At 39.3% G+C, this 144179-nt stretch overlaps 1 long non-coding RNA gene across 2 annotated transcripts; it reads left to right on the top strand.

Moving 5' to 3' along the window:
- Positions 1–69042: 69042 nt before the first annotated feature.
- Positions 69043–136456, top strand: LOC132526178 (uncharacterized). Of its 2 annotated transcripts, none has more exons than XR_009542475.1 (5): positions 69043–69156; positions 118627–118801; positions 121456–121543; positions 122367–122476; positions 136426–136456. It is a non-coding gene; the product is annotated as an uncharacterized LOC132526178 (long non-coding RNA). The 2 variants fall into 2 exon arrangements; XR_009542474.1 differs by lacking the exon at positions 136426–136456 and adding an exon at positions 125584–126066.
- The last annotated feature ends 7723 nt before the right edge of the window (positions 136457–144179 follow it).

The raw sequence follows: 144179 nt of genomic DNA, 5'->3' as shown, positions 1-144179 counted from the left end.
GGACCAACTGTGCCCGACACCCGGAGTGGGTGACACTGACACACCTCCTGGCTGTACTTGTGCTCACTGCACCTCCTAGAAAATTAGGTTGTTCTTAGTTAACTAAGGAAAAAAATGTTTCTTTTTTGACAGTTGACAGACTTCCATACCCCCAAATACCAGTCAAAACGTATGCCTAATTATTTTATAAATTATGTTGTGCTGTCACAGACCCCTTCTGGGAGTCAAAACACTTCTACCTGTCTTCACTCCTCCCCTGCCTGGGGCTGAGGGAAACTCACCAACTGCTACCTGTCCTGTCTTGTTCATCTATCCTTGCTCCTGTGGGAGTTCTGTTTATCTTCCCATCAGCGGGTGGTCCCTCTCTAACTGCCTTGGGTCGGTATAATGGGACACCCAGTTTACCTTCCACGATCTATGAAGGTATTTCTTAAAATGCCCTCTTCCTGGGAAGGTGTTCACCTTCATGGGTTTTCTGTTCTGCTCTCTTTCTGCCACAGCAACAGGGAAAATCATTCTTCAAACACCTGCAATTATTTTTTATTTTCAATATGAAATATTACAAGCAGTTTTGTGCACTGGCAATATGAGCTTCTGCTCGAGCCCTCGATGTAGAATTCATCCCTGAAAATTCTTAGCGCAGGGTAACACCTCTAGAACTGTGAAGAGCCCTCTACAAGTTCCACTCCCTGCACACAGGGACACATACAGTCACTACACTGTCATCTTCCCTATTCTGTTCTGATGCTTCACATTCCTACGTCAGAGCACATGTATTTCATTCACAGAGGATATAAAATACAGATGCTCTTGAAAGAGTTAATAATTGCCCTAAAATCATGCTGGAAACTAAATAGAGACTAATAGATCCTTCCTCTGATCACGTGTAACAGTTATCATGCTTTTGGCTGCAATTAACAGAAAACCTGACTCAGGGAGATTAAACAATACGGAAAATGTCTCAGCTCACACAAGGAGACATCCAGAGACAGGGAGCTACCAGAGTTGGTAAAGCCGGTAGCTGAGCAGCGTTGATCAAGAGCACAATTCCCTCCACCCCGTTGCTCTGTGACCCTCACTTAGCCCCCTGTACCCTGGAGCTTGTCCTCTTGTCAACAGATAAATCCCTGCAGCCACTTACGTGGTCAAACACCACTTTCAAATTCAAGAAAGGGATATGAGGGCATATCCAGTCGGATTCCCACTTTAGGAGTGAAAAGAATTGTAGAACAGCCCTCTAGAGAATTGCCTCCAGACTTTACTCACCAGAATTGTGTCATATGGGCCTCCTACACCAATAGTGGACAGGGAGAATGGAGTTGTTGTGGTTTTCTTAGACCGGTGGTTCTCAGACTTTGACTCTCATCACGGTACCTGGAGGGCTTATTACAGCGCAGATCGCCAGACTTCACCTCCTCAGGTGACTTAGTGAGTCCAAGATGAGGCTCAAGAATTTCCATCATGAGATGCTGGTGTTGCTGGTCTTGGGACCCACAGTTTGAGAACAAGTATCTAAGCTTATTGAAATGATGAAAGTGGATCAATTGAAATGGTATATAAGATAATAGATATTAAAATATACTGTAAATACTTAGATATAAACTATTAGCAACATTCTAATCAAAATTTGTTCCCATTTCTCTGGTTAAGATGCAAGAATTAGGGAATGCTGGATCAAATAAAAATTCAGGTTGGTAACATTGTCTCAAATTGTATTCTTGGTTACCATCATTTAAATAATGAGTGTACTATGAAATATACAACTTTAAAACTATTTTACACATCTACTGTAAAGGTATTTTCTGTATACTATTTCTTAAAGCAGATCACTTTATAAGGTATGCATATTCATGAATGCTGTGTAATACTGCATTTCACTTTGTCATTGAATTTCACTTTCAGACATATTCTTTTTAATTGCCATAGATAAGTATTCTTTCTTTTTTTTGTGGTACGTGGGCCTCTCACTGCTATGGCCTCTCCCGTTGCGGAGCACAGGCTCTGGACGTGCAGGCTCAGCGGCCATGGCTCATGGGCCCAGCCGCTCCGCGGCATGTGGGATCTTCCCAGACCGGGGCACGAACCCGTGTCCCCTGCATCGGCAGGCGGACTCTCAACCACTGCGCCACCGGGGAAGCCCATAAGTATTCTTTTATATGTATAAATGCTCCTCATGCTTCAGAACCAAGTAAAAATGAGGAAATTATATAGGTTATTTTTTAAAGTCACATAAACTTGAATTTTAATAACTTCTATACTCCACAATCCTTTAAAAGAATTTTTCTTCTCAGATTCCCTCGAGAATTGTTTTGTAAGATGGGCAAATCCAGACTTGAGAAAAACATTACAAGTACAAAGGTTTGTGCATCTCATTAAATGTTGACACTTCATCAAGAGCTCTCTATGTTCAGCTGCTGGACGTATAAGGAAGTAAAGTGGAGACACAAGGCAATTCGTGAAACAAATCAAAGTTCCCCACAAATCATTTTCCATTGAATCTTTCTTTTAAAAGCCAAAAAATGATATCTCTGACTAAACTACATGGACAATTGTGACAATTCTTAATTCTATTTTTAACATAAACAGACACAAGTTATTGAATGCTGCATAGTCATTGAATGACAAGGGTCTTTGAAGCCAGAGCACCTCAGCCACCTTCACAACCCCACCAAGAATGTTCAGGTTTTCCATTAACCAAAGACACATGGGAAAATGCCTCTAAACACAAAATAGGAAGAAAGATGTGGCAAGTATATATATATTTTTACTTCCTTCTTCCCGCTACAAAGTTTAGCTCTCCACCCTCACCTTGTGAATTCACTACAGAGAAGCTAAGTGATTATTTTATTGCATCTCTAGACCTGAAAGATGACAATGTGGTTGCAAACAATATATTCATTAAAAAAAAAAGCTTCTTTATAACAGCAAGTGTTTAACAGTGCTTCTCTGCATCAGTTACCCAAAAGGGATAGATTGCTCATGTTACATGGGGCACGCTCTCAGAATTACCTGCTTTTATTCTGGGGGTTTGGTATGTGGAGTTATTTTAATGTATTTTTTAAAAAATAACATATAGGCCAAAGATAAGAAAAATTTAACCAGAAAGGCCAAAATCGCTTACAAATATTTTTAAAAGATGCTAAAATAAAGTTTTCTTTTTAAAGGACTGGTTTTATACCAAGTGCTTTCTTTTACTATTTTATTTTGGGGATAAACTTTGGCGTTTTTGAGACACCTAAATATTGGAAAACCCTATCAACATACTCTAGCAACTGCCCTCACGTTCATATAAAATAGTTAACTGAAGAAGTGTCTCCTTAATGGAAATATTTCCTGTAACAGCTACTAAAACAGAAAAGAAAAAAACATAAAAATTTGATCCTCAAGTACAAGCTTTTTTCTGTGGCTTTCGAGACACTCTACTACATTAGAATAGTCTCTAAAACAAGTTTTATCTCCTACAAATCCTCTTCTGTTTCGGCCATACAATATCTTTAACATTCCTAATAAATTATCCTTCTTAAACAGCTGCTCTCTATTCTAACTGTACAGTCACCGGTGAATTTAGATACCTTACCACTTCCCTCCATAAATGCTTGCCTTTGATCACCTAGAAAAACAGAAATATAATGCAGGCCACATAGGTGATTTCAAATTTCTAGTAGCCACATTTTTTAAAGTTAAAAAAATAATAATAAAAATAATTTTCTATAATAGCTTTCTCAAGATATAATTTGCATACCATAACATTCACCTTTTTAAAGTGCACAGTTTGATCGTTTTTGGTCCATACACCAAGGTTTGTAACCACCACCCTGAGCTAATTTTAAAACATTTTCATCTCCCAGAAGAAACCCTGTATTCATTAGTGGTCACAGCCCAGTTCCTCCGCCCCCCCAAACTCTGGTAACAACTAGACTCTACTTTCTATCTCTATGGATTTGTCTATTCCAAAATGTTTCATATAAATCAAATCATAAAATATGTGGCCTTTTGTGTCTGGCTTTCCAACATAATGTTTTCAAGGTTCATCCATGTTTCAGCATGTATCAGTCTTTCTTTCTTTTGTATTGATGAATAACATTTCATTTTATAGATAGACCCATTTTGTTTATCCATTTATTAATCTATGGATATTTGGATTGTCTCCACTTTTGACTATTATGAACAATGCTGCTATAAACATTTGTGTAGAAGTTTTTGTCTGGACATGCGTATTAGTCAACTTGGGCTACCATAACAAACTGCCAAAGTCTGGGTGACTTAAACAGCAGAAATTGACTCTCACTGTTCTGGAGGCTAGAAGTTCAAAACCAAGGTGCCAGCATGGTTGGTTTCTGCTGCAAGGTCTCTTCCTGGCTTGTAGATGGCCACCTTCTTGGAGTAGTCCTCACATGGCTGGGAGAAAGAAAGCAAGCTCTCAGGTAGCTCTTCTTATAAAGGCACTAATCCCATCAGGAGGGCTCTACTTTCATGACCTCATCTAAACCTAATCATCTCGAAAAGACCTCATTCAAAATACCATCACATGGGTGTTAAGTCTTCAACATATGAATTTGGGCAGGAGGACACAAACGCTCAGTCCATAGCAACATGCTTTCATTTGTCTTGAGTATATACCAAAGAGAAGAACTGCTGTGTCATATGGTAACTCTGTTTAACATTTGAAGACTGACAGGCTCTTTTTCAAAGCAGCTGCGCCATTTTACATGTTCACTAGCAATGTATGAAGGTTCCAATTTCTCCATATTCTCAAAAACACTTGTAATTGTCTATGTTTTTTACTTTACCATCCTGGTGGGTGTGAAGTGGTATCAAATAGTGGTTTTGATTTGCTTTTCCCTAATATCTAACGGTATTGAGCATCTCCTCATGTGCTTGCCAGATATTTGCATGTCTTTTTTGGAGAAATACCTTTTTAAAACTTTGCCCACTTTTAGTTGGGTTATGTCTTTATCACTGGGTTGAGTTGTAAGGGTACCTTATATATTCAGGATACAAGTTACTTACCAGACATATGATTTGCAAATATTTTCTCCCAACCTGTGGCTTGTCTTATTACTTTCTTGGTGGTGTTTTTCGAAGCACAAACATTTTTGCCTCTGAAGATGTCCAGTTTATGTATCTATTTTTGGATGTTTGTGTTTTGGGTGTCACATCTAAGAATGCATTGGGTAAAATTAATTTTAATAAATATTTTATTTAACACAATTTAATCAAAATATCATCATTCAATGTAAAATGAATAATTATAAAATATATAAATTTTAATTCAATATAAAATATAAATCAATATAAAAATTATTAATGGATACTTTTCTTTCTTTTTTTCATGCTAAGTCTTTAAAATCTGCTGTGTATTTGAAAAAACAGAAGCCAGTGTTATGTGGTGGCAGAAAAATTAGTGAAACTGCCACCCATAGTAACACAGAAGATGGAAAAAGCACCTCAAAACTTGTAGATTTGGCCAAGGAGATTCCAGAAAGGAATGTTGGAGGTGTAATTTATCTTCTTTCAACTGTGTATAAGGTAATTCTTATGTACTTCTTTTAACTGTATATATGAGAGAAATAAGATATGAACGATATAAAACTGTTTAGTTTTTAATGAGTTTAATGGAAATATAGAGTGCCCAGGGAAATGTCTCTAGTCAGCAAAATATCCTCAAAATTAAAAATGTTCTTAAGGAAAAAAGGAATTACAAGGCTGCCAATAGATCTTGCCCTCAGAGTCAGACTAATTCAAGAATTCTTTCAGGATCAAGGAAGTTTTCTGGTAAAGACCTCAGAATGACAGAAGTCAGTGAATCATAGGTTCTGCCATCTGAACAAAAGGGCTTCTAAGAGTCTTAAGGGCATTGTTTCATCCCATCCTACTCACAGGCCGAAGTAGAGAAAGACCTGTCTTGAAGAGGTCTGGAAGGATGGCTTTTCTTTAATGTATTTGACTATTATCTGATACACAGGAAACCCACAAAATTTTAAAGGAGATTTTAGCTGATAAACTAGGTAATTCCAAGATTCAATTAAAAAAAAAAGAGTATAAGAGAATTAAAAATTTCATGTGTGAACATTTTAACTTACCAAATTATCATAAAAGATAAAATCACATAGCCAAATTTGGAAGCATATTACAAATATATTTTTCCTTATGTTTAAGTTTGTAAAGAGCCTTCTGGCTCTTTTAAGGAACTAAATTTACTATGAACAATCTATGCATGTTTAACAGCTCTCTGCACATATCTATATGTATTTATATGTATATGTGTACATATGTGTGTGATAGCTAAACTGGCCTGTCTTTTGTCATCATGAAGCTTCCCGTGCTTTGTATGATGGCAAGGAAAGTAACTGACCTAGTTAAAATGAAGATTTAATTTATCCAAAGCAACTGCTTTAGTAATCCCATGCTAGCAACTTACATTCATTGTCCTGTTTTTCTCTCTGATTGCCATAACTTGCTCTATAAGAGACAAAGCATCATTTAGAAGAGTATAGGTTTATACCAAGTAAACAGAAAGTAAGAAGTTGATATAAAGGTCATCCATTATGAACATTACCTGTTGAGCCCTTTGTGGTTTATACTTGACATTGTCAAAACATAGCTGGAATGTTATGCCTATAACATGATCCCTTATCTGTCATCTATTTCACATAGGCCCACTGATTTTAAATAATATCTTCAGCTTTACTAAAAAATAAATAAACCAAAAATTTCAATGACTGTGTCTAATTTTTTAAAAAATGGCATTTCTATTTTATTTGACAATTCCCTTAATCTCATTGCTGCAGCTACAAAACAGCATTTAAAATTTCCAAGATGCAGACATACCTCCTTTGCTTTCACTTGCTTGTACACTCACGCCCACATTAAATGACATTATAAAGTATTTCCTTTCAATTCTTGTTATACATAAATACACATGTTACATGGATGTGTTGGATTTTCTTTCGGATTCAATAACTGGAGGTTCATTTTTTGGTGACATCTTTAGGCATCCTTCCAAAAATAGCAGCACTGTTCAGCCTCTACAGATATATAGCAGTCTGTGCATTGTGGTTGGGGGCAATGTGTGTAAGTGTGCACACATTTGTGGAAAGAGAAAAGTGGTTGGGGGAATGAAGAAGAGATATTTTCTATTAGATGGTCATTATACTTTACCGATTTTGTAAGCTATTCCACACCATATTGGAACCAAATCAGCCCCAACTTTAGAGCTTCATCTTCGTCACTCATCTCCTTAGGGCACATTAAAGTGCCAAAATCTGGTAAATTCCTTTCTGTACGAGGCCACTGTTGCTCCCTTATAAGAATCTTTTTTCTTGTCAGAAACATTCAGTCGCCTAACTGGAACACCCTCTCATTCTAAATCAACTAAAAATTCTCAGGTTATATTCCAATCCCACTTCTAGGCAAGCCTCTGCTAGCCCCTAGCTTCCTCCTCTTCTAGGAACACATGTTTTTTTTTCTTTCTGAAGCATGTGGCTGCCATTATAGCTTGCCCCGCAGGGGAGGATAATTTGCTCATTGTGGATTAGTTGCCTTCAGCAGGTAAGTCTCACCTGGGTCACATCCTTTAAGGGTATATCCGTGGACAGGACTGCCTAAAAACTTTCACTGGAATGTGCGAAATTCTGCCCTGGCTTGTCTTGCTTTCTGTTGCACTATCCAGGGCTAACTTTTTCTCAAAAGTTAACACCATTATGACTGAATCAGTAACTTTTTCTGCATTTTATTGCATCCTTTTTTGGTTTTCCATGCTGCATGTCAGACAAGTTGTACCTGAAGGAATGCAAACTGGCATTCTGGAAATTTCTGACTCAGCTATTACACAAAACCTCTAAAGAAGTTTGCCTTAATCTATTCAGCCTAGTTTCTACATGAGTTGAATAAACTGATAGTTAGTAAATATATGTGTATGTTGGGGTAGGAGGAGTGTTCTTTTGCGGTACGCGGGCCTCTCACTGCTGTGGCCTCTCCCGTTGCGGAGCACAGGCTCCGGACGCGCAGGCTCAGCGGCCATGGCTCACGGGCCCAGCCGCTCCGCGGCATGTGGGATCTTCCCGGACCGGGGCACGAACCCGGGTCCCCTGCATCGGCAGGCGGTCTCTCACCAGTGCGCCACCAGGGAAGCCCAGGAGGAGTGTTCTTGATGTCACATACAGCATGTGCACCTAAAATAAGAAATTTGGACTGTCTGGCCAACAAAATATAAAATTCTTGATATCCCATAATCTGCTCTGTTTAATATCATGTATTTCATGTAAAGGCTAAATTTTGTTGTAAAGAATCTTATTGTATTCTTGTTCATTTTGACGCTGAAAAAATATCTCTCTGAACCAGCAACATCATTAAGAAATGGGTGTTACCATAAATGACCCTCTTTACACTCAATTAATAATTTTAATCCTGTAGCCTATGGTATATTGAAGTTCAGTTTATTCTACTTACAGCTTCAGGAGATCCACAAATTTCATGAATTGCATATATATGCATTCGGGAGGGAAAGAGTGGTCGTAACTTTTATGGTATTCTCAAAAGAAACTTACTCCTCCAAAAAAATGTTAGTAACTGGTGCTCTAGGTTAATTGATATTTTGGAAGATATTGAAAATACACGTGCAAGATGGTGGTTTAAATGATTAAAGATCATAGTGTTTTTAAAAATTATATTTACATGATTGTCTACGGCTTTCCCTCTGTATTAATTTCCCGTACTCATTCATCATTCCATGATTCATCATGACATGGAAGCCACTATTCAACTGCATCTAATGTGCTGTGCTTTTTAAAGAACACTAAAAATGATGGTCATTGTCTTCTGGATGGAATCATTTGAAAGAGAATATGGAAGGGAAAAGAATTGTGCAACTATAGACTTTTTGCTGCGTGAGTTGGGAGTAGTTTGTAAATGATGGGAAATAAAAATAGTTTCTGACAGGAAAATACTTTACAATAAATTAAAACTAAGGAGTATATGAAAGAAGGAAACTTCTTTCTTAATAAATTTATTTATTTTATTTTATTTATTTTTGGCTGTGTTGGGTCTTCGTTGCTGTGCGCGGGTTTTCTCTAGCTGCGGTGAGCGAGGGCTACTCTTCCTTGCGATGCGCAGGCTTCTCATCGCGGTGGCTTCTCTTGTTGCGGAGCACGGGCTCTAGGCATGCAAGCTTCAGTAGTTGTGGCACCTGGCTCAGTAGTTGTGGCTTTCGTGCTCTAGAGCGCAGGCTCAACAGTTGTGGTGCACGGGCTTAGTTGCTCCGCGGCATGTGGGATCTTCCCGGACCAGGGCTCGAACCCGTGTTCCCTGCATTGGCAGGCGGATTCTTAACCACTGCGCCACCAGGGAGGCCCAAGAAGGAAACTTTTAAAACTCACAGCAATAAATTAGAAGCAACAAATATGTGTGTGTAAATGAGCCAGATTAACTAATTTCTAAAATTCATTAATACTTTTCTTGATAGTTTTATTTCATATAGCGCTTATAACTCCTAACATCACAATATGTCTTTCTTGTACCAGCTGTATCATTATGTTTCTTGCATAGTTATGAAATTCCCATTATAAATCATGTAAAAAATACTGCATATACACTTACAAAGCTTTTTTTTTTTCAAAATAGGAGGCAAGCTCATTTCAGCTGTAATCTTGTGATTGCTGTTTCCTTGGATGAATATTCACAATTTCTTTAAAAATGATAAAGAGAAAAAAGGGTTTTTTCCAAGACACTATATGATAGCCATAATCCAAGATGTCCTCTGATGATCTCTGTCTCCTTGGATGCAAACACTTGTAGAAAGGATTCAAAGGATGAGAAGAACTGAATGGATCATGGCTGACTTGGAAGATAGAAGAAGCGGAATGTGGGCCAAAGAATTTGGGAAGCCTGTAGAATTTGTGAAGGGTTACCTGATAGCTAACAAGGAATCAGGAACAGCAGTCCTATAACCACAAAGAACTGAATTTGCCAACAACTTGAATAAGCAAAGAAATGGATTCTCCCCTGTAGTCTTCAAAGAGGAGCACAGCTCTGCTGCTGTCTTGATCTCAGCCTTGTGTGACCCATGTCAGACTCCTGACCTACAGAATTGTATGATGAATTTGTGATATCTCAGGCCCCTGAGTGTGTGGTAATTTATAATAACAGTGACAGAAGACTAACACAGGTGCATTTTGCATGTGGGAGGGATGTGAATGATTGAGTACCAGAGGGTAGAGTGCGGTAACCAGCCTCCAAGATGGCCCCCAATGACTACTGCCTCCTGAAATTCACATCCTGGTGTAATCCCCTCCCAGGGTGTGCCAGGGATAGCCCGTGTGACTGTTAAATATGGCAGAAGTGATGGTATATTACTGTGCTATTGCTTTATTGCCTCAACTCCAAATTCACCTTTTTTGCCTGTTCAGTGAAGATGAGCCCTTCACATACTCTGCCTTTGCCACCTGACACTATGCTAAACTTTGTCAATAGAGGGTGCTGTAGAGGCTGCAGGAAGAAAAGGTTTTCCCTTCTGGTTCCAGTGGGCTCACCTGTCCAGCTCCCGAAGCACCTGCGGTTCTCTAGCTTCTATTTCCTGCAATAACACCAGCTCCTCCAGCACAAGCTCCCAAGGAGCAGGTGGCTTCTAAGTGTCCTTAGTGAGACGCAACCCAGAACCTTCGAGGGCAGGTTTCCAGCAAGTTGCAGAAACCTGATTTCTGGCAAGGTCCACAGGTGCAACACCATGGAGATTCCTCCCACATTCAGTGAGTCACGGTCACACCTGCAACAGGGTGTGGATCTCAGTCTTGGGGAGCGGTCTCTTCCTTGAGTGTTCTATCAGTCCTAGAGGTTCCTAATTTTTTCTATTCCTACATTGTTTAGAGTTCTTTTTACATATTAGCTAATCCTTCATTATTCCAACCCCCTGCTTGGTTAATGATTCTTTATATTAAACTTTCCCTATCCAAGTTGCCATGTAGTTTCTCTCTCCTGATTGGACTCAGACCCAGTCACTTCTGGATTTGGTTATAAAAGGCACAGTAGATTCTGTCTTGTCACACATTCTCTGCCCATGTGCTTTGGGGGGAGATAGCGACCATGACCCACTCAGCAACTGGCGAGGTCCACGCAGTGAGACTCTGAAGCTACTGGCCGGCAGCCACGTGAGGGAGCTTGGATGTGGACACTCCCGCACCATCAGGCCTTCGGGCGAGTCTGCAGCCTTGGCTGACATCGTGATTGCAGCCTTGAGAAACCCAGACCCAGAGCCACCTGGCTAAGCTGCTCACAGATTCCCTGCCTCAGAAACTAAGTGAGATAATAAAAGTTTGTGGTTTTAAGCCACTAGGTTTTGAGATAATGTGTTAATGTAGCCATCAATAATGAATACACTTGGCTTAAAGTTTATTCTAAAAATTTGAATTATTTTTGTACAAAATCTTTACGCTGAAACCTCTTTGTAATCAAGAATTTTGATCAGTCAATAGAACATTCTTATTCCACAAGATGCTAAAATCGATGCAGAAATCTTAGGTAACATAGTGTGAAGATCACAGGTTCTGTCAGCTGCCAAAGTATGACCGGGGGAACTATTGTACCTGCTGAGCATGAGTCTCTCAGAATATGACTAATAGCACCTGCTTCAAACAGCCATTGGTGTGAATTAAATGGGTGAGTGAATGCAAAAGACTTAATAAGGTGCTTGGCAAAGAGTAGACTCTATTACAATTAATACAATAAAACTTAAATCCACATAGAGAATTAGAACAAGTCATAACAGTTTATTTAAAAATAATTTAATCTGAAGCATATATTTTTATGGACTCAGCTTCCAAGCATGCTATGCCAGAACCTCATCGCTGTATTGTACTAACTGCTCATTTATTTCTCTACAATTTCCACTAGACTATAAGCTTCAGGAAGGCAGATATTATGTTCCTCTTTTTCATGATTGTAGCCACAATACCTGGGATAATATCTAACATTATAGTCAAATAATAGTATCTGTTAAATAAAGAAGGGCTCAATGTCATACAATAAGATTTCTGAAGAAATTTTAGCTACAACTAAATCTTTGGTAGTGTTGTACTGAATTTAAAATATCTTAGCTTTTAAAATGATATTACTATTAAATGTTTGTGATAACATCAGATTCTTTAATAGCAAATGCCACTACAATTATGCTTTATAATCTTTATGGAAATAAAATGCAAGAATACTACATCCTTTAACAATATTTCAAACCTCTTCCCATAGTAATCAATAGTTTAAGAAAACTACACTGCTTATATTTTGTAATTCTTTAGCCCTTAATAACAAGATTGAAGTTGTTTTTTTTGTTTGTTTGTTTTTGTTTTTTGGGTTTTTTTTTTGCGGTACACGGGCCTCTCACTGCTGTGGCCTCTCCCGTTGAGGAGCACAGGCTCCTGACGCACAGGCTCAGCGGCCATGGCTCATGGGCCCAGCCGCTCCGCGGCATGTGGGATCTTCCCAGACCAGGACACGAACCCGTGTCCCCTGCATCGGCAGGCAGACTCTCAACCACTGCACCACCAGGGAAGCCCGAGATTGAAGTTTTTACTAATAATTTTCATTGTAACAATTACTGATATTCTAGAACAATACTCTATTTTTGGTTGACAATTTCTCTCCTCACTACTGGCCAGTGATGTCACCTCTTTCATCATATGGAATTCAATACATTCCAAGTCAAGGACAACGTGTTCCATATTTACAATGAAATTATGGTTTCCTCATCAAAAGGCAAATCCTTCATTTCAAAAATTTGAATGATTCTTAAAATAGAATGCCAGATGGCTAAATTTAGGTTCTGAAGAAAGTCTAATTCAGGAACCCTTTATGGCGTCAGTCCCAAACATTTTCATTTGATTATGGATTGAATATATTTTCATTCATTTTAAACTCATGCGTCTCTGTGTGTTGTTCTGAGATAGGAGAACGCATGTTGGTAGACAAATTGACCTAAAACAAAATGCCACTCTGCTTAAAGGACCTATTTCTGTTGACATATTGGAAAGATGGGCTTATGCTTGGTGACAGGTTTTTCAGGTATCCAGGTCATATAGGTTAATGGTCAAATGTACATAGGTAGCATTCTGCTTCATAATGAATGGACATCGCTGAAATACAACAGGTAAACTGCAATCCACAGAGTTTGCAAAGGCTGGAAAATACAGACCACATAGAACTCTCTACTATGCCTTGATATGTTCCACTACTTTCATCTGTATTTTTTGTTTATTTGTTTGTTTTTGCAGTACGCGGGCCTCTCACCGCTGTGGCCTCTCCCGTTGCAGAGCACAGGCTCCGGACGCGCAGGCTCAGCGGCCATGGCTCACGGGCCTAGCCGCCCCGCGGCATGTGGGATCTTCCTGGACCGGGGCACGAACCCGTGTCCCCTGCATCGGCAGGCGGACTCTCAACCACTGCGCCACCGGGGAAGCCCTATTTGTTTTGTTTTTGTCACCTTTGTCAATCTTCCTTATGCAGCTTCATCCTAGCTTTAGGTTGAAAATAATTGTTAAAGTGTATTTCTTTACTAATCATTATCATAAATTCATGAATTATTTCAGGTTGTATGCAGGCTTTTTAAAAAATTCATTGCTTCCCATTTTTGGATGAATTTTGGTTCCTTCGGTCATTCTTCCTGCAATGCTCTTCCTGTTTAGGCCAATGCACTGTGGCATTCCCCTTGCTATAACTTAGCTATTGTAGTAAGCCAGAGGAGGTCAAGTACATCTGTTTGAGGTTCAACACCAGCTCTTACGGTGAATTTCCGAGCTGCACTTTGCACATCTGTAAAATTGTGTAATAACAACTGTCCCACCTATACCACTGTGTTGTGGTGAGAATTGTATGAGATAAGGCTTGTGAAAATGTTCCAGAAGCTGCAATGTCTTCTAAAGCCACGAGGGATACTCTGCTTATGTTTGCCCTCTTCCTTAGAATTGCATCTTTGTACATAAACACCCTCTCCCCAACCTGCTGCAACTGATTCATCCTTAAAGACCAACTCAGACTCAACTTTCTCCCAGTAACCCTCTCTCACCCCTTAAGTGAGTCTTCCAACTCTGAGCTTCTGTAACTTATTAATTGTATTCATTGACTTCAAATTTGTCATTATGTCCTACATTGTAGGATGTTTTTACTCACTGGGGTTCCTCATGGTAAACCCCATACCCTCCTGATGATTGCATCTCCGGTCCACTTTTCGCTGGTCTCCCGCACACACCTGTGTGAGGTACGTTATAAGTTACATTTCATCTCACACAGCCTCTCCCTTTACATTGTCACTCATAGCTCATAATCCTCTTTCCTCTCTCCCTCTCCAAGCCTCTTGGCCTGAGATGCTTCCATGAAAATATTGCAAAATGACTTCAGAAATTTAAACTCTTAATTTAAATTTTATATAAAAATATTTACATTAAATTTTTCACTTTAGATTTTTAAGTTACAGTTTTGATTTTTATTTCTCAGACTTTGTCTATAGCCACTCAGGATGAATACCTCCCTCTAGCCAATGAACAGAAAAGAATAAAATTTGCCATACAATTGATTAACTGAATCATCTCTTTAAAAAATGACATTCAACTTGAACCCCAACCCAAATTTGGATGAAGATTCTGCTTAGAACGATGCTTGTCAACAAATGCAATTAATTTTCCCCCAGGTACTTGTAAACATTTTTCAGGCCAAATATTTTGATTGACAGTGAAAGGGTATCTGGCTTACTCTGTCCTGTCTTTAGCATCATTGAGAGCTCCACTGAGACAAAAAGTAGATTGAGAAATTTGACAATGTTTTCCTAGGACTCATCTTCATTTATTGGCTTTTCAAAAATTACCTGGGAATGAGCCTAGGCACACAGCATCATGAAAATTCAAGAACCTGTTGTTGAACTATTCATTATCTTCCAAGAATATATTTTGTAGCCAAAGAAAAATATGTTACAATATTTTTTATTCCCCTCGTAAATAGCTTATGAACAAGTATGTTGATTTTGACATTTAAGAATTGAATAGGCATCCTGTACCTCACCTTCCCATAATAAGACTTTTTGCTAAACAGAATATAATGCTAGGAGTTTTCTCATGGTAATTTATCTATCTGCTCTCCAAGTGATATGTTCTCAAAATATTCCATTAAACATAAGTTTTTTAAATGTGCCTTGTCTAAGTTTGTACAATCCAAGCAAAGTTCACAAAACACTTTGCAAACTTTGTTTAATTAAACACAATACCACACCTTTGCTTTAAATGTAATGATCATAATTTCTTACAGACAATTTTTAATGAGTTTGCTCTTTGCTATACCCCTCATATATTTTCTTCTCCTTCCAGGCACAGGTGATGAAATTGTGATCAACATTATGAAATTGGATCACAATTATTTCTTTAATCAAAACGAACCAAGCCTTTTGCCATAGGTGTGGAAAACCATATTGCTATGCTATCTAATTGCAGTCATATTTTGTAATCAGCACTTTTGGCCAAACACATGGTGTAAATTATGTGGAAAATGAGAAGGCATGTTCTGTCTCATGCCGTTGCCAGGTATGTTTCATATTTAGATATAAACAATGAGAGACATTCAAATTTCACAACAGTTGAGTCATTTCTGCCACTGTGGATGCTTGTAGCTTATTAATAGCAAAGCTGTTTTCTTGTTTGAGATTTTTTTTGCACTTAAATTAGTATGTTCCCACCATGCTACTCATGCTTATTTCATTAATTGCTAAGCAATAATTCAATAAAAGCTTCTCTCAGAGAGAAACTCAAACCTCAGATACTTATCAAATGCCCTTCATGCCTGAAGCAAGGAGTGGGCTGAGGAAAAAAATACACTATAAGACATAATCACAAGGTTGCTAATATCTCACGCACATCACATCTAAAATCTAGGATTCCTCCGAGTTAATACCCATGAAGTATACTTTAAATACTCCCAACAGAAACATCGTTTATAGCTTTTTTGCAGAGGTGTCTATGAAAAAAATCAGAAACAAGCCAAATTGTTTCTCCTTCCCTTACAATTATAAGGGGTTGAGATCTTTAAGATGGCCTTAGGATGGCACCTAGCTGAGTGGAAGAGTTGCCTTACAGTCCAATAGAATTTTCTGATTTCCACGTAAAGTACTAGAACACATTGCAGAAAAGTCTCCACTTCCATACAATGAGAACAATATAGAGAAACTGCTTTAAGAATATATTCACCTTGGCCATTCCCAGTTTTTTAGCCTTTGTTTCAAACACTAATTTATTGCTCTCCAAATCTTTGAGAAAGACGAGTTCCGTGAGATTAAATGATTGAATATCATACAATAATGATCAACATTTTTATTCTGCATTTGCAGTTGAAATTCCAGTGTGAGTAAATACATACTCTGGACACCATTATAAAAGCAATGAATCAGGGGTACTCATAAAAAAGGCAGAAATTTTTTATGAGTATCTCTCCTGACTTTTTCTCTAGCTCTTTTCTAGTCTAGAAAATATATCTATTACTGTACAATCTTTCAAATTACATTCTGATTTTAATAATAATCACAAATTAATGATGTGTAGTCACATGTCCATTTTCTCAGAGGAAAATAGCCATATGCTTCAATAGCTAAAACTTCTATTTCCACAAACTAATTAAAAGGCCTTTTGGTACAGTAATCAGAAAAACAGGTGTTTCATTTAGTTTCTCTCCCTTCAAGGTTGAATAGTTGCAATTCAAACTTCCCTGTGATTCCTTCAAAGTCAAGGGATGTCACATAGCCCCACATTGCCTGTCACACAACAATATCCTTCTGTCCCACCCCAGGATTTTGACAGAATGCAAATCAAAGGAAGAAAACTGTTTTTAGAGTACAATATGCTAAATTATGAGTGGGATTTTTCACAATAGATTTTGGAGATTTTAACTCAGCAAAAGGAAGAAAGACTCGAATCCTGTTTACTTTTCTCTTTGATAGATTGAGTACATACACATATTTTTTCATCTTTGAAAAGATGAGACCCGCTATAGGAGAGCTATTCCATTCTTCTTTCTCCAAATGTAATCATCGTATCGAAACCACATCTCTAGGACATGTTCTTGTGAGTACAGGGTGCATTACGTACGATTTTATAACACACACAGTAACTTTGGAAAGCTTCGGCCTTATTCCTGTTGTTAATTATTTAGACTCTGACATATTGCAATAAAACATTTCATCAAGCACTCCAGTCCAGGGAACGATAGGCATCAAAACTGTATTGGTAATGCAAAATAAATGGATCGGGGTTGAAAATAATGAGTTTGGTGGATTACATCTGTCACTGTGAATTATTATTGTTGAACATAATAGGGCAAAGCACTACAAAAATAAAGCTTGTCTTCTCTAGTTAAAGGTGAGACAACTACCTCTAATGAGATACAGAAATTCAAGTGTGAGTTATTAATGATACACACAAAAGGTGTATCTGCTTACCCAATCTTACATTTCTGTATGTATATCACTATAGAACAAAAAGTCCCCATTGCTAAAGCTGGTGATAGCTCACAGTGGCTCTTGCCAGAAAGTGGAGAAGACATTCCATTTGGCCACATCTGACCATGCAAGAGGGAAAAAACAAAACAAAACTAGAACGCTTGACTGAGCCATAGCAGATCCAGATTCTGGCACTGATGCTTCTAATTTGCTCTGTGATACACGTGACTTACCTCTGGAACTCAGGTTCATCATCTGTAAAAGTAGGGCCTTGAATGAAACGGTCTTTAAATTCAATTCTAGCTTCAAAACATTCCTTGATTCTTTATACATAAAATGGAATTTGTAAAAATTAAGTGAACCTGGTAGCTTTTTGCTTCTAGAGGCAGAAAGCTTGGCAGAGAACTTACTGGAAGAATAATCCAAGTTGCCTCTCTTGGAATGCAAACATGAGGGAAGTGGATGCCCATTATTCAGGAGAAAGTGTGTAACAGAACATTTTATGACACTAGGCAATGTTGCCCAACCAGAGTAGGAGGAGAGAAAAGTTGGGATTGCGTCCATTTGCACAGAGGTTTCTGAAAAGGGAAGAGTAATAACCCACAGGCTTCAATCCCACAGATTTTGAAATCAGCCCAAGCTGGTTGAGTAGAGTTTAAGGATACCCTCTCCTAAGTTCCCCCGATGGAAATGGACACCAAAGTCCCTGGAGGGAGGGGGAGTCTGGGTGGCTGATCTGGGCTCAACATGCGTAAGTCTGTGGGGAGCTGGCTCCCTCAGACTGTCTTGACAGTGGTGGAGAGGAAGCCTCTCTGGACCTCTTCCTCCTGACTCCTTGCTGTGCTCTCGTCCACAGTCACCACCAGGAGAGGGTGAACTGCAAGAGGGCTTTCTGTACTACTGGGAGGAACGGAGACTGTGGAAGCATCACCTCAGCCGCTGTAAAGCATCTCCCTGAGGGAGTTGGGTGAGTCTCAGAGTTGCATTCAAAAAATGGTCCCAGAGGACCACCCAGAACTTTCAGTTCTCTCCTCCACCAGACATGTGAAAGTGCACCAGCCTTTTTGAACCCAGTTGGGGTTTTAGAAGAGGCTGAGATAATGAACTTCCTGTTGGTAAGCTCAAGTGGCATTTCAAAAAGTTAATTGGAAAAAAAAATTTTAATGTGAAGAATTTGTAACTAAAGTTGGTGAACGAAGTCAATTGGTTTCATTTTTTATTAACTTTTTTAGAAATACAAAGCAATGTATTTTCAGTGCATAAAACTTAGAGACCCTAGATAAATATTGAATAAAAAGAAAAATCAACAGTAATGTCTCCATTCAGAAATAATGACTACTAGTTATAGAAAACAAACTTGTGGTTACTAAAGGGGAGAGGGACAAATTAGGGGTAAGGGATTAACAGATATAAACTACTATATATAAAATAGATAAGCAACAAGGATTTACTGTATAGCACAGGGAATTATACCTAATACCTTGTAATAACCTATAATGGGATATAATCTGTAAAGATATTGAATCACTATGCTGTAGTGCCTGAAACTAACACAACATATGCTGTATGCCTGAAACTAACACAACATTGTAAAGCAACTACACTTCAGTTTTACAAAAAGTCAGAGCTTAAATCTCCCATCAACAAGAAATAATGACTGCTAAAATTTTGAGTCATCCGTGCTAGACACAGCTATATCTTTTATAAAAATGGAATCAAATAGCTTTGTTTCCTTAGCAAAATATTGTAAGCATTTTACCATGTACTTAACAATTCTGTGATATGACTTTAATGAGTATATGATTGGGTGAGCACTTTTTATTGTTGAAATTCAAATGATTTCCAGTTTTTAAAATAATTCTAAAGTGGATATCCTTAAGCATGCCTCTTTATCGATATCTCTGATTATAAATACATAGGTGATAGATCTCTGAAATATCTCCTATTTCATTAATATGGAACTGTTAGATTAACACATAATAGTTTATAACTTTTGACACAAAAACGTAGTCAATATTTTCTCTCTACTAATACAAGGCCCTGTGGCATAATGAATTTGCATTTTGAACCTACTCAAAGGGGCACTAGAAAAGTACAACAGCAATTGAAAAAAGAATATGGTCCCTTTGAAAGAAACCAGGGTGTGAAGCTTACAAGGAAAGCAGAGAGTATTTGAAGAGTTTATATATGAACCACAAATAATATCGAGGAGCTGTCAGCATGATAGAAGAAAATTTTTTATAGGAAATAAGCATGGAGGTAAAAGAAGAGGTGATCATGTAGAAAGTAGAAATATTCACACCTTAGTAGAAAACGTCAAATGATGGAGATTTACATTGCTTACGTCTAATCTAAGAATGTAATATTTCTCTTTCTGCTTCTTCTCACAGAAGAAAAAGCATGAAAACAATTAAATTTAAGGAGTTAGAATGAAGGTCAATGTCATCATTTTTAAAAAACCTCAGACATCAAGCCTGGAAAGAGATTGCTGGTGATTGATATGAAGAGAAATTATTGGCATGTGAGAAAAGCTTTGGGGGAGAGTTTTTGATGCCACGGTTCTCTGAAGGAGCAAGGCCCTGTATGGCCTTATCCATTTCCCAATATGATGTGATACCAGATAACACGTGGTGTAATTTTTCTCAAATCACAGAGAAAAGCTGGACTCTATTAAGAATTAGTGGGCAAGTATAAAGTAGCAAGTAAACAATGTATCAATAATTGTATAATACCTCTGTCTACAATACCTCTGTCTACCTCTGTCTCTTTTCACGGTAAATTCCTTTTCTTCTTGGTGTACTTCTCAAAGTGGCTTTTCTATCCCTTTTACCTTGAGACTCTTTTCCTCTTGTCACCTGGAAAAAGTGACACATAGTATCTTTATTGTGTCTCCCAGGAGACATATAGGGTCCTCAGACATATAGAGTCTCCCATGGCCTCACCTAATTTCCCAGAGTTCCTGAGTGGTATGCAAATTAGCACCCCTGCATGAAACTAATTATAACCCTTACCATATTTTGTTTTATGTCTTATTTCTCCCTCTCTCCAAACCAAATTATAAGTTACTTGAGGACAAGGCTATTTTCTTCCTTATAGCATCTATGCCCCTATGGGTTCTAAGTAAATGTTTGTTACTTGACTTTCAAGACTGAGGCAAAAAAATATCCAATATGTCAGCTTTTCACTATAAGGAATTTATAGATCTTTTGATATTACTTGCAGGTACTACCATATTTATTTTAACTGTTTATTTCAAAACATAAATAGTATTTTTTTTTGTGGTAAACATCCTTAAATGTTAATGAAATCAGGAGGTAAATAACGGCTGTAGGCTTTTCATCAGACACATTTTTCTCTTGAATAATATATATTTTGCTGAAGCTGTGGAAACAGAACTACGGGGACTCCTATGAGGCCAGGCTGAGATTCTTGGTTTTACACAGTGTTAGCAGACAGTGTCATCTACTTCCTGATATAGCATATGCAGTATCATACTGCCTTGTATCTAGAGAAATTGTTATTTGATTGCCAGGAATAGGTGTAATTTAAGGTACTTCTTATTCATAGGGGAAGACTGGTAAGTTCTCTTAGAACTCTGCCTTCTCAAGTGGCATGTCTAATTTCAACACTAATTTAATAACAAGCTATCCCCATTAATCACCTCTTTAGTTCTTGCAAAGTATCTTTTTCTAGATTTGGGCCGATTACATTAAATTTGCTACAAAGACAATCTACTCAGTGTACAACTGAAGACTAGAGAAGGAAAGAAGCCAATGCTTTTCTAGAAAGATTTATCACAAGAAAGATCAGCTCAGGGGTTTGACGTTAGGAACGTGCTGTGTTCTCTAGTGGGAAGGTTGCAATCATCAGTGAGGTCATGCATTTATTTAGAACTGCATACTTACCAAACGGTTTTCACATAGAGGATTTCATTCCATTAATTTGTGGAAAGGCCAAATGGAATCCAAATAGTCCTCCGGCTATGTGCATCTCACGTTCTTTATGTTCTGCATACGCACAAGACAGCTTTCCTGAGCCCCGCCTGCCGAAAAAGGGAAGTGAGCTGGCAGGTAAGAAACACAAAATTGACTTCAAGCCAGTTTCTCCTTAAAGATACCATTTCCCTCAAGTCATTATGTAAAATACCCCAAATAGGCAGGCAACCCAACTATTCCCTTGGAATAAAGAGATCAATTATTGATTAATAAGTGTATCTTTTCTCTCGACTACAAGGTGTTTGAATTAGAGACTCTATGGAATGATTCCACTTGGACACTCAACTCCACCAAAGGGCTCAACATTTATATTTTAAACAATTTTTATTAGGTTGTGTTTATGTAATTGTAGACACAGTACTTCACAAAGACTATTCCAGTCTTCAAGGAGCTTAGCTGCCATCGTTCTCAGAATAAATCTCTGTATTTCTTCACATATAATCATATATTTTAAAAAGATATGAAATTATTTGTGTGTGTTTAACCTGTTAAATTCCAAGACTTTGGGAGGAGAAGATTCCTGAATGACAAGATCTTTTTCAGAAAGTACTTAATTGCACTCCATGTTGAATGGAAAGTACCATCGAGGGAAATGCCACCAAGAATGTTCAGGCCAATTATTTATGCTATGAAGGAACACTTTTTGGCGTACTGCATATTTACAGAGAGTTCTTCACTGGTGATGTAAAGGTGGGATTGCAAAATCGGCCCCCAGTTGCTGGGCTCGGGCTTCAGGTCTGATGGAGGGGGAATATTATGTCAAATCCCTGTACTGAACATAGTCGTGAAACCACACATATGTGGCACAGTTGAGATATTCTTTAAAAACAAAACAAAAAACTCTGAACACCAAGCCCCGTGGCACCTGGACAGTCTTCAGGTGCTCTGAGCCCCTCCCCTGGGTGTGCACCCCTGGCTTCGTGCCTCTCTGAGCTATCTCTTCATCTCCAGCTCATCTTTCATCAACGCCTGTCAGTGGAATATCACAATTCCAGGTTGGGAAAACAATTCTGACGGGGTTAGGGAAATGAAAAAAGTTTCTGGTAATGGAAATCCCCTCCACTTTAAACCAATATTTTATTCATGTTTGGGAAATACCACTTTGTTGCTGTTTCCATTTTAATCTGCTTCAGCATTTCCTGTTTTAATTCAGAAACCAAATGTGTGACACGCCAGGAGGGTCTTGGGCCAATTCCAGATCAATGAAATCAGAGAGGAATAGCCAACTCACCAAAGCTGCTGTTCTTGCCAGATTCTATGCAAAAATTTTAAAAGCGGATACAAGTTGCATAAGGTTATGGAACTCAGAGTTTCAGATATGACTGGCATAAACATCAAGCAAAGAGAATCAATGGTCAGCCACATTTCTTTTTGTAATGGTCAGCCACATTTAAATGTGATCTGAGGAAGAAACATGAGTGAAGCATAGAAAAATATCTCGTTGATTTTGTCACTTAAAAGGTGAATTGCCTTTTGACTTACACATCCGAATTTCCTTTCCTTATTTCTTTCCCCTGTTTTGATTGTCAGCCTTTCATTAGTATACCCCGAAATTCATTCTGTACTTCAGATTCTGTATTTCTGTAATAATGATCATCACAGAGGATTTTGGAGATAGAAGGAAACTGAATCCAGCTTTCGTTTATTCGGCACTTATTCTGAGGCACTAGGGTAACCCCATCTTACATACACATGACGTCAACGTGTAGATTTAATGACTGTCTGAACCGAGGTCACTCAGTCAATTAGTATCAGAACCCGGCTTACAGGTATCTGGGACTCTTGAATCCAAAGCAATTCTTTCCCTCTGGGCCATGCTGGTTATTCCCCACACTTGCTGAGCCATATTGCACCCACAGACAATGTGCCAACGAGACCACACGTTGTCTCCACTCGATACACAATTTGCTATTCATTTCGGGAAAGTTTGTAAATAAATGAAAAAATTGCCTAATTGCTAACCTGGACTAGGGACTAAATGAAATCTTAACAAGAAAATTATGAACCACAAGCAATAAAAATGTTTTTTAAATGAAAACAAGGAAACATGACCCATTGAACAGTTAATCAAAGAAAAAAAATCATCACATCAAGTGACAAGATCTTTGTCTGCAAGCCACTATGGGGAAAAGGATGGAAGAGAAATTCTGATAAGTTTGTGGTCTTAAGGCAATTGATAAGTAGGCCCTCAAGTGATGAGAATTTTCAAAGGCTCTTTAAGGGAAATAGAATGCCCTTTTCATACCTTTCTTTAGATTCGTAAAGACCCCCAGCTTCTGCTGAAGAGTCACAATATCACCAGTAATACACCAAATGCATTTCTGCAGAATGAATGTGTCAATAATTGCATTTAACTTTCCGGGAGGGGTACTGAATTTTGTTATTAAACATCTTAAGCATTTCTTATATTTCTATTTATAAATTACTTTCCCAAATAACATATCATGTTTCTCTTATTATTTTTTTCAAAACTCAGCATTACCATCTCATTTTTTCTCATTTTCAACAGTTAAAGTTAAGAAAAGTTCATCAGTGGCAGAGGTTCTGCAATCTGTAGCAACGCACAGAGCAGTCCGCTGAGACAAACTGCCCCCCTTTAGTATCCTGGTGTGCACAGCAAGAAAAATAGAGTCAACATCCACTTCTCTCAATGGCTTAAATAATTTATCGATCACCTAAAAGCTAGTTTTTAACCCAAACCATATCTTCTACCATGCCCACTTTCCTTCCATCAGTTATATCTATTCAGAAATGCAAGCTCATGTTAATGTGTGTCCAATTATGAAGGTAAATGAGTTACTAAAATCATCCTAATACATTTAAAGTCTAAGCGGAAAGTCTTTCTCTTTAATCATCCACAAAGATATTCCATTGATAGGCGTGGCTATTGAAGAATTTATTGAAGCATCAGAATACTCAGAACAAACTCATTGAATGCATCACAAATTACAGCAGTTTGGTAAAACATGGAGAATGGCAGTCAGATTTTGCCGATATAGATTTACCGTGGGGTTCCACATCTATATCTAATGACAGGGCAAGTTTCCGCAGATTAGTCTGAGGCATAGAAATGGGGAAAGAGAAGATGATGGTAATTAAATTATTTATGTGACTGCTTTCTGTATGTCTTTGTCTTCAACTGTCTTCAAACCTTTGAGCTGGTGACTGAACCATCCAATCTGGACACCAGGAACACTGCTGTTGTGGATCCCTACAACCACATCTTGAATTACGCCAACTAGCCTACAAGTGGCATAGCATAATCCTTTAGTCATAATAAAAATGCTGTTCTACCTTCAACTTTAGTAAAGTTAATTAACTCATTTTAATAATAATGTCTTGGCAAGCCCAGATGAAAAAATCTTATATTAATGCAGTCAACTACTTTTCTCCAGATAATTGCCATTTGGGCTGAGAAATTGAAAGCATGCCAACCTAAAATGCTTTTAAAGACTTCAATCAGCATTCTCTCCAAAAAGTAAGAAATAAAAAGCCAGAGGGCAGAACCATGGATCTCACACTCCATTCTTAACATTGCCCAGCAACACATATTTATATTACTGGGACTTGTCCTCCAAATTTGACCTGGGGTTGGCCTCTGAATTTGTACAGCAAAAGGAAAGGACAGGGGCTGTATAGTCCTGGAAACTAGAAACAAACTGTCTTATTAAATTACCCATATTTGCGACCAAGCTTAAAATAACACAGATCTGCCAGTCTTCAGACCTAAGGTCTGCAGCTTTCTTTCAAATATAACAAAAGGACACTATCGTTTTTGCCCCCATGTATTTTATTTCTCTGACTCTTTATGAACTTCCCAACAAATGGATAAAAGGTTTTAGTTCCTCTCTTAATTTGTTATAAAATCTTGTTTTAAAGCTAATGGATACTTCCCAGATAACGACGGGTAAAGATTTTCTTTTTAGAAGCAGTAATTGAATAGGTTCTACTAACTCACAGAAGAATTTTTAGTTATTAAAAAAAAAACTAAGCATATATTTATTTTCAGGAATGAATTTTGAGGAAATTTTAAGTCTTTTGAATTATAAAATACAAAGGAGGTGTGGAGAGGTGAGGTTTCTCCATTTTCACCATAAGTAGCTTTAGTCTGTATTACTGCATCACTCAAGACCTGGGTATATGAATAGTCTAACTGAATTGGGTCATTCAGTTAAACAACATATAAAATATACATAGCTCGACAAATCTGTTCATTCCATATAAATATATCTTTATTCTGATTATTTTTGTTGAATCCATTACATCAATCTTGTTAATATCTCTTATTACAAGGAGAGTGAGATCAAAGCTACATTACACTGGAGGCTTTGTATTATGTTGTCCAGGGTGCTTGGTGACCTTAAGTGGTAGAGAGTACACCTTTACACCTTAGATAGTAAAGAGTACATTTAATGACACCATTTTTGTACTTGAGAACTAAATCCCCTTGGATGAGGTCCAACAGAGATGAACCTTAAGACAAGTTCCATTTTATGAAAAGTATAATAAAAAATATATTAGAAAAAAACTAGGGCTAAAAATGTTACTAGTAGATGCTATATAATAAAACCTTTTAACTGAATCACTTAATAATCACACATTATCTTTATTATCTTGTAATAATTGAATACTTCATAGAAATAAATATTTTGAACTGTGATTATGCTATTTGGCTCATATGTAGGAAATTACCCTCAAGTTAAAAAAAATCATCCTAAAGCTATGTTATAACAAAATTCATGAAGAATTTTTTGGTTTGTAAAAAATGTGATCTCCTATTAAGAAGCCTAGGAGGGGAGAATTTTTCCCATTTTACAATCCCTGTGTTTAAGTAAACTTCTCAAGCTCACACATCTAGCAAGAAAGTCTTTCCCAAGTTGTAGCTGTGTCTCTGTACTTTTGAGATCTGTTCTCATGATTATTTTTAAGTTTGGGGATAACTTTTAATGATCCTAAATGGTTTTCATTTCCATCTTTAGACATGCAAACACTTCGGTGATAGACACCCGTCAGAGGGGCTCACCCCCATCCCCACCCCCTGCCCAAGGCCAGCTCCCCAGCTTGCTTACCTGGGGAAATTACCTACTTTATCTGTGTTTCACATTCCTCCTCTATAAACTGAAGATAATAATAAAGCCTACTTTCTATGATAGATGCAAAAATTAAACTGGATAACATATATTAAGAACATAGTAAGTCAGTAAGGATTTTCTCCATTAGTAATGGAGTAAATAGTCAACTTCAAATTTTTCCAACTTCATCCAATTTATTCCTGGGCTAAGTAAGTCCCTTACAAAATGTGCTTTGCTTGCAGCACCTGCTAAGAGAAGTTACCCAAGGTTGACTTTTAGGTGTCCATTAGTTGATCCAGAAGTGGTAACTTTATTTAGGGACAGCCAATCCTTGAGGTGGGTTGGTGTCCAATGATGTAGTTTTGCTAGATCATAATGACATACTCTTTAGACCAACTGGATGCTGCAATTTTAATGACGAAATGGGGGTGAATAAGACAATGGAAGAGTGGACTATTGGAGATAAAATCATGGGTTTTCAAGTCAAAGAGACCCGCAATCAAATCTGGTTCTGCCCACCTGAGATCTTTGGGGAAATTGCTTCATTCAACTGAGACTCAGTTTCCTCTTTCATTCCCACATCCCCTGCCCTCGTTCAAACCATTCATTGCACACCCAACTGGTTTCCATGCCTCTTGCCTAAGTTCCCCCAAACCCACCATCCACGTGGTCACCAGGCTGGGGTTGCCAGCTAAAACAAACAAAAAAAACAGTTAAGTTTGGGCTTCCCTGGTGGCGCAGTGGTTGAGAGTCCGCCTGCCGATGCAGGGGAAATGGGTTCGTGCCCCGGTCCGGGAAGATCCCACATGCTGCGGAGCAACTAAGGCCCATGAGCTATGACCGCTGAGCCTGCGCGTCCGGAGCCTGTGCTCCGCAACGGGAGAGGCCACAGCAGTGAGAGGTCCGCGTACAACAACAACAACAACAGAAAAAACAGTTAAATTTGAATTTCAGATAAACAACAAATAATGTTTTAGTATAGTTATGTTCCATGCCAAAACACTATTCTCTGTTACCTAAAATTCAGGATTAACTGGGCTTCCTGCTCTTTTGTTTTTTCTCTAAGTTCGGCAACTGTACATCAGAGTCACTACCAAAACCATAAATCCCACCATGGTATCCCTGTCTTTAAATGGTCAAATGGCACCCTAAAGTGAAGTGTTTGGTTACAATGTTAATCCATTTTTAAATGTTTTCACAAGTCTTTTCATAATATAACTACTTTCGATCTCTCCAACATCATTTTCTACCACCTCCCACTGGGTTTCCTCTTCTTTTGTTTTTGTTTTTTTTTTCCCTAAGTCTGGCAACCATCTACCAGAGTTGCTTACCAAAAACACAATCATATATACATACATATGTATCTAATGATGATAGAAATTTTCCGGAAAATGTTTTAGCAACGTTCAGCAAACAGTTGCCCTGTATTCATGCACAAAAGTCCTTCTGCATTTAGAAATCTCTTTGTGTTATTCAGTTGTTCCTTCAAAAATCAGTTATTCAGTGACTATAAGGCATTATATAACATGTGGGTGAGACAGAGTATGAATGTACAGCAGAGATGAAGCCATTTCTGTGTTCAGCTGGGCCAACAAAGTACCCAGAGCGTACTTCCTTCTCTACCCAATTCCCCTTTTTTCCAACACATGAGGTAATTTGGAGGAATCGCCCCTAGAAATGCCACAGCAGCATGCTGGTAGGAGATTGTCACTGAATTAAATTGTATTATAGTGACTACTATTTATCATTTGAGACTCATCAAAAAGGAGCATCATAAAGAAAGTTCTTGTTGAATTGGGACTCTCAGTGGGAACAGCTGGTAGAGAAGCATCAGTAAAGGATTCCTCAAGCTTTAATGCACACAAGGGACTGAGCCCAAGGTAACAGATGTGCACTGACCTACACCGAAAAGAGTGGGGGGCAGCACGAGTTACTGGAGAGCTGTTTAGACTCTAGGAAGATTCCTGCAGGTCCAAAGCTGATAGAATGAGAGTTAAAGTCTCATGATCCCCGTCCTTGGGCAGAATGTATTCATTGGGCAGGAGTATCGATCTCCCCACCCCAGTGTCACCAGCATTCATTTTTAGAGAAGTAAAGCAGTCTCTGCTTACAGAGGGCCCCCCATTTTGAACCCTATTCTGAAGTACTCCTCCCTGGAGTGGTCTGTCATGAAATTTCATTATTCCTAGACACTGGTAGGTAGAGCTTCCTCTTCCATGGAGATTTGCATGATGACCAGGACACTTTGGACAAATCAAGAGAACTGGTCGTGGCTATGCGTTTGTATTTCTCAATGAATGTGCAATTCATATACAATATGTGTCCTATAGTTAGTGCCCTCCTACGCCCCCAGCCTTACTTACAACGTGACTAAGTTCACTGCGGTCCTTCATCCCACATGACTTCATTTTTGCTGCCCTGTCTTTCAGTGCTGCTGCCTGTTTCTGTCGTCGTCCGCAGACACTCCTGTCACTAGGCCAATTACCAGCATCTATTGAGCTTTTCCTCCTAATCCAATGGACTCCTTGTTCTCCACCGATGACAGTCTTAGAAGGTGACAGCCAAACTGGCCGTTAGCTTCTGACCTCTCTGTAGTCGATCTTATTATGGTAATTGCCAGGCTGGAAGGAGCAGACACTAGGCCAATTACACCTGTCCCTGTCCCAGTTCAGCCTGGGCTTAAATTACTCCGCGAAAGCATGGTTTGCCTTTACTGAACAACAACTTTTTCTCTATTCTTGTGAAATTTGGAGACAGACATTCCTAATTATGCTTGTCAGTGGGACATAATGACCCAGTATTTCTTTAAATGGCATCATTCTTTATCAGGGAAGCCGATGCACTCCATTAATAGATAACTTGACTGGGGTATTTTTAAGCAAACAAATCTTTAAAATGTGACTCTTTGATATACAAGCAAGCGTAAACTGAAAACCACACAGCCGACCCTTCACGGTTATTTTAATATTAATGCTATACATAGATGTATGTGCGTGTTGAATATTAATTAGTCTATAAATATTTTATTTGTATGGACTTAAATCTATAAAACTATACATAGGTAATTCTATAAATGGATACCCGTGTGGCATATATACATAATTATATTAGAATATGTGCCCATTACGGCTACATGAATTCGTTTTTTAACTGCATTATATAAAACATTAGGAGGAGGAACCTTTTACATTCATTTGAAAATTAAACGTTGCTCTTGTTGAGCACTCTAGAATGTATAATAATATGTATAATATTGTATGTATACAATATATGTATAATATGTACAATGTATAATAATATGCCCCTATAAATCTAAATTGAAATTAACTACACATTCTTTTTATTCGAATTAATTATTAAAGAATGCCTTATTTACTTTCAAGTCTTATATTTCCAGAAGTGCTTACCTACTCATAAGAAATTATTCATGAAAAATAATTTAAGAAGGAAAAATATCAGAGTTCCCAACTGGTTTGGTAATTTGTGAGTTCTTATAGAAGTCTTTGAGGATGGACCTTGTTTGAAGCAAGTTCCTCCAAGCATAGAAATCCCTGAGACCCTACATCGAAAAGCTCCTCTGTCTTCAATCCCAGTGTCATTGTAGGTTCCCCCTTCAGTCTTTTTTTATTGGAAGTAGCAGGACTGGGCTCTATAGACAGCCTGCTGCCTGGAATGGAAGAGTTTATTCTGCATTTATTCTCTTCTCCATCATCCCCATGAGACATTAAAGGCAGTGTCCTTCTCTGGACTCCAGAAACCTAACCAGGATAATTTACGGTCTCCCCAGCTCATACCATAAAGTGTCCTCATTCAATTCGTCATTCCCCCTTCACTGAATCCGGCATTGCTTTTACATCTACTGGAGTTCTGCTTTCCCCCAACAAGCCATAGTCGAAGATGTAAGCTGCAGGGCTCTGTTCCAATAACCCCAGTACCGCTAATGAAATTGCTTCCTCTCTCTCAGCCTATTTCTTACACAGGGGTGATAATCACCACCAAAAAGAGGATATCGTGAGATTTACAATTCTCAGCTGGTTGCTTCACAGGTAGTGGGAATTTAGCCACGTTCATCTTCCAAGGGTGTGCGGTCAGCTCCCGTGTTTACAAACTGTAGAAACCTTGAGCCAGTCACTGACGTTCTCCAAGTGTGACTGCTCCACAAGATAATGTACACCAAGGTGTTAACACTCTCTTGACTTGCCCCCCAAGATCTCATTGGTCCTTGAACTTTTCTTTCTTTTCTTTTCTCTTCCCTTTCATTCTTTCCGGGGATAACCAAGTCATAAATCTATACATTGAATAAGGACCATTCATGGTCACATCATTGCATTTCGATTTCTCTGGAGGAGTATTAAATTCTTCCTATTTCTCCTGATTGGTCTTGCTCATGTGATGCCTTGGTAATCTCCTCTTTTTCCATGGCTGAGACCTCCAGTTTTGCAATTCCTGGCATCAGGGACTGATAGGCAATCCTCTCCTCCCTCTGAGATCATTTCCACTCAGAATGTCTTCATTGAAGGATCATAGTGTCAGTCACTGGGGTTGATGCCCTTGCAGTGGCTATTGTATGAGGTCCCTGATGGAACCCCAAAGACACTGCAGAAAGTAACTGAGGTTCTGTCCCTGTGCTTTCCCTCAGATTCTTCAAAAGTAAACTGGTACCCACCCAAGGAATCATTTCCTTCAGAAATCCTCTTTGGTCTCTTTCCCCAGCAAAAATTTCCAGGGTCTTTTTTTTTTGTTGTTAAAGTCCTAAGTTGTCTTACCTTGAAATTATAGAGACATCTTTCCAACTCCAATCAAACAACAATTTAGGAGAGTCTCTGCTTTGGGGTTTTTACACCAGTTGGCAGCAAATAGGGCTAACAACAGAGTTGCCTCAAAACCCTTTTGATTGTTGAGCACAGAAAGCAGAGATTCTCCAGTGGAATGTGCCTCAGTCATCTGCGGCGTTTGTGAAAGCCCAGGCTGTTGTTCCCCTCGGAGGTGCTGATTCCATTGGTCTGGGTTGGGGCCAGAGGATTTGCATTGCTAAGAAGTTCCCAAGTGATGCTTGTCCAGGAACCCATCTTTGAGAACGACTGATACAAAGCATAAGGGGCGTATGTGAACCCCTCTTCATCACAGTGTTTCTCGGCTGACCTTCCCCACTACCTTGGTGATTCATAAAGATCACTTCCTTGGTGAACATAAGGAAGGCCTTGAACCTTGTTGCTTCTAAAAAGGCTACTCCTTGGAGACTAATTGTTGCTGCTGTAAATGGCATTAGGTGAAGCCTGAGCCCTGGGGGTGTATATGGAAAGGAGGGAGAGGACAAGAAAATTACAAAGTGTGCCTCCAATTTCATCATTCTTGGATAAGACCTCAGTGATAGCAACATCTACCCCAATCAAAGCTATTTTCTTAAACCCAGACTGAAATAAACACAAAGGATGTGGAGAGAGGGGAAAAGTCTTTTTTTTTTTTTAACCCAATAAAGCACACTATCTTTTTCTCTCTCCGTTAGATGAACAAAATGGGGTTGCCTGGCTTGAGCTCGTCATCTGTGTTTATCTCATCTGGTTGTCTCTAATTAGATTGCAGGCCCCTTTGGGCAGTAGCTGTGCAGTTGTAATCCGATTTTGTACAGTGCCTGGCACAGTCTCTTAACCATAAAGAGGGTGCTCGATAAATATTTATTGGCGATGGTTATCTCTAATTCCTCAGGAAGTCTAGGCAATTCTAGGCCACTCCACTTAGCTGAATGATAATGGAAATTGATAAACTATCATAGGGGGAAACACACATGTAGTAGGTTTTTCAAAACCAACCCACCATCAAATATTCCAAATGAGGATGTAGCCTTTAGTAGCCTATGGGCATTGAAGGTTGAACATATTACTTCGTGCCAAACTCATAGGAGTGATTCAGTGTAGCACTGGAAGAGGCAAGCTTTATAAACCAGTGAACCTTCTGACACTTTCCTTAGGTGATGCCGAAGTTTGTAATATGGTTTTCTCTCCACCCACCACATTTTCTAATAAGTCACATAAATTGGTCTATAAAGTCAGCAATATTTTAATTATTGGCAAGTGTATTCATCAACCCCCAGATGGTTTTTCTTTGCTAAAAATCATGGAACTGACATCACTGGAAACATGATACACGTTTTTGGCTGATATAGTCTCTTCCATCTACAAAATATTTCTAACCTCGACGGATAAAGCCTAACACAAGAAGTGAAGTAATTGGGGATTTTTTTCCCCAACGTCTGAAAAAAAAAATATTTACTCCGGAAATGCCTCCAAACATGTATGTCTAATGAAAAGCACACTTACAGCCAGAAAAAGAGCGGGTGCTGTGTCATTTATAGGGGAGAACGAGACAAGAAATTCCAGGACACAGGAAAACCTGGAGAGACTTTATTTCTAGGCATGCTTAGGTACAAAGAGAAGGCTGTGCCTCGATGGGGTGCTAGGGAGTCTAATAGCTGCATCAGGTAATGCACCGCTGGCCGCCCAGCCACTCATGGTATTTGGCCGTCCTTCTCATACACTAACGGCAAGAATTTGGGGAAACCGTAGACTTTGTGAGCCTTTCCCCTACACTTCCGTGCAAATATGAGGTTAAAGAAATGCATTGTGTAAGAGGTAAAAGGGTGAGCAGCAGAGACAGAAAACAAGGAGTTCAAGAAGAAAGCAGTGAGATTGCTCAACGTGAGTTTGTCCTTTGGGAACACTGTTTGAAGAAGACGTAACCCATTGTTTCTTGCAAATGATTTCTTTGGAATTCTTTTCTTGGCTTCTGAGACTTGTTCACCTTGTGACCTTAAATATTTTCCTTGCTGCCTGGTTCTTTCGCCTTGTGTCTCCCTCCTCTCTTCTGTACAGGGAGCTTCTGTTGATTGAAAAATGGATAGAAAATAGACGGATTCTGCAGCCGCGCAGAGAATGAAGACACTTCACCCAGACCTCTCTCACCAGACCTAAGGTTAGAGCGTCTGTCACCTTTCATCTATTCAGCACTGAGAAAGGTTGCCTCTTCATAGTTAGGGACGTGATTTTGCGGGTATTTTCTCTTGTTTTTGATCTGCAAAATGTTTGGGGTATGAGCAGTATAGTACATTTGGAAGTGGAGAGTCAAAAGTCCATTTCATGACTTACAAGGGATTGGAATTTTGGCTTTCAGACGCTGCCTTCAGTTTCTTGGAATTGGAGTTTCACATGCTAGAGGCTGAACTGCACTTTTCCTGGTATTTCCTACCGTATGAAAAAAGTAAGTAAAACCTGAGAATTTGTGTGTGTGTCACTGAAGATGACCAGAGAAAATGAGGTGGGGAATGATGTTGAGGGACTAGAAGAATATAGTTTCCTTCAAAGAAACTGCCCAGTGTTCAGAAACGTCATTTCCAGTGGGAGCCCTTCTCAATGGAGTGAATTCCGTGCTGCTGAACAGGATGCCAGGGTGCTATCATGGCCCTTAATCAATTCTATCTCCTTCTACTTGTCTCTGATTCTTAGTTGTCCCTTCTATATAATAAGCAATTTGGGGGAAATGACTGGTCCGACAGTTCAGAAAAGTAGTCCATGCTCATCAAGGTGCCCAACAGGAAAGATTGTGCTGCAAAGGTGTGTTTTAACCCCAGGGTCCCTGCTGACTAGCCGTGTAAATGTGATCTTGGGCAAGTGTGTCATCTCTCTAAGCCCCAGTTTCCTCATCTTAAAAATGGGAATAATGATGGCTGTCTACCTGAATGCTTACTGAGGGGATTAACGAAGAACACACTGCTCACAGGGGGCTTGGCACAAAGTAAGGGCTAAGTAGTAACTCTCAGGCGTCCTCCTGCTGCTGTCGTCAGCACTGCGTTTATTCCAGGATCGCAGAAGCACATTATCGGAGAGTATTGTTAGTCTCAAGGGATTAAGAGCACAGCGTGTGGCCAGACTGCAGAGGGTGGGTCTCATCTTGGTCACTGAGATGACCACACAACGCCTGGCATTCAATTCACAATTCCCATTACTAGATTGGTCTCTTATCTCTAAAGGTTATGTAGCCCTTGAGGGTGAAGTCCGGGGCTTGGGTAATTTTCTTTTCACCTTTATGCTTTTCTGTGCATTCCAAATTTTCTACAATGAGTAGAAATTAATTTTAAAACAGAAAACATAAAAAAAGCCCTTTTCTTGTGTGTTTTAAATATAATATCAAGATAAGGGTAGGGGATTAAGAGATACAAACTACTATGTATACACTGCAGCCATCACTTTTAATAACTTTAAATGTAGTATAATATATAAAAATATTGAATCACTGTGTTGTACACCTGAAACTAAAATAATGTAGTAAATCAACTATACTTAAATTAAAAAAGAGAGAGATAATGAATGTAAAGTATTTAGCACAGTTCCTGGCATATAATAAACAATAAATATTGGCTATCATTATTTTCCAGAAAAAACTATATCCTATCAACCCGATCGTAGACTAACCATTTACGAATGCATAAACTGCTATCTTATGGATAGGAATCATTTCTTTGTTCAGAGTAAGTTTGCTTCATCCTCATTCAAATTGTTGTAATGGGGAGCGAGTTTGCCTCTATGAATCAGCCTGTCAGACATCCGCGGAAATATTCTGAAGACTCCAGGTTTCAAACTGTTTTCTCCCAGCAACCTGAAATTTCTCCCCAGAGCTTGATTGCTATAGGGTAAGACCTTGTGACACAGACGAAGACAAACAAGTTTCTGGAATAGTCCACAGGGGGAGACTTTTAAAATTGTGAGTTCAGCAGGGACACAAAGAGACTCTGGGAAGGATGCGGTGACCGCAGAGACAACTGACCCTATTTGTTGCAAGGGCAAACTCCTCTTCCCGCCACAGAGGCAGGAAAAAGCCCTCAAATAATGCCTTTCCTCGCTCTAGATTATTAACTACAATGGAGGCTTCTTAGACAAGAAGGAAAAAAAAAAACATTAGGAAGATAGTCAGAAAGAAAACATTTTCAAGGGGATGAGGGAAGGAGTGTGGTGGGAATATATAACACAGTAAAATGGAAGAAGAAACAATTTCCTGTGATACTTATGAATAAGGAAGATAGTCATATGAATTTATACACATACAACACTGCAGTTTATTAAAAATGTTGTGCTTATCAAGGCTTATCAAAGTTTCCCACTAACGTGTGACTACAGGCAAAGTGACCACGTGTGACCCTTGTGTGCATTGAGAGGCACGTGGCAAGAGAAGGAAGAACAGGCATAGCCTGTACTAGACCCCAGAAAGCTTGAAGTTTCTTTCAAGACCTGGGATTTAGTCTTAAAACGATATTGATTTCTCATTGCTCTAGAATAAAAGAATGGGACCAAACCCTGGTTGTCTGATTCTTGGGCCTACTATCTTTCTAATTTATCACACTGCCTCTTCTTCATGGCTAGCTGTAACACTCTGAAGAAATCCCATCCTTTGTTCCACTGAACGCTTGACTCCACAGTTGCTAGCAATTATGAAAAAGGATGTTAGTGTCCCAGGAGGAAAAAGTAGGACTGTAGGTGGTAACACCCTCCTGAGTGGATAGGGAGATAAATATAAATAGTTCTGAGAAGGAAATTGGGAGGACTGCTATCTTCCTGGGGCACGCATGCAAGCTGGGACTGAAAACCTGCCAGGAATAATCAGACAGTGATCACTCCCCAATTCTGCTGACTAAGGTAGGAACAAATGATATAGTCATTAAAGATCTACAGTATACCTCGTAGGACTTTGAAGTTCAGGTCAGGAAACAGAGACCTGAGGGCACAGGTAGTATCTTTATTTGTCTTTCATCACAGAGCCTGACCTCAGAAGCGAAGCTAGTTGTTAACCATCAGTTAAATCAATGGTAGAGCAATAATCAATATTTTGTTTTCTAAATTAAGCCCTTCTAACTTACTAAAATAAAAAATTCCAATATATATAGTAAGAGGGTCCTTTCCCATGTTAATGTTACGGGGGTTTTTCTGTTGTTTTTGTTGTTATGGTTTGATGATAGCATTCTGACTGGCAAGCGGAGTTTATTTTACAAAGAACAGGTGGGAAATGCCTTGCCAGTGGCTCAGAGATGCCATCCCCAAACAAATTTAAATTGAATTTGAGGAGTAGACAGTAAGAAATCCAGAAAAAAAAAACCCACAGGTTTTATGGACAATGTGACTGATTTGGATTAAAAAAACAACAACAAAGTGGAAAAGATGCTTCTAAAGAGATAATTATCTTAGGAAGATCGTTAGGAACAGTTTATGAATATGATATGTAGAATGAGAAAACAAAGTCAATACGGGTTTTTTTTTGTTTTTTCAAATGGAAACTAAATGATATTACTTGTTTAAAAGGAAACTATCTACCAGAAAGAAAAGCGTGGTGAGTTTATACATGATGAAGGTGTATACTTGTGTGGAAATTTACCATCTAGAAAGTGAAAGCATCATGAAGGCCATTGAGATTAGGATTAAAAATTATAGAAATACTATCACTGAGGGAGAATAATAGAGGCAACTCAGATCAATGAAGGCCCTGTATCGTGTTTTCTTTATTTTATTTTTAATTATGAGATCTTTGAAACATATGTAAGTGTATAAAATAAAGAAATCCTTTAACCTATCACCCCAATGAAAAAGATATTAACATTTTGCATATTTGCATTAGCTTTCATTCTTTAATTACTTTCTTTTTAATTTTCTTCAGTTTTTTTAGATAAAAAAATTACAAACAATAGCAAAAGCCCCACATACCATGCATTTTCCTCTCTCTAAGTAGAAATAATCACAACAGAGGGCTATCTCTTCCATTCTTTTGATTTTTACCCAGGTGTAAATTCACAAACAGTACATTACATGGTTTACTAGGTTAAAAAACTTATCTGAAAGCATCCCATCATATATATCTCTTTACAAAACTTGCTTTTTTTCACTTGACATAGTGTATTTTACAACTATCCCTATTAATTCACATAGATCTAGTGTAGTTATTTTAACCCTGTGTTGTAGTGCAAAGCAAATCTTCCACCACTGATGGACAATTGGTGTTTCCACTTTTTTTTTTTCTGCTATTACTTATAATTCTGTTACATACAAGATTTTACATATCTCCTCTGCACATTCCTAGAATTTTTCTTTGGGAGAAAACTAGCAGTAGAATTTGAGGTAAAAAAAAAAAAAATACACATCTTCCATTTAACTAGGTAACAGAATTGTTCTCCAAAGTGGTTTCACTAATGTACGTTACATGCAAATATTTTTTCACCACATACTCAGTAATACTTGGAGTCCTCAGATGTCTACAGGGTTGCCAAGGTTATGTGTGTGTGAAAGAGCATCGTGTCGTTTTAGTTTACATTTTCCTGGTTAATATAGAGGTTGAGCATCATTTCACGTGTTTATTGCCCTTCCCTCTATGTTTACTCAGCTTCCTTCATCTTTAAATCATTGCTTATATTTTTAAGTTGGTCACATGTAGAATGTTCCAAATGTTTCCATATTTAAAAAATTTTTTTGCTTGTTGAGTCTTGCTTGAGAAATTGTTCCTTCACAAAATATCATAAACATTTCCTAACCTAAGTTTTCAAAAAGCTTTGTTTTTCATATTTAGGTCTTTATATATGAAGTGGAGATTTTTCATCTATTTGGAGAGTTGATTATCCCAGAACTAGTTATTATTGATAAATAGTCTATCCATTCGTCAATAGTTTTTAATGGCCTTTGGGCCATATACCAAATATATATATATATATTCGTATATATGTTATATATAGGTTATATACATATATGTTATATATAGGCTATAACTTTTATATGTTGGCTTTATATATATACATATATATTACATATATGCGTGTGTGTGTATATATATGCACACACTGGTTCTAGCATCTCTTCTTTTTTACATTGATTATTAGTCTTTTTCTTATTTTTAACCTTTAACCACCTGCAATTAGTCATTATTCCTGTTATTGCTGCTGCTATGTTGTTGTTATCTTATGGTATTGTTATTATCATTATTGGCTTTATATAGTCAATGCTTATTTAAATTTACCCATCCAACCGCCAATTTCTTTGATCAAAACTACTTACTGCATGCCAACCCACAGCTACTTTTTCAGTTACATCTCCTCCCCAAATCATTCTTAATAGGTCTTCCAGGTGAAGCTGCATACAGTCTCTTAGCCAGAGAAAGTCCTTTTCCCCCCCACTCTTGAATAATCCAACAGCTGGATATAGAATTTTCAACTAACAGTAATGTTCCCTCAACTTGACCAAGAGTTCATTCTGTTGTTTCTGGACTGGTGTTTTAAGATGTTTGCTGTTGGTACAATTGTCCCTTTTTTAGAGAAGTCTTTTCCCTCAAATTGCTTTTAAAATCTGTTTTTTTGGTGTTTTACAGCTTAACCTATAGATGGCTATAGGGGCATTTTATGTGTCTTTCTGGAAATTGATGTGTTCCTTTATTCTAACAATTTGTACCTCCCATCACTTTTGAAAAATCATCAGCCATTACCTGCTTTAATGTTTCCTCTTCTCCATTCTCTATTCTTCCTGTTTGAACTGTTTTCCTATAGACGTATGTCCGAGTTTTTTCTCTTCTCAGGTCTCAACTTCTTAAGATTTTCTAACTCTTATGCTACCTTCTAGGTGATTTATTTATAATTTATTCTCTTCTAGTTATTTCCTTTCTTCAGCTGCATCTAAGTCACTGTTCATTGTGCCTATTGGGCATTCATTTCTATGATGGTATATTTTGTTTTTCATTGCAAAATTCGACTTGGTTCTTCTTCAAATCTGCTTCTCTCCTTCAGTAACTTTCCTTTCCTTGTGCTTTCTTGTCTTCTTTGCTCTCTCCCCCTTTTCACTTTATGGATTTCTCTTTCTAGTTTGGACTCTTAGGCTCAGAGAATTGAATTAACCATATGTCTCAGATAATGCTAATAGCAGCTGCTGCGTGCTTGGGCTCCTGGGAAGCAGACAGTGACAGTCACAGGGCGAGCGCTGTGCACTTACCCCACACTCCTGTGAGGTGGGGACTGTGGTGAACGGTCACTGAGAAATGAGGCACAGAGTGATGAAGAAACTTGCCTGACCAAAGTGACCTAGTCGACGAGGATGTAAATGAGGCCCTTGGGCTCCAAAGCCTGGGCACATCCTACTACGCTTCAGTGCCTTCGTTCATAACCTGCTGTCATATTCCCTTCACAAATCAGCCTGTGCCTATTTTATTGTATTGTGTTTTCTATCTTAGTTCTCACTCCTGTTCCTCTCTCTATACATAAATGGTATTGTGTTAGAGAGATCACATTCATCTTATAATAGTTTTTAGTTCAACACTCTTTTTAAGGTCTATCAGTGTTAGTATATATGCCTCTACTTCATGTCTTTAACCTGCCTAATGACCCATCTCTTTAAAAATCTTTGTTTTAGAATCTCTTTCGGATTTGACTTTACTATGTCAAGTTCTGGGGGTAAAGCGGTAATAGTCTTGGTTGTTGAATGTGTAGACCCTGGACTGTGATGGATTTGTTCTTTGTGTCTCTTTCAATGTTCGATTGTGAGCTCATCTTCAGGATTTCATTCTGTGCTAAATACCTACTGCCTGGATTAGGGAAGGTTCCTCTGGACCTACGTTGGGTTCGATTCTTCCACGTGTCCCACGAATTCCTCCACTGGCTTTGGACCAATTTTATGCTAATTTCTCCACTGGAAATGCAAACTCCTACCCTATTTCAGGAATAAGACCAGCATTCTGATTCCTTATCAGAGAACTTGGCTCTGTCTAGGAACCAACAAGAAATAAGATTTTTTTTTGTCTCCTATGTTGGTGAGGAGATTTTTTTTCTAGTCCCCTTTTGCTATGTGTGTAGCCCTTCATAAATCTGGTTTTAAAACTGGGGTTTCTGTTGTAGCTCCCTCTTTACAAGGTCTTATCTGCCACTTAGGCATGGGCAGTAAAACCCAGCCCCGAGGCTGTGACCAGAAACAAACTCCTCACCTCTCAAGTTGCTCAAAAAGCTTTCACAGTACTCACATCTGGCCCCTAGGGAAGCCCTCTTTCCTGTAAGCTCAGCTGACATCTTTAAAATAATGTGTTACATTTCATTTAGCATTTCTCAATATTGTAACTGGAATGTTGGTCTATTAACACAGACCATCATGTTGCGAAAAGAAACCCCCCTCTCCTGAATCACCTGTTCTTTCTGCCTGAGCTACAGAGGCTTCAAACTAGCTCTGCCCCCTCAAACCACCATTTTCAGAGTATAATTGCTTATCATCTAATTCAGTCACAACATTTGCAGGGCAAATTTTATGATTCTTATTTGACCAATGATGCAACTTAGTCTAACAGTGATTTCTTAGTGAAGAGATCTACCCAAAGTGATACCAATGCTAAGGGAAGCAGCCTGACCTCACAGCCAGGTCCTGATTCTAGGACACTTAGGGCCCCCCAGCCTCTTTCCCAGTACTAAGCATCGCTGTACCTGAGCTGTTTCAACTCCTGAATCTCATTAGAGTCTCTCTTCAGGTCCTTCCAACCCTATTCCCACTCACTTTGCTTGTAACACTCTCTCCATTTTCTTGATTAGTATTTGACTTTCCACACAAGTTTTTGTTTAATCGTATGCAGTCTTGTGCTTTTCAACAATCTTCTGCCAGGACTCCTCATCTGGATGAGGACCACCCACAACTTTTGCACAATGCCAGACAGGAATGCAATGATTACTGCTTGGTTGATCGATAGATTCTTCCCCTAGCTGCCTTTTAACCTTTATCCATAAGAGTTCCCTATAAAACACAAACACCATGTATTGTCTTATGTCAGAATAGTTTTACATTTCTATTCTTGCCATATTACAATATGCTAGTACCTTGTATTATTGGATATGTCAGGATCTGGGGCCTTGAAACATACCACTTATCATTATTATGCATATATTTATATTTGGAAATCAAGAACTATGTATGTTTCCTCGATGCTTGTAATTTAGGGTAAAAGAAAAGGACGGTATTCTGACAACTAATCGTAGCTGCAGTTAAGGTATCTCCTCTGAGTTCACTCTCATCTTTGCCAACTCCTGGAACAGACAATTCTTGACTTTCTTTAATCAACTTCTTGTCCTGGTGTCCTTTGACAGTATCTTACATCTCACTGGAGTGCAAATCATAGGTGAAACTTCTCATTTCGTCAGTCACTGCTTTTCTATTAGTTTATATAAGACTTTTATTTGTGCTAAGTGCACAAATCCTTTGGGGCTTTATTAGCTCCCTTTCACAAAGGCCCCATGAACTAGATAACAAAGTTGATCAACCTTTTATAGATAATAAAAATAGTAAACTATTCATCTACCATCAAATTGCAATTAGAACTCGCAGCTCCCAAAGCCTGTCCATTGTTCAATTTGTTATACTTTTATGCTATATGTGTTTTCTCCTTTTTTGACTGCTTTTTTGTTATCAGTATGCTATTTAAGGTTGTAATCGCCTCCCAAACAGTAACTAAAACATACATTCAAGAAATGCAGTGGAGTTCATTAAATATAAGTCACTACTAAATCTTTAAAACAGGTATAAGTTAAAAGTAATATTGGAATGTTGATTATTTCAGGAAGTTGATATCCTGAAATTCTGTGTAATATAATTGAGCTGTAACAGAATTTACTCATAGGCGTTTCAAATGATGCAGAACATAAGGTCTGAGCTAGTTTATTCTCTGCTTTGAAATATGCAAAAAATCTTGAAACTGAGCTCGTTTATTCTCTGCTTTGGAATATGAAAAAATCACCTGGAACTGCCATCATACCTGACACATTCTTGCTTATAGTATGGGCCAAATATCATCTGATTGATTGGCATACCAAATATAGGTACTACAAATACAGATAACTGCATGAATGTTAAAAGGATGTTTCTAGTTAGTTGCTCAACTTCAGTTGAACAGTGACAATCATACGTTAACTTGAAAACTATTTTAAGATAATGCAACCTTTGTAGACAGCTATCTAATTTAAGTTACCTGATCACTGAATCTTAACTTTCAAATGGGTCCTTGGTTTCCCATTTTGTGTCACTTTAAAAAAATTCCTTTCACTACCAAGACTTAATGGAGAAATCTCATGATGTTTTGATCTGTGGAAGATTTACAAGAAATGCTCAGAAACACCTCTGTTCACACACACACACACACACACACACACACACCCTCAATTCATCATTGTCTAATGATTGCCTCCAAGCAATTCTCTTACCCAAGAACTAATAGCATTAGTGTGTCAGGAGGAACTCATATCTTCACAAAACAGCTATGTTGCCTCCAGAATTTTAATTTAAAAAAAGTAGTCTTTGTGATTATGTGCATATTCAACAGGTGACATTGGAAAATGTGAAGCACTTTCGCCAAGGAAGTCCTTTGCAGTTAAGTCCCTTGGTTTTTTCCAGCTGCAAAAACACAAATGTTGTTCTGACTTGTCCGCATGTTGAGAAGCGTCCTTTGGTACTTGTTCCAGCTGGGATTTTAACGCAACATTGAGCTGCTGAATCAGGTGACTCGATCTAGAACAGTGCCGCCCCATAGAAGCAGAATGCTAGCCTCAAGTGTGAGGAACGTGCGCGATTTAAAATTTTCTAGTATCTACATTTAAAAAGAAAAAAAAAAGAAATATGACACTAGTTTCAATAACACATTTTATTTAATATGATATAGCCAAAATATTATCATCTCAACATGCAATAAATATAAAAATAATTGAAATATCTTCCATACTCGGTCTATGAAATCTTGCATGTAATAGAAACTTAAAACACATGTCAGTTCGGACCAGCCACATTTCAAGTGTTCAGTGGCCACCTTATGGTATTGGGTATCTCAGATCTAGAGATCCTCCTTCTCTTATCATTCTTCTCAATAGCAGCCACCAAAAGCACTCTCGGATTAAGACTGGCTTCGTATTTAATTTGCCAACAGTTCGCATTGCAAAGAGATGCCCAGCCGTGGATCAATCTCAATACCAAACCAAAAGGTAAAAAAGAAAAAATGAAAAGAAACAAAAGAAAAATCTAGTCTCTCAGTTTGGTTTCAGTAGTAAGGCTTAATCTTCCATGCTAGCAAAAATACTTGGTTAAGGGCTTCCGTGGTGGCGCAGTGGTTAAGAGTCCGCCTGCCGATGCAGGGGACGCGGGTTCGGGCCCCGGTCTGGGAAGATCCCACGTGCCGCGGAGCGGCTGGGCCCGTGAGCCATGGCCACTGAGCCTGCACGTCCGGAGCCTGTGCTGCGCAACGGGAGAGGCCACAACAGTGAGAGGCCCGCGTACCGCAAAAAAAAAAAAAAAACTTAGTTAAAAGGATAGCCATCAAACTCCAATCATCAAATCACATTCCATCATTTCCTTCCCTCTCAAGCCAGTAAACAACAACAACAAAACCTAAGTTGTCTCGTAACCACGGCCTGGGTGTTTCCATATTGCTATAGAGACACATGTCAACAACTTAAAGGAGAGTCACACAGGAGAAATGGGAAGGAGTTGGGTGTGGCCCCTCTGTCTCAGCGACCAACGGCAGAGATTGTGAACCCATGCCATGCACAAATGCAGAAATCATAATTGAAAGGTGGGTGGAATTTACTGCAGTCCATGTGTTCTACTTTCCATCCTCTCCTGCACGGAAACATTGCTCCCCAAATACGCCTAACACGCAATACAAGATTCTGTGCAGGGAAAAATACTTCCTGATTTCATGCTCCACAGCATTAAGATTGATAGGTCTGTAATTTTACCCAAAGTGCAGCAACCACAAATGTTCTCTTTTTCACACATAAATATTTAATCCCTGTTAAAAACATGCTATGCTACATGCCAGAGTAATATCTTAGTGTCGTGGGTTTCACAGATTAATTGTAAATTGGCAGGATTGCAGTAGAGCCCAGCTCATTAGGTTGTGGATATAAGACATCACCAAGAAAACCTGTTTTCTATACTCCTGAGCAAGGAGAAAATGAAAAACTTTGGAACAGAAGTATTTGGGAGGTTGTGAATAGACACAGATTTGGGGTGTGGTACAGTTTTCACACAAGTGGGTAGCTTTATCTGATTTGAGTTAAAGTCTTAGTCATCTCTCTAAACGTATAAGAGAGACAAGAGGAAGAGGAATTGGAGAAAGAAATTGGAAGAGAAACTTTTGAGTTAAAAAATCGTTCATACCCAATTGGAGATCTAATAAAATGACATGGTGGAATTCGGTTTGTTCCTGTTGTTTTTGTACTTGTACTGATTTAGGAAAAAGCCCATTAGCTACTCTTCCTTGAGTGGCAATACATCTGTTTGTTGTCCATTCTGATGAAAAGTAGAAGTATAGTCCCAGATATTTTCGTAATATTAAAAAATGACCATAGTGTGCCCATACTTTCTTGAATAATGCAATAGTGCAATGCATAATGTTTAGGTGAAACTTTAGGTGATTTTAATTATATCTAAGCCTTTGATCCTTTTCATCTTAGTACAAGAGATGAAAACAAAACCAACTTTCATAGAGAAAGATGTCTTGATAAGTCTGAACTCAGAGTTGAGATACTTGGTTTGACAAAGGATTAGTCTCTGATTAGAAATGTATTTTGTGAAAACAGAACTGAAATTAGGATTGTTCTAGAAAGAAGAGCAAACATTTATATAAGCACACGCATCAGGTACTGATTATTCTAAGTGCTTTGCATTATATTGGCTTTGATTCTTACAACAACCATCTGATGTAGGTACCCTTGTTTTCTTTTAGAGATTAGAAAATGTAGGCACAGAGAGGTTAAGTAATTTGTTCAAGGTCACTCAGCTTGAAAGTTGGAGCTGGGGTATAAAATCCAGGCAGACTGGAACCAGAGCCTGACCCCAGCTATCTCTGTGATGTGTGATCAACATGCCCGTGGGTGGGCGGAACCGTGTTTCCACAAAGTCCTTACACTTAACATCCTATTGGACTTTAAAGTAACTTTCCCAATGCATCCCAAATTTCTGTCAATATAGAACTCCCCCCAAAAAAATCTCCATAATTTTCAAGAGGCCCTAATTAAGTGCAAATATTATCAGAAAAACATAAAACCTATTATAGCTTACTTAGTAGCACAAAATGTTTGGCTGCTTTGATGACAATTTTTTAAAAATCCCTTAGCTATAAGGGATAGAATGGTGAAGAAACTGAACACAGGACAGATAAGAATTCCAGAAAAATATGAAATCAATGTGAGGTTATCTGAGAAGAAAAGGATAATGAAGAAATACAGCATGTAAGCAGACTTAAGATCTGTCATCTATATATTTAGCCAAACCCAGCAAGGCATTAAAAACTCAAACCTGGGCTTCCCTGGTGGTGCAGTGGTTGAGAGTCCGCCTGTCGATGCAGGGGACACGGGTTCGTGCCCTGGTCCGGGAAGATCCCACATGCCGCGGAGCGGCTAGGCCCGTGAGCCATGGTCGCTGAGGCTGCGCGTCCGGAGCCTGTGCTCCACAACGGGAGAGGCCACAACAGTGAGAAGCCTGCGTATCGCAAAAAAATAAAAAATAAAAACTCAAACCTAATGAACATTAAACAAAAAGTGAAAGATAACTTAATCTAAGCATCTCAGTTTTGCACTTCTCAATTTTTTATTCAGCAGATATTATGATATAATCATGGCAAACTTTGAACATATATAGACAAAGCTCTGTTCCAAACATTGTGTTTGGATTATTTTATTGAATCCTCACATAAATCCTGTGCAAAACAGAGTATCATTATTCTCATTTTAGAGATGAGAAAACTGAAGCACTTGATTTTATCACACCCTAAATTTTATAGAGCATGCAAGATGACTTTCTTAAGGTGAAACTTAGTAGACTCATCAAGTAAATAATAATGAAATTAAGTTGAGATCATTCAGATCTCCCATTTCTCTTCAATCCATCCAAAATTTGTTGCCTTTATGCAAGGGCCATTAACCTGCCCTTTTGACTATAGTATGATTTTAAAAATAAAGAATCCATATGTATATGTATAGCTGATTCACTTTGTTATAAAGCAGGAACTACTAACACACCATTGTAAAGCAATTATATTCCAATAAAGATGTTAAAAAAAAAAGAGAACAAAAGTAAAAGAAAATAAAAAATCCCTGAATACAGTACATTTAATATTACTATATGAATAAATGCCATTATTCCATTCAAAAAATTTTGTTTTAATTTAAAAAATAAAGAATCCTTATATCCGAAAGTTTTATGGGATTGGAGAGGGGTAGGAGACATTTTTATGTGTTTTGTCTTTCTACTATCCACTTTCTCCTTCCCCCTCCTTAAAAACTGACCGAGTCAGAAAGCACTTAAAAAGTTTTACTTTAAAATGGAGTGTGAGAGTTAATTACCATTGAACACCCTGCAATTGGTTCATGTGGGTGATCACAGACCACTTCACAGAATCTAATGCAGAGATAGACACCCCCTCAGGCTCAGGGGGTGGGGATCACCTTGCAGTTCCTGCTCAAATAAGAGTTTTGAGGAGGAAGAAACTTCCCTTTTAAGTTTAGCTTCCTATGGAAATTAACTCCGAGTCTCCTTGAAAAATACTACTATTGCAACTCAGGATTAACGTTTTATAGACCAGCATGTTAAGATGTATCATCAATGGCTCTTAATCTTCTTGGTGTCATAGAGAAGACAGAGAGAAAGCTCATGGAATTTAAGAAAACTCACCTCCTCAAAAAGGCACATATATACACATATGCAAATTTCAGGACTTTTTTTAGATGAAGGCTATCTGTGCTATGTCCTCTGTAAAATATCATATACACAGATCAAGACCCATTGAGTTAAACCAAAGGCTAGGCTAGGAGGTACTAAATGTAAGGGGATGGGGAGGTATCTTTGGAACATCTAAATTCATGGAACAGGAGAGTTCCTCACTCCTAGTTGGATGTTGGACCATATCATGAGAAACGTTGATTTTTAAAACCTCCAAGAACAATGGAGAGGAATTCTCCTTCAAGCACCTCACTAACGGCCAACTCTTCATTTTGTGATGAAACGTCCTTTTTCAGTGACTCTCTCTCTTAGGAATATAGACAAGAGAATGAAACACGTTCACCAGTAATAGAAGGGGAAAGGGATGTTGCTAATTAAGAGCAGGGCAATTCAAACTTCTCCTTAGCCCTGGGGAGGAATACCCAGGTGTGCTGAGATAGATATGCCTGGAAAAAGAAAAAGAGATGCCCTATAGTAAACGCACCGCACTCGGCCTTCTTTCGTGAATTGATTTTCCCACTGGGTGACATCTTGGCAATTTCTGTTACCCAACCAATGATATAACTAAGTAGATGAAGCTGAAAGCTGGGTCAGATAAAAAAAGACTGTTTAATCTAACAAAAGCAGCCTCAGTCTTTGCCATGAAGGGAAGCAGATTTAACAGGCAGTAGCAGATTAAATAGGAAGCTGAAACAGGGAAGAAAAATCATATTAAACCATTAAAAAATGAAGATAGTAGAATGTCACAATGCCAATTATTTGGAGCGAAAGCACAACACTACCGTAGAACTTTCAACAATAAGATAAATTATATCTGCTTTAGATGTACAGAAATAGGTCTTTTTTTCTCTGTATATATTTTAATTTAAATGCTATTGTTTAATTAATAGACTGTAACTTCCTGCGTTCCAGAAAAGCGTGTAAGGTCATATGAGTATTTTAGGCCTCGGAGTCACTTTTGAATATCAAAAGCCGGGACAGCCAATGTGTTTCCAAGTTTGGAACATAAGTCCATATTTGAATTACCTGGGGTATTTTTTAAAATTCAGATTCTTAGGCCCCACTGAACCCGTTGAATCAGAAACATAAGGAGGAAGCTTGGGAATCCGCATTTTAACAACCTCCTAGTAATAAACCTACTAAAATATGAGAACTATTCACTCACACCCTTACTTGGAATGCTTACTCCTGCCCTGTTCCGAGTCCCTACATTCAGCCCACTCTTCACCCTACTGACAGCCCAGAGTGTAGCCAAGAGCACAGGTGAGGGTGGCCAGAACAGGGAGGGGGCGGGGAGAGCTCTTCCTCCCCGAATCTCACTACAGCTGCTTCCACTTAACGAGATGCTCCGTCCTGACACCCCAGCCCAGCTCCCACACTCTCACAGCAGTGCTGCGTCTCACCCCCAACGTGGAAACGCCCAGATAAAGACACCAAAACAAAAAGGATGTTTTATGTCCAGAGACCCACCCATCTCTCCTCCACAAAGGCAGGCAAATGTTTGCCACATCGATGTGGAAAAAGGAAAAGGGAAGGGGCAGCATCGTAGAAAGAGATCTTTTGAAAATCCCTCTCTGCTTCACCATTATTAAGACTATAGTCAAATTCCCAAGGGAAGGAAAAAAAGACTGTCGGGAGGCAACAGGATAGAAAAGAAAAGAAAAACAAGAAATCCAAGTCTGTCCACTCCGAATAAAGAGGTGGCCTTAGAAGACAAGCTTGACCAGGAAGGGTCATCAGGGGTTCCATTGGGAAGAGGTCCCACCCTGCCCCACCCCCAATTTCGTGCTCCACAGTGCAAACCCTCAGTTCCTGCTAATCGCGTTGCACCCGCACCATGCTGCACACTTCAGCTGGCAAGGTGACTTGGAAGAACCTGGAGACCGTCCAGCTCATTGCTCAGTGGGGAGTGGCAAGTTCAGAGTGGGCAGAAGCCTTCGACCGGGGTGGAAATATTCCGCTGTCACAAGAGGAATTCTGTGCCTTTTCTTGTAAAGCCCCTCCCACCATCAGGATTCTAGAATTCCTAGAATTCTAGAATTAGTATTGTCACAGATCAGATGCAATCTGCGTTTTCAAGTCTTTGGTTAACCCGAAATAGAGCCATCACTGATTCCTTCACTCATTTAAATTACCTCTGTGAAATGAGTATCAGTTTTCTGAAGAAGCGAACTGTTTTACCGTGACCAATTTTTATGTGTCCAGCTGCCTCTAAACTCAGAGGTTAGTGGAGGTGTCGTGCAAACCAGTGGGCTTTGGATGCAAAGAAATCTGAGTTTCAATCAGAGTCTTGCCATGTACTAACTGCATGATTTAGAACAAGTTATTTAGTCTCACCAAGCTTAAGTTTTCACATCCATAAAATGAGGACGATAATATCTATCTGACATGGGTTCTTTTGAGCATTTAATTGACAAATATTTATTGAACTCTTCTGTGTAGACTGTGCCACGGCGGGGCAGACCCACAGGCAATAAAAGTTATGTTACCATGTGCCCAGTGCTCTGATGGGGGCTGGGGGTGAATACAGAGCTACAGGACGCAGTGAGGAAGGTGGAGCATGGGTGGGAGAAATGGGTGAGCAGGGTCCAAAGGTACAAAATTCCTGTTATAAGATGAATACGTCCCGGGGATGTATGTACAGCGTGGTGACTATAGTTAACAGTACCGTATTGTATATTTGACAGCTGCAGAGAGGAGATCTTAAAGTTCTCATCCCAAGAAAAAAATGGACCGATGTGTGACCATGGATGTTCACTAAACTTATTCCGGTAATCATTTTGCAATATGTCCAAATATCAAATCATTATGCTCTACACCTAAAACTAGTACAATGTGAGATGTCAATTATATCTCAAAGGAATAAAAGAGCTACAGGGACATGGGGAAGGAAAACCTCAACTGTTCTTCAAAAGAAGGAATGTACAGGGAAGACTTTGCAGAGGTGAGGGCGTCTAAAAAAGAAGTCTGCATCAGGAAGGAGGGATGGGTCCAGGGAAGAGCAGAGAGGACATCAGAACATGGCAGGGAGGCAAGTCAGAACAGGGCACAGGGGTGGCTGGCAAGGGATCAGCAGACAGGAGAGAGGTCAGGGGTGAGGGTGGAGTGAGTGGGCGAGAGGAGACTGAGTTCCAGATGGTGGAGAGGTGAGAAGCATTCGGATCCAGGGGGGCATTTCCCACCAGGCTGAGTTAGGTTCATGTCCTGAAGACAATGAGAAGCCATGGAACGGTGACACCACCAGACTCTCCATTTAGGAGGGTGGCTCTATAGTGGCGATCGCTGTCCCATAAAGTGTCTGGCACATAGCAGCTTCCAGTAAGTGATGGCTGGTATTATTTCGGAAATCGTCTGGCCTTTTATTGATTAGAAAAACCCATGTGTTCTGTTTAGGGGGTATTTGTCATGTGAGTTCTTTCTCACTGAGGTATTATGTGTGTTGTTGTTAACTTGTCATAAATTACGTTATTGGCGTCCTACACATCGACAGGAACGGTGGAAGCAATTCTGCATGATATAACAATTTAATGTGGGAAAGACAGCTCTCCAACTATTGATGTTCTTCAAACACACCCAGGATTGAATGCACAGTGGTTTCTGGTTCTTGTACGTCTACCATTGTAAGAACCCCCTGCAATTCAGATTGATATTTTAAATACTTGACTGTTTTCAGTAACAGCCAGGAGAATTGACTTATCACCCTCATTACTCATTATTGTAACCTAAACTTGTCCCTTCCTTCTGCCGTTCACAGATGGAGTAAAACCTCAGGCGTAAGCCTTAAGCAGAACAAACCCACATGCACCCAAGTGCAGGTGGAAACTGAAGGCTGAGAAATTCCAAAGCTATTTTCTTGTCTTCTTGCGATGCTGGGTAGTTTTGCTTTTGAGTCAAAACAGAATCACTTTGGGCTGTAACCTTTTTTAAAATGTTGAGTCTGAAATTGAAATCCATCTACAAGGTACCACTCATAGTATACACAGGGGAGAAGTGTGCTTAGGTCATTTATTTTGTCCAGTAAAGTTCTCAAGGGATGGGTTTGCATCATTGAGCATCTTGATCCTTGGGGAAATGTTTGAGAATCATCTATTAGCTTGGAAACATCAGTCACAAACTAGAATCACCCCAAGAGAGACATACGTGAGTCACTGACTAACTCCAATAGATAAGCCAGCATATCAACGGAGTCCTACCTGTTTCCTGGTGAATCACTCTACAATGAAGTAACTGCTCGTTTGAAAAGATTGCAACGCTCAAAAATCACCCCTTCTCCCTCCCCACACCTATTGTTATTAATTTGCACAGGTCTGCCTCAATTTTTCAACTCATCAGTGTTCCAATACCAACCAGAAAGTTATACTGAAAATTCCCATTTTCTTTCTTTCTTTTTTTTTTTAGCTTTTATTTGAGTATAGCTGCTTTACAATGTTGTATTAGTTTCCACTGCACAGCAAAGTGAATCAGCTATATGTATACATATATCCCCTCCTTTTTGGATTTCCTTTCTATTTAGGTCACCACAGAGCATTGAGTAGAGTTCCCTGTTCTATACAGAAAGTTTTCAATTTTAGACATAGTATCAATAGTGTATATATGTCAATCCCCATCTCCCAGTTCATCCCACCCACCCTTCCCCCCTTGGTATCCATACATTTGTCCTCTACTTCTGTGTCTCTATTTCTGCTTTGCCAATAAGATCATCTAAACCATTTTTTAAGATTCCACATATATGTGTTAATATAGGATATTAGATTTTCTCTTTCAGACTTACTTTACTCTGTATGACAGACTCTAGGTCCATCCACGTCTCTACAAGTGACCCAATTTCATTCCTTTTTATGGCTGAGTAATATTCCATTGTATATATGTACCACATCTTCTTTATCCATTCCTCTGTTGATGGACATTCTGGCGGTCCAGTGGTTAAGACTCTGAACTTCCAATGCAGGGGATGTGGGTTCAATCCCTGGTCCGGGAACTAAGATCCCACATGCTGCATGGTGCAGCTAAAAGATTAAAAAAAGAAAGAGAAAAAATTCCCATTTTCTGTTTGTTTGTTTTTTTTCTCTTACTTTGGTTACTCTTTGAGAGTAGCCACATTATTCACATGCATTTTGCAAATATGTAGCAAATGCTTTTTAAACTTTTAGCACTGTGTTAAGTAACATGGCTATACAGGCCATTGTAAATTAGTTTTTGAATAAGACAAAGAGACCTATGCACATTGAAAAGATCTAAAGAGATAAGGAAAGATTTGTGGGTTGTTTTGTTTACTCTCTTATTATTATATAGTTTCCTATATTCTTTTTTTTTTGGCTAATAAGAATATTACCATTAGTGATGATGATGATACTAATAATATTTAAGGGGTGCTTTCAATGTCTCATGAATGCTTCACATTTACTATGTTGTTTCATCCTCCCAACTCATCTATGAAGTGGTCGGTATTATTAGCTGCAGTTTACAGATGAGGAAACTACAATGTTGAGAAATGAAATCACTTGTTCAAGGCCACACAGTTAAAAAGTGTTGGATCCACTGACTTCCAGACTCCAGGTTCTGTTCTCTAAACCTTTACGCTGTGCCACGATAAATGCAAAAATAAATGAAATGTGTAAACCTGACTCAAAAAGAGAAAATTCTAGCTGTAGAGAGAAACATTTATACATAAAATATTGAATAATGGTATGAAAAAATGCAAGAGCCCCAAAAAAGCAGATGCCCAGTGAATAGTAGAGTCATCAAAAATTCAAAGGGAGGCACGATTCCAGCAAACTGGAGAGGTCCGGGAATGTTTATGGCTTCGGAGACTGAGTTGGCTGGATGAGGATGAAAAGCAGGGAGGACACTGCAGACGATGCAGGAAAGGGGGCTGAGCAGGAGAGAGAATACGGGTAGAGAAGGGGAAATAAGGTAAGAATGAGGGTAGCTGGGGTCAGGCTATAAGAGGAGTCCAATGTCAGGGCGTTTGCCTTTAGCCAATGGGGAGCCTGAGCAGACACCAAAAGTGGCTTTCTGGTGTCACTGAAAGACCACGGGCTTCAGAGTCAAAGGTCATCAACCCCAGATACCACGGTGTGACCTCAGGCAAGTCACTTCATCTTTCTACCCTTCAGTTTCTGTAAAATGGAAATTAAAATTAAAGTATTCACCTTGTAAGGTATTTTCTAGATAAGAGATCATTTACATGCAGCATAGAACAATGTACTTGGAATGTGGTAGCTTTCCAATAAACAACAGCTATCTTTATCCTAGTTTTAAGAAATTTGCGCAATGATGTTTCCATTGCCTAAAATAGTTTTGATCTTGCTTATAATTTCCCTCAGGCAGAGATTTGTATTAATTGCCAAAGATAATGCTACATTATTTTTCTCTAAACATGAATTGATTTTTTTCTAATAAACGTATAATAATTTGTTCATAATCCCATTGTTCTAATATTAACATTTTGGTGAGTTTTCTTTGATTGGTTTTTCCCCGAGTGTGATATTCTTTTATTTACCATGATCATGATATATATCTATATATATAGAGAGAAAGATATAGATATATCTCCATTATTTTTTATTTATGTGTTACTTTTGCTAAACAATATTACAAAGATTGATCATTTATTTTACCAGACTCTATTCCAATACTTTTAATCTGTTTTCCAAAAGTAAAGTTTCACTCACAAGTTAGAGATTTTTCCATATTAATGCAGAAAACACTTTAAAAAAAATTCGATTAAAGTCCAATTCATTGTTCTATTCCTGAAAGGAAATTTCTAGACTAACAAGGTACAATTCCTGCCCTCACCCTCACAGAGCTTCCTAGGGCAGAAAATATAAGGTTATAAATGGTATAAAATGATGCACCACAGGATCTGAATGCAATTTCAGTGGGTGTCCAAAGTTATTTTTGCCCCACGTTGCACACTTTTGGATGTCTTGCAAGAAGCATCCCTGGGTTTTCTTAAGTGAGGGTTCCTACTCAACTGGATGGATAAATCCACGTGAATACGTGACCAGTGTTACCTTACTCTAGAGTCTTTCTTCGCCCAGGAGAAAATGTGTGCACTTCTCCACTCATCCACTTCGTCTGTCATTTCTGGTCATTCAAGTGAACATCCTGCGAAAGAAAGCAAGGCTTTGCAAACAGAACAGAGTTCTTTTTTGGGGGATATACCACATTGACAGAAATATACTCCAGAGAAATTGAATGAAGCTTTTTTTGGTTCCTGGCACAGCTTCTTTAGTGCATCAGTAAGTGAAAAATGAGCAGGAAAACTCCTAACAGTAGAACGGGGGCGAGGAGAGCCTTCGCCTCCAAGCCAGTGATTAGATTCTACTGTACAAACAGGGAACCGTCTATGAACTCCTCACCTTTGAAAGGTAAACACCGAGAAGGAAATACTCCTCCCACGTGCTTTGAAGCATTCACCTTGTAAAAGGAAAAAGGACCTCTTTAAAGAGTTCTTCATGCAGAGAGAAGAGGAAGTCCTTTGAAGTCCAGGATAATTTTGGGTCACCACGAAACCAACTGTGCTTCTATCTACAAGCCATCCTGACCTTTGGGACCCACGACAATAGAACCACAACCGGGTTATTTCTTTGCCAGTGTGAGCGAAACCAGAAAATAAAAATCTCCAGGAAAGATGCAAAAACTATAACCACCCAAGAGGCAGCTCTCTATACCCTCTCCCAGCTCCCTCTCATTCCTTAGCTAAAAAATAAACTATCCACCGTGCAGAGAGTAATCAATACATCGAGATTTTTTTTTCTCATATAAAAAAATTATTATATGGTAGAAAAGATACACCTTTGTGGATTTAAGGGATCTAGATAATATAACATGTCTTGGCTTTCGATTAATTAAGTCCTCAAAGTCAGGACCCGACCCAAGAGTTAAGTACCCCTCTGATTTAAATTTAAATAGTAAATTAAATAACCGATTGAAAGATCTCTAGGAAGAGCTCCGTAAAGACAGCTGGAAAATTCCTGGGAGGATGGACCACTTGGGAAATCTTCTATTGATCCTTCTATTTGTCCAAATGGTTCTCAGGACCAGAGCCCCAAAGCCTACGTAGCTAATTCAATCTTTGATACTATCTCTCCTTCAGAGATTCTAAGCCACAGTGTATGGTCACCTTTCCTTTGCCCACTCACAGCAAGGAGAAGAGCGTCTTAAACCATCTCAAAGATCTATGCATGGGTTTAGATGCTTTGCACCAGAAACTGTGAAACAGAAATTTTAGAGAAATGGAAAAGCTAAATATTTGTATTTTAATTTCACATAATTATACAGCTACTGCTCTTGCTAGAAAGGGTAAGTTTTATTTTGACAAAGTATCCGTGTGGCCCCCAGTCCTCTCCAGCTTCTGAATGTCTGTGGCACTGCCAGTGGCTTTGTTGCCACTGAGATAAGGGGGACAAGGTCATGGAATTATTTGCCTCAGTGGCCAGAAAGCTTTGACTTGTGTGAAGTGATTATCAACACACAGTGCATCTCCTCATCCTGGCTAGGAGTCACCCAGTGTCCCGGGGATGGCAATAAAATGGGCAAATAGAACCAAATTAGACATGACATTTTTTTATCATACCATAGGGGCTTAGGACTTTATAAAGTCTATGATCATTCAATAAGTATCGTCTCTATTTTTAAAAATACCAAGCACTGTATGTAAATAAGTCAGGAGATATATGTAGCCTCTTGCTTGAGGACTTCAGAGAAAAATTCTCAAAACCTTCCTTAATGGCCAGTATGGCTTCAAATGATGTGGGTCACTTTTCTTATATCCTATTTCTAGGGAGAGTAGCCTAAATCCATACAAGGTGGTTATAGGACACATAAAAGTACACACTTTAGTTAGCAGATAGGACTTAGATCATTCCATCTCAAGATGTTGTTCAGGTTGTAGATATAAAGAGGTTCAAGAAGAGTTTTTTTTTTTAACAAATTCCACAAATATTTGGGATTGATTATACACCAGGCACTATCTTTTCACTCGTGGAAATTACAGATTAGGAATTCAGCTGAAAACATGGATGATCGATTCATAAAGGTTTACACAAGTGACGTGAGAAATACTCCACGGATATTTTCTGAGACTTTGAGAATAATAGAGGGATTTAATGAAGAGGCTATTGCTCAAAATACTGACAGTGTGAGAGGTGGAATACCAGCTAAATGGAGTAATGGTTTAGTCCTATGTGACATTTTTATTAGTCTGTTTTATCTGTTACATCCAATTGTATTCCTACTGTTATGAATTTAAATCTTTATTTCTCACCTTTATATAGTGTCTTCTCTCATCTGAGCCCCATAACATCTTTGGGGATAGCTATGTATACCCACATTTTACAAATGAGGGAACTGAGTCTCATAAATGCATAACAATTTTCTCAGAGTAAAAGTAGCTAATAATTTGTAGAAATAAAACTTTAGTCCAGTTAATCCAAATTCAAATCCTGTCAATTCTCCTTTACATGCATTCTCCAAATGACAGATAGATCATATTCCAATACTTTGTTTTGGAATTTAAATCTGAATTTAATCTCTACAGAAACAATATTATAAATGACAGCTAAGTCCCTGTTTAGTTCAGGAAATTTATCCTGTACATTTATACAATTTATCCTGTAAAATGAAAATGAATCATTGTAAGCTTGTTAGGCAGAATTCTGGGATCTGGAAATAAGAGACTTGTGATGACAGCCCTTCAAACTACCAGAGGTATTTGCATTTTTACAAAAGATACTTAGTATGCTAGAATAAAGCTGTAATTGGTGAAATTACATGTAATATTTCAGAAGGAGGTGAAAAGCAAACAGCTGGTGTGGGGAGAAGATAGTTTAGGGCTTACTTAGAAATCTACCACCAAGGTCACTTCCACTTAAGATACTCCTGATTTTTTGTAGCTTCTTTCCTCCCACCACTTAAAAAAAAAAAGTTAATTGCAAAATATAACACATATATAGAAAACACACAAAATACAAACATACAACTCAAGGAATTACCATAAATTGAAAAAACATGTAAACTCTTTTTAATTTGTTGCTAAATGCTATAAGTTTCCCTCTAAATTCCAGTTGGCTCCATCTCACAAACTTATCTTGAGTTTTCATTTGAATTCAATTCAAAACATCTATTTTCTTTTTGATTACTCCATCGACTTGGAGGACAATCTTAAGTAGATCTATCTTGCTGTTTTATTGATGACGAATTATCCCCACTTTTGTCTGAAAATATGTTTTACTCCTGAAAGATATTTTCAGAGGGTATAGATGCCTGGGTTGCCAGTTATATTTTTTTCAGCACTTTAAATATATCATTCTATTGTCTTTCGGGTTTTTTTTCTATTGAGAACTCAGTTGTGAATCTAATTGTTATTCTTTTAAAGGCAACCTGTCTCCTTTTTGTCCCCTCTGGCTGCGACTGGCTGTAAGATTTTTATGATATACCTAAGTGAGGTTTTCCTTTTAGTTATCTTACTTGAAGTTCATAGGGCTTCTTGAATCTGCATCATGATCCTTTTTATCTTTTTTCAGCTGTATCTTACCACTATTTAACCTAAAAATAAGTTGCTATTAAAACCATATACGATCATCTTCAGATACTTTAGTTCGAGTCTAGAATTTTTATTTGAATTCTTGCTACATTTCCCAGTTTTCTATCAAAGTTCTCAATTATCTTTTATCTCTTTGAACAAAGAAGGTAAAGCTCCACTAACGTCTACCTTTCAACACTCCAGGATCTGCAGCACCCATGGTTTATTTCTGTTATCTGATACCTCTGCTGGTTTTCCTTCATGTTGTCTTATCTCCTCATGTTCGGATTGTTCTAGAAAAAACTTAAGACCAAGATTGATGTCATCTTCCTCCAGAAAGGATCTATTTGTTCAAGTCTGAAAGATGCCCAGAAGCACTAATACTCCAGGAAACTCTTAATCTGGTATTGTGGACTGAGATGGTACAAAGCTGAGCTTCTCTGGTTATAGAACCTACTCCTGATTCATCCATATTCCCAGGATGCAGCCCTCAGGATCTTCACTAGTGTAAGAGTTGTTCACAGGTGTCCATATCTGTTCATCAATTCCTGTTTCTGAGCCTCGCAAGACTGTCAAAAGTGTTACCTGCTCCCTTGATATTTGGGAGAGAAAGAAAGGAAAACAGTAGGGTTAAAAACAACCCCCAATATTGAGGTTATTATCCTAAATTTTCATCCTCTCCCAAATCCTGGCTTAGTAATCCATCTCCTATTTCTCTCTCCAGTGCATTCAAGCAGACTTTTAAAACTGTTTTTTCAACTAGCAGGGGGGTTGGTTTGAACTATTTATCATTAGCAGAACAAAAAAGTAACCCTTTTCGTACTTGCCTTTGTCTTTTTTTTTTCAGTTGCTGCTATGGCAATGAAGACTAAGAACATTGGCAAACTAAGTTTGCGGCTGGGAGTGAACAATTGTAGGAATACAGTATCATTTATAATTTGAATGTGTGCTGTTTGGAACCTTCCCAAATAATTGAAGTCAGAGTTACTTCTTACTTTATCTTAATTTAAATAAAATAGGTCAACCCAAGCCCAAGATTGCTCTTTCTGAAATCCCAGTGACTCCTCTGAGAGACCTATTGAGCCCTTCCTTAAATGACTTAACATTGTATTTTAATTGTACTGTGTCTATAAGTACTTACTCTTTGAGTAATTTTCAAGGTGCTCTAGGAGTGAGACTATATCCTAAAATTTTGTTCTATCTCCTTCTGGTACTTAAGACCATCCATGTTATTAAAACGATAGGCACTCTTTTAAAAGTTCACTGAATGAGGCTTGAATACCCTCCCTGGCTCTTGGGAAGAATCCCAAGCTGACTTTGTTGCCTTTCAAGATCTACATGTCTGCCAGCCCCACCCTCTTCACCTCCACCACAGACCTGCTTCCCCAGTACCTAGCAGCAGAGAGTCTCTGTTCTAATCCTACTGAACTGCCATGCCATGAGTCCCCAAACTCACTACATCCTCACAGCTTATCTTTGTAAATTTGATTCCCTCTGCCTAGAATCCCTTTCTGTCTGTCCTACTCTTTCTCTTCCTATCACTTTCCCTAACACCTATGAATTCCAGCTCAGCCATGAGAACTCAGTTTAGACGCTACCTCCTCTGGGAAGCTTCCCTGATTTATTGGAGTAAATGCTTATTGTAGGTGTTCCGTCTTACTCACCCCTATTACACTGCTTCCAGCACTGTATTATAATAATCTCTTTATCCGTATGTCTCCTGCGCTTGACTATAAATTTCTCAAGGGGCTTATAAATTCATTGTTGATATATTTATTGCTTTCTCAGGTCCTAGATTCTCAATAAACATTGAGTAAGTGACTCAATAGAGTAATAGATGGAATGAATTAATATAGGCTGAATTAATAGTCAATTGTTGAAAATTACGCAAATGACAGATTGTAACAATATATGAACCAATGTTTTAGAATATGTTGTCGGACCTCAACTGGCCATGATTTTTTTTTTAATGTATACATGTCAAGGAAAATACTTGAAGAAGAGAAAAAGGGTAAATGCAAGTCCATTTTTAAAAGAAGGAGAAAGAAATATTGGTCAGCTTAAAACACAGTGCCAGGGAAGTTACTAAGATAAATCACCAAAATGATCAATTTGCAATCACCTAGGAGAACATAACGGACTGGGTAGCAACCACCATGGCTTTTAGAGGAACAAATCATGGCAAACCAATTTAATTTCCTTCTATGATAGAGTGACAGGCCTTGTAGATAAAAAGGATGCAATAGATGTAATCTCTCTAGACTTCTGTAAGCCTTTGATTCTGTCCTACCTGACATTCTCATCAACAAACTGGGGAGATCTAATCTAAACCACACAACTATTCAGTGGGTGCACAGCTGACTGGACAGAGGCATCCAGAAAACATTCGTCAGTGGCTTAACATTAACCCAGAGAACAGTATTAGCAATAAGCCTTGCTGTGGGACCCGGGATCATTTGAAATTTTTACAGTTAAAATGAAAGGTAAAATTATAAAGGTAGACAGGTAAAATTATAAATATAGGCATGTGTGTAACAAAGAATATGTTTACACAGGAACTTCTGCAGATGTATGTGGAGTGAAAAGAACGTTTCTGCATAGAATTACTTGGCATAGAACACATGGATCAGCAAACAAATAAATACTTTGCGAGTGACCTATCTTCAAGCTAAAGAGATTGCTTTAGAGATGAATTATAGTCCCAAATCTGTAACAGTAACCACAGGTGTTATAACCCTACCACCACCACTGCCTAAATTACTTTCCCAAGTGAAATCTCTGCTAATCAGTACCCTGACGTCTGCTTCTATCATCTGTTTGTTCTGTGTCTCCGTGGACTGCTGGTTCCATCTTTTATTCCTTTTCTCAGATTCCACAGCTGTTGAAATGATCATTTCAGCCAATCTTTCTTCTTCTTGTTCTGTCTCATGATATCTGACCACTTGGTCTATCCATGTTTTCCTCCCTTGCCCAATAACTGGAAGGTGCAGGTAAATGAAATACAGGGAGTGGAAACTCATGGTAATAAAGAAGATCGGGAACAACACTGAAAGATGAGGTGATCATCAGAGTCATCTAGGATTTTTTTTAAAGGACAGTTTCAGTAGGTTTGGGGGTGGGTCCTGAAAAGTGATGGTTGAGAGAGTGGGCTAGATGGAGTGGGCAACTGAAAAGAATGAGCAGAAAATAGAATAATGTTAGGAATCCTGTTTTTGAATTAAGACAAGAACTGGCCAGCCACCATCATCAAAAAGGCAAGCAATAACAAACAGTGGCATGGAAGTGGAGAAAAGGGAATGCTTGTGTATTGTTGGTGGGAATGTAAATTGGTGCAGCCACTATGGGAAACAGTATGGAGGTTCCTCAAAAAAATTAAAAACAGAACTACCCTATGATCCAGCAATTCCACTTCTGGGAATATATCCGAAGGATACAAAAACATTAACTTGAAAAGGTATCTGCACCCCTGTGTTCATAGCAGCACTATTTACAATAGCCAAGATATGGAAACAGTCTAAGTGTCCATCTATGGATGAGTGGATAAAGAAGTTGTGATATATATACATACAATGGAATTTTATTTAGTCATAATTGGGGGACAGATGACCTTCACACCTAGTCCCCAAATTCCTGTTCATTGCACATAAATTGAAATTATCTTGTCAAAATTGATTCTATTGAGCAGAGTTCTCTGTGCTATTTATTGAATTTGGTGAGTCTTGTTCTTTCTTCTTCCCTCCCACTCCCCCTTTTTAAAAAATTACTTTGCTTAAAAAAATAAAATTAAAAGGATTTTACACATTTTCAGAGTTGACAGAAGTATCCACTTTGTTTCCAATATCCCTAACAAGAATAAGCTTTTAAAAACTTAAGAAGGAACATGATTAAGATCTTTCTTGTCTTGGTACAAGGTTCTCTGATATTGAAGTTTCCAAAATCTTGGATACAAACAGATTTCCTGAGTAGGGAGTTTCCACATCCTGTCCTCTGGTGGCCTTTCTGTCTGGATAAGACTACACCAACATTCAGAGAGGACAGTCCTTTAGGGGAGTGTGAAAGGCCTCCCAGCAGCTGTACTGCCACTATTTTTATGCAAACTCATGGACTAGAGATAAGGAGAGGTCTGCTCTCCTCTCTGGGGAAAGAATCTTCACTCTAAAATGGCCAATTAGATTGAACGTCCCTTCTGGAAAGAACAAACTAACAACTAAATGGAATTTATATTATGTAAAGAAGAACAAGTTAGATTTTGTTGAAGATAACTTCGGAATTCATTTATAGGACTCTTTCTTCCTGGAAATAGTTGAGCAAGACTCCAGAAGTAAATATTTCAGGTACTGATAGAACATAAGACCCGAAATAGAGAATTGAGGTTTTATTGAGAAAGTACAAGCCAAAAATATTTTTAAAGCACTCTGTCCTAGATATTTGATCAATATCTCAGTTGGTAGCATGACAGGAAAAAAAGGGGGTGGGTGGGTAATTCACTCAGATCTTCAATTTGCTTTGTACATATAGATTACAGTAGATGGTCCTAATTGTACTTGTGATAGGCTTAGTCATTTGTGAGTTACAACATTTCACCCACATACTTTACGTTAATGAATTGTCACACTATTCCTATAAAGATACTAAAAGTGATATTATCACTTCTAGTATCATCAACACAAGGTCACCTAATTGAATATTGGGTGAACTGTACCTAAACCCAGGCCTGTGCTTCCTAAGAGAGAGCTCTCCTATAGCATAACAGTTTTTATAACTGTTGATATATGTTGAATATAAGTTCTCTGTAAAGGTTGTAAATATCATTCTCATGAGGCTGCCTTGTAAATCCTAAATGTGCATTGGTAATGAATTTGATATTTATATGCTCTTAACAATATAAATTTGAGGGTGTGGGAAAAAAGTGGCTCTCTGTCCTTCAATTAGATGACTCAACAAACCCATGGCTGGTAAAGTCTGAGCAAGTGAAGCCTGGAGATGGTGAAAAGGTGAGATGGGGCCTGAGGAGTTATGTAGATAAAGCCAGTGATCTGGAATTACTACCTATGAATTAACCTGCTTTGGAGAAAGAATTATGTTTCAAGTTGTAAAATATGGTGACAGTTTTACTCAAAGTGGCCTTTAAGTATTCCAGTTGAATTCAATTCACTTTATAGACCTGAATTAATTCATTTTAAACACATTCCACAATAAAGTGTTATTGTACCATTTTGCTCCAAGGAAAACTGAGTTTCAAAAAAGGTAAGTAGATTAAAATATAATGTAAAGAATTGGATTTTAAAATGTATGAATTATAGTTATTAATTGGTAACAGTATTCAAAAGACAGAAGCAAAGTTTAACTCTTGGCTTAAACTTTGGTTAAAGATACAAAGAAATTCTAACCTCAAAATATAACTAAGGAAAATATCTAATGAGGTTTCTTTTTCTTCACTTTATAAAAGGGGGGGGGGGACCTAACTTGGAGAAGAAAGAGGAAATAGCAGATATTGATGATGAAGAATAGATGAAGGAAAGAGATGGTAAAGCAATGTTAGTGGTCACCATTGTATTTCACACATTCAAAATTGAGCAGAAAAATCTCAGTTAAAGACAGGAAGTTAAAAACCTACCATCACCTTTGAATGCACTTTGATATTTTAAATTTCTTCTCCACCCCTGACATCCTCCCTGGTGCTTCCTTGGAATGCTGGCCACACTGGTAACGCTTGAAGGCATCTACTGATTGCAAACTCAGCTCATTGCTTGGACCCAAACAGAAAACAGAGCATTGGAGTGGTGAGAGGTACCAGACAAAGGTGTTATAAAAATGCAAGTGTATTATACTGATGAGAAGGGAGGAAACAAGAAACTGGTGAAAGGAAAAACTGAACAGAGCTCAGACTCTTGATAGAAGGGAGAAAAAATGTTAAGCAGGAGACTGCATGGAGGATGCTGTCAGTATTTTAAAGATTAAAGAAAAATAAAATTAAGGATACGAACTTGCAACTAGTAGATAAACAAGTTCTGGAGCTCTAATGCGCAACAAGACAATACAGTAACTATAAACTTCACAGTTGCTAAGAGAAGAAATCTTAATTGTTCTCACCACAAAAAAAAGAAATGATAGGTGATGGAGGTGTTAGCTAATGCTAAGGTGGTAATCATGTTGCAATACATAAATGTACCAAATCAACATACCATACACCTTAACTTACACAATGTTGTCTGTCAATTATGTCTCAATTTTAAAAAAGAAGGAACATCATTTGGTCAAGAATCAATGAGGTTGTGAGAATGAGGCAGGGATGTCTTAACAAAACACTCATAATCACTAACAAGAATTTACTCAATGTCCAGCTCTGCACTGAGCCTTTTCCATGCGTTACCTCCATTCAATCTTCACCAGAAGCCCATGTTTTTACAGCTTTGGTGCTGAGGAAAAAGAGGCCCAGAAGCATCACACAGCTATCCCAGAAGCACACAGCCACTCAACAGAAAACCCCTTCTGGAGGAAAAGGAGTAAAAATAGATAATAATCATAGCTAAAATTTATTGAACGCTATTACGTGCCAAGCATCATTCTAAGCATTTGATTGGTCTTATCTCATTTAGGACAACAACATGATGAGGCAGCCACTATTTTATCAATGGAGAGACTGAGGCACAGAGAGGGTGAGTTGCCCATGGTCTCCCAGCTGATGTACAGCTGAACCAGGGTTTACCCTGACTGAAGGCCCTTCAAATAGTTTTCACTATAATACCAACCTCACAGACCTGTGAGTATCTCAATGATTTGACATATGTAAAATGTTTAGAAATGTGCCTAGCACATAATAAGCATTGAATAAATATTAACTAATTGTATTATTATGAGTGAGATCATACTCTGCTGCCTCTTCAAAATGCAGAATACAAAGCCGGTGATGAATAAAACCAGGACAAATCAATGTTCTAGAAAAAATTCATTAGAAGAGAATGGGCAACATCTATAAAAAAGTGGAATATTCAAGGATAATGCAATTGAGATTTGAGTACCAGAGGGTTTGAAAGCTCAGGAAAATGTATACAGTATAGTGGAACATGAAATTAAAGAGACTGATTGGCCAGGAGGAAACTGAACCAAAAGTTGCTTGGGACAGAGCCTGTGATTGGAAATCTAGCCCAGGAAGATCAGCTTATGCAAGGATGTTGGGTTTTGAGGAAAGGAAAGCAGTGTAGCATATTCCTAGATCTCCCTTCTTCCCCATACCACAGGGTCCTCCTCATCTTGTCCTCTGAGTTCTCAGGAAAAAGAGACAGGAGACCTTCACTCTTTCCTTACCCTATTGTTACCAAGGAGTAAAATTCAAGCCATCCAGGGCGAAAAACCTAGAGGATGGACAGGAGGGTCAAATCTGTGTGTGCCCACCTAGCTGGTCTCCTGCTCAAGTCCGTCTTAATAAATGTTGGCCATGATTTATCTTTCCTTTTGAATAATCAGTGTGTATTCCTGGTTTGGATTTTTACAAGATAAAGGATGGTTGATCTCTCAGCCTAAGAGTCAAAGAGCAGAGAATTCCTATTTGATCTTTTGACCTTGCTTTGTTGTCCAAGATGAAATTGTGTTGACAGGAAAGCTACGATCATGGGTTGGCAAAGCTGTACCTTCACCCCAGCCTCATGCTCAGAAGGACCCTGTGCTTGGTTACAGGCTCTGCTGTCGCTGTCTTGAAATCTTAATAATTTTGTCTTGGAAGGGGTGTTTTGTAAGTGGCATCCAATGAGACAATGGAGAATATATGTGAGCAGAGGTTTCCTCCATCCCTTGTCACCTCAAAAGGTAGCAAATTTGTGGCCCATGATGTATGGAATTCAGAGAGACTGAAGGAGAATACAAGGTAAGCAAGTTATGTTGCTAGAATGTGTACGTGTCAAAAAGTAAAATAGAAACAGTAAGCTACATACGCATATGTGAGTGATGAAATATTCATTATGTAATTTGGTGCATACTGGTCAAATGCTCTTATACTTGCACTGAAAACTGGCATTGCACAATATAAAGATGAATGGTAAAATTCATGCTAATAGTTTAAATTTTTTATGTTCTCTTTACCTAGAATGACATTAAATAGCAAATAACAACATGACCAGTGGAGAGAGAGAGTCTGTAGAAGAAAGGGAAAAAGCTTTATATTTTATGCCTTTAATGACACTTTTTTCCTGATTTTTGAACGAGGCTCTTCGTGTTTATTTTGCACTGGATCTGCCCAGTAGCAGCCCTAGTTGACAACTTGCACGTGCCCGAGAGCGAGAGGGTTTCTGAGGCATCCCCCTTTCTTTTTTTTTTTTTTTTTTTTAGCGGTACACGGGCCTCTCACTGCTGTGGCCTCTCCCGTTGCGGAGCACAGGCTCCGGACGCGCAGGCTCAGCGGCCATGGCTCACGGGCCCAGCCGCCCCGCGGCATGTGGGATCTTCCCGGACCGGCTCGCAAACCCGTGTCCCCTACATCGGCAGGCGGACTCTCAACCACTGCGCCGCCAGGGAAGCCCCCCCTTTCTTGTTTGAGTTCACTCCCATGTGTCCTGAGTCACACTCAGCCCAGGGAACTCCTGGTGTGTTTGGGAAAGCAAGACCAATTATCCTCCCACTGCTTTGAAGCAACTGGATCCATCATACCTGTTACTTCATTCCCTACACCTCCCTCACCTTGGCTGGACTAAATCACCTTCCTCTGTATTCCGGGAGTCCTCAGTGAGCTTCACTACATCACTTCTTATTCGACGTTGGCTTGGTTCCTGCATTTTCCCTTCCTCACTGGACCATTAGTAGCTCTTGGATGATGAAGTCGAGGAACTGGTGTCATTCATCTTGTCACGTCCAGACCCTGAACATGGGGCCTTGCAGACAGCAGCCGATCACCGACATCAGTAAACTAATTTACATCTCGTCCTCCCAATGCCCACCTGCTCACCCACCTGCATGCACTTCCCCCAACATACATAATAAAATCTCTTCTCCCTTAGTCCCTAATTGTAGAGGAGAGAACTATATTCTTGTCTTTTCCTTATTCTGTTGAACTAAATACAAGGGCAAATAATTTGATTCTACCTAAGAAACATGTCCTAGCAACAAACAACAAACCCCTTCTTCCTTCCCATGACACTTTTCAGTCTATCATGCCACTTATGTCAGAGGGAAATGGAAGACATAAATGACAGTATAGACTTCTACAGACCAGATTCCTAGATTGGCTTCTAGCAAATGCCTCTAGCCAAAGCACTCAAGTTTTCTGAGCCTCAGTTTCCTCCTTGTGTTAAATACATGTGATAATACTACCCCGCAGAGAGCGCATGGCGTTTCTATAATATTAGCCAATATTTTTTAGATTCATAATGAGTAACTGATTTGGATTGCTATTCCTGTCTTCAAGGAGTTTATTAGTTTCCAAATCAGTGTTGCATCCTTTGACTGTCTAGTTAAGAGCACATAAAGACCAGAGAAGGCTGTTCCTTGAAGCGGCTAAGCGCTATGACTCTCCATCTTGTTTCTCTTATTGAGAAGATTTCATGGAAGAGCTGGAGCCTGAAATAAGTAGTTCTAGTCTATGATGAGAAGTAAAGGGTGGACATTCAAGGCTGGGAGGAAGATGTAGGCAAAGTATGCACATGACAGTGTTCTTATTCACAGTTAAACCAATCTATGTGCGTAGAGTGGGCGGTGGGCAAAAGGGTGGGTAACCCAAGAGCATTTTGTGTTGGATGCTGGCCTAGACTGCTCCAGGCTCCTATTGCTTTGAAGCTGTACGAACCAGTCACTCCTAAGCCTTGGCCAATGACTACTGCTCAATGTGCATATGAGTCAATAGAGAAATTGGCATATATTTACTTAGAATCTGTGGTCTGCATCTGAACATAGGATATTTATAGGTAGAGACTGCATTTTCTTATTTATTGCATTTTTTAAAAATTCTATGTTTCCCTTCTAACAGGCCAAGAGCTGCTTGCCTGATTACATCAAGGAGTGGTAAGCATCAGCGTCCAGCAGCGCTCCTGAGACCCTGATGGCCAGGTATTCATTGTCTCTTAAAATTCTACTTCTCAGAGGAAGGCATTTCGGGGAAGAATCCTTTATTCCTCAATATTTAGTGAGCATCTACTTTGAGGCAGAAGGATCATAAGTCCATGTCCTGCCCTTAAGAAAACTCAGTCTTTCCTAGAATATCAGCCCAAGGTACCAATTTACAGTTCTTTCCTCCTCTAAGGGGAGGATGGGCTTCTTACACTCAGCCTTTGGATTCATGTTGCAAACCGTGTGAAATTAATATTTTAAGCTGTGTGTGTGTGTGTGTGTGTGTGTATGTGTGTGTGTGTGTTCATGAGAGCTGATGAGAGAAGAAGGAGCAGAGATTGGGAAGAGATAAGGTGACAGTGACCGTTAATGAGTCAGCAGCTGGTGGTGGCAATACCTTCAAGAACTGGATACAGAAGCAGATGCTATTTTTAGGTTACACTTTCTTTTATTGCCAACTCTTTGCAGAAAAGCATCAATTTTTCTTCACGAACCATGGGCCTTCTTTTCAGGCTTTTGTCTTCCTTATCTGTAAGTCATCTCTGGAACAACAAATATAAGACTCATCTCAAAATGTTTTCCAAGATCTCACTTTGCTGTGATTGGTCTGCTCCTTATTTTATCAGTTATTTATTTGGTTTTCTTTCTTAGCCCTCTCCAGGACAGCTCTAAGAAGGACAGAGTATTCCTGAAGGCCTTTTTTGGCCATATGAAGAGAAACTTCTTGACAGACTCTGTTCTGTGTACACTCACCATTCCTATAATGGAATGCCAGCTATGTTGCCTGGAGCGACCTGACACATGCAACAATATGCGTATTCACTGGAATATGAAACAGTTCTACAGCCCAGGCTTTGTGGTCTCTTGATCCCAAGAACTTAGAGTCTACCTCCATCCCTCTCCCCACATCACCCTCTACTCCCGGAAAATGCATTTTATAGCGCATTTTGTGGCAAGATTTATGACAATTATCGCCCAAATCCGTAATTAGCAAGTGGTAACAGATAAGCAGATACATCCACTTATAGTGACATCTCTGACAGATTGACATTCCCCCCCCCAACCCCTTGAAAAACACCTGAAGGCTTCTCCTTTTCAATGTGACCCTGCTCAAACACAGGGCCGGCAAGCCTCGTCTCGTGCTCGTGGAGGGGGGAGGGGGCTATAAAAGCGACATGTTCTCACAAGCATGGCAGAGCCCATGCATAAACCATTTGGCTTTGCAATTAAAAACAGGTTTGGCTTCCCTCTGCATCAATAAGGCAACGTCAAAGCAACATTCATCCCGAAAATGTTCCCTTGTGAATTCAAATGAACTGTGAGTCTTGGGTTTCTCTTTGTTTTCATGTGCATGCCTTGAGAGTGAATTTTTGGGAGGGTTCGATGTGTTTTGGTCCGGGGCGATGAGTGGATATGTATGCGTTGAATCACTGCTACCAGATTGGTCTCGGTGACACTTTCCATTTTGTGTCCTTGTCTACGACGTGGTTCGCATTTCGGATTCATTCCGTCAGGCTTATGACTACAGGTTAATTAGTTCTCCAAGTCCGACCCTTTTGCCTTGGGAAACGATCGCTTATTCTAAAGATCTGCCTGAGGAATTGACTCTCACAGACTGGACCTGAGTTTCGAAGATACTGAAAAATATAAATAGGTTTACTACTAGGAAGGGTAGTAAAGTTGGCTACAATGATGCCAAATTATATCTTTATCGTTGTCTTTCTCGTAGGATGCATTAAACTATTAGATCCCACGATATTGGGAGAAATAACTGCTTTGCAGCTAAAATCCTTCCCCTCACCGTACAATGAAGAGCTTAGAAGGATCCTATGAAAGTCAATCCCAGCTGCAGTGAAATCACCCAATTTCTACAAGGTAGTTTGATTCAATTTTCCTTTTTGTCATTCTTTTCCCCGTTCGATTGAATGGAAAGAAATAGTGTCCTTATTTCAATGTTAACTGTTAAAAGGTAAGTTCCAAAGTTCTGCCACAGAAGAAATTGAAGAATAGTCAGACCTGAATCACTAGTCATGAGGCAAAAGCTGTCAGAGTCCAGGCCACACTGACATGAAGAGGTCTTCGCAATAGAACAGGTCACCAGCACTCAGGCCCATCCCCTGATGTACAAGGAAAGTTCTGTAAAAGGTCACGTATTAGGAATGTCAATTTTTCAATAATAATGGTGATGATCAGTATTAATTAAAAGAGGGACAGACAAAAAAGAAAAATTCATCTCAGTGTGGTATCCTGGATCTAAAAGTCATCATAGAAGGATTCTGTCCCTATTTAATTTTAAAAAGTCTCACCAAACCTCACGTAAGAAATTTTACTTTATTCATGTTTCTTTGGATGAAATGATCTTATCTCACACTATTCCCCCAAAAGTTGTTCAAAAGAGAGTAATTACTAAAATATAGATCGACTTTTTATTGCATCATTTCAAATCCGTAACTTGAGGCAAATATAAAACAGTTTTTACAATGTGTGAAGTAAAAATATTATCAGCACGAAGTAAATAAATATATACTAATTTACATGACAGCACGTGTAGTAGCACTGAAAAATTCAAAAGTTTGTTTAACCTGTTTTGTCATATATTGTACCTTTATATAAGAATATGGATGCAGGCACATAATTTGATATTTCTCAAAATATATGTCGTGCTTGCTTTTGATCTGTGCAGTCAGAGAAAGTACATTTTTCTAAATATGAATTTTTATTTTTGCCTTGATAAAGGAAATCAGTTCCCTCAGTTAACAAGTTATTAAGCATAAATAAACATTTTCCGTTTTCATTCATTCTAGGTATTGGGTATTTTTCAGTGACTTGGTCTCCCATTTGCTGGACTATGTGTCTTATAACCTTATACAGAAAAGGCAAAGCAGAAGGAACAACTTTAAGTTCAGTTCCACGAGGGCAGAAAGAAATTCAACTCTAAATGTCACAAAGTAGCACTATGGTTTTGTTTTAAAAACTCATACACATAAAAATAAAGTAAAAATATATATGCATGATAAAAATAATTTAGCAAATCTTTATGTAACTTGAGTCTTCCCCTCCCTTTGTCAAAATATGGCTTCTTATTGAAAACATTGTTTAATGAGCAAGGAACCAATTAATTTAAATATTGATTGGAGGGGGGAGAAAGTCTATGCTTTTTATAAGCTTATAAAGCTTATAAAACAGAAGCTACTTTACATGAGTCTATTCTTTATTAATTCGGCCTTAATAGCTTTATTTCCTTACGGTTATGTATCTGAAGTGTTGTCAAAGAGAAAAAGGTACAAAGGGGGTTATTAGGTCTTTAAACTCAACTTTTCAAATGCCCAGTAAATGATGCAATTAAGCGATTAGCGGATGTTTTGAGTTAGAGAAGGGTTAAATAATGACATATTCGGAACTCATTTGGAACTGTGATAATTAGTTTTTGCGAGAGCTCCAGCAGGCCAAAGGTAAGGGATTGCTTCTAGAAGTGGGTTGAAGAATCAGAGAGTTATTAATGAAAAGTCTTAGATCTTAATCACGAGCTTACATTTCAGTAAATTAAACACCCTCCACGCAAAGAAACGATGTATACAAATCATTATATCATTATACTAATTTGTCATGTGCTTGCACACAAAAATCCCAGCGCCCAATTTATTCTCAGCAACTAGAATTCCATAGTCATTTCTAAAAAGTTTTGCAAAGTTTGTTGTTGTTTCATTTTGTTTTTTGAAGTCATGCAAGCCTTCTTATGACTTGGAGAATTTACTTTCCCAGGTTTACCATAAACCGTATTTCTGAGGAGGTTTTCTGGATGGAAACAAAATGACATTAAAGCACCTGCATGTTGGAACCACATTACTTCGACAACTTATATAACCCCAAACAGGAAGAAACAGGCAAGGCCTCCTGTTTTCTCCCTGTGGTTTAGAGCCAGGAAAAAAGTGAAATGCTGTCTCTCCTTTTTGCATCTTTGGTTACACATCTCCTGCAAAAACATGGCTGAGAGCACAGACTTCGAACGTGGGTGTGTTTTGGAAGTCGCTAGTAAAAATGATTTTAAAACACGCAGACACTGACAAGCTCTGAGAAAATGCTTATTAAAGACTCATAAAATTGTGAAAATTGAGAAGAAAACAGCCAGTCAACTTTTTCTGTGCGCTTTAAGGAAGTCGGTTTAATCTCCTCTCCACGTGGGCTTGGCTGTGGTGAACTTAGGCAGGAAAAACAAGCTTGGCCACGATTTCACAACAGAGGGCTAAGGAGAGAGAAACAGCAGCTCAGTATAGGTCACCCAGGAAGGCAGAGCCATTTCTATTCTTCACCATAGTAATTCTAGATTTTCACAAGGGATTAAAAATTATGCAAACAAATCTCCCAGTGTCCATGCTTTTGATGATAAACTAAGCATAATAGTATCAAATAAAATTTAAAATCACCATTGAGTCTGTTTCTGCCAAGATGTCTGGACCGCGAGGCAAATGACTGAGGGAATTTGGTCATTTTAACATCCAGTCTGGGACTGTTTCGACTATAGTAACTGTAGGCAGAATCAAAGTTGTGTGGTTGTATAGTTCCTGATGCTGTCAGTGGATATCCTTCCAAGAACTTATGGTTTTGCAAAGATCAAAAGGAAAGAATTTTTCCCCAATTTTATGACATGTGTAGAATGTTTAATTTTTTTATTTAAAAATTATTTTAAGCTAACTCAATTAATCAGCTAAATTCTGTGTGACTATCTCATTTCTGAGGATGTAAGGACTCTGGTCTTCGCTCAGTAGCACTGTTTTCAAACCTGCTTAAGCCTAAGAACCTCCTAGGATGCTTTTTAAAAATATATATTCCTGAGCACTGCCCTTAGACCTATGGAATCAAAATCTCTAAAGAAAACTCTTAAGCATAGGCATTTTTTAAGGTTTCCCAGGTGATGCTTATGTTGGGCAAGTTTGGGAAACCCAGCTTAATTTCAATAGATTTCATATTGAAAAACAAAATGTCCAAGAAGAATAGAGAGAGGAATCTGTACCATAGCACCCCCAAAACACGGTGATCCCTCTCCTTAGAAACCTTCTGAGGTCTGGTGTATAGGTTTAGACAACCAGTAGTTGGCATCCAATTTGAATATACTCAAACATACATACAGCAATATTTTTAAAAATTATCTCAAAAGCTTTAGGGAGGTAGATAGGATCAAAATTTTCAAACGTAGCAGTCAAAAAATTGTTCAATAATGTGAAATGAAAGAGAAAAATTATTCAACACCTAATGGTATCTAATTATCCAGGAGCTCCTTGGCGTTTTCTTAGAATCCATCCCAATGCAGTGAATTTAATATGTCATAAAGATGTGAACCTAAGAAGACTATGTCTTTGTGCAGATATCCGGGTAGACATGCAAGAATACAACTTCTAAAGGTAAAAGCGGGTAACTTACTTTGAGTAAGATGGATTCGTGCAGTCACAAAAACATAGTGCTTTCTCTTCTTCTGTGCTGAAAATAATATTCATTTTGAAGCCACAAAATGTCAATAAATATAGTAACATGAAAGTTACGTTAGTTTTACCTTTTGATTGAGAAAACTGCACCCAACTTCCCCACACACCTCAATGGTTAATAACTCTGAGTTTTTATAGAGAATATGAAGTCATCCAGGCCGCCTATGTACTAGTTTAAAAAACAAACAAGTGGGGGGAAAAAAAGCGTTAGTTCAGTTGAGCCAGTTGATTCAAACTCTGTGTAATACAGGCTCCTCTACTGTAATAGAGGAGGTTTATTCCCATCCCCTGTCTCCACCAAGTACACCTAAAGTTGAAGTAGTGGGGTGGAGATAAACAAGCTTTTATCACGTCATGCAATTACTATTCTAAATATTTTTCCCAGCATATTCTTCTGAATAAGTTGCTACTACCACTAATCATCATACAACTCTGTTTTCTGCACCAAAAAGATAATAATATTAAATAAATCAGTGACTTCATATCACCTTATTACGAAGAAAGAAATTGAGGCACAGTTGGCCGACTTGCACATGCCCACGGGTGCTGGAAAAGGTTGTATAGGATCAGTGAGGCTGGTGGATAGCCCGGAAAGACCCAGTAGCCATCAGGGAGAGAAGAGTAATGACTATAATTATTAGTTTTATCTGCATATCCAATTAAATAATTGTCATTTCCATAAAACTGCACAAGTGAAAAACCATAATGAATAATTTAATGCAAAAGTAACAAAATGAAATTTCCACCTCCAGAAATTTTAGTGACTTTGACTGCAGTGGCAATCGGTACCACAGATCTTTGCTTGCCCTTTCACTTAGCTTAAATGCCTCTAGGGGATCCTAATAGCTAGATGATATGTTTGCTTTGGAATCAGATACCTGGAACGGTTAGCAGATGACCTGAACACTCAGTGATAAATTCAACCTTGTCTGTTTGCTTATTCGTTAGCTCTGTGTTTGATTGAACATTCCCACTCAAAGATTGGCTTTAAAATTAAAAGCTAGAGTCTGGAAAATTGTCCGGATGGTGTGCATAGGTTGAAGTCAAGGGTAGTATCTTAATTCTGTTTCCAAAAAGAGATAAAAAGAAGCTGTAGTTGCCTCTCTAGCTTTTTTCTTTCCCTCTAGACAGAAAGAATACTTGAAGACCTCCAGAGAGCCTCAGTGTGAGAATAAGGTTTAGCCCTCCAGCTATGTCTGCCTCTGTCTCATTTCCCCGGATTCGGCTGCAGGAGAGTGGGAAGCAGGTCAGACAGGAGCCCAAGGAGCTTAGTCTTCATCTGCTCACACTTCCCAATCCCCACCCCAACCAGGCCACTGGTGTGAGCCAGGCAATGTTGTAAAAGCCAGCGAGAATTTATAGGCAAGAGCGTAATTTCTCCTGGACTCCCAAGTAAAACAAACTGGGAATTGCTCCGACTGTAAATAGTGCTGTCTTCGGAGACATCACATCACTAGGACGAGAGAAGTTTGACTCGAACGGGGGACCCAGCATCTCACACCACTAGGAGAGAGGAGGGTTGAATCAGACTCAGCATCTCATCCTCCTTTTGTGGAGAACAGAAAAGTCCAGTAAGTGGCAACCATGCAGCCCCCAGAAAAGAACTCCATCCTGAGTTCAAACCCACACAAAAAAGGTCTAAATGTACCATCACTCAAGCATCAAACCCCAGTGAGGACTGATCATTGTATGTAGGTGATTGCCAGGAGTACAAAAATCAGTATAAGGTACCACCCATCCTTCAAGGTGTTTAAAATCTCCATGAGCAGATGAGATTTCAAATGAGACTTTGAGAAAGACTCACCAAAAAAAGTGACACATGAAAGGTCTACAATTTAAGTGTAACTAAAATGATAAGTACATCCTGCAGGATTCTGAGAAAAGTGAGATCACAGGCTCCTGAGATGGCTGGGAAAGAAAGAAATCATAGCTTGTGAGCATTTGAAGATCTGAAGGATTTTGGAGGTGGGACAATAATTATTTCTGATGTTAAGAATTTACCCAGCATCTTATTGCTCCTGACTCTCCTTAATTCATTTAAAATACTCTCTAACCAATGAAAAGCTTTCGAGATGAGGTCATCACCATAGAGGAAGTGGCAACAGAAACAAACATTAAAAGGTGTTTATTTTTCCTTTTGTTGGGTTTTTAATTTGTTTAGTTTGATTTACTCCTTTCCTGTAAAAATGTTTGGGGATGAATTTGCTGACTTCTATCTGAAGCATAAGGCGGGGGTGTTTAAGAAATCTCTGAGCACACTGAATAATTTTGCTCTGTTTCTCTTTGTATACCATTCCCATGTTACTGTAATGGTAGTTCTAACAAGTCAGTGCAGATTCGCAAAAACAAAGCTAATGAAGAAGTGAAGACTACATTCGACCTGTCATTTTTTTTTAAACTTCCTTTGTTATGTCTAGCCATTTTAGCCCAAACTTTCTGCACAATTCGACGTTTGTTATAACACTGATTTAATGTGTTCCGACAATTTATCCACCATACGTTTTTCACAATTCGGTGCTGACAGGAATGTCTCTTTAATCCTGCAGCAGATAGAAACCTATGCTTTTGGAGCTGCCTACAATGCATGGGTTACCAAGGTCGTTTCTGCGGCCTTCACCAATGCAGGAGAGCAGACTTCCCATGATAAAAACAGTAACAAGAGAAAAGGAGGGACAAAGCAGTGAAGGATGGAGAGAGAAAGAGAGGGTGAGGGAGAGGGCGGGAAGGAGGAAGGAAAGAAAAAGAGAGAAAGAGAGAGAGAGAAAAGAACAATAAGCACGTATTGTTTCAGAGCTCTGTCTTGGCTTGTCCCAGAGCTCTTTCCCTTCACTGAAATAATAGTGCAATAAAGTTAGAACACCAGTTACTTCACAAGCTTCCCACCCACACAACCTTGCCACTCAAATGCCTTGCTCATTTTTCTTGTTACATTATGATGGTCGGTCTCTGAGTTAAGTCTCCATTTGACTAACCTATTGCCATAGGCTACTAGTTGGTCAACCTCCATCCCACTGAACAAAAGCAATGAAATGGCCCTGACCACTCCGGTGGCTTTCACTGCTCTACCAGGCCCCGCCAGACAAGCCAGCTGATTGGCTCTCTGAGACTGAGGGGCCCTCTAGGACCATGAACACTTTTTCTTTAGTCCTTGGATAATGAAAGTGCTGCTTGAGATATGTTCTCAATTTAGCATTCCATCTCTTAAGACATGTATGAAAATATATGTTATTTTTTTCCTTCTTCACATTTACATTTGGAAGCAGGACATTCCAGTAACTTGTAAAGAAATGAGGAACCAAAACTGTGACTGAAAATAAAAATAGTAATAACTGACCTTAATATTTTGCTTACTATATGTCAAGCACAGTTCTGAGAATCTTGCCCAGATGGACTTGTCATAAATCCATAAGCTGGGTGCTATAATTACTCCCATTTTATAGAACAGTACATTAAGGCACAGAAAAGTTTATTGTTTTGCCCAAGGTCACACAGCAGGTAAGTAGCAAAGTCAGAATTGTGATCCAGGCAGCTTGATTCCAGCTCTACATTCTTAATTCCTATTGTTCCACTGAAAACAATACAGGAGCATTGCTTAATAAAGTCCCATTCAGTCAACACACTTGTAAAATCTGGTCCAGGTAAAAACTGTAAATACAAAGAGTTATGGAAAAGGTGGCAGATTGAGTTGAGGAGTGATTTCCCAAAATCCATAATTAAAGTCTGCGAATCTAAATTCATGGATCGAATTTTGTACATCTGAAGCCACCTATGAATAACTATGCTATATATCCAAGAAGTATGGAGAGCCCCAGTTTCCTCATCCACGTCATGGAAATAGCTACCCTGCCTTGTAGGGTTGTTGTGAGGATTAAGATAATGGTGTAAAACTCCTGGCACAGAGGCCGATACAGGATAGATGATGGATAAGGGGAAGCTACTATTTAAAACTGTTATTGGGTATTTTCCCTGTCTTCCTTACTATCAGATCTATCTTGCCCTTAGATATCTACTCTCACTTCAGAAAGGAAATCCAAGTTCCCACTCACCCATCAAAACAAACCACGATGCTATGACATGATACCTTGAACAGAACTCCAGATGAGAAATAGCAAATGCATAAACTAATACTCCCTGGACGTAATCATCAGCTTTCAAAGGAAGTATTTATGGGTGATGGTGAAAGTTGTTTTAGATAGATCTGTTAGAGCAGATACAAAGATGGAAACTCGGATAGGCACGCTCATTGAAAGAAGAAAGTTACAGCCATGTAGCTATAATTAGATAAGGCCCATCCAAATACATTTACGATTCAGTAACCTAAGTCCGTGTGTCTTGAGAACGTTGAGAGCACATTTTACTGTGTATTCTTCCTCTCATCCTCTCTCCCCTCCCGCCCCCCCCCCCCCAGTCAGAGAAGGAATGTGGTTACAAGATTTGCATAGACAGAAGCTGGGGGTAGGGCAACCGCTCACTCTCCAGGTGTTTGTCTCATTGCTCTGGCCCTAGTTTCTCTGTGCTGCTCCTGAAACAAAGCTGGAGTTCTGCTCTCCATGATCACAGAGGTCACTGGCTTCCAGGAGCAATCCTAGAGGCTGGTATTTCTCATACCATGGTATGGAGAATGCAAATGGTAAAGGGTTACACCTGACCTAATTCATACATCCTGATTTCTGACTACTACTACCATTTCTAACACTGAGAGCAATGAGTTTCACTGAGTAGTTGTGACCAACATAGAATTAATAGGTAGGGCATACACATGTGTGTCTTTGTCTTTATTTGTGTATTTGTTTGTCTAAATTTGTATGTGTCTGTATATGCATGTGTCCAAATATATGTGTCCATCTGTAGGTATGTCAGTGTCTGTCAGAGGATGTATCTATCTGAGGATGTGTCTGTCTATACCTATAGGTCTGTGTAGCTCTTCATAAGTTGTGTCTGTATGTGTCCATGTATGTGGCACAATGTGACTCTGTCCGTGTCTGTATGTTTGTGTGTTGGCATGCTTGAACGGATCTGTGTGTCTGTACATGCATGCGTGTCTGTGGGGCATGCATAGGAGTTATAAGGAAATGAACACAAACGCATTCTAGAAGGCAATGTTTCCTTTTAAGGAACCAGCCCCTGATGCACATTTGAACCGTGTGTTGGGTGCAAATGTCACCTGAACAAGGTAGAAAAAGAGGGGAAAGAAGAGTAAATGGGCCACAAATGAAACAACCAAGGACCGGTTCTCTAATGCTCCTGTGACTGTGCGTGATCTAGGCTACTACCAGCCACACTGAATCGACTACTTTTTTGCAAACTTTTGAAGTGATGGGCAAAAGAGAGCACATCACTGGGGCCACAGGAGTTCCCATTTAAGAAAGGCAATATACTCCAGCAGGACAGAAGAAAATCTTTCCATCTCCCTCCTATAACATATAATATATGACAGCCCATAAGCCCAAAAAAAGAACTATATGCATTAATTCACTAGGTGATTTCAGTAGATGTTTCACTGACCTTTTTATCCCCGAAGCTGGTATGGTTTCCTTAATCAGACTAACATTTTCTAATACAAACAATGATATTTGAGACCAGAAATACCAAACACAAGTCCTGCATACATCCTAAAACTGACCAAAGAAATATTCTACTGGAAACCCTGGCAAAATTTTAACACTATTAAATGAAAAGTAAACACACAATGCAAATGCAAAATATTGATCTGACAGAATGACACCTTGCAGAGTTGCTAACTTAAGTGTAATTTTCTTCAAGAGTGGCAACCATCCTACGCAATAAGGATCTTCCAAGCTATGAATAAAAGCTCCTAAAGAAATGTGAATGGTGGCTAACTGCCAGTTACTCTGACAAATAAGCTTTAACCTGGAACAATAAGCCTGATGACACATACGACACCGCTGACCATCTCGGAGGAGGAAGACGACCCTGAATACTGCCTTTCGTTTTGGGAATGTGATCAAAGAAATAAGGTGACATCTTGAGAGACCTCTGATCAAGCTCTGGGAAAGACTGGAAGAGTTTAATTAGCTGCTGATTGACTTTGGGTTGGAAAGAACTTCTTAAAAAATATTTGAATTTACTAGCTTGATGAAAACTTTTACAGGCTGATTTTGGTCCCTCGTGAAACTGATACTCAGGGTGGTTTCTCCAGTTTTTTTTTTTTTTTTTTTCTTCCAGAGTGTTCCCTAATCATTATCCTCAGGGTAATTCTGCCAAAGAGCAGAGTCCTAAACAGCCCAAATCCCCATCCCAGCCCTACACCCGCACTGAGAATTATCATAGGATGATATGAAGAGGGGATGAGGGAAAAGAAAGCAGTGATATGGAAAAGCACCCTGGAAAGATCTGTAAGCCAGCATGACCATGTGTGTGTGTGTGTGTGTGTGTGTGTGTGTGTGTGTGTGTGTGTGTGTGTGTTGTTACACGTAGTTACACTGGACTTAGATATCCGGGCACAGTGTACACACCCTGCGCTGATATCAGAAGACCCTAATCCTAATCTTTTCCCTTCGCTGATTTCCTGATCGAGCTCAGACCAGTCACTTCAAGTGTCCCCATCATCTCAAGGGCTCTTCTTGGCCAAGTTGCGTTGACTTGAATCCTTTCTCAATCACTTAATAGCTGTGTAACTTTGGGCAAGTTACTTAACCTTCTTACCTTTGTATTCTTATCTGTAAAAGGAGGATAATCATAGTTTCAGGTTCATAGGACTGTGGTGAAAGATAAGAATGTAAAATACTGTTTGGACCATAGGAAGTCCTCCATAAATATGAACCATTGTTATTAGCTCTGATTCACTGTTTCCTCGTGTAGAACAGGAGAGGGACAGAGGAGGTGACCTAATGAATTCTTTCAGTACATCCTCAGGAAAACCATCATTTAGGGTGCAGCTAATAACCCAGCCTGCCCAAATCTCTGTAGCTACAAAGAGTCCCCGTCAGAACTTATTTTCATCCACCCTGCTGCTGGTCAGTCACTTGGGCCTTATTGCTTCCTATTTTACATGCAGTTCTAACAACCATGTTTATCTGATTTCTCAGAGTACAGCAAGTTGGAAGCCCAAATTAGGAAGGAGAAAGAATATTGGCAGAAAAACACCTTGTACGCAAGGGTGATTGCAAACAGTCTGACATCAGGAGTAAACCATTATATGGGGCTTCCCTGGTGGCGCAGTGGTTGGGAGTCCGCCAGCTGATGCAGGGGCCGCGGGTTCGTGCCCCGGTCCGGGAAGATCCCACATTCCGCGGAGCGGCTGGGCTCGTGAGCCATGGCCGCTGAGCCTGCGGGTCCGGAGCCTGTGCTCCGCAACGGGAGAGGCCACAGCAGTAAGAGGCCCGCGTACCGCAAAAAAAAAAAAAAAAAAAAAAAAGAGTAAACCATTATGATCACAGAATGAAGTACACTAACGCCACCAAGATTTCAAGTCATTTAAAATGTTTGGATCACATTTAGTGAACTGGTCAAGGTAGCCACCAATTTTAGAACTATTTCTAGCCAAATTATTAGCATTTTCCAGGCTTGGGGATGAGCAGTTTTCTGATCATTTTCCTTCTGGGCAGAAGGTCACTGGTTATCGTTGAAGCCTTGCCCCAGCTTTTCTGGCCCTCTTGCATCTCTCCTGGTCTGGCAGCTCCAGAACCACGGTGGAGGTGGTATGGCTGTCCAGAACTATTTTTGTCTCCCGACGGGGAGTTGGACAAAGGGTGAGAGCGTTTGGGGCCAGGTGACCAGCACAAGCTTTCCTGTGAAGCCTGACTTCAAACTCCAGTCCCACGTGCTTTCCTACATTTTCATCTACAGTAGTGATTTCTTCCCTTGGCTCTCACATCCTCTGGCTCTTTTTCCAACCAAGAAAGTAATGGGTTCAGAAATTAGGACTCAAGCAGACCTCAATGAGGTTTCAATCCTGCCTCTGCCACCTGCCAGCTATGCAACTTTGGGCAAAACGTTTTCACTTCTCTGCACATCTTCATCGAATCTATAAAATGTGAAGAATAATAAGAACCCCAGGGATGTTGAAGAGAATAAGTGAGGTCCTAGAGGCAGAGCACAGGACCTGGTACAGCTTGAGATGCGTCAACCATTCCTGATGCCCATTTCAACTGCATCTAGGACTTTAATGGCTCTTACTCAACCGTAATTTATCACATCCCATTGGAGCATAATAGGTGAAGTATAGGTTTGGAGCCAGAGAGACCTGGATTGGAATCCCCTTCCCTCATCTGCCATCTGTGTGACCGTGGGTGGATTATGCAGGCTTTCCAAGGTTCGGCTCCCCTGCCCTGTATATTGGGGATACCACCACTTACCCACAAGATTTTTTGATGAGATTCAGATAACATATTTAATTATATCATCTTACTTCATAATGGCCCCAAAGCCCAAGAGTAGCAATGTTGGCAATTTGGATATGACAAAGAGAAGCTGGAAAGTGTTTCCTTTAAGTGAAAAGATGAAAGCTTTCAATAAGGAAAGAAAAATATACACTGAGGTCAACCATAAGAATGAATCTTCTATCTGTGAAATTGTGAAAAGGGAAAGAGAAATTTCTGTTAGTTTTGCCATCCCATCCCAAACTGCAAAAGTTATGACCACAGGGCATGATGCGCTTAGTAAATAGGAAAAAGGCATTACATTTGTACACGAAGATATTTTGAGAGAGAGACCACATTTACATAATTTTATTACAGTGTGTTGTTATACTCGCTCTATTTTATTATGTTACTGTTGTTCTTGTCTTACTGTGCCTAATTTATAAATTTAACTTTATCATAGGTATATATGTAAGAAAGAAACATAGTATATAAAGGATTTGGTACTACCCACAGTCTCAGGCATCCACGGAGTCTTGGAACTTACCCCTACCGTGGAGAAGGGGGGGGTCACTGCACATGAAAATATGCTTAGAACTTATCCCCACAGCCAATAAAGATTCATCATATTATCAACATATCAAGAAATAAATGTCTTTCTTCAGAATTACTACTTGCCAGCTACAGTCGAAAGACTGTTTATATAACTCAAGTCAAAAATCTTTTATTACCCTGTATTATGTGACCCAGATCTGTTAGAAGAAAAAAAAATAGAGTAGTGTTTTAAAGGAACAATTCCTCAAATTGGCTATTCTCAGATTTTAATTTCACTTCATGCTGGAGTTGAAAGAAATCCTTCCTTCTTTAGAGTCTGCCTGTGTTCTGGAAGTGGAAATTCCCTCTTCCATGGAGTCAAAAGGATCGGACATTTATACATATGGCTGCCTCTTTGACTCCATTTACTTGCAAAAGAGCACCTGACTCAGTTTCGTCGAGTGATAGGGAAACCTTTGTCTTGCTGGGAAGTGTTTTCCTTTCAAAGAAGTACCACCCACGACAGCTCCCATGGACCCACGAACTGTGTTTCCTGATGCACATCTCAGGACCCAGGACAGATAACGCATTTTCCTTTTCACTGCTCAGAACTCATTCATCAGGATTAGATGTTTTGGGCACATCTTGAACATTACATAATCATGTGTCAGTACAGAAGCTTTTAGCTTCTTGTCACCATTCACTCTAAGCCATCCTCAATGTTGTAATATCATTGATATCACTAAGAGATAACGCAAAGGTGTCTACTGGCTATATAATTTGCCAGACGTTAATAGAGACTGGAGTGATCAGTAAACATGTACAGCATTTTTTGTCGTCTTTTCCTGATAGTGGTTTCGATAAGATTTTAAATAACTTCAGGCTTAGATTCCTTAAATACTGGGGTTTGTTTATGGGTTTGTTTCTTAGTTTGTTTTAAACAAGTGACTTAAGCTGCTGGGTGTGTTTCTGTAACTAGAGGCCAAAGGCTTCCTAAGCTTTGTGACTTTATGGTCCGCTTTCGACCTTTGCTTTCCCTTGATGGAAAAGTTGCCGATTTCAAGGTATTGCTCCTTGATCCCAGTGAGTGTAATGAGAGCTAACCTCAAGGAAATTCTCAGGGAAGTCCCAAGAAAAGTCTGAAGTCTGTGCCTCCATTAGCAGATAAAATAGTTTCCAAACATCTTCGGTAAATTGCTTTTCGAAAACCTTAGTGATAATAGAAACTAGCACATCCATTCAATATTAAACTTCCATTGGTACTTAAAGGAAGTTGATCTCACCCAGAACCTGAAGGTTTTCCCAAACTGTGATTAGGAAAGTGAACCAAAGTGACCAATTTGACCAAATGAATCAATTAGTGCAGTGGCATTTCAGAAGTCTTTCACTGAAATTGAATGGCTAATTTTTAAACTCGGCTGATAAAATAATTCAGGGAAAAAAAAACTTTATTGACTCTCTTAGATGGATATTTCAAAAGCCACTACCATCTGGCCCACTTGACCTCTACAAGGTTTTCAACATGGCATTGTTGTATAAACCACCTATTCCCGCCAACCTGGTCCACTGACTGCCAAGAATGTCTTCCCCTTCCCCACCCTTTGCCTTTGTCTCCACTGTGTCCTGGCCCGAGGTGCTATCCCTTTTCTCTCTGCTCACCTCCTAAGCTAAATGTAAGTCATGCTTTCTCCATGGCATTTTTACAAGTGGCTTCTTCTCCGAAGCCCCCTAGAGTCCTGATCATTCATTCCACACGTTTTTAAATCTCTTGGATTACTGCAATTACTGTGTATCTCTATAACTACTTAATTGACCTGGCATTTCTATTTTATATGTCTCAAGTAGGTTTCCAGTTCCCAGAGATGTCCTCTGTGTCTTTATGTCTGTCCAGTGCCTTACGTGTTGCCTTGTATGTGATCGATGTTGATTGTACTAGGTAATCTGGATTGTTTCACTGATCTACTGAAATCATTTAATCTGAATACACAGATAGAAGCAGGGACTGTTAGGGAGGAGTTGTAAAGATTACAATCAGGGACTTCCCTGGTGGTGCAGTGGTTAAGAGTCCTGCCAATGCAGGGGACACAGGTTCGAGCCCTGGTCCGGGAAGATTCCACATGCTGCGGAGCAACTAAGCCCGTGTGCCACAACTACTGAAGCCGGCGTACCTAGAGGCCGTGCTCCGCAACAAGAGAAGCCACCGCAATGAGAAGCCCACGCACCGCAACGAAGAGTAGCTCCAGCTCACCGCAGCTAGAGAAAGCCCGCGTGCAACAATGAAGACCCAACGCAGCCAAAAATTAATTACCTAATTAATTTTTAAAAAAGATTATAATCATATTTGTGGCCCAGTCACCTGAAATTGATCTCTAAATCTGCCACATACTTGTCTAAGACAAGTCACTTCACCTACCTTAGGTTCAGTTGTCTCATGTGTAAAACTGAAAGAATAATAACAACTCTCTTACCTATTTCACTAGATTGACTGTGCGAGTCAAATGATGTAACATCTTTCAAGGTGTTTGTACAAAGGTAATTACCTTATGAATATGAATGTCCATTGTTAGGCAAAGGAAACACGACCTTTGGAAATCCCATATCAAATCTAGTGAAGAAGTCCTAAAATGATCAAGACTGCTGTTCTTTTAAGGTAGATTGTGGTCCCTGTTAAACAGTGCTGTAGATCAGATGGTTTTTCTCACTTTACAGATGAAAGTTGGAAGTTACCTAGAAGCTAACGATTGAAGTGAAATTAATGACAGCACCAAAATGAAATGCCTTCACTGTTCTAGTCAGTAGGTTTGGGCCTGATGTTCGCTACTACTTCCTTTTAAATTTTTCCTTAAGCGCCACTAACACTCTGATTCTTAGGGATTCACAGAAAACAACACACTGAAAATATTAAGCTCTCTCCTCCATAGCTCCTGCATGAGCATAAATAACATCTCTGAATCCATAATTTGGTTCCATATCTCTTCCAAGTTTTCCCATATCCTTCCCATAGTCCGCAAAGCCATGCGCCTTTTTTTCATAACTTGAGATCTTTACCGTCTTCACTGCTAACTTTTTTTTTTGAGACAGTTCCATTCGGATGGTCCCTAAGAATCTCAGATTTCAGAAAACCAAAACTAAACTTGTCATCTCTTCCTTTCTCACGCCTCCCATCCTGAAACCTACAACTCTTCCCATGTTGTCTATCTCAGGATGTGTGTGACCACCCACATGGTGGACAAAACCCAAAACCCAAAACCTGGAAGTCACCCTTGGCCTCACTCTTCCACAAGATGAACTAATTCCTGCTAATTCTGTCTCCTTTCCATCTCATTGAATCATGCACCTCCATACCCAAGACCTTGAGTTAGCCCACCCATTGCTTACATGACTGCCACAGTCTTTTAACTACGCTGCCCAAATTCAGTTCTGCGTCGCTCCAATTCATGGTCCATTCTGCAACCAGAGTAATTTCTTTAAGATGCAAAGTTAATGCTATCCCTCCCTGGTTTACAATCTTTCGCCGACTCCCCGTTTCCATCTGCAAGGAAGACGTAAGATGAACCACACATACAAACTCCTTCCCACGGCAGCCAGGGCCTCCCTCACCTAGGTCACCCCCTCTGCTGCCTTCAAGCCTCAACTTAGAATAAGGTCTCCTGAGAGAATTCCCTATTTACTCTCTTCTGAAAAGTGGTTAGCACCCTACACTTAGCCCGATAGAACCTTCTCCCACTCTCTTGTAATTGCCTTCTGCTTGCCTGTACACTCCTGTAGCTTGAAATCTCCTTCAGGAAAGGACCAGTTTTTCATCATGGTGTCTCAGTTACCCCTGCTTCCAAGTACCATCTATGGTGCCTGGTATATAATATGCACTCAATAAATTTTAAAAAAAACAACTAACTTTCCCTTCCTCTGTGCATACTTTTCTTCACCCTGAAGTATTTGCCCCTTCTGCTATGTTGTATATTATGAATCATGTTTATTTCAGGAAATCTTCCGAAGGGAATCTACTCTGGGCAGTCCTTACTCTGCATCCCTTCTCAACGTAGTTGTTAAATGGATGTGCAATAGTTTCACTTTTGGGAACGTTGTAGATAAATATTGTGAAGTTGAGGCATGTGTATATACTGTCTCCCAACTTCAGCTCTGAACTCCTTGGGTAAGCACTGCTCTTCTTAGATCTTCAATTACCCCTGACCCTTGTGCATTCACTAGCAGTCAAATGATGCTCAAAAAGTCTACGTAGGATGTATCATCATCTCTCCAGTGTTCACATCCTAACCTCCTGTGAATTATGGTTCATTATGCATCTTTCTCCCTTCGCTCTCATGTAACAGGGACAGACTGTCATTATATTTCCATCTAGCAAGGAGCTGGAATGTTTACTCACAGGAAGCAGAGTGGAATATGCCCTACCAAGAACCAATCAGGACTTTATGACCAAAGATGTTCTGGCTCCCTAATCTGGGGCTCCTTCTTTTAAGTGGGACGAGTCATTTTCAACACTTTAGTTTTTTCATCTCTTAGGAGAAGGACTTGAAAGATTCCTACTAGCTCCATACAAGGGTATATTACAAAAGTAATTATCAACAAAACAGATGACTTATCTGACAGTCAGTCATGAGCGTCAAAATGGATTGCACCAGCATAGACAAAAATCTCTTTAATATGTTTGAAACAAGTTTTGAAAGAAAGAGGATAAAAAGGATAGAGCTAGAGCATCAGATATTTCAGTTTTAGATTCATACAGCCTGTGGCCCTTAGCATGAATTTTCTTAGGTAATGTCATTCCAATGCTTCCTACATAGAAGAAATTTGAATGGCACTCACCAAACTAGCACAGTCTTCCAAGAAAGAGGAAGGACCTAGACTCAAATAGAAAACAAATATTCAAGCAATCATGAAAACTTTTGAAGAAAATATATGACATTGTCCTATTTGGATTAAAATACATATTCAATTAATTTGTTTAAACTATTCTACACAAAATCTCTGGTCACTGAGGTAACATATGTATGAGAAAAGAGGTAGTAAGAAGATAAGGAAGTTGATCTGAAAAATCTATAATGTTAACTCCATTTTCTTTTGATTTCATACAGATAGTCACTTCCTTCACCACAACATCAGATGGTGTGGTTTGTGTTCCAAATGTTCTTTTGTTCAAACAGAGCTATCTACGTTAACATCAGAATTGTCATTGCCACAAAGAGATTGTTTAGCTTACTTTAGTAATAATATTTGAGTATAATGCGGCTAATAAAAATGTGTGGGGATACCTATAAATATAATTTAGGGAAAGAACTTTTCAGGATATATTTCTTTAATTACAAGCTGAAGTATTTACAAATTTTAAAAATTACTAGAACCTTACCAATCCTAAATCACTTTGATTGCCCTTATTTTCATACATTTGTAAGTAACAATGGTCCTGTTATCTTCATTTTTAATCTACGTAGTATTCAGTTATTCTGTAATATTGTAGTTAACTTACAAATTTCCTAATTTGAAGGTTTTTTGGATAGGGTCGTATATATAGTGCTGCTATGAATATCTCAACTCAAATTTCTCTTTTGTGTACATGCCTGACAATCAGACGACTGGCTCTAGGTCTAGAAAAACGTATATCTCTTATTACATCATTTCAGGTTTGTGGCCAGCAAGATTAATGCAATTTATAAATGCCACCAATGGCTGTCATATAATCATGTACATTTCCCTGTAGTCCAGGCTTCACTGAGTTTTAAAAATTATATTCCTTTGTTTGCCTGGGTTAATTGGCATATGACAATATCTAAAATTTGGATGATATTCACGTATTTTTCTATTGATGAGACTGTATATCGTTCACCGTGATCCTTTACTGCTTCATCCATGCAATGGAAATCTACAGACCATCGCTGTGTGCCAAGTGCTGTGTCAAGACTGAAGCTCATGAAGGTGAACTGAATGCCGTCTGTGCTCTCAGCACAGATCGTAACGAGGGACACAAATCTAAACATAAAGCCACAGCAAAAAAATATGTTATATCCATACAATGGAATACTATCTAGCAATAAAAAGAAATGTACTATTGACACAGTTCAAAAGCTTGATGTGAGGTGAACGAAGGCAGACTCAAAAAGCTGTATACTGTATGACTCCATTTATGTGATATTCTGGAAAAGGCAAAACTATATTAACCAAAACACATCAGTGGTCACCAGGGAGTGGAGGAGAAGAAGAGATTATCTAGAAGGTGCTAGGCGATAGAATTCTTCTGTATCTTGACTATGGGAATGATTGCATGACTCCATATATTTTCAACGCGAAAGGAGCTATACACCTAAGAAGGATGACTTTTACCAAACATAAATGACAGTTTCAATGGTGATAAGTAAAGCAATTTAATTTGATAAGAGTGAAGGTTCTCAGGTCAGGCTGCTGGAGTTTGTATTTCTTCCACTTTCCTTCCTTATTACATCACCCTATGCAATTATTTAAACTCTCTGTGCTGCAACTTTCTGATCTTTAAAATGGGTGTGTTTTAGCGCCTACTTCCTGAGGTTGTTAGGAAAGATAATGCAACGTCTCTAGAATATCATAAGAGCTCAATAGATTTTGTGGTTTTTGTCCTATTTGAGTGCTGCAATACGCATCGTGCCATGGAAAATGGGAAAATGGGGGTAAAAAAGCCAATTCATGAAACAAGGGATACAAATGCTCACTAGTCATAGAAAGATAACTTTGGCTTAACTACTAGTCTGAGAAATAAATATTAAATATAAACATCATTTTTGTTTACAAAATAAGCAAAATTTTTCTTTTTCTATCTTTATTTTTTTAAGTGAGACCCAGAGTCGAGGCAGATCTCTTGAAGCAAGTACTGTTATGTTACTAGTAGACAAGGAAATGTCATTATAGAAAGCAACTTTATAGAAAGCAATTTGACATACGTAGCAAGGGTAGGAAAGTATTAAAACCCTTCAAGCCAATTATTTTACTTTAAAAATTATTTCCTAAAAAAGTATCAGTAAAGCAAAGAAGGATTCATGTACAAGGTCAATTATTGTGATATATTTACAAAAGGAAAAAAATAGCAACTTCCCATTAGAGAAAAGGTTAAATAAAGTTTGATATATGTATACTGTTACGTAACCACAGAAGGTATGATTAGGGAAATTACTACATGGGCATAGAAACAAATGCAGCCAAAACACACATTCTTTGGAAGGGTCAGAATCTGGCTCTTGAAGAAAAATAGAAGTTTCTCAGGTGGGAAAAATGGGGAATTACATTCCAAGCAGAAGGAATATAATGTGTGGAGAGGCTAAAAGCTTAAGAACACATTGTGGCCTGGAAAAGCCAAATACCTCAGAATGATTAGAGCATAGAGTTTGAAGGAAGAAGGGATAAGATACAAAACAAAAAACCAGCCACTACCAGTCTTTACAAGATCTATATAAGAATGTCTACATGTGTATAACTGAGTCGCTTTGCTGTACAGCAGAGATTGGTACCACATTGTAAATCTATATTTCAATTAAAAAAATAAAATTAAGATCTATACGTCACGCTAATAAGCCCAGACTCTATTTTGCAACTGCAAACCTTTAGAGCTTTTTTAACAGAAGTCTTAACACAACTGTTTTACTTTAGAAAACCAACTCTGGTTAGTAGGACCATCTCACTTTTCTCTTTTGGATATTTACCAAATGGAATAAGATATTTTAAAATTAGCTTATTTAAAAATGAATAGCAGGGGATGTCTCCCAAGTTCAGTACACTATATAGGTTATTATAAGTACAGCAAGGTTCACAGTGATTTAAAACCTCTCCCTGTGGACTCCCAAGTGCTCGTTGAATCCATTATTTCATAGGAAGACAAGTCCTTATTGCCATCATTGTTTTTTGTTGTTTGGGTTGGACTGTTTTCTAACAAAGGCTGCTTCCCTCTACTTGGATCTGTTTTTATACCTTCTGATCTGCTTTCCCCCTCTTTTGGAATGCAGTTTAGTTCCTGGGTATTTTTAAATCTTTTTTTTATTATTATTATTTTAACTCTTAATAGGGTAATCAGCTAAAGCTTGTGCCATCTGGAGTCCTAAACCAACATTCCAGTTATGATGAGCCATTCCCCTTGGCTTTTCAATCTGTGAATCATCATTTTGCAAGATAGCAGCCGCTGCTTCTAAATCGTAATCAAGGCTCAGAGTGGTTACACCCTGAACAAAATATCGTCTCCTTGGCCCAATTTTTGTCAGGAGGCGTTGCAGAAGCTCATTAAGACACTTGAGTCAAAGATCCAGCTGAATCATTCTGAACCTCCACCCAGTTCACCTTTTCCCTCTGGTAACAGTTAATTACATTTTTCTCTTTTCCCACTCCCACCTCCACCAACATCCAATCACGTGTTCTACACGGCCACACACACTCACTCTGATTTTACAAGCTCATCTAAGTTTCGCTTGGTTGGCACTCAGAGGAGAGAGATAAGAAATAAAATATCTATAGCTTTTCTACTGAGTACCTGGAAGTAGAAAAAAAAAAAAAAGAAACCTAAAACTAAAAAAGTAGTCCCAAAAGTCATGTAGCTTAATCTTAAACAGCATTCGCTCTTCGATTTCATATTTTACTTCTTGATAAAAAGAATGTAAGGCAAATACTTTACATGACAATATTCAAGGGATCGTGTGCGACCTTATTAATTATTCAAGTATTAACATAGCTTGCATTATGAGACCCAGTCTAAGTGTAGGATCAATGAATCTCAGAACGGCAAGGGTATGCACAGAAAGTGCCTGGGCTCTGCAGTTCATCAGACTGGGTTTGAAAGCCAACTCTCTCACCAGCTGTGTGGCTTTAAATAAGTTACTCAACCTTGCAGAACCATGATTTCATCTGTTGGACTAAAACCTATCTCAGAGGGCTGCTGTCTGGATTCACTGTGATAATATACTCCATGCTAAGCAGAATGACACTACTCGGGAGGTAATAAGGCAGCATTAACAAACAGCCTGATAACACTTACCATTCTAGGCATTCCCTCTAAATCAGCTCACTTAATCCTCTCAACGACCTCAAAGTGACATACTACCATTATGCCTATTTTACAGTCAGGGAAACTGAGGCACAGAAAGGTGAATTTCTTTATTCAGCATCACGACAATAAGAAGTGGTTATAAATTGGATTTGAACCCGGAATCCATGCATTTAACCATCAGGACTCTGATACAATTCCCTTATCTCCTTAAAGATTAAGAAGAGGTTTAACTGACAAAAATTCAGAGCCAGCTTGAAGGTTAGTAATTGAGTCGCAAGCTAGGACCTGTAAACCTGTCTCCCAATTGCATTCTGGTGTAATTTCCCTAAGAAACAAAACACAGAATAAACCACTGGACAAATACAGATTGTGGGTTTTGAGAAAGAAACTAGAATGTTTCACTACTGCTTTGTGATAATGTCCAATTAAGTGAGTAATTAGTTAGTAATGCCCTGTTTTGAAATAGTCATGTCAGGGCCTTACCTGCTTAAGGGTCAGATTCATAAATGCTCTAGAAAGGTCCTGTCCTGGGAGCCCTTAGGAGGAAATCAGCTTTGCTGCTAACACTTTGGTCTACCTTCTCTTCACCGTATGCCACATCCCCTTCTTTCTTCCTGGTGTCCCCTCCTCCTAGACCCCAGTCCCCTCATGCACACTCTCTGTTGATGAAGTAATGAATTCCTAAAAGAAGAATGACAGTCAGTAAAGCTGGTATGGCCCAGCTGGTGATGGACACCCTAAAAGTCACCTCTTAGAAACAGCTTCCCACCCCTCTCCCATAAGCCAGCCCACTTCCTTCCGTATAATTTGCAGACCCAAGCAAAGCCTTCTAAGCCTCCTAGCCTTTTGGGGTCATGAACTGACTTACCGAGCCATGCTTCAGTCTCCAAATCCACAGGGATTTTCCCACACCCACCCAAACCGTGGAGCTCAAAGCCAAGGGCAGAGAGGCTAGAGCCAGCAGTAACTGAAGAGATGGGAGGTGTAGATTTATAATCTGTGTCTCACCAGCTCCTGACCCAAGGAAACCATTCCAGCTCTGATAAGGGAAGGGACAAGGCAGGCTGAGGAGATGCGCGAAGACCGCTTTCCTTAACTGGACTCATCAGTGGTGGGCCTACTAGGTGTTAGAAGATCAATTAATATCTATCATAACTAGCATGATAAGGGTAATATCTAACAAACATTTGTTTGAGCACTTACCATGTACCAGACATTCTTCTAAACTCCTTCATGGAGTATCTCATTTAAGAGCTCAGTCCTTTGAGGACTGAGTTCGTACTCAGTTGGTACTATCATTCCCATTTTACAGATGTGGAAAGTGAGGTGAGGAAGAGTCAAACCATCTTTTCCCAGCTTGCACAGCAAGTAAGGGATACAAACCGAGCAGCCTGAAGTCAAAGCCCTTGCTCTAAACTCCTTTATCACGAATAATCAAAAAGCAGAGTTGGCAAGTTTTATACGTGAAGATCCAGATAATAACTGTTTTATTTATTTCATTCGGGTTTTTCCACAAGATCTTACAGAAAAACCCGAATGGGCTTTTTGGCCAACCCAATAGTTTCTGCCACAGCAACTCAGCTCTGCCGTTCTAACCCCAAAGCAGCTCAGACAACACCTAAACCAATGGGCTTTGCTGTGTTCCAGCCAAACTGTATTTATGGACACTGAAATTTGCATTTCATACTATTTTCATGAGTCATAAAACATTCTTCATTTGATTTTGTTTTCTCCCAACCATTTAAAAATGTACAAACCATTCTTATGTCACAGGTCATATGAAAACAGGCGGCAGGCCAGATCTGGCCCATCAATGCTTTGCTAACCCTTGATCAAAGAGATGAAAAACAATTAAAACAAAGACATTTGGAAAGAAATTTGAATCGTGATGTTATTTTTTCGGCCATTTTCACATTGTATTTATTTCAGTCTCAAAAGCACTGTCTGTCGTTCGTCTTTATATCACTTGAATGAAATGTAGTTCAGCTCCAGAATCTAGTTCAGCCTCCGTGTTGAGCAAGCTGTGTGGCCTTGGGCAGTTCACTCAACCCTAAGCCACAGCTTCCTCATTGTAATAACAGTAGTTATCTCACAGGGTTGGTGCTGTAGGCATTCAGTCAACTAATGCATGCTAAGCAATTACCCCAACTCCCAGCACACTGTAAACTCTCAATAAATGTTCACTCTTAGGACTACTGGCATTATTATTATTATTAACACTGCTATTATCCACAACACCATCACCCCAGGTAAAAACATTAAAATACCACATCTCCTAAAGTTCCCCTCTGCAATTCTCTATGGACTGACTCTCTACCTCAGAGGTGAATTAAAAGCCCTTTAAATACCCTCCCCACTCTCCCCACTATACTATCACCCTCCCCACTCTCCCCACTATACTATCACGCTATTGATTCCACACACAGCCCCCAGAAAAAAAATTTCCACCTTACTCCATATTCTTACCGTTCCAGAAAACAGAAGATCTCATATGCGCAGCACCTAACAGAATTCTTGCTGTCCCTCTCCAGAACGCTCTCCTAAAGTACCTGGCTACATTCTAATCTGCAGTAGGCACCGATAAATCACTTGCCGTCTTTAGCATTTCGGTGCTTGCTTTCAATACTCGTGGGTCACAAGAACAAGGAGACAGTAAAACCTTCATAAAGAACCTCTGTGAATTAGAACAACCCCACGTTTACCTTATTTAATCAGGCCATATGTATGTGGAATGTCACTTAGCTTTTCTGCTTTATTTATTTATTTTAAATTTATTTTATTGAGGTATAGTTGGTTTACAATGTTGTGTTTGTTTCTGGTGTACAGCAAAGTGATTCAGTTTTATATATATATATATATATATATATATATATACACACATATATATATTCTTTTTCATGTTCTTTTCCATTATGGCTTATTACAGGATATTAAATATAGTTCCCTGTGCTATACAGTAGGACCTTGTTGTTTATCCATCCTATATATAATAATTTGCAGAGAGACTTTCAAGATGGCAGAAGAATAAGATGTGGAGATCACCTCTTTCCCCACAAATACATCAGAAATACATGTACATGTGGAACAACTCCTACAGGACACCTACTGAACGCTGGCAGAAGAACTCAGACGTCTCAAAAGGCAAGAAACTCCCCCACGTACCTGGGTACGGCAAAAGAAAAAAGAAAAAACAGAGACGAAAGAATGGGGATGGGACCTGCACCAGTGGGAGGGAGCTGTGAAGGAGGAAAGGTTTCCACACACTAGGAAGCCCCTTCGCGGGCGGAGACTGCGGGTGGTGGAGGGGGGGAGCTTCGGAGCCGCGGAGGAGAGCACAGCAACAGGGGTGCGGAGGGCAAAGCGGAGAGATTCCCGCACAGAGGATCAGGGCCGACCGGCACTCACCAGTCCAGGAGGCTTGTCTGCTCACCCGCCGGGGCGGGCGGGGCTGGGAGCTGAGGCTCGGGCTTCAGTCGGATCCCAGAGAGAGGACTGGGGTTGGCTGCGTGAACACAGCCTGAAGGGGGCTAGTGCGCAAGTCTGGAGCTGCCGAAAAGGCAAGAGACTTTTTCTTCCCTCTTTGTTTTGTGGTGCACGAGGAGAAGGGATTAACAGCGCTGCTTAAAGGAGCTCCAGAGATGGGCGCGAGCCACGGCTCTCAGCGGGGACCCCAGAGATGAGACCTTAAGGCTGCTGCTGCCGCCCCCAAGAAGCCTGTGTGCAAGCACAGGTCACTCTCCACACCTCCCCTCCGGGGGCGCCTGTGCAGCCTGCCACCACCAGGGTCCTGTGATCCAGGGACAACTTACCCGGGAGAACGCACAGCGCTCCTCAGGCTGGGGCAACGTCACACCGGCCTCTGCCGCCGCACGCTCGCCCCGCACTCCGTGCCCCTCCCTCCCACCGGCCTGAGAGAGCCAGAGCCCCCGAATCAGCTGCTAGTTTAACCCCGTCCTGTCTGAGCGAAGAACAGACGCCCTCAGGCGACCTACACGCACAGGCGGGGCCAAATCCAAAGCTGAACCCCAGGAGCTGTGCGAACAAAGAAGAGAAAGGGAAATCTCTCCCAGCAGCCTCAGAAGCAGCGGATTAAATCTCCACAATCAACTTGATGTACCCTGCGTCTGTGGAATACCTGAATAGACAACGAATCATCCCAAATTGAGGAGGTGGATTTTGGGAGAAACAATATATATATATATTCTTCCCTTTTTCTCTTTTTGTGAGTGTGTATGTGTGTGCTTCCTTGTGTGATTTTGTCTGCATAGCTTTTTTTTTTACCATTTGTCCTAGGGTTCTGTCTGTCGTTTTTTTTTGTTGTTGTTTCTTTCTTTTTAGTATAGTTTTTAGCGCTTGTTATCATTGGTGGATTTGTTTTGTGGTTTGGTTGCTCTCTCTTTCTTTCTTTTTTTATTACTTTTTATTTTTAATAATTAGTTTTATTTTTTATTTTAATAACTTTATTTTATTTTTTTCTTTCTTTCTTTTTTCCTCCCTTTTCTTCTGAGCCGTGTGGCTGACAGGGTCTTAGTGCTCTGGCAGGGTGTCAGACCTGAGCCTATGTGGTTGGAGAGCTGAGCTCAGGACATTGGTCCACCAGAGACCTCCCGGCTCCACATAATATCACACGATGTAAGCTCTCCCAGAGATCTCCATCTCAACGCTAAGTAAGACCCAGCTCCACTCAACGACCAGCAAGCTACAGTGCTGGACACCCTATGCCAAACAACTAGCAAGACAGGAACACAACCCCACCCATTAGCAGAGAGGCTGCCTAAAATCATAATAAGGCCACAGACACCCCAAAACAACCACCAGACATGGACCTGCCCACCAGAAAGACAAGATCCAGCCTCATCCACCAAAACAGAGGCACTAGTCCCCTCCACCAGGAAGCCTACACACCCACTGAATCAACCTTAGCCACTGGTGGAAGACAGCAAAAACAATGGGAACTACAAACCTGCAGCCTGCGAAAAGGAGACCCCAAAGACAGTAAGATAAGCAAAATGAGAAGACAGAGAAACATACAGCAGATGAAGGAGCAAGGTAAAAACCCACCAGACCAAACAAATGAAGAGGAAATAGGCAGTCTACCTGAAAACAGAATTCAGAATAATGATAGTAAAGATGATCCAAAATCTTGGAAATAGAATGGAGAAAATAAAAGAAACGTTTAACAAGGACCTAGAAGAACTAAAGAGCAAACAAACAGTGATGAACAACACAATAAATGAAATTAAAACTTCTCTAGAAGAACTCAATAGCAGAATAACTGAGGCAGAAGAATGGATAAGGGACCTGGAAGATAAAATAGTGGAAATAACTACTGCAGAGCAGAAAAAAGGAAGAAAAGAATTGAGGACAGTCTCAGAGACCTCTGGGACAACATTAAATCCACCAACATTCGAATTATAGGGGTCCCTGAAGAAGAGAAAAATAAAGGGACTGAGAAAATACTTGAAGAGATTATAATTGGAAACTTCCCTAATATGGGGAAGGAAATAGTTAATCAAGTCCAGGAAGCAGAGAGTCCCATACAGGATAAATCCAAGGAGAAACACTCTAAGACACATATTAATCAAACTATCAAAAATTAAATACAAAGAAAAAAATATTAAAAGCAGCAGGGGGAAAATTACATAAAAGGAAATCCCCATAAGGTTAATAGCTGATCTTTCAGCAGAAACTCTGCAAGCCAGAAGGCAGTGGTAGGACATATTTAAAGTGATGAAAGGGAAAAACCTACAACCAAGATTACTTTACCCAGCAAGGATCTCATCCAGATTCGATGGAGAAATTAAAACCTTTACAGACAAGCAAAAGATAAGAGAATTCAGCACCACCAAACCAGCTTTACAACAAATGCTAAAGAAACTTCTCTAGGCAGGAAACACAAGAGAAGGAAAAGACCTACAATGACAAACCCAAAACAATTAAGAAAACGGTAATAGGAACATATATATCGATAATTATCTTAAATATAAATGGCTTAAATGCTCCAACTAAAAGACACAGGCTCACTGAATGGATACAAAAACAAGACCCATATATATGCTGTCTACAAGAGACCCACTTCACACCTAGGGACACATACAGACTGAAAGTGAGGGGATCGAAAAAGATATTCCATGCAGATGGAAATCAAAAGAAAGCTGGAGTAGCAATTCTCATATCAGAGAATTTAAAATATACTTTAAAATAAAGACTATTACAAGAGACAAAGAAGGACACTACATAACGATCAAGGGATCAATTCAAGAAGAAGATAAAACAGTTGTAAATATTTATGCATCCAACATAGGAGCACCTCAATACATAAGGCAAATGCTAACAGCCATAAAAGGGGAAATCGACAGTAACATGATCGTAGTAGGGGACTTTAACACCCCACTTTCACCAATGAACTGATCATCCAAAATGAAAATAAATAAGGAAACACAAACTTTAAAAGATACACTAAAGAAGATGGACTTAATTGATATGTATAAGACATTCCCCAAAACAACAGATTACACTTTCTTCTCAAGTGCTCATGGAACATTCTCCAGGGGATAGATCATATCTGGGTCACAAATCAAGCCTAGGGAAATTTAAGAAAATTGAAATCGCATCAAGTATCTTTTCTGACCACAACACTATGAGACTAGATACCAATTACAGGAAAAAAATCTGTAAAAAATACAAACACATGGAGGCCAAACAATACACTACTTAATAACCAAGAAATCACTGAAGAAATCAAAGAGGAAATCAAAAAATACCTAAAAACAAATGACAACGAAAACATGATGACCCAAAGCCTATGGGATGCAGCAAAAGCAGTTCTAAGAGGGAAGTTTATAGCAACACAATCCTACCTCAAGAAACAAGAAACATCTCAAATAAAAAACCTAACCTTACACCTAAAACACTTACAGAAAGAAGAACAAAACACCCCCCAAAGTTAGCAGAAGGAAAGAAATCATAAAGATCAGATCAGAAATAAATGAAAATGAAATGAAGGAAACAATAGCAAAGATCAATAAAACTAAAAGCTGGTTCTTTGAGAAGATAAACAAAACTGATCAACCATTAGCCAGACTCCTCAAGAAAAAATGAGAGAAGACTCAAATCGATAGAAAAGAAAAAGAAGTAACAACTGACACTGCAGAAATACAAAGGATCATGAGAGATTACGACAAGCAACTCTATGCCAAAAAAATGGACAACCTGAAAGAAATGGACAAATTCTTAGAAAAGCACAACCTTCTGAGGCTGAACCAGGAAGAAATAGAAAATATAAACAGACCAATCACACGCACTGAAATTGAGACTGTGATTAAAAATCTTCCAACAAACAAAAGCCCACGACAAGATGGCTTCACCGGTGAATTCTATCAAACATTTAGAGAATAGCTAACACCTATCCTTCTCAAACTCTTCCAAAATATAGCAGAGGGAGGAACACTCCCAAACTCATTCTATAAGACCACTATCACCCTTATACCAAAACCAGACAAACATGTCACAAAGAAAGAAAACTACAGGTCAATATCACTGATGAACATAGATGCAAAAATGCTCAACAAAATACTAACAAACAGAATCCAACAGCACATTAAAAGGATCATACACCATGATCAAGTGGGGTTCATTCCAGGAATGCAAGGATTCCTCAATATATGCAAATCAATCAATGTGATACATCATATTAACAAATTGAAAGAGAAAAACCATATGATCCTCTCAATAGATGCAGAAAAAGCTTTTGACAAAATTCAACACCAATTTATGATAAAAACCCTCCAGAAAGTAGACATAGTGGGAACTTACCTCAACGTAATAAAGGCCAAATATGACAAACCCACAGCCAACATCATTCTCAATGGTGAAAAACAGAAACCATTTCCACTAAGATCAGAAACAAGAAAAGGTTGCCCACTCTCACTGCTATTATTCAACTTATTTTTGGAAGTTTTAGCCACAGCAATCAGAGGAGAAAAAGAAATAAAAGGAATCCAAATCAGAAAAGAAGAAGTAAAGCTGTCGCTGTTTGCAGATGACATGATACTATATATAGAGAATCCTAAAGACTCTACCAGAAAACTACTAGAACTAATCAATGAATTTGGTAAGTAGCAGGATACAAAATTAATGCACAGAAATCTCTTGCATTCCTATAAACTAATGATGAAAAATCTGAAAGAGAAATTAAGGAAACACTCCCATTTACCATTGCAACAAAAAGAATAAAATAGCTAGGAATAAACCTACCTAAGGAGACAAAAGACCTGTATGCAGAAAGCTATAAGACACTGATGAAAGAAATTAAAGATGATACAACCAGATGGAATGATATACCATGTTCTTGGATTGGAAGTATCAACATTGTGAAAATGACTATACTACCCAAAGCAATCTATAGATTCATTGCAATCCCTATCAAACTACCAATGGCATTTTTCACAGAACTTGAACAAAAAAATTGGATAATTGGTATGGAAACACAAAAGACCCCGAATAGCCAAAGCAATCTTGAGAAAGAAAAACGGAGCTGGAGGAATCAGGCTCCCTGACTTCAGACTATACTGCAAAGCTACAGTAATCAAGACAGTATGGTACTGGCACAAAAACAGAAATATAGATCAATGGAACAGGATAGAAAGCCCAGAGATAAACCCACGCAGATATGGTCACCTTATTTTTGATAAAGGAGGCAAGAATATACAATGGAGAAAAGACAGCCTCTTTTCCAGAAAACTGGACAGCTACATGTAAAAGAATGAAATTAGAACACTCCCTAACACCATACACAAAAATAAACTCAAAATAAACTTTAAATACATTTAAAGACTTAAATGTAAGGCCAGACACTATAAAACTCTTAGAGGAAAACATAGGCAGAACACTCTATGACATACATCACAGCAAGAGCTTTTATGACCCACCTCCTAGAGAAATGGAAATAAAAACAAAAATAAACAAATGGGACCTAATGAAACTTAAAAGCTTTTGCACAGGAAAGGAAACCATAAACAAGACGAAAAGACAACCCTCAAAATGGGAGAAAATATTTGCAAATGAAGCAACAGACAAAGGATTTATCTCCAAAATTTACAAGCAGCTCATGCAGCTCAATATCAAAAAACCAAAAAACCCAATCAAAAAAATGGGCAGAAGACCTAAATAGACATTTCTCCAAAGAAGATATACAGATCACCAACAAACACATGAAAGGATGTTCAACTTCACTAATCATTAGAGAAATGCAAATCAAAACTACAATGAGGTATCACCTCACACTGGTAACACTGGCCATCATAAAAAAATGTACAAACGATAAATGCTGGAAAGGGTGTGGAGAAAAGGGAACCCTCTTGCACGGTTGGTGGGAATGTAAATTGATACAGCCACTATGGAGAACAGAATGGAGTTTCCTTAAAAAACTAAAAATAGAACTACCATACAACCTAGCAATCCCACTACTGGGCATATACCCTGAGAAAACCATAATTCAAAAAGAATCATGTACCACAATGTTCACTGCAGCTCTATTTACAATAGCCAGGACATGGAAGCAACCTAAGTGTCCATTGACAGATGAATGGATAAAGAAGATGTGGCACATATATACAATGGAATATTACTCAGCCATAAAAAGAAACAAAATTGAGTTATTTGTAGTGAGGTGGATGGACCTATAGACTGTCATACGGAGTGAAGTAAGTCAGAAAGAGAAAAACAAATACCGTATGTTAACACATATACATGGAATCTGAAAACAATATGGTTATGAAGAACCTAGGGGCAGGACAGGAATAAAGAAGCAGACGTAGAGATGGACTTGAGGACACGGGGAGGGGGAAGGGTAACCTGGGACGAAGTGAGAGAGTGGCATGGACTTATATATACTACCAAATGTAAAATAGATAGCTAGTGGGAAGCAGCCGCATAGCACAGGGAGACCACCTAGCGGGGTGGGATAGGGAGAGTGGGAGGGAGACGCAACAGGGAGGCGATATGGAGATATATGTCTATGTATAGGTGACTCACTTTGTTATAAAGCAGAAACTAACACACCATTGTAAAGCAATTATACTCCAATAAAAATGTTAAAAAAAAAAAAACAGTTTGCATGTGCTAACCCCAAACTCCCAATCCATCCCTCCCCCACTTGCCCTCCCCCTTGGCAACCACAAGTCTGTTTTCTGTCTATGAGTCTCTTTCTGTTTCATAGATAAGTTCATTTGTGTCATGTTTTAGTGGAATGCCTCTTTGGCATGGTAATTAAGGCAACAGGTCTAGTGAAGCGTGTTGCTTAAACCACTGAGAAGAGCCATGATCACCAACGTGAGCCACATTCTCTGATACTGATTGAAAATTGACTGCATTTCTGGCATTGCACAGTTCTCTAGTCATTTCTGTTATAGCAGCATTTGCTGTGTCAGATGAAATGTACACATAGGATGCTGATGAAGACCCGGAAGTCACCGTTATCGCCGCGCAGGCCAAGGAAAAGCGTGACTCTGATGTACATCCTCATTATCTCAGGCTCTGGCCGTTTTGTTCTCAAAAGAATTGTGGGCAGGTAGCCTCGGTGAAGTTCATCACTTATCAGCGGGCAAATCAGCTTAGCATAACTTGGTTATCTGATTCTCTGTTTCAGAGGACTGATGGGTTACTTTCTCAGAAGGGCATGACAATTCATCAGGAAAAGGAGTGAGCGAAGCTTCCCAGAAAATGCCTTGCTTGTCCTCCTGAGGTTTCCCTATCACTGGAGCCAAATGTTAGCCCAAGTGGTCTTGACTAACAAGAAGGGTCCTGGCCCTTTGGGGGAAAGAAATAGGCTCTTTGTAATTTTTAAAGTGTGCTGATAGGAAATCAAATAATTATAGCCCAGATCATTTTAACAATTAAGTGTCTCATTTGGAAATGTTTGCAGCCAGTTCTGAGTTTTCCATTAGGAGACAAATGCCCAGATTCCTTGGTAGGGTAGGACACTGTCATTTCAAATGTCTTCGCTACACTTTGTTTCATGGTTAGTTAGGTAAGAGTTTTCCTGTTTCCCAAACCAGTTAGTACACATGGGACAACTCTATTGATTAAATATCTAAAAATTTTTTTCTACAGCCGCAAAATTACTCAATGAATTGAAGACCTACTGGTCCAGCTAATTTCTTGATTTGGTTGTAAAACTAAGCACTCTAAGACTGAAAAGCAAGATCACTGGACACAGAATTCTGTCTCCTTTTACCCCAGGAAATCGATCTTAGGCAAAAATGTGAAGTAAGCATGGCTTACCTCAGCACACAGCAGCCTCTAAGCTTCCAATACAATTGTTCTCTTTTCTCCTCTCCATATAGCTACTTCCTTAGATTTGCTTTTATGCCCCTAAACAAGAATAGGAGAATGCTGGAGTATGCATGCTCTTTTCCAGTACAATGTGATGTTTTATTTTTTAAATTATTTATAAGAATGCTTGATGCAAAGTAACAAATATCTAATAGCATCTCACACGTTTATATACAAGACAGTGGGGATAAAATTTGCTCTTAGGATCCTTCCAAGGTTCTCTCCCCTCAAACCAATAAGCAGCCCCCCTCCTCACTTACCTTACTGAAACCATTCGGCTATAGGTTCACAATCCACTACCCAGTTTGGGGGCATAATAAGAGAGCTTAGTGCTTGCTGTAAACAAGGCTTTCTGAAATCTTCAAAGGAATTAACAGAGAGTAGAAATGCAATACACCATTCCCTGCTGGAAGATACAGGGGATCTGTGAGAAAGTCTTCTCTCTCTCTCTCTCTCTCTCTCTTTCTCTCTCTCACATACACACACACTTTAAGAAAGAATAATAGGAATAGAGAATGCTGGTGTATAAGGTAGCAAATGTGAATCTTTTTTTGTTCAGAAACATCCTTCTCTCTTACTTCATTATCAAAAATAGTACCTAAAAAAAAAATAGTACCTAAAGTATGGCTGGCACAGAGTAGTCGCTCAAAATATTTGTTAAATGACTGAAAAAGTGATTATCAAGTGTTTGGATGCAGTCTGAAGACACTTTTTATTGAAATATAGCTGATTTACAGTGCTGTGTTAATGTCTGTTGTACAGCAGAGTGATTCAGCTATACCTATATATACATTATTTCTTAAATATTCTTTTCCATTACAAGGTTTGTCTTAGGATATTGAATATAGTTCCCTGTGCTATACAATAGGACCTTGTTGTTTATCCATTCTATATGTAATAGTTTGCATCTGCTAACCCCAAAATCCCACTCCATCCCTCCCCCACCCCCTGCCCCCTTGGCAACCACAAGTCTGTTCTCTGTCTGTGAGTCTATTTTGTAGATAAGTTCATTTGTGTCACGTTTAAGATGCCGCATATAAGTGACATCATACAGTATTTGTCATTCTCTTTCTGACTTACTTCACTTAGTATGATAATATCTAGTTCCATCCATGTTGCTGCAAATGGCATTATTTCATTCTTCTTTATGGCTGAGTAGTATCCCATTGTATATATATGTACCACATCTCCTTTATCCATTCATCAAGACACAGTGTTTTGTTTTGTTTTGTTTTGTTTGTGGTACGCGGGCCTCTCACTGTTGTGGCCTCTCCCGTTGCGGAACACAGGCTCCGGACGCGCAGGCTCAGCGGCCATGGCTCATGGGCCCAGCCGCTCTGCGGCATGTGGGATCTTCCCAGACCGGGGAACGAACCCGTGTCCTCTGCATCGGCAGGCGGACTCCCAACCACTGCGCCACCAGGGAAGCCCCAAGACACAGTGTTTTTTGATCTGGGAGACTTGTGAGTTAAGGTCTAAAGACATTCTTATTCAAAAAGTTTAAGTATTAGGAGTCAATAATAATTTCTCATTACTGTTTGAAGTGACATATCCATCCTTATTTTCTCACCTAAAAAAATTTTTTTTACGTATCACCCCAGCCAAGATAAATGAAAACTTACGTTCACACAAAGAGCTGTACGCAGACGTTTATAGTGGCTTTATTTGCACTCACCAAAAACTAAAAACAATCTAAATGTCCCTCAGACACAGAAGGGATAGACTAACTGTGGTACATCCCTACCCTGGAACACTACTCAGCAACAAAAATGAGTATATTACACACACACAACAACACGGATGCATACAAAAGCATTACCCTAAGTGAAAAGAGCCAGAGTTAAAAGGCTGTATGTTATATGATTCTATTTATCTGACATTCTTGCCAAGACAAAACTCTAGGGACAGCATTGCCTATGGCTGAGTACAGGAGGAGGGGTGGCAGGGAATTGGTAGGTGTGATTGACTTGTTTTATGTCTTGATGGTGATGGTGGTTATTCAACTGCCTGCATTTGCGAAAACTCGCACAGATGCGTGCACTAAAAAGGGTGAATTACACTGTATGTAAATTACACCTTAATTGTTTTTTTAATTAAAGGAAAACTATAACACTGCTTGCAGCTCAGTGAGGTAGATAGGTATTTTACAGGTATTCAGTGTTTGGTCTTTCCAAAATACATGTTTTGTTTGTTTTGAGGTTTAAATTTGGAACCAACTAAGGCAGCATCTGCTTTGGGAGAGGAACACAATGGAGGTTACCGCTGAAGAGATTCCTGTTTGGAGGCATTATTGAGGGGCCTGAGGGTCTAGTACTGCAAGGACTTTGAGATTTCCTAATCTTCTAATTCACCATGATTGTAACTTTTACCTGGCAAGAGTGTCATAAGGATGAATTAGTCAATGCATGCAAAGAACTTTGAAGATGCAAAGCACCGGATGAGTTCTGGAGTGCCATGGTTAATGCTCAGACTGGACTGAAGACAAAGGCATTTTCAAAGCCAGTACCTGGGCAGGTTTTGCTATCACTCCATGTCAACTGGCTCCTTGCACAGTGATTACACAGCTCTGCATCTTTGTGCTGAAGCATGGAGCTTCGAGTGAAAGAAGAAAGGCCCTGTGCAAATGTTATAAAAACAATGGTGAAGCGGCAGCTTGGCTGATCGGACGTTTCAAAGCCAAGAATTTCAAATCCAAGAACAAAGGTGTGAAAGTAAATACCTTAGAAGTAAATAGACCAAAACACATTACTGATGACCGACCATCTAACCCTATGGAACAGATGTATGTTTCAAAGTATATTTCATACAAAGAATTATTCTACGGAGAATTTATTTTGGATAAATAAAGAATCTCTTTATATTAAGGAATCACATCTGAAAGAATATGATGGTTATAACGGTTAGGTACAGATTAAGTCTAGACTAAGTGATGGTTAAGAATTGTATAGATTCAATTTTCTTTTTTCAACATCTTCATTGGAGTATAATTGCTTTACAATGGTGTGTTAGCTTCTCCTGTATAACAAAGTGAATCAGCTATACATATACATATATCCCCATATCCCCTTCCTCTTGCGTCTCCCTCCCTCCCTCCCTATCCCTAAATTTTCTTACAGAAGGCCAAGGTCTTTACCAGTAAGGTCTGCAGCTCAAGATTGATGCAGCGAGGTTTTGAATTTTAAAAAACATTATATCTAGATAAAGAAGAAGTGGTATACACACACACACACACACACACACACATATATATATATATATATATATATATATATATATATATACACACACACACAATGGAATACCACTCAGCCATAACAGAGAATGAAATTTTGCCACCTGCAGCAACATGGATGGACTTGGAGGGCATTATGCTAAGTAAAATAAGACAGCCAGAGAAAGATCAATACTGTATGATATCACTTACATGTGGAATCTTAAAAGTACAACAAACTAGTGAATAAAGCAAAAAAGAGGCAGACTCATAGGAATGGAGAACAAACTAGTGGTTACCAGTGGGGAGGGGCAAGCTAGGGAGAGAGGGGTAAAAGGGTTATTATGGGATTATATGAAATCATGTGTGTGAACCTTTTGAAAATTGTAAAGCACTATAGAATTGAAAGAATCTGTCGTTCAATAAAAAGAAGAAAAAGATAAAGAAAAATAAACAAATAATTCAAAGATAAAAATTTAAAAAAATAAAAACATTGTATCAACATTTTCTATCTTCTCCCTCTCTCTTAACTCAAAACTCTCATGCATGTTTATTTCCTTGCGTGTCTTGCCCTATTTCCGACATGTGACGCAATTCTTAAGAACTGTAGAAATAACCCTGGCTCTTCCAACCCATCAATTCAGGCTGAATGGGTGAATCAATTCACACTGTGTTCTCTCTTCCTATTTCCACTTCTGTTCAGCTCGTGATTCCCTCAGTTATAGTTCCTACTCTCACCTTCTAAGGCTTTTCAGTTCAAAGGAATATTCTAAGGGATGCTAGCAGTTCTCACTAGTCCTGGCACAAAATAACTCCCGCTGCAGTGCCCTTTACAAACATGAAATGCGAAGTGCAGGGTCTCTTTCTCCACGTGGAACGTGGCATGTTCATGTCACTGGTACCGTCTGCCATGCTCTGGCCTGGCAAACAGTTAATGTGCTAAATGTGGCAGCACATTAGCAACATAAATAAAAGTCGAATCCCAACAAATCTCTTTCAATGGAATCCCTTGGGAGCATGTTTCTGTAGAAGAGAGTCCAGGACTTTTTCCTTTTAGGAAACACATGTATTGTGCACTTTCCTTCTTCCAATATTCAAAATGAAGCCCCTCCAAATGGCTTACACACTGAAGTTTATAACCTCAGCTTACACAAGCCCAGTGCATAAAGATCTACAGCCCGCAGGCAGAGCGAGGAAGCTTTTTAAAGATGAATCATTTTCATAAATGAGTGCAGAGGAAGGTCAGGCCAGGGGACAAGGAAGGTTACATGTGTGCCCGAGATAAGGCCCCATCCATCCTCCTCTTACTGTCAGGGCTTGATGGGTGAACACTGCCTTGAGCTTCCATAAAACATGTTGTTTGCAGAAAACTTGCAGGTGGTTCATAAAAAAGTCCAAACTGTTACCATGAAATTTATCTCCCACTGCGGGATCTGTTTATAATAGAAACGAAGGATCTCAAGTAGAAATTAAGTATCTCAGACTGACTTATATTGGCTGGGAGGACTGAAAAATTCAACCTGCTTCTCAATCGTTGCACTAAAAACATTAAAGTACTTGTACTGATGACATCTTGACAAGATACAAGTACGTTCAAAAGAAAAATAATGTCCATTGTATGCACAACCCTTTATCCCTGGGGGAAGAATAGGCTAGGTGAGATTTTATTGGGAGAATTTAATCAGAAGACTGAACTCTTCATCACATTTTATTTCTGAAGAAGGTCTAGCATCCATTACTTACAACTTTCCCATCTGTATGGTCAAAGTGAAAAGGGCATCTCAATTTTTTTAAGTTGTTAGGAGATGTTTATTATCTTGAAGCTTAAAAGAGATTGGGGGCAATGGTAATGTTGGCCATAATTTGATTTATCTCCATATAGAAATTGAAGGGAAATGCTGAGGCAATTCGTGTAGATAATTCAGACCCTAAAACCACGGGTACTTGAAATCAAGAGATAAGTGAGGAAGACGTGCTGAATTCTGTTTGGGTTTGTTTTTCCCATGTTGTGCTGGTAATTGGCTCCATTTCTCACATCACATGCCCGTATACCTGGACAGTGGTTTTAAGTTGCTGGAAATACTTAGATCATACATTTAAATCAAATTGACGAACATAGCACATCTCCAAGGCAGAATGTTGTGCTGAGTTTACAGAATCCATGCATGTTCTAGCTGGAAGGGATTGCAGCCCAGGGTTCCAGCCCCCGAGCACAGGCATAGAAGACGAAACCTCTACAAAAATAAAGAGTCATGTGTTCTCTCTACCTTGACAGTAGCAATGGTCCAGGTCTTTATCCCACCCATATGTACACCCAAACCTCTCCTCCATTCTTTCACTCAAGATGGTTGGAGGTGTAGGGTCTGAGTATAAGGTGGGCTGAGAAACACTGTATCTAATCCAACACCTTCATCTGAATTATGAGAGTCATGAGACGTGGCTTTCAGCCATAGTGAGAAACCAAAGATGTTTTACTTCAATACCTTCTCAGTCCTCTTGTGTCTATTTTGACCTGCCTCCAACCTCTGCCATCCAAGCCACACTGAGTCACTGTGGCCTCCGCTCCTAACAAGTCCTGTGTCTTCCACCCAAATAGTCTCCCACTCCTCCCAATTTCATGTAAAAGTAACGTTTTCCCCATGCCATGTTATCCTGTCTCCCTGCTAGGAAAATGCACCTAAGGTCTTAACAGTTCTAGGATTTAAGGTTTCCCTCATTTTTCTTTTTCTTTTTGCAGTACTCGGACCTCCCACTGCCTTGGCCTCTCCCGTTGCGGAGCACAGGCTCCGGACGCGCAGGCTCAGCGGCCATGGCTCACGGTTCCAGCCGCTCCGCGGCATGTGGGATCCTCCCGGACCGGAGCACGAACCCGTGTCCCCTGCATCGGCAGGCGGACTCTCAACCACTGCGCCACCAGGGAAGCCTCCCCTCTTTTTAATAATAGCAAATTGAAAGGGGAAAGATGAGTCTGGTCAAATATGTTGTCCCAAAAGAATGGATGTATAACTATGAAGTTCTAGACATTGTGGCAACAAGAAGAGGAGTGTGTCTGGAAATAAGGTGCCTTCTCAGCACTTTAAGCAACCATCTATATTTTTTTACACATTATTTTTGCCGGTTCTTGTCTTATGTTTTAATATTGATGGCAAGTTGGAGCCTGCTGTGCTGTTTGGAATGTTAGGTTGTAGTAATCTAGCAAGTGTCATGCCCCCAAAGGGATTTAATCGATATTCTCCGAAGCAGGTAACTTGGGTATGAGGAATATGCCAGGAGGCAGCGTTGTCTACATGGCGGAATGACTGATATTTGCAATTTTAAAATCATGAACTAGATATGATTTCGCCTGCCCTCTCATCTTCTCTTGGCCTTCTAACAGGATTCTATCTAAGATGACGCAAATGAGTTCCTATGCTAATCCTAAAGGTCTCAGTGAAGAGTCCTCCTGAATCTCTCTCTCATTTCAGTGTTTAATGTCACTCACTGCCATGGGATGCTTTCCAGTATAAGCCCCTCCATGACAAGACACGAGGGAAGGCCTAGCCTCACTTATTTTGTCAACAAATACAGTTTAAGCACGTCCAACACACAAATAAAGCCCCAAATCAAACTCGGATAAAAGGAAAATGTAAATATTTTGTAAGTCATGATATAATAATAATAATAGTAATAATAGAACTTATATAATGCTTACTAGCATAACAAAAAGTACTGTGCTAAGAATTTAATTCAAAATAACTAATTTACTCCTACAAAAACACTCTGGAGTATTATTATTCCCATTTTACAGATGAGAAAATTGAGGCTTAGGTTAAGTTAAGGCTCTAGTTATCTAGCTTATCTAGTTATCTAGTTATCTAGCTAGAGAGGCAGAGCTAGGAGTTTGTTTTTTCTAAGTTTTCTATTTTCCACTTCCATGACCTCAAGGTCCCCATTAATAACCTTTACTTAAAAGAAATATGAATCTACTCTGCATTTCAATGTACCAAGCAGGCATCTCCATTTGTTATCAACTCACCTTGGTCTTAGCTCAGCTTCCATAATGGTAGATCTCAAAGGATTTGGTTATGAAGGACACTAAACTGGACTATAATACCTCTATACCAGTCATCTTGGTATTTTATCAATTGAAGCTTGGTGTTGAATTGCTAATTTAGTACTCTGTGTTGATCCAAAAGGAAACCATCAAAAACAATCTCACAAGACTCTATTATTCTCCCCTGCTCAACCCAATGGGCCATGAGTTCTGTTTGTTCCCATAGTCACAAGTAGGCACAAGATAAAACATTCCTGATTTTTTTTGATTCATTTAGAACTGTTTTGATAAAAAGTGATTCCTTGTCCTAATTTACTCATCCGTTCTCCAAGCTTTCATTGACACCTGTGATTAACTGCAAAGCATGTCGGAAAATAGAAATATAAGCCAATGCCAACCCTGTCCTCAAACTGTCTTATAGTCAGTGAAGGAGATAAGATATATAAACATAAGTAAAAATAACATAAGGTAAAAAGTGAGAGAGTCCATGAGAAAAGAAAACCCAATTTGGAGGTGATCAAATTTGGCTTTGTGGTAAAGAAGAGTTTGAGTTAGAACTTGAAGGAGAAAGTCTAGCAAAGCACTGTATCAAAGTCTAGCAAAGCAAAGAGAATATTCAGTGTATCAGAAGAACAAAAACACTTTTTAGTTTAACAAAAAATGTAGGCTGTATAAGATCTTGTGAGTGTCATAAAAAGAAGTTTGAATTTTATTCTCTTAGAGGGAGGAATTTATTAGGGTTTTTGAACAGGAAGGAGGCAGACAATAAAGCTTTGCTTTAATACTATTGGTCCATCCCAAGCCAGCTCTCAACACTTCCTAGAGCAAAGAATATAAACACATATTTGATGACTTGTCCAATATGCACAGGTATTGGAAATAGAAACTATTAGAGCAGTCAATGAATATTTTATTAGAACCTAAACTAAGAAGTGTAAATACAGAGGGAAGAACAGTTGAGAGAGATTTTATAGAAATACACTTGCTATAATTAAACATCAGATATCAGGGGATGGAGAGAGACACGAAAGAATCAAATATGAATCCACCATTACAGGTAGGATTGTAGTAACATTATCCAATAGTACAAAATATTAGAAATATGATTTCTTTTTACCCAAAGCGTGTATCACTTTTGTAAATGTTGGTCTGAAACTTCTTAGCCCACAGTTTACACACTCTATCTGCAATAAAACATCTTATGATACAACAAGACACAGTAGAGGCAAACATGTCAGTTTATATTTTGCCCAGGACATTTGCAGATCAGTGTCAAAACTCTACAATGATAAAGGACAATAGCTGGGGGAATGAAGAAGAGAAAAACCTGCAGAACAGTGAACTCATTATTCAGAAGAATCATTCTACTCTAGCAAGGTTGGAACTATTCTCTTGGAAAAAAAAAAGTTAAAAAGATAATAACATTGAGAGGAGATTGGGTAAGTAGAAGACTTAATTCTAGCCGTACATTTGAGGAGAAACATGGGAAATATAATTTCAAATAAAGAGAATCCAACCAAGAGGTAATAATGGTGACCAAATTTCCCTCCCACCTGAAACTGGTGACTGGCCCACAAATCCGTATTAAAATAATAACCTCTATAATTTGGCATGACGTAGGTGCCCAGGACACAAAAATATGATCTTTAAGACCATGTATGTCAGACAATGAAGGACAGTCATCCTTAAAAGATGAGAAGCAAACACTGAGCCTTCTAACAGCCTAGCTTACTGTCTTGGGAGGTTTCCAGCCCACAAGACTTGAAGGGGTAACTCAGGTGGAGCTTGGCATGGAGATGGAGTTGAGGCTCTGGATAGACCAAGGCAGCCCTGTTCTAAGGACAAAGTATCAGAAAAGAGAGAGCTGCTCAGAGAGAGAATGACAGATATTCTGCATGGAAACCCCCTCTGGTGTTTAACTTAGTACTGATCAGCTCATGCATGTGAGGAAACTACTAAGGCTAGAAAAAGAACCATCCAAAAGGATTTAGAGGAAGAGTGCCCAGTACTCACAAAAAGTTGGGAATAGTTCCCAAAAGTCAGATTGGAAAGCCTCGAGATTCACAGGTCATTGGGTAGAGAGTTTCATAATGAGGAAACTCAGTAGTGGGGAATAATTAGCCCTAGAATGAGCATTGATCCGATGCACCTAACAAGTCTTAACAGCAAGACCCGGAAGGACCAAACTGCTTCTAAGTACTCAACGGCACCCCACAACAAAGTTCAGGAACACTTCTGAGAATAAAATATATCCAGCGCCCAATAATGTAAGTTTCACATCTGACATCTAATCAGGCAAGCAAAGAAGACAGAAAATATGATCTAAAATGAAGAGAAAAATGTATCAATCAAAACATACCCAGAACAGACACAGATACTAGAATTAGCAGACAAGGACATTACAATCATTACTATAAATATATTCCCTTTGTTCAAAAAGTTAAGTAGAATGATGGAAGATATAAAAAAGACCCTCATCCCACTTCTAGAGGTGAAAACATCAATGTGTGAAATGGAAAACTCACTAGATGGGATGAGTGTCAGATTAAATATTCTAGGAGAAAAAATTAATAAACTTGAAGACATAGCAATAGAAACTACCCAAAATGAAACACAGAGAGAAAAGAGACTCAAAAAGAATAGTTCATCCTTGAGATGTGAGAAAATGTCAAGCGGCCAATACATGTAATTGGAGTCTCCAAATGAGAGGAGGAGGGGGGAAAATTATGTGAAGAAAAATGGTTGAAAGTATTGAAAATCTGATGAAAACTGTAAACCAATAGATACAGGAAGTTCTACAAATCCCATCTCTAGAAACATGAAGAAAATAACACCGGGACACATTATAACCAAATTCTTCAACACCAGTGATACAGAGAAAATCTTAAAAACAGGAAAAAGATAAACTCCATATCTTAATATATGAAAAAGGATCAGAGATAAAGAATCAAAGATGAAGAAACAAAGATGAAGATCACAGCAGGTTTCTGCTCAGAAGCAACTCAGTGAGGAGACGGAAGAGAAAATCTCTGAAGAAAAATAGACAAATCTATATAAAGGCAATCATGTATAGTTAGTAACATGTATTTAGAAAAGAAACTAAATTATTTAAATACAGCAAATTGTGTTGGATGCTAAGGAGACTACAAAACCTTAGACCCCTCAGCTACATTGCAAAAGGCTTATATAAATAATCACTACTTATTCTTCTAACTCTAGCTTTTATGGCTTTATTTGTTTTAACTGGTCCACAAATCCATATTAAAATAATAATAATAAATTCTATAATTTGATGTGACCCAGGTATCCAGGGTACAAAATAAAAAGTACCAGATTCCTGGGCTTGGGAAATACACAAATCTACCTTAAATCTTTTTTTTTTTGGATCTGGGTGTCTGTAAATAAATAACAATGAATAGTACAGGCCACATGGTAAGTACTAGAACAGAGGCATGTTTTACCTGGGGAGATAAAACTACACAGATGAGGTGGCACTTGAACACTGAGGTTAAGGAGATCCCTCCACCCTGCAAAGGATACAGGCAGGGATGCAGTGCAGGCTGTGCCAGGACACAGGTGCCAAAGAGCCTTCAAATCTCTATGGTGAATGCAAACGTCAAGAGTGCATCTTGGAAACTGGTATCCAAGGAAGCTTGACCTTCCAACAGGTCACCGATTCAATTATGAAGGGATTTCCATGTCATGTAAACAGACTGGTTTCCAATCTGTAGGAAGCAAGGAACAATGAAAGGATTTACTTGTAGTATAAAAAGAATTTGTGTTTTTATATAAAAATATGAAGGATAATGCAATAGCTTCCCCTGAGTCATCCATCCAAATTTTCTCGTCTTATGAAATGATTTTAAGTAGAGGAGTAATAAGTAAATGATCGTGTTAGCGTTCTGAACATATCACAAGGGTAGCAATATGTGTGGATGATTGGAAGATGGAAGATAAGGAATAACATTTTGCAACATTGCAGAGAAGAAATCATCCCCTAGGACTTCCCTGGTGGTGCAGTGGTTAAGAATCCACCTGCCAATGCAGGGGACACGGATTCGAGCCCTGGTCTTGGAAGATCCCACATATGGCGGAGCAACTAAGCCCGTGCACCACAACTACTGAGCCTGCGCTCTAGAGCCCGTGAGCCACAACTACTGAAGCCCACGTGCCACAACTACTGAAGCCCACGCGCCTAGAGCCCGTGCTCCACAACAAGAGAAGCCACCACAAGGACAACCCTGCGCACTGCAATGAAGAGTAGTCCCCGCTCGCCGCAACTACAGAAAGCTGGAGGGCAGCAACGAAGACCCAACGCAGCCAAAAACAAATAAAGAAAGAAATAAGTTTATTTAAAAAAAATACTCATTAGAAAAACAAAGAAATCATCCCCTAAACTAAAGCAATGGCAATGGGGGTAGATAGGGGCATCCAAGCTAGATATACTTAGGATTGTAAAATTGAAAGAGGACTTCCCTGGCAGTCCAGTGGTTAAGGCTCCACACTTCCACTGCAGGGGGATACAGGTTCGATCCCTGGTCGGGGAACTAAGATCCCACATGCCATGCCGTGCTTCTTTTTGGGGAAATCAAAGATTTTTTTTTTCAATATCAGAATGTTATTCAAGATGGGCTCAAATGCTGAGGTGGGGGAAAGAATATTTTAGTTGGAAGGACTTGGATAAGAAATGGTACAGAATCAGGAAGGGCCACATAACATCTCAAAAACAGCAACCACCCTAGTGGGACTTAAAAAAAGTGTCCTCACCAGGGAGGAAAAAGAAGGAGAAAGAGGCTGATGTGGACGAAGGGCTTTAAACTGCCAGCCAAGATTTGGGGAATCATTGGCAGTGTCTGAACGGGAGACAGGGTATGTGGTTTAGGATGGGTGAGAGGGAAGAGGCAGGGAGCTTGGTTACTAAACTGTCACAACTGTCCATCTGATGGGTAATAAATAAAGGAGCTGGCATGGTAGCAGTTGGAGCAGACAGATGCGAGAGACATCACAGAAGCAACATGTTAGGGAGGGAAAAAATGTAGGATTTCTGGAAAGCCAGAAAGCCTCAGGCTCTAAATTATTAGGTCCTCTTCAAGTTTCCTCTTGTTATCCATGAACTCCAGCCTGGAGTTAGTAATCTGGGCCTATTCATGCCAGCATGTCCCAAAAAGATATATAAGGAGATACAGAAGTTCACAAATAGGCATGTACATAGATATAAAGATACACAGATAGACAGATACCAAGCTACATCGACTGATCCAGGCACAGCGCATAATTGGAAGGATACCTGTTTGTTATCCCAGAATTCAAACATACCTTACAAGGAGGGAGAAAATGTTGCAAACGTTGGCTCCAGATTCTTCTAAAGAACTGGGTGATAGGTCAGAACGTGAGTGGGATGAACAAGTGTTCAAGCTTTTCCAAACCAGTTCTTCTATCTCTCCATGACAGAGCATTACCAGTATAACAGGCTTGCCTGCTGATGGAACATAAAGACATACCTACTCCTTCCCAAATGCCCTGAGTCCATTTATGTGCACACAGAAACCCAGTCCTAAGTTCTCTTCCTAAACACACACCAATGGTACTGTGAGCGACGTTCCATTGTGCGGTCAACCATGCTAGGGCTTCGAGCCTCTGGGAAGTTCCAGGCGTTTCCAAGCCTCCGGCTCAGGACACTACACTACCTCTAAGACTTTCATGAGAGCTATAATCCCCCGCTAAAGGCAAGCAACAGCAATCTGATGGCGAAGGCAGTTTGCATATTTCATCAGTGCAACGATCCCACTCTCAGGCGCCAGGTTCTTTGTTATGGAAGCACTCTCGAATTACGAGGTAGCTAAGTTGGGTTTATTAGTTCATGCTTATGATAACATAGTAATAGCAATTAATTCAATCACGTTCAAAGGAAATAGCATAAGGATCCTACACTGTGATTTAGAAGGCAGAGGTAATTATAGCTCTACCCGGTAATTGTATGGTGGATCTATCTCTGTAAGCCTGCCACTGGACGATGCTATGCAGCTTTCATTGGGGAACCTGGGAGCCAAGGCAAACTTCAGGGGCATTAACCCATAAAAACCTGAACTTCTGCTGGAAAAACAAAGTGAAGATCTCATCTCTGGTGATTTTAACGAGAAGGACAAAAAGGATTTAAAAGGAAGAAGATGAATACGGCAGGTAATGGGAACTCATCTAGGAAGAAAATTCTTAGTTCCTCCTAATTGATTTTGAATTGAGTGAACAGCATCTTGTTAAGACTTCCTCTATGGGGAGGTAGTCTCTGGCCCCTTGTATCTGGCTACCTGCCAAAATAATTCCCCTTGCCCTGTTCTGCTGTCTCACACGAGAATGAAAAACAGCTTGGCATTAGAGTCACAACCTGGGTTTGAATATTGCCTACTTGCCAGCGAATGATTTTAGATAAATTACCTGCCCCGTCAATGTCAGTTTTCTCATCTCTAAATTGGAACAAATAACTAACTTCAATTATTAATGAGGTAGCATGTAAAAATGCTAAGCGAACTCTAAATACCAAAAAAATCATTCTACCATATATTTGTTACCTGCTACACTATGATCATAGGAATGCAACAGTATTATATCAGAAACACTGAAATGTTTTTAATCAGAAGTTTATGAAAACTAGTATGTATTACTTTCTAAACAATCATATTTAAAATTTTTGCTATCATCCCTGTTACAGGAGCTCCATTTCAGCTGGTTATTAATGAAGACGCTATGTAAGAAGGCTATATGAAGAAATAGTTGCATAGCTAAGTACAAAAATATTATGTAGTCAACCATGGTTACTGCCTAGATGATGAAACAAAGTATGCCTGAACTGAAATATAAACATCTCTAACATTGTGGTCTACAATAAACTTTCATGTCTCAGGAGAGGAGGTTAGATGGGATTCTCTCACTAGCCTTAAAATATTTGTCTATCAGATTAGCATATTTGTAATAACGTGTGGAACACTAATATCATTTCCTGTTATAAAGAAACAAAACTAACTAGGTCTTGATGTCCATTTCCCCAAAGTATCTGACCCCCAAAGAAGATGTTTTCAGTTTATGAAAGGGGACATGAAATGAGAATGGGCAAGAAAGAAACTAATAAGCGATGTCTGGGGTTAAGACTCTTTAGAAATTTTCTTAGGGCTTTGGAACCAGACAAGTGTCTGCTCAAACCTGACACCAAACTTAACCTCCCCCAGTCCCCAGCCAATTTGGATGAAAATCAGCTTTGCTTTAGGCTTAGCTATATAAGAATCTGTATTGTCATTCCTAGACCTGTTTAAGCCCTTTTAATAGATCAAGTCAGGATGGTACCTTCATAATTTAGTGTTGTGAATAGTGCAAATAAAGCCTTCAATGGCATCTAATCAGAACATTTTCTTTTCTCTTCCCTAAGACCATTATTCCATAGAGGTCCAGATTTCCCCAGCCTGTCAGTCATTACAACTACAAGCTGCCCAAGCTCATTTGAAAGCCATCAAGTAGCTAATTTGCCAAGATGGATTCAAAAGACATGAGACAGCTTACGGTTGTGGTCTCTCTGACCCCTCCCACACAAAGCAGCGTTCTGAAGCCCGCAGGGAATTTCTTTTGCTGATGGCGGGCTATTGTTTAAACACTGATTGCCTCTTTTTTCTGTCATTCACTTTTTTCCCCTTCCCTGAACTCCGCCACCATCAGTCACAGACTTCATTCATAGCCCACCGGCTGAAAGTTCCGTGCTCAACACACTGACAAAATAAGCCATTTATAGGTCAGAGCTAGAGGAGAAAAAAATCACACTCATAGATATTAACGAAGCCTTGAGTGAATTTTTCTTATCGACTCAAAAGATTTATGTGCTTTTTATGCCAATGAACTCTGGCATATACAACAGAAAATGAGGCAATTCATGTTAAAGTAATTTCATAATGCCAAAAAAAAGAACTATACAGATACAAGGTATTTGAGAAGTATATGGTATATTTCATTAGGGTCTAAAGAGACCCTGGACCATTTTCCCCAGCCTACTTTGCACAGAGCAAGTACTAGGGATTGGTGGTCCAGACAAGGGACAGAGATTTTAGAATCAGACCTAGGTGTGTGAATTGTGAGTTGATCCCTTATTCGTGATCCTGGAAAACTTACTTAATTTCCCTGGGCCTCAATTCTCTATTCGAAAAAAAGGGGGGTAACATTACCTACCTCGCGGTGTTGCTGGGAGTGATAATGAACTAATTTACATAAAATATTTCACAATCTCTGGCAGGTCACGAACTATCAGTGAATAGTAGCTATTATTGTTACTGTTTTATTGTTACTATTTCTTTCTATTCTGTGCAGTAGAAGCTATTTTTCTCATAGAAGGTAACACAGAAGAGTAATAAGAATAATAAACACATCTGTGATATTAACTATGTGCCATGCATAGTTAATGGATCATTCTATAAAGAAACTGAGGCATGGAGAGGGAAAGTAAGGTGCCCAAAGTTACATAATTAGTAAGTGGGGAAGCTGGAATTGAACCCAAGCGGTCTGGCTGCATTACTCTCTGAAATAAATTTATTCTAAATGCAGGTAGGTATCTGCCACACTGGTGGTGCTTACAGTTCTAAGAAACAGAAACACACTGAAACAAACATGAAATCAAAGAGTTCATTGTAAGCCCAACAGAGACCCTTGAGACCATGAAACTCAGGTTCCTAGTCATGACATCCGAGAGCTAGAACCAGAGACTAGTTCTGACTTCAAGGCATTTCAGAAGCAACAGTTGTACCCACACTGTGCAGCTTCTCCCATTTCCATCTTCAGAACCAAGCCCCTACTTGCTCCAATAAATCTTTCAATTCTGTTCCCCTGCAGTTCAGTTCCTCCATAATCCAACTGGATATTCCAAGGAAAGGAATCATCATGATGCAGTTTAAGTGGTGATGTCTGTCCCTGGACCAATCAGGTCTGCCTCAAGAATCAGGGTCCACACCACATACATCACTGCCAATATTCTCTTGGAAGCTTAAGGGAAAAGAACTATCTGCAGGTACCTTGAAATAGATCTTTCCCACCATTACCTTGCTATCCTCTTATCTTCCCCATTTTGAGGTGGTGAGAAACATAGAAATTGAATAAATCTTTGGAGTTAGTGAGATTAAAAAAGAAACTCTGCCTCTGTCATCACCGGCCATGAGAAATTAGGCAAGTTATCAAATCTCTCTAGGGCTGTCTTCCCAAGTGTAAAACAAGGATAGTAATCATGACTGCCTCATAGGTTTGCTTTGAGTATTAAGTGAGGTGGTATAGATAAAATACTTTGGCATAAATCTTGGCTCTCAGTAAGTGTTCAGTAAATGTTACCTATATTTTTATCAAAATTCCCAGTTCAAGAGCCTTCATAAATATACTTCAGCCTTTAGAGTTTTGAGACTTCTAAACTCCTGTGTCCTCTTTCCTCCCAAATCTTCTTTAACAGCCAAATAGTCAAGGCATCCAAGGAATCAGAAAGGGCCAAGATTAGATACAAGATTAAACAGAGAGAGTCAGAAAGTAGATGAATGCTGTGTGGTAGAATCTACTGATAGATTCTGATCTATCTGTAGATTCTACCACCTGTCTGATCTCTTTTCCTTAGTAACAGAATCTCAATTTTATTTATGTTGAATGGCACACAGCTAACATACTGCATTTCCAGCCTCCCTTGCAGCTAGATATGGCCTTGTGACTAAAGTCTGACCAATGAGATGTAAAGCAGAGTTTTGTGGATTTCCAGAAATACATTATGCAATGCTTCTATTTCATGTGACAGAAATGAACTCTATCTTGCTTAAGCCAGTTGTTTTAGGATATTTGTATCAGAATGTAACAGAATATAATCCTAATTTATATAATCAATCTGGAAGTCTTCAATTAATTGTCTAATCATTAAAATAGTAGAGAGAGGTGCATTAATCAGAAGAGAATGGATAGGTAGAAAGGAGAAAATAAAAGAAAGAAAGATGGATAAGATACTTACAATTGAAAATCATCTTCCTCAGAAGAAAAACCACATACTAGAACAAAATTTTAGGTAATTTATCTAATGTGATTAACCTAAAGGGAAATTATGATGATTTGGTACTCCATGCCTAGATACACATTTAGGTACTTTGATGCCTACCTGATCCACTAAACTGTTTAATGCAGTGAATAAATGACTTGAACTTTCTCTGTCTTGATCCCTGTCTTTTTAATGGTCATCATAAAACTTACCTTACAGAGATAATTTGAGAATTATTTAAGACATCACCAAAAATATTTTACTAACATCCTTCCACACTTTCTTGCATATCTTGTCAACCAATGATTTTTAGACAAAACTATCACCTCTCATGTCCTGACTCCAAAGTCACAAATTCCCATAAAGATAAGCAGAAAAACTCAAAGCTCCAAAATGTTTTTAAGGTCCAGCCTGCCATACCTTATGATCCATGCTTACTTGACTGATGGAAGAAAATTGTGGCTATAGAATCCTTACTCAGTTCCAAAATTATTTAGCTTCTATGAGCCTCTGTTTTCTCATTGGTAAGATGTTGCACTTTTTTTCCTCCAAAGTGCCTTCCAGAATTTAGAAGATATTCATTCATTTATTCATTCATTCAATACACATTTAGTAGGTACCTACTATATTCCAGGTTCTCCTCAGTCTTTGGGATCCAGAAATAAAACAAAATTCATGTCTTTATGGAGTTTATTGCTAGTGGGGGAGACAGAAAAGAGAGTTGCAAGCTTTATTAAGTTATCATCTTTCCGTTTCTATACGCCACTTTACCATGATGGGGCTGGGACCCTGCAGTCTTTCTGGGCTTGGCCAGCTGCTCTACTAGGTTCGGCCAACAGAGGGCACTGGAGGGAGCCTGCAGTGGTTGGGCAGGAAGATGGAAACTGCTGCTTCCCATTTGCTTCCTCTCTCCTGCCATCAATGCCCCTGCTATGGCTCTGCACCCTCAAAGCAACAGTTGATTCCAGAAGCAGCCAGTGGTTCCAATTTGCAGGTTTTTCACACTGCAAGAACCAGCTTCACTGTACCCCTCACTCTGGGGAAGGGGCACTGCTTGAGGTATGCCCACCCCAGAGAGGCAGTGCCCCTTCTTCAGAAGATGGAATTTCAGCCAAGGGAGCCCCACCTCCATGCCTCTAAATTTTAATAAATTCAACCTCCTCCTGTTGTTCTTCCAGCCTGTATTAGTCCACTCGGGCTGCCATACAAAGTGCCCTAGACTTAGAGGCTTACACACATAAATTTATTTTCTCCCAGTTCTGGAGGCTGGACATCCAGGATCAAGGTGTGGACAGAGTTGTTTCTCCTGAGGCCTCTCTCCTTGTCTTGTAGACATCCGTCCCCTCCTTGTGTCCTCACATCAGACCTATTGGATTAGGGTCCACCTTGATGATGCCATTTTAATTTAATTGTCTCTTTGAAGACCCCATCTCTAAATACAGCCACATTCAGAGGTACTGGGATTTAGGACTTCAACATATGAATTTTAGGGAAGACACAATTCAACCCCAAAACACAGCTCTAGCTGCTTCCTATGGTTACCATCACCGTGAAACTTCAGTTCCTTTTTTTTTTCTTTTCAGTTTTCTAATGCTTGGTTAAGATTCTTTTATATTAAATTCTCTCTGTTAATTTAATTATGTGGTTTCTGTCTCTTGAAGGGATCCTGGCTGATACAGAATGTCAGATGGTGATAGTATGATGGAGAAAAAAATAATAGAGCAGAGAAAGGGGACAGGAAGTGCTGAGGTGAGAATGAGTTTCAACTCACATAGGAGGGTTAGGAAAGACTTCTCCAGAAGGTAACATTTGGGCAGAAACCTGGAGGTGAAGGAACAAGCCATGAGGCTTTCTTGGGGCAAAAGCATCTTCTGGCAGAAGAGGTATCGTGGTAATAAAAGGCACTGAAGTTCTTATTGAACATTGTGTAATCCACTGAGACAAGTCACTGCAGAGAAAAGAGCTCCTCAATAATCCTTGCTCTGATGGATTGTTTTCCATTACCTGCGTATCAGTAATAGCCAGTGGGCAATTCTCACATTAAAATTATAATAATCAAGAATTTGGGGGCTGTCAAGGATCTTGTAGTTCAGCAGTCCCCAACATTTGTGGCACCAGGGACCAGTTTCATGGAAGACAATTTTTCCACGGACTGGGGAGAGTGGGGAGGGGATGGTTTCAGAATGATTCGAGCACATTACATTTATTGTGTGCTTTATTTCTATTATTATTACATTGTAATATATAATGAAGTAATTATACAACTCACCATAATGCTGACAAAAGGCAGAGCTCAGGCAGTAATATGAGTGATGGGGAGTGGCTGTAAATACAGATGAAGCTTCGCTTGCTCGCCCTCTGCTCACCTCCTGCTACGCAGCCCAGTTCCTAACAGGCCACGGACAGCTGCCGGTCTGTGGCCTGGGGGTTGGGGACCCCTGTTGTAGTTCATCTAATCCACCTTTCACATGTTGTAGACCTAAACCCAGAGAGGTGAATTCATTGGACTTAGGGCCACAGAGATGACAGACTGTGGAATTTGAACTCTATCTCCTGATTCCTTACAATTCAGGAATCTCTCCACAGCACAATGGTGTGCTTTCCACATCAATAATCACAAGTATTAAGTTGACGGAGGCAGATAACCACGGATGTACACCACCAAGAATGCCCATTTCTCAGGTGAGAACATAAAACCTTATTGTTCAACCATATCTTTGGCGGGGGGGGGGGGGGGGACAGTGTGTGCTATCAAGTGTTTGATACATAAACCTAAAGGCAAGGGCAGTAGTCTGAAGCCTTAATAAAGAAGTAGCAGTAATACCAATGAATACTCTATATTATGGTTTTTAGGTTTCTTGGTCCCTATTGCAGGGATATGCCTTTAGATTCTCTTACTGGTGGAGACCCAACCTCAGCTGTTTCCCTGGCCTCTCCAAACACGCCTGAGAATAGCCCTGTGGAGGTGGCATTCCGCCCCTTGGAGCAGTAACATCTTCCATGTTACTTCATTCTCATTAGGCCACAAGAAACCTCGAGGCAGCATTGCCAACTTGTAGAAACCAAAATCCTGGCAACTGATAGAACTCAAATGACAAAGACAATGGCGTGAAGAAAGGTCACGGCATAAACCACTCTGTTAAGAGTGTTCAGACCCTTATCCTACAAGGCTCTAGGTAGGAGTAGTATGTTTTCATGCCATGAAGACAAAGGCATTTGTTTTCATCTTAGAGAAAATTGTAATATCATTTCCATGCTTATTGGCTCTGCTTTGAGCCCTGGAGTCCCATGTAGCTGTTGTACATGAACTCCTGACGGTGAGCCCAGAGAAGTAATATGGTTGTCTTGGGAAGCACAGCAGTGCGTCCAAAGATTTGACACATGCTGCTTGCCCTCCTAAGCCATAAGTTTCCGTGGTGTGTTTGGCATAAATGGGAACTTCACATATATTATATTTTTCTATATTTACTGATGATTCATTTCATTACAAATGTTATTAGCAACATTATCAAACATTTATTGATGTTGACTTACATACAAGGCACTGGGACAGCTAATGGTGATTACAAGGCATAAAATTCCCTTTTTTTATATTGAAGTATAGTTGATTTACAATGTTGTGATAGTTTCAGGTGTAGAGCAAAATGAATCAGTTATATATATATGTATATATATATGAGTATATATATTCTTTTTCATTATAGGTTATTAAAAGATATTGAATATAGTTACCTGTGCTATACAGTAGGTCCTTGTTGATTATCTATTTTATATATAACAGTGTGTATATTTTAACCCCAAACTCCTAATTTATCCCTCCCTCCCTTCCTCTTTGGTAACCATAAGTTTGTTTTCAAAGTCTGTGAGTCTATTTCCATTTTGTAAATAAGTTCATTTACATCATTTTTTTAGATTCCACATATAAGTGATATCATATGATATTTTTCTTTCTCTGACTTACTTTCCTCAGTATGATAATCTCTAAGTCCATCCATGCTGCTGCAAGTGGCATTATTTCATTCTTCTTTATGGTTGAGTAATATTCCATTATATATATACCCACCTGCCATAGTAGCTTTAGTCAAATAGTTAGCTACATTTATCTATTAAATATATACTATTGCTCATATTGTTGCTTTATTTATTATATTAGTTCCCTAAATATTAAATGTTGCATAGTAAAAGTAATTACACACTGGACTTTATAAGCACAGAAAATTCACACCTTTTGCGTAAGTACGGTGTCCCGTAGCCATGGGAACACATCCAGAACAAGCCGTCAACGCCTCACGCAGTTCAGTCCATCTCGTTAACTTTCCCTCTGATCTGACACCCCTCTGGAACCAACAGACATCTCCCCAGCACACAGAAAGAGCCAATGTAACAATAGTTCATGCTTTACATCTCATAAGCCAAAATAGATATCACAACTGGTAGCAGAGATACAAATTAAATAGAGAAGAGGTTTACTTTCTGCACCTTATAAAATTCCAGTACTGTCACTTCTCTTTCTGTTCATTCAGTGGTTCCCCTCAATCTGGTCCCTCCCTGCCATCCAGGAAATCACTCTGGCGATATAAAGTCTCCCATACTTTCCCAGCTTCCATCTGGGGGAGCCCATGGCTCAGCTGAGGGTTTATCTGCCCACTGTTTCATTTTGGATCTTGCCTCCCAGAGTCTCCTGTGCTAAGCATTTACTGTTACCATGATTCTTCTCTCCTCTTTCTGTAAACATAATACCAAGTCCTGATTTCTTATTTGCACCTGCAAGGCTGAAGCTGCAGGTGTTTATCTGTATAGAAGTCACCAGAAGTCAGTGTAAATCAGGGCAGTTCCCCGAGCAACAAAAATTAATATGTAGGAGAGTTCCAGGCTCAGGTAGTGTTTCTTTCCAATTATATTTACTCATTTTCATGAGGTGTTATTTAATTCCTGAGGTTTCCTGATAAATGGTACAAATGCCATTCCTTTTTCCAATGCAATTTGTGATTCCGTTACGTGAAAAGACACTATATTAAATAAAAATTAGTCTTAATATTAGGTCCCTCTGTTCTCGAAGCAGGAAGCTCATTGCAAAGCAATTCTCATTTACAGCCATACATCTTTGCTTTGAAAACCGTGATAGCAGAAAAGTGCGCAAAGAAGAAGGAAACTGCTTCAAAATGTCAAACAACATCTGTTTCCCATTTCTGAGAATTACTGAGCGTTCTGCGCCCTTTAACCCTTTAGCCCACATTGTATCTGTCCCTTCATAGTTTATGAGCTTTATCTTCAGAAGTCTTTCAGTAAATGAAACCTGATACAGAGAGTGAATCTCTGCTTAAGGTTCTCTCCAAGGATTAGGGATGAGATTTATTAGAACAACACCACTCACGCTATGATACTTTTAAGGTCGTGTCAACATTTCAATTAGAAACCTGTGCTTCCAGGGGGACAGACACAGTCTGCTTAAAAAATAATAATAATTCTCCAGCTTCAAACTGGGAAAGTGGGATAGTCATTGGAGGATCCATGTTTTGGATGATTGAAATTTTGAAAAGCTTCCCGTGATTGACCTTTCTGAAGGGTAAAGAATTATATCCCACAGACTCTGGGATTTTGTACTTCAAGACTGTATCCCACAGTCAAAGCAAAAATGATGCTAGATTAAATAATTAGAGCAAAAAATCTAAATATGATCGTTCTGGAAAACTGCAAATGAGTCAGTATTTGAACATTTATTTTGAGGACAAGGCAGAAGGCATTTTGTCACATGCAGTAATAAGCCATTCTTCTAACTATAACTTTAGGTCAACCAGGCAGTGGTGGTTTCTTCTCAGTGATCTGCAGCAAATCTCTATGCCATCTAAACGAACAGTGACTGAGAGGTCTGACAGAAAAGCATGAGGGGATCAAGGTCAACCAAAAACAAAGCAGTGAATGTATGAGTTCATCTTTGGTGCCCTTCTCCGGATGCTCTGCACTCTCTGTCTTCCCCTCCTGAAGCCCATGATCCTGAATCATGAATGTAAGAGTTAATCCTTTCACCTTCCTTACCAACTGGCACCATCCTTCAGTCAAAACCAACCTGCTACCCACTTGATTCACTGAGAGCCACCTATGAAGTTAGAAAGGATCCAATAGGTTTCTACTGATTTGCTGACAGTCACTAAGTCTTAAATGGTTGTCTGTCTCAAAGATGTTTGCGTTTTGTAAGGAGCAAAGCTGGTGGAATTTAGGGCATCTCTACAGGGGCAATGGAAAGGGATTTTTAAGTAAGGAATTTAAAAGCACTCTTCAGATAGCATCGCATAGGCAACGGTATATTTCTCCTGTAATTAAGAGGTTTAATTAATAGTTCCATTGTTCTATAATGTTCCATTGTTCTATTCTCTAGAGAGAATTGGTCATAAAATATAAGTTCCATGAGAGCAGAGTTTTGTTGTTTTGTTCCCTACAAAACACCCAGCACCTATGACTTAAAACATTGTAGGTTATAACTATCTGGTGAATGAAGGAATAAAAAAGTTATTGAACATATCAATACCTCTTTATCAGTTCTGAAGTCTTAGTAATAAGTAACCTGCAAACACATTTCCTCAACGCAGAAAAAATAAATCTATTACTGTAAATAAATGGTTATCTATATATTGGCTTCTAGGGTGGGGTGATGCAGAAAAGAGTCACATACAAAATGAGTAACTAAGAGAAATATCTAAGAGCAATGTTTGCTCTTTTTTTCTGACTTTTAAATACCACCCAAACCTTTACAATGGAGAGCTTGAAACTGAAAGAGAGATGAACTTTTCTGTCCCACCTCCGTGTCTCCTGTTTCTCAAGTAAGAAAAATACCTCCAAAAGACATTTGTATTTTAAAAATATACACTACTTTGCCCATGGAGCCAACCAGATTGTAAGTGCCTTGAAGGTAGGCAGGAACAATGCCGTATTCATTTTTTTTATACCCACAAAGTTTCTGGATGGTGGGCTGCACACAGCATGTGTTTCATAGAAATTTGTTAGGTTGGGTAGCTTCTTAAAAATTGAGACTCTCCACTGCAGCAGGTACTTTATCTAAACTGCTCAGGACCATCAGTGTCTGCTTTCAATTTCATCTACTCTCTCTTCCTCTGGCAAGCCTCTGACAGCGTGAGAAGAAGAGATGAAAGGAAATGAGACAAAAAGAGGAAGAGTCTAACTGTAAGGTCTTCTAGGGACTTCAATGCTATGAGTGTTTGAGGAATCTTCAAGTATTGCTTGTCTATATATAATCATGTTTCTACAGTAGAAATATTCCCTTTCTGAAAACAACAATGTATTCCTTTGTGAATAAAGTCTCACGCCATTATTAGCCAAGGAAATCCACTCGGCCACTTAACCACTCTTGGTTGGTCCCTTCCCTTGTACCTTTCAATAGCTATACCAGCTGGTCTCAAAACTATTCCCAGAGCTGACATTTTGTGCTACTACAGCCATCTTCTGTTATTTCTATGTGGCTTTTCTGGAGAACTAAAAATGCACTCATGTTCTACAGAAATCCTTTCATTCTATTTCAGTTAGCCTACAGAGTTCTAGGCCTTTTCATGGGATAGAAGGGTGCCAATCTCTTGGAAGCTGCAATCTTCTGGTCCATTGGAAAGAGGGAGACCCTGCATAGAATCCAGAATAAATACATAAACAAATGTGTTGTGACCCTAAGTGTTTATGTCCTTAGTCTTAAGAGCAGTTTCTTCAGGAGAATAAGAAAAAGAAAAAAATCTCTACACACTGGCATAATCATAGTCTGATGTCATTCTAGCAACTTACAAAAACAAAGGCATGGCTGTTTTTCTTGTTTGTTTGTTTGTTTAATTAAATTCTTTCAAGCCATGTGGAGCAATACTGCTGGGTAGATCTTGTTAGAAGAGATAATTAAAACACAAACAAACCAGTTCTTTCATTTGCACTAGCAACCACAGCACATGCTCAGGAGGATACCCTCACCAAATCCCCAAGGATCCTTAGTATGCAAACCAAGTCTCCTTTAGAAATAGGTTCAGAGGTTTGTTAGAGAGCTGGAAACCCCTTCACACTGAGAAGGAGATCAGGAAAGTCTGATCTCTGGCAGAGATCTCTGGAAAGAGAGATCTTTCAGGCAGGAGATCTCTGGAAAGTCAGACTTTTCCTGAGACATCGCCCATGGAGCCCAGCAGATGAAATGATGTCTTTGCGATAGGCTCTCAACAGACTTAGGGGTCTCAGAAAAAGGGCTTTCTCACTCCGCAGTCTCTTGACTTGAAGTGAGGCAATCAGGAGTCTCTAGGTTTTCCCAAAGAGGATGAAAGTGGAAAAAAGAAATATTTTTGTGTATATGTATGTTTCCCAAAATGCCAGTAGATCCTGTGTTCAGATTCCACGTCATGTGATCTGATCTGGAGTGAAACTTCAGTCCCACCACACTGTTTATGATGTTTCTAGGGGAATGGTACGTATACTTGGCAACCTTACTAAATGCAGTAAGATATGTTGACCTGTGTGGATTCTCTGTGACGGCTTTGAGACAACGTAGCTTTTGGAGTGAGATAAACCTAAACTGGAATCCCGTCTTCCTATGTGATCTTGAGAAAGTCATGGTCCTTTCTGAGCATCAATCTCCTCAATCTTGAAATTGGGGAGGATGAGACTTGGACCTGGAACAGGTGTTTGTCGTGCTAATTCCCGAGGCCCATCTGTTGTTAGCATAGCTGTGATGGGCAGTTGTAGGCACGTTTCTTTCTTTTTTTTAATTAATTTTTGTTGGAGTATAGTTGATTTACACGGTTGTGTTAGTTTCTACTGTGCAGCAAAATGAATCAGCTCTACGTACACATATCTCCTCTCTTCTCTGGATTTCCTTCCCATAGGCACGTTTCAAGGTGTCCCACCTGGGGCACAGGCGCTGGTGTCTGCAGCTTTTCTGCCTCTTGGCTTTCTCCGAGGACCTTGGAAAGCACTGTGTACGTGCACCAGCCCAGTCTAAAAGTACGGGGCAATTACCATCCCACCCGGGATCCTCCCTGGCAGTCCTGAACCAGTGGGGCACAGGGGTCACTGCATAAATGCCCAGCCTCCCAGGTCTCTGGTAAGACAGCTCAGAAGTAGTCTTTTATGGCCTTTCTCTTATCCTGTCCCATCCCATACAAGTCCATATTTCAGGGTAGAAGAACCTAAACTAAGACCTTTCTTATTCTTTTTCTCCACATTTGTTGCACAGCTCAAATAAGATAACATATGGAAAGATTTCTTTGTAAACTCTAAGCATATGGGCAAACGTCAGTTACAAATATGAAAATGTTACTCGCCATCATTTTGATCTATGTGTACATTGAAAACATTGAAATTATATTATTATTTTACATATTTCTCCTATTATGAACGTGTTGTATCTGTTAGGTTTATAATAAACGTGTTCAGGAGACAAAAGCTATATGCAGCACTAGGAAAACATAAATAAGTGAGCAACCTTGGTGGAGGGAATTTACCCTCATCCTACCAGGTCTCTGTAATTTTACTCTTGTGTGTTCTCTCTTTAGAAAGTCTCTCCTAATCTCATCTTCCCATCTAGTTCCTTCTTACCCTTCAATACTCAGCTCATTCATCCACCCACCCATTCATTCACAGTGTTTATGGGACGTTGCCATAAGCCAAAGTTAAGTTTACTCTAACACCTTCCATCTCAAAAATGCCAAATCCTGATCCCATCTCCTTCTCAGGCTCCTGCCCTGGCTCCCTCCTCCCCTTCACAGCCGAATGTCTCAAAACAGTCCATATAAACTTTCTTAACACACTCATCTTCCATGCCTGCAGTTAACCTAAAACTTCTCTTGCTAAGGTCATGAATTGTTACTATATTAATAAACTCCAATAGACAATGGTTTTCATTTTACTTGACTTCTCAGCAACTTTTCACACTCTTGGCCCCTTACGATTCGGTTTTATGTGACTTCTACTTTCATGGTTTCCTCTTACATTTGTAGCCAGTAGTAGAATTTTCTTTTCATTTCTAAATTTTTTTATTTTCAGTACCTTGTTAGTTTCTCCTTCTCTAAATCAGTTAGAGCTCTGAGCTACAAGCAGCTATAGCCAAAGATGGATGACAAATAATTCAAATTAAGTATTATGAGTAGCTTGTAGAATCAGAGGGAGGCTCAGAACTATGGAACTAAGACAAATACCAGAAATCATCCCAAAGGACTGACTGGTTCTTAGAGGCAGGAAACTTTGGCAGGAAAACAAGCACTGGTCACTGTGGCTAGTAGCACAGTGATGGTTTAGGTGCCTGGCAGCCAAAAGTAATGGCAATTAGCCATTACTTTTCCACATCAAATCGTGTCTTAAGCTTTCTCTAAATTGACATTTCCTCTGGTGAAATCTCATCAGCTCCCATGACCTCGAAACTCTCTTATGTATCAGTGTCTCTCAAATCTTGACTTCTAACTTGGACCTCTTTTCCGAGGTTCAGATTCATGTATCCAAACACATGCTTGGCAGCTCCATTTATTAGATGTCTTGTATCAATAGTATTTTAAATTTAAGAGATGCAGATCTGAACTCATTCTCTTCATGCCCCTTCTGCCTGTCTTCTTCATCGAAGTAAATAGCAATTCCATCCATACATTTCCTTGTTCCCAAAACCTGGTAGTCATCCCTGACATCTACCTCTTTTTAACTTGCTCATCCAATTCCCTACCAACTCTTGTCCATTCTGCCTCCAAAATACATTTGCAATTTGCCCCCTTCTCCACTGTCACCATCCTACATTAACCTACCATCTTGTCATCTTCCACAATGGCGATAGCTTCATAATTGTCTTCTTGCCTCCATTCTTGACACATCCAATTTACCCCATCACAGCAACCAGTATAATTTGACAAAGCTTAAATTGGATGATGTCACTTCCTTAATCAGAATGCTGGAATAGCCTTGCATTTGAAAATAAATTTTCAACATGGCCCTTGGGATCTAGTGCCTGCTGACTGCTCCAAGCTCACCTTGAGCCATTTTTCTTCTATCACTGTTGCTCTGAACTGAACTAAGCTGAGCTTTTAGTGCACTATCCTCAAATTATTTGGGGTCAATATCAAAATCCACTAAAAAATTTCGAGGTACAAAATACAACCTCACTAGTAGACTGAAATGAAAGTAAGTTTGAAGCCAAAATCTGCCATACATACCGTTATTTATTCATTACATTTTTATTTTTATCAGCAAGTGTATTTATTTGCTAGGGCTGCCATAACAAAGTATCACAGACTGGATAAGTTAAATAACAAAAATTTACTTTGTCATGGTTCTGGAGGCTAGAAGTCCAAGATCCAAAAATATTTTTGGAACCTTGAGGACTGAGACGTGCAATGCAGTCTTACTAGGTCTGCATGTAGAGAAGAAAAAGAAAATCCACAAGAAAATCTTCCTGGAGACATTTGAAGTTTCTCTCATTACTTTCCCAGTTATAATAAACAGCTGATAATCTCAAAGTAAACTGCTTCTGATGTCTGTCACTTAATACTAAGCCACTATATTTAGCATTCCTAGATAGATAAATTCATTCCTGGCCAATCCTGGAATTAAAGAACCCAAAAGAGCTTTAGGAAATTCCCCTAGGTAATTGATACTTTTAACTGAGTCAGTCTTGGATTAAATACCTGAAATGAAATGTGGAGATGGGAGGTAACACCTAGGAGCCAACCATCCGTGGCCAAAAAAGAATCATCTGGATGGCTTACTCCCTCAGAAAATCAACTATCAAATATCCTATTCAAACTGCATCTTGAAGCATGAAGATGAAAGCTGAGTATAAACTCACTAAGATGATTTGGAAAGGAGTTACCTCGATGTTTTTAGAGAACCTGACCTTGATTCTGTTTCCTCCTCTGCCTATCAAATGGGAACCTAGTTTTCCTGGTCTTTCCATGAATATATTTTCTCCTTCCCTTGCAGAACAGAGCCAGCCAGGATGAGCCCCGAATGGTGGGTCAAGTGGGTTTATTTAGTACTTTGTCTTCTCCAGCTGGGGCCATGCCTTTCAGCCCAGACGTCCCTTGTACATGGTGCTGTCTGACATTGTTTAACAGGATGATGGCCACGCTGACAGTAGACATTCCATGTGGACCAGAAATGTGGAACACAATCATTTCCTAGTCACTTCTACACCATCAGCCTCTGTCAATTATTAAATGCTTATTTCAATGATACCCCACAATAAAGCAGTAAAGTTTTAAGTTTTCTGTTCTCAAAAAAGTATCTGTGCAGAAGATCTAGATTTTGAGAAAACTATATTCATGCAAATCTGTTCTGCTCAAATTTAAGGAATCAGGCTCAAAAATCATATTTCTGTATCATAAAAGCTTTGGTCAGGCCTTACTTTTATTTCTTACTTAAGCAAATAGCATGGCCTTGAGAACAGAAAAGCTAACATATACATTAATATTAGTGACACACAGCAATCTGAGACTAAGCTGTCACAACTGTGGATGGATTCAGTAAGACCAAGATGATCCAATCTGCTCATTTGTTACCTGCTTTTCACTGAATGTTTGTATTGCCCTGAACTTTATATGTTGAAATCCTAACCCCCAGTGTGATGGCTGGTAGGTGTGATGGTTGGGAGGTGATGAGGTCATGCGGGTGGAGCCCTTGTGAATGGGCAAGTGCCCTCATAAAAGGGACCCCAGGGAGCTCCCTCCCAACCTTCCACCATGTGAGGACACAGCAAGAACATGGCTGTCTATGAACCAGGAGGTGGGTCCTCACCAGACACAGAATCTGCCGGTGCCTTGATCTTGGACTTCCCAGCCTCCAGAACTGTGAGAAATAAATACTTGTTGTTTAAACTACTCAGTCAATGATATTGTTATGACAACCCAAACGGACAAAGACAAAATCGTGTTGCAGGTCTTATGCTTCTAGGTGTCTACTAGGCACTTTGAACACATTTAAACTAGTCCCAAATTAGATCACTTAGTTTTTCAGTCAAGTTTGATGTGATTATAGCTGAATGGAAATTATTCCTTATTTACCCAAATCATCATTTCTAATAAAATTCATAATTTCACTTTTCTGTACACTTCATTAAGCAAATTGAGGCAACAACCCACTTAGAAATAACATCATAGGACTCTAAGTGATAAGACCAGTCTGTTCCAAAAGAAAAATATAAAAGATATTTTCCTCCAGGTCCCAAGATCTTTTCCTTATGCTTTTAACCCAAATGAGTCCTACTTTCCATTCCAGCACCCAAGTCACCCCCTCACACCTTCCCGCCCCTGCCCCACTTCACCCTCTGATGCTTTCATATTATTCCAACCGTTTCCACTCATAAGGAAAGAAAACAATTTAACAATCCAAGGTTATTTCAGACTAAGATGAAGGTATCTGTGCTTTAATACATCACTTCCTCTAGAATGTTTGGAGTTTAAAACATCTTGGAACCCGTTGACCACCTCTTGGTGGAGAGTGGAGAAGATATACAGATACACAAATACCCCACTGTGTGACAGACACTCGTAGAGCTGTTTTCACAAGGATTGTTTCATCTAATCCTCACAACAACCTTTTTCTGTAAGCCTAAAATATCCCTTTTTAGAGGTTAAATAAATCCCCTAAGATCGCAAAGCTAATAAATGCTAGTTTCAGGATTCCAGCCCAAGTCTGTCTGACTCTTTCTCTACAGCTTATGGGCTTTTCACTCTGCCAAACCCAACCCAAATGAACCTCCAGTGGGACATTTTAGCGCTGGGGGATTTTAACACTGGCCCATGAAGGTGAGTGATATCGTTGATCAATAAAGCCCCTCAAGTAGCAGGAAGTAACCACATACTCCATCTCTGTGTCAGATTTTCTTTCCCTACCTGTGTTTTTTTTCTTTGCCACATTCTAGCTTCAATGCCTCTCCATTCCAAACTAGCCTTGCATTTTTAAAAAATCAGTTATTATTCATTCAGTTTTTAGACTGAAAATCCTCTAAGGACCTCAAGGCACCGTATAGAAAAATATTGCATAATGAATGATAAACATTGGGATTACCAGGAGGATACAACTGAGAACTCTGCATCCTTACTTTTTTCTAGTTCTGGGGAAAGTGGAAGTTTTTATCAAATTGAAATGGGCTCTTTACCCCATACCTCTAGCCAGTCTTCTCACTCTTGCTGAATATGAAGCCTTGATTAGACAGATTTTCTCATTTGATCCTCACCACCATATTCCTAAAATGTAGATATATTGCTTCACCAACATCCAGCAAATACTCCCTCCCCAAATCATCAGTCTTCACTGCCTCTCCAGAATGATTTAAATCATCAAGGAAACAAGACCTAAGACCTCCAGCAGACATTTACAGTTAATGCATCCAGTTGAGCATGAGCCATCAGATGCAGTCTATCTATGGCCTCGATGACTCTAGCTCCACTGGAGGCAGAGGGAGAAGTGAGATGACAGACAATGGGAGGCGGTATGTACAGACATGGGCAAGAAGATGAGCAAAGAGGTCAACAGGGACTGTCCTTCTAAGGCTTCTCCAGGTACCAGGTGTTATGGTTGATCTGTGTCCCTCCCTCCCCAGAAAAAAGATATCTTAAAGTCCTAACTCCTAGGGCTTCCTTGGTGGCGCAGTGGTTGAGAGTCCGTCTGCCGATGCAGGGGACACGGGTTCGTGCCCCGGTCCGGGAGGATCTCACATACAGCGGAGCGGATGGGCCCATGAGCCATGACCGCTGAGCCTGCGGGTCCGGAGCCTGTGCTCCACAATGGGAGAGGCCACAACAGTGAGAGGCCCGCGTACCGCAAAAAAAAAAAAAAAAAAAAAGTCCTAACCCCTAGAGTCTCAGAGAGGAGAGAGGGTCTTTACATGGGTCGTCAAGTTAAAGTGAGGTCATTGAGGTGAGCCCTAATCCAATATGACTAGTGTCCTTCTATAAAGGGAAAGTGTGGACACAAAGGCAGACAGGCATGGAGGGAAGACAATGTGAAGAGACACTGGAGAAGACAGCCGTCTACAAGCCAAGGAGAAAGGCCTGGAAGCCATCTTTCCCTCACAGCCCTGCTCTGAAGGAGCCAACCCCTGCTGGCAGCTTCATGTTGGACTTCCAGCCTCCAGAACTGTGAGACAGGACATTTCTGTTGTTTAAACCACTCAGTCCGAGCTATTTTGTTATGACAGCTTTAGCAAACCAATGCACTGGCCTAGGTAGGGCTCTGTGGAATCTCCACCTCCATCTCCACGTTGCTTTCTCATCTGTGTGGGTCTCCATCTCATCTTTCCCTGCTTCTGTCATAAAGAAACACACGATTTGGGTGCATGTATCCTTTTGGACCAGGTTTTTCTCTGGACACACGCCCAGGAGCGGGATTGCAGGATCATATGGTAGCTCTATTTTTAGCTTCTTAAAGAACCTCCATACTGTTCTCCACAGTGGCTGCAGCAACATGGATGGACCTAAAGTTTGTCATACTGAGTGAAGTAAGTCAGACAGAGAAAGAGAAATATTGTATGATATCGCTTACACGTGGAATCTAAAAAAAACAAAAAAATGATACAAATGAACTTATTTACAAAACAGAAACAGACTCACAGACTTAGAGAAGGAACTTATGGTTACCAGGGGAGAAGGGAAGGGGAAGGGATAGTTAGGGAGTTTGGGACTGACATGTACACGCTGCTATATTTAAAATGGATAACCAACCAGGACCTACTGTGTAGCACAGAGAGCTGTGCTCAATATTCTGTAACAACCTGGTTGGGAAAAGAATTTGAAAAAGAATAGATACATGTATATGTATAACTGAATCACTTTGTTGTACACCTGAAACTAACACAACATTGTTAATCAACTACACTCCAACATAAAACAGAAAATTTTTTTTAAAAAAGAAACACATGATTGCATTTAGAGCTCACCTGGCTCATCGGTATAAACTCCTCCTCTCAAGATCCTTCACTTAATCACATCTTTTGCAATAGAAGGTCACATTCATTCTTTGGCCATGTTCACAGGTTCCAGGGATCAGGAAGTAAATACATGGGCTGGGGGGGAGCTTTTTTTTTTTTTCTGCCTAACCACAGGCCCAAACCACAAAGCCACTTAGGTTTACGTTTGGAAGCCTGTCTCTTAGAGATCACCACCGCTCCCTAACGAGGAATACTCATTTCAATTCAAGTCCCAGACCCCACATAAAACTGATCTAAGCCTGTGAGATTAAGATTTAAATGTTGACTTGAGTCATAACCTACCTTTTCTCCCCTCTATTTATAACACCTAGGCAGCGAGTTATCAAAACGTGAAAAAGTTGGTTCCCAATCATTCTCAGCTCTGATAAGAGTAAAAAGAGAAACCGTTTTCAACCCTCATTTATACTTTTTATTCCAGGACCCAGGGTCCTAGTCAGGTATACGAAAGCAACTATAAAAGCCCCCCACTCTCTTAATCTTAGAAAATGTGTGCAAAGCTGTGTGTTCTTCTCCTCGGTTGTCAGAATTATAACAGCTCCACCTATGTATGCAGTTTTTACATCTCCACAGCCTGGAGAGCTTTAATGTTCAAACACTACTTTTCTCTAAGAACGTATAAGAGTACAAACTTTTCTCTCTTTTACTATTTCTTTCTTGGCCTCAACCACCCAAATCCTTTTCTCTCTAGGATCACATAACACAGAAGAATAAACTGAAGGTGAGTTAGAACTCCTAAAAGTACTCTGGAAAAAAAGAGAAATAACGATAAATTTTATAATTTCCCAAAAGGGGATTTGGGGGGAATTTGTAGTTAATTGGCCTAATAGTTGGATAAAGGAAAGATCTGGGGTTGAGCATCATTTAGGACTTGCCAAAGACTAAAGATAGATGTATGATGATGTTTTAAGTATTTTATAAATATATAAAATATTTAGAAGTGCTGTTTAAGATGGGGAATTATTTGCTACACTTCGAGTAGTGAGGCTTTAGAAATTCAGTGATGCTTGACCCTAGCTGTACATTAAAATCTTCTTTAAAAAACCCCAAAATACCAATGCCTGGGCCACACCCCCAAAACCCCCACATCGGAATTTCTCCCGAGATTCTAAATGCAGAGCTAATGTTGAGAATCATAAGAGTGGAGGCTTGTTTTACTGATGAGGAATCAAAACCCACAGAGCGAGGTGGCCTGCCTACTAGCTGCCTGTGTGTGACCGGGAACACAAAAAGAAAAGTCTGGAAATAGGGAGCAAGAAATAGTAAGAAACTTGAAATGATTGTAAAGGGAAGCAAGGGGAGTTGCCCGCAGCAGAAAAAATGCAGTAACGGCTGCCAGGGATGAGGATGGAGAAAAGATGGTGGTGGTGAGGTCCCCCATAAAAATGTAAATCCTACTTAACCCTTTATCACCCCGCTGTGAGTACACCAGGGCACTTTGGAAAAATATATCTGCGGAACTTCTTACTAAAAGTTTAAAGTTTGGGGGAAGCCGGGCAGAAGAGCAAACTCTGAAATTCCAGAACTGGACAGTTAAGAAAATCCCGCGGAGGTAAAAGTGAGGGACTAGCCATAGATAGTAGTTTCACCAAGTTCACCACGTTTGTGTAAGATTCTGTTGTCCGTTGGCTATACTCTTACAAGAGTTGGTGAGTTGAAATTTGCTGTTACAACAAATTTGCTACCATCATTTTCTATACATTTATTGTCATCAATCCTGCCAATAAAAGAAACTAAAACTTATTCCAGGCTAATTAACAGCAATTTTGTTAGGTGACGTTTTTGCCTCAGATGTAGCAGATCGCCTGGATATTACTTGATTAATATCAAAAAGAAACCCTGTAAACTCCAGTGTCTATTTCTTTTCCCAGGTTCCTCCCCCTAGCCTATGATTCCCACGAATTCTTATCCAAGGTTTTGATGTGCTAATTTGCTCATCTGTACACACCAGCCTTGCTTGGTTTAATGAATAAATATTTAGTTTTGACAAAGGCAGGGTAAACAGAAATCTAATTCATGAATTTGATCATTGTTTATCCCCCCACAGTGACCCTCACTTGAAATTGGCCTTGAGTCTTATCAGCCTGCTCCTTTTTATGCCTTTGCATTTCATTTGCATATCAAATATATCATTTTAAACAGGCTCCGCACAGCCTTGCTTGCAGGCGGTTACAGAACCAGTTGCCCACTGGAGCTGCAGAGAAACATCTGTAAACCCACTGTGATTACGGGAGAAGAATGGGGGACAGGGGATTATCCTCGTCTCCTATTCAGATTCGCTCCTCCAGAAATCAAGATCTTTCCTGTGTCCTGGTTTCATGGGTTTAATTGACTGATTGATTCAATCTTTAATGTAAGTGTTTACTCTCCTGAAATTAGAATGACAACACAGGATTCTCCAACATTGAAACTTTGAGTTTCCTGTATCACCAAAACCTCACTTGACCACTAAGGATCCTCAACAGATTCTCAAGTGACTCCACTGAAATGCATTATCGTTACAGAGAATTAGGGTGCACTGGAAAATTGGCTTCAATGTATCGTCCTTCCCTTGAAATAATTTCTCCCTAAATTAAGGACAGGCAGATGGTGGCTACCGATTCAAATCAAGTTCCACTGTTCTTTAATATTCGGGAATTTAGATTTCCAGTATTATGAGAGATACCGTCATTCTATTCATATCACTTTGTAATTTGTCCTGCCTGCATTTACCAACCCACCCCCTACTCAGAATTCACCTTTTATCGTTAAAATGACAATGACACCCTTTGTTTGCTAGATAGTCTAGTGTCATATTCAAACGTCTGGTCAGGTTAAAAATATTTCAGAGATTTTAGAATCATGTTTCAAAGCTGTTTCATTTGTATGACCCACTTCTCTAAAGAGCGCTTTAGAGATGTGATCTCTAGGCACTTGAGAGTAGGATAGCCAACCAAGTTCCAGCCCTGAGCCTGATGTCTGACTTTTACGAGCTCCAGAAGCAGGAATGAGAGGAAAATCATACCATCATAAGCTGCTGCGGTGATTATGCCCCTTAAAGTAACACTGCCTGCTTTTTAAAAAACTAAAATATTATGATGTAAAGCTACATGTCAGTTCAAGTCAATGTACCAAACAAATGAGGCAGGAATATTGGAAAATAATACTATGGTTCCTTACCTGGGGCACCATTACATGGTGTATCGTAGCCAGAGCGCTGGGTCTGAAAGCAAAGCCCTGAGTCTTATCCCATCTCTGTCTGCGATGAGAGCAAGTTCCATCCTACCGGTGCACATCCACGTCCCCATCCAAGAAAGGAGACAGTTGGATTGTATTCATAGGTATTAAACTGTGCACCTCAGAAGTGTTATTAAGCGTTTCTTGAAAGACTTGTGCGGTCAAATAATTTGGGGGTATCACTGAATTTCACACGCACACGCAGAGCACATTCTTGGAGATTTGCAATATGCATTCATGTATCAAATGCCTCCTTGAGACACTCTGAAAAACGTGTACAACAAATAAATTGATTTAGTAATGTTTCCCAAACATATTTCCCCAAGAATACTATGTGTGTTCAAATAGTTCAGGTAGCGCTGGACAAAAGTTTTCAAAGGGCCTTCCAACTACCATCAGGCCCGCCCACGTCAGGTGAGCCAGGCTTGTTACTGGTGTCAGAGGCTAGTGGTTAAATTTGGGGCCTAAGAAACAGACGACCTGGGCTCAGACCCATAGCTTCTCTGCTTCCTTGCTTTGTGACCTCAGTTCTGTTATTTAACTTCTCTGTACTTGGTTCCTTCACTGTAAAACTGAGATAATAATATCACCTGTTTCTTAGGGTTGTTATGAGGATTGAATGAGTTAACAAAATATATCAAACTCTTAGCAGATTACCTAAGCCCTAGTAAGTGCTATAGATGTGTTAGCCTTATTGTTCAATATCATAAACCCTTGTCAGATGCAATGATCTAAGAGAAGGAAGATTAGGTGAAGGAAATTGATGTTTACGGAGCTACTGTATGTCCGTGATGTACATACGTAATCTCATAAACCGTCATAATAAAACTGAGATCAAAATATAATTATTTCATTTTACAGTGAGTAAAATAAAACTCTGAGACGTTAAGGAATTTGCCTTTTATTACCCAGATATTAAGATGAAAAAATAACCCCCAAATTCAGGTATCCCTGACTTCAAAACTCAAGTTCTTTCCACCACATTATACTGCTATAAAGGGTGAAAAGGAATAAACTTTCCATCATTTAATAGATGAAGAAATAAGGTAGACAAACTAAAATAGATCCTAGGATCATGAGGTAAGATTCAAATTGAAAAACTATCCATATTCTGTCAACCAGCCCTATAATGTATTCATTACTGGACCCTAAAAGTAGAAGGAACTGTGAAAAGGAAAGAAGGAACTATCTCTAATTTTGATCTGGTTACAATTTTTTTAATTAAGGATACTTTATCTCTTAATTCAGTACCTACTGTATGGATTATGTCCCGTTTTAGCAGAGATTTGGCTCTCCCCTACCCAATTCAGATTATGTTTTTAGAGACTCATAGGTTTGAAGTAGACATTTAAAGGTCAAATTAATTCTACTGCCTCCAGAAAGGATTGGATCAAAATAATTCTCAAACGATAATCCTTCACCCTATTCTACTTTTACATATTCAGAGAGGAAAATTCTGTGACTTTGATTTTAAAAAATCAAATATTAATAATATATTTAAAATTTCATAACATGCAAAGACCTTTGAGACATTTGTGAAAATAAAAACACATTCATCAAAAAAAATGAGAAAAATAAAATAAGAAGATGAATTGATTTTCCTTGATGGAGTACAGTATTGCGCATTAAGAACTGAAATTCAGGACGCAGGGCTTGGGGAAGTAATTTATTGGATATTAATCTTCCCTTTTCGCCAGCAAGGCACAACTTTACTTAGATATGTCTGTTGCATCCAAAGTTTTAAAATATGGGTCAAGAATATAGCTGTGCCACGTATCCCAGACTGCTATTCTGCTTGGTTCATCTAATCACTAAAACTGGGTTTTTTTATAGCAATGTCAAAGATGATAGAGCTTAGGGACTTCCCTGGTGGCACAGTGGTTAAGAATCCACCTGCCAGTGCAGGGGACACGGGTTCGAGCCCTGGTCTGGGAAGATCCCACATGTCACAGAGCACCTAAGCCCGTGAGCCACAACTACTGAGCCCGCAAGCCACAACTACTGAGCCCGTGGGCCACAACAACTGAGCCCACGGGCCACAACTACTGAGCCTGCGGGCCACAACAACTGAGCCCACGGGCCACAACTACTGAGGCCCTCATGCCTAGAGCCCATGGTCTGCAACAGGAGAGGCCACCGCAATGAGAAGCCCGCACCCCACAGCGAAGAGTAGCTCCTGCTTGACGCAACTAGAGAAAGCCCACGTGCAGCAACAAAGACCCAATGCAGCCAAAAATAAATTTAAATAAATAAATATTTTTAAAAAAAGATGATAGAGCTTAGAGAGATTTCTATGCAAGTTTAAAAGGTCAGACAGGTGGGGCTTAGCCTACAGTGTACTTAGGTGGAACTGCCAGCTGGTTAGGTCCCATCGTCAGAGCCTGTCCTGGGAAGACAGGGCATCTGATTGAATAGGCAATACAGTGTTGGGGGGTGGGGTGGGGGGTATATCTCAGCATCTGAAAATCTGAAATTCTCCACTTAGTGAGTGAGAGAAGGGATGAGGATAGGTACTCTGATGTGGAGGAGAGAAAAAGTCTCTGTCTTTGGTAGTTGATGATGATGATGAGAAATTCACACAGTGGTTGACCTAGGACTTACTTTAACCTACGTAGCAGATAGACCGGCTATCTATCTGCATGACATAACTAGTACCTCTAGTTATTTGAATTTGCAGGAGTACGGCTTCATGAGAGTATTCTTTGCCAGTCCTATTCCATCCCCTTTCTTTGCTTTCAGATATAAATTCACTGGAATGAGTGAGTTTTCCCTTGGAATTGCAGAATGCCGCGCCGACCTCAAAAAATGAAAATGTTTTGCTCAAATTTGTCCTTTGGATGTTAATTCCCCATTCTCAGAGAACCAGTACATGTTGAGGCTTTTTCCTTCAGGACTAAAAGAGATAAACATCGATATTGGTCCCTGTGGGTGTGGCAGAAGCTACCTTACCAGAATGTAAAAAAATAAATGGAAAATTCCTAAGATCTTAAGATTTTTGTGATGCAAATGCAAAAGAATTCTTAGCCCTGGCAATTCCTGCCTTTCTACCTAAGGTTATAATTAAAGGCAATGTAAAACAAAGTGGTGGTTGTTGGGAGAACAATTTACTAGGACATTCTGTAATCTTGTTGACTTTATATAACGTCAGGATCTTTCCAAAAGCTGACCTTCAAAGGTACAATTGAATGAGAGCAAAGGGAACTGGAGTTCTGCTTGAATTTCCCCACGAGCTTATTGCTTACCAGCCTTATCTATGGTGTAAAATGGCCAAATCCATCATTGGAGAGAAATACTCCTTATTTGTCTGAGCAAGGACTATCTCATATTTACAAATTGCCAAACAGAAATGACCATTATGAATCTCTCACGAGCACTGTAGAGGAGGATAAGCCAAGAGCATTTATTTCCTAGGCTCTATTCTTTAAGAAAATCTAGCGTTTCTTGTTTTGTTTGTTGTCATAATCTGAGGTCCCGAAACACCCGTTGTGCCCCTAAGATTGTTCACTTCACTTTTTTCAACTTTGAACATTCTAATAAGATTCCTAAGCATAAACCCTTCTACTCTTAGGATACTACTTCCATTTAAGGAGAATCCCTGACTCCTCTTACTAAAATGAAATTTTATGCAGAAAATTGAATGCAGAAGCCATTCAGAAAGTGACAGTCTTAAAGGAAGCCTCATGTGTTAATATAATCTTCTATGTGTGTGTACAAGAACCAGACTTTTGAGAGGCTTGTCAGTTAAATTGTGCCATTTCAGAGACCAGAAAAAAAAATCCACTTTCCCTAAATAACTTTCCAGTTTCACAAATACTTATGCAATGGAGAAGTTTCTAGAAGCCCCCTTTCACAGGTAAATATGTTTCTACCCAAGAGATACTACTCGTTAGCCCAGGTTAGTTCATCAGATTAGTGGAGCATAGCCCTGAGGAAAAGAAACACAGGACAGGTAAATGTAACAGGGCTCCTCTCCTCAGGGAATGGGGAAGGCAGACCAAAAGCATTCTTCTAGGCTGGAAGCTATCGGTCCAGAAATCCAAGTCACCAGAGAATCACATGGCTGTCAGGCTCTCTTTCCCAGCTGCTAGCCCTAGGCTCACTCTGAAGCTAGGGACCTGAGTCTAGCGTCCAAAAGCCAAACTCTACCGGTGAATTTTGGTTCTACCCTTCCTAAATTAACCTTTCTGTGCCTCAGTTTCCTCACTTATGAAATGGGAATAACAAGAGTAACTACTTCATAAGACTGTTGAATTAAATATTGATTTAATTAAATAAATTGTCCTATGTGAAGCACTTAGAATAGTGCATGACAAATAGTGTTATCTGAAAATAGCATCAAGAGTCAATAACTGGCCCCCATTTTTGTAACCATACACACACATAAACACACACACACACACAAAATCTATAGAAAAGGGTTGGAAGAATATACAATGAATGTGAATGGTTCAATGGAAATTATGACTGATTCTTTTAATTTGTTTCCCTTTTGTATTTTCTAAATTCCCTACAATAAATATGATTAGCTTGACTGTAAAAATCTAGAAAAGACTAATTAATGCTTAATGTGAAAGGATGATCATTTGTATTTTATTTACAATAACAAAAAATTGGAAGCAGAAAACAGTGTCCATAAATAGGGATTAGTTCAACAAAGTTTGGTTCATCCATATATTACACTTATGCACCTACAATTTTAAAATGTAATGTTGAAGAATGTTTATTGGCATAAGAAAATAAGATAAACTGCATGAAAAATTAAGTAACAACACTGAATAAAAATTAATTCCTCTTTTATTAAAAATAAAGTAAATATAGTTTTATTTGACCATAAATAACAAAATGTATATATTCCCAAAAAGCTCACAGTGATTAGCCTTGCATCACAGAATGGCAGGGACTCAATTTTCTTTGTATATTTTTATAAAATTTCCAAATCTTCAATAACAAACACATAATGCTTTTAAAACGGAAGAAAACAGTAACTGTTTTAAAGTAAATAAAGATTAATTATCAAAATTCTAGTCCAAAAATAGAGAAGTAGAGATTCAGGCAAGGAACTAAGTTAGTAGGAATAAAAAAGAAAAGAAAGTGGTTGATCTCGTTGTTCTCCTCTGCACGTAGATGGCACTGATCAATTCCCAGATTGTATGGGTAAGGACTGGGAAAGTGTTAGAACTAAGAATGAAAACTTTTGGAAGGCAGTTCAAGATGCTGAATAAGAGATTA

Source organism: Lagenorhynchus albirostris, chromosome 1 (genome assembly GCF_949774975.1).
Source record: "Lagenorhynchus albirostris chromosome 1, mLagAlb1.1, whole genome shotgun sequence".
Classification (NCBI taxonomy): Eukaryota; Metazoa; Chordata; class Mammalia; order Artiodactyla; family Delphinidae; genus Lagenorhynchus; species Lagenorhynchus albirostris.
Note: the sequence above shows the minus strand (reverse complement) of the source record. Positions and strands in the feature narration are given on the sequence as shown.